General features: G+C 42.5%; 1 protein-coding gene across 1 annotated transcript; it reads right to left on the bottom strand.

Annotated features, from left to right (window-relative positions):
- Positions 1-27,859: 27,859 nt before the first annotated feature.
- LOC116357024 (kazrin-like) lies at positions 27,860-88,922 on the bottom strand. The gene is made up of 5 exons (XM_031804336.1): positions 88,870-88,922; positions 83,052-83,173; positions 48,574-48,762; positions 28,505-28,641; positions 27,860-28,087 (listed from the first exon to the last, which is right to left on the bottom strand). The coding sequence occupies exons 1-5, from the start codon at positions 88,920-88,922 to the stop codon at positions 27,860-27,862; spliced, it is 729 nt and encodes a 242-aa protein (XP_031660196.1).
- Between the last annotated feature and the right edge of the window lie 48,698 nt (positions 88,923-137,620).

Below are 137,620 nucleotides of genomic sequence, written 5' to 3'. Positions count from 1 at the left end.
TTTTTTATCAGAGTGGCATCAAACATGATTTAGAGCTTGTTAGGGAAAAGTGCTTATGTATGCATCAAGTTTCAACTTTGTGAAATTGAAAAAACTGTCCACGGTGTTCATTTCATCTCAACTAGACACAGCACAGCAAAAATTGGATATCCAGAGTGCATCAAACATGATTAGAGCTTGTTTATGGAAAAGTGCTTATTTCTGCATTTCAATGTTGTAACTTGCTGAAAACAGTCTACAGTGTTTTCATAACATTCTCAAATAAACATAACAAAAACATTTTTTTATCCAGAGTGCTTCAAACATGATTAGAGCTTGTTTATGGAAAAGTGCTTATTTCTGCATTTCAATGTTGCAACTTGCTGAAAACTATCCACGGCGTTCATTTCATCTCAACTATAGACAGCACAGCAAAACTTGACATCCAGAGTGCATCAAACATGATTTAGAGCTTGTTCATGGAAAAGTGCTTATTTCTGCATTTCAAATGTTGCAACTTGATGAAAACAGTCTACAGTGTTTCATAACATCTCGAATAAACATAACAAAAACATTTTTTTATCCAGAGTGCATCAAACATGATTTAGAGCTTGTTTATGGAAAAGTGCTTATTTTTGCATTTCAATGTTTCAACTTGCTGACAACTGTCCACGTGTTCATTTCCATCTCAACCTAGGACACAGCACAGCAAAAATTGGACATCCAGAGTGCATCAAACATGATTTAGAGCGTGTTTATGGAAAAGTGCTTATTTCTGCATTTCAATGTGTAACTTGCTGAAACAGTCTACAGTGTTTTCATAACATCTCGAATAAACATAACAAAAACATTTTTTTATCCAGAGTGCTTCAAACATGATTTAGAGCTTGTTTATGGAAAGTGCTTATTTCTGCATTTCAATGTTGCAACTTGCTGAAAACTATCCACGGTGTTCATTTTATCTCAACTAGACACAGCACAGCAAAAAATTGGATATCCAGAGTGCATCAAACATGATTTAGAGCTGTTTATGGAAAAGTGCTTATTTCTGCATTTCAATGTTGTATTTGCTGAAAACTATCCACGGCGTTCATTTCATCTCAACTATAGACAGCACAGCAAAAATTGGACATCCAGAGTGCATCAAACATGATTTAGAGCTTGTTTATGGAAAAGTGCTTATTCTGCATTCAATGTTGTAACTTGATGAAAACAGTCTACAGTGTTTTCATAACATCTCAAATAAACATAAACAAAACATTTTTTTATCCAGAGTGCTTTCAAACATGATTTAGAGCTTGTTTATGGAAAAGTGCTTATTTCTGCATTTCAATGTTGCAAACTTGCTGAAAACTATCCACGGTGTTCATTTTATCTCAACTAGACACAGCACAGCAAAAATTGGATATCCAGAGTGCATCAAACATGATTTAGAGCTTGTTTATGGAAAAGTGCTTATTTTCTGCATTTCCATGTTGTATTTTGCTGAAAACTATCCACGGCGTTCATTTCATCTCAACTATAGACAGCACAGCAAAAAATTGGACATCCAGAGTGCATCAAACATGATTTAGAGCTTGTTTATGGAAAAGTGCTTATTTCTGCATTTCAATGTTGTAACTTGCTGAAAAACAGTCTACAGTGTTTTCATAACATCTCAAATAAACATAACAAAAACATTTTTTTATCCAGAGTGCTTCAAACATGATTTAGAGCTTGTTTATGGAAAAGTGCTTATTTCTGCATTTCAATGTTGCAACTTGCTTAAAACTGTCCACGGTGTTCATTTCACCTCAACCTAGACACAGCACATCAAAAATTGGACATCCAGAGTGCATCAAACATTATTTAGAGCTTGTTTATGGAAAAGTGCTTATTTCTGCATTTCAATGTTGCAACTTGCTGAAAACTATCCACGGTGTTCATTTTATCTCAACTAGACACAGCACAGCAAAATTGGATATCCAGAGTGCATCAAACATGATTTAGAGCTTGTTTATGGAAAAGTGCTTATTTTTGCATTTCAATGTTTCAACTTGCTGAAAACTGTCCACGGTGTTCATTTCACCTCAACCTAGACACAGCACAGCAAAAATTGGATATCCAGAGTGCATCAAACATGATTTAGAGCTTGTTTATGGAAAAGTGCTTATTTCTGCATTTCAATGTTGTAACTTGCTGCAAACAGTCTACAGTGTTTTCATAAAACATCTCAAATAAACATAACAAAAACATTTTTTTATCCAGAGTGCTTCAAACATGATTTAGAGCTTGTTTATGGAAAAGTGCTTATTTCTGCATTTCAATGTTGCAACTTGCTGAAAACTATCCACGGTGTTCATTTTATCTCAACTAGACACAGCACAGCAAAAATTGGATATCCAGAGTGCATCAAACATGATTTAGAGCTTGTTTATGGAAAAGTGCTTATTTCTGCATTTCAATGTTGTATTTTGCTGAAAACTATCCACGGCGTTCATTTCATCTCAACTATAGACAGCACAGCAAAAATTGGACATCCAGAGTGCATCAAAACATGATTTAGAGCTTGTTTATGGAAAAGTGCTTATTTCTGCATTTCAATGTTGTAACTTGATGAAAACAGTCTACAGTGTTTTCATAACATCTCAAATAAACATAACAAAAACATTTTTTTATCCAGAGTGCTTCAAACATGATTTAGAGCTTGTTTATGGAAAAGTGCTTATTTCTGCATTTCAATGTTGCAACTTGCTGAAAACTATCCACGGTGTTCATTTTATCTCAACTAGACACAGCACAGCAAAAATTGGATATCCAGAGTGCATCAAACATGATTTAGAGCTTGTTTATGGAAAAGTGCTTATTTCTGCATTTCCATGTTGTATTTGCTGAAAACTATCCACGGCGTTCATTTCATCTCAACTATAGACAGCACAGCAAAAATTGGACATCCAGAGTGCATCAAACATGATTTAGAGCTTGTTTATGGAAAAGTGCTTATTTCTGCATTTCAATGTTGTAACTTGCTGAAAACAGTCTACAGTGTTTTCATAACATCTCAAATAAACATAACAAAAACATTTTTTTATCCAGAGTGCTTCAAACATGATTTAGAGCTTGTTTATGGAAAAGTGCTTATTTCTGCATTTCAATGTTGCAACTTGCTTAAAACTGTCCACGGTGTTCATTTCACCTCAACCTAGACACAGCACATCAAAAATTGGACATCCAGAGTGCATCAAACATTATTTAGAGCTTGTTTATGGAAAAGTGCTTATTTCTGCATTTCAATGTTGCAACTTGCTGAAAACTATCCACGGTGTTCATTTTATCTCAACTAGACACAGCACAGCAAAAATTGGATATCCAGAGTGCATCAAACATGATTTAGAGCTTGTTTATGGAAAAGTGCTTATTTTTGCATTTCAATGTTTCAACTTGCTGAAAACTGTCCACGGTGTTCATTTCACCTCAACCTAGACACAGCACAGCAAAAATTGGATATCCAGAGTGCATCAAACATGATTTAGAGCTTGTTTATGGAAAAGTGCTTATTTCTGCATTTCAATGTTGTAACTTGCTGCAAACAGTCTACAGTGTTTTCATAAAACATCTCAAATAAACATAACAAAAACATTTTTTTATCCAGAGTGCTTCAAACATGATTTAGAGCTTGTTTATGGAAAAGTGCTTATTTCTGCATTTCAATGTTGCAACTTGCTGAAAACTATCCACGGTGTTCATTTTATCTCAACTAGACACAGCACAGCAAAAATTGGATATCCAGAGTGCATCAAACATGATTTAGAGCTTGTTTATGGAAAAGTGCTTATTTTTGCATTTCAATGTTTCAACTTGCTGAAAACTGTCCACGGTGTTCATTTCATCTCAACCTAGACACAGCACAGCAAAAATTGGACATCCAGAGTGCATCAAACATGATTTAGAGCTTGTTTATGGAAAAGTGCTTATTTCTGCATTTCAATGTTGTAACTTGCTGAAAACAGTCTACAGTGTTTTCATAACATCTCAAATAAACATAACAAAAACATTTTTTTATCCAGAGTGCTTCAAACATGATTTAGAGCTTGTTTATGGAAAAGTGCTTATTTCTGCATTTCAATGTTGCAACTTGCTTAAAACTGTCCACGGTGTTCATTTCACCTCAACCTAGACACAGCACATCAAAAATTGGACATCCAGAGTGCATCAAACATTATTTAGAGCTTGTTTATGGAAAAGTGCTTATTTCTGCATTTCAATGTTGCAACTTGCTGAAAACTATCCACGGTGTTCATTTTATCTCAACTAGACACAGCACAGCAAAAATTGGATATCCAGAGTGCATCAAACATGATTTAGAGCTTGTTTATGGAAAAGTGCTTATTTTTGCATTTCAATGTTTCAACTTGCTGAAAACTGTCCACGGTGTTCATTTCACCTCAACCTAGACACAGCACAGCAAAAATTGGATATCCAGAGTGCATCAAACATGATTTAGAGCTTGTTTATGGAAAAGTGCTTATTTCTGCATTTCAATGTTGTAACTTGCTGAAAACTATCCACGGTGTTCATTTTATCTCAACTAGACACAGCACAGCAAAAATTGGATATCCAGAGTGCATCAAACATGATTTAGAGCTTGTTTATGGAAAAGTGCTTATTTCTGCATTTCAATGTTGTAACTTGCTGAAAACAGTCTACAGTGTTTTCATAACATCTCAAATAAACATAACAAAAACATTTTTTTATCCAGAGTGCTTCAAACATGATTTAGAGCTTGTTTATGGAAAAGTGCTTATTTCTGCATTTCAATGTTGCAACTTGCTGAAAACTATCCACGGTGTTCATTTTATCTCAACTAGACACAGCACAGCAAAAATTGGATATCCAGAGTGCATCAAACATGATTTAGAGCTTGTTTATGGAAAAGTGCTTATTTCTGCATTTCAATGTTGTAACTTGCTGAAAACAGTCTACAGTGTTTTCATAACATCTCAAATAAACATAACAAAAACATTTTTTTATCCAGAGTGCTTCAAACATGATTTAGAGCTTGTTTATGGAAAAGTGCTTATTTCTGCATTTCAATGTTGCAACTTGCTTAAAACTGTCCACGGTGTTCATTTCACCTCAACCTAGACACAGCACATCAAAAATTGGACATCCAGAGTGCATCAAACATTATTTAGAGCTTGTTTATGGAAAAGTGCTTATTTCTGCATTTCAATGTTGCAACTTGCTGAAAACTATCCACGGTGTTCATTTTATCTCAACTAGACACAGCACAGCAAAAATTGGATATCCAGAGTGCATCAAACATGATTTAGAGCTTGTTTATGGAAAAGTGCTTATTTTTGCATTTCAATGTTTCAACTTGCTGAAAACTGTCCACGGTGTTCATTTCACCTCAACCTAGACACAGCACAGCAAAAATTGGATATCCAGAGTGCATCAAACATGATTTAGAGCTTGTTTATGGAAAAGTGCTTATTTCTGCATTTCAATGTTGCAACTTGCTGAAAACTATCCACGGCGTTCATTTCATCTCAACTATAGACAGCACAGCAAAACTTGGACATCCAGAGTGCATCAAAACATGATTTAGAGCTTGTTCATGGAAAAGTGCTTATTTCTGCATTTCAATGTTGCAACTTGATGAAAACAGTCTACAGTGTTTTCATAACATCTCGAATAAACATAACAAAAACATTTTTTTATCCAGAGTGCTTCAAACATGATTTAGAGCTTGTTTATGGAAAAGTGCTTATTTCTGCATTTCAATGTTGCAACTTGCTGAAAACTATCCACGGTGTTCATTTCACCTCAACCTAGACACAGCACATCAAAAATTGGACATCCAGAGTGCATCAAACATTATTTAGAGCTTGTTTATGGAAAAGTGCTTATTTCTGCATTTCAATGTTGCAACTTGCTGAAAACTATCCACGGTGTTCATTTTATCTCAACTAGACACAGCACAGCAAAAATTGGATATCCAGAGTGCATCAAACATGATTTAGAGCTTGTTTATGGAAAAGTGCTTATTTTTGCATTTCAATGTTTCAACTTGCTGAAAACTGTCCACGGTGTTCATTTCACCTCAACCTAGACACAGCACAGCAAAAATTGGATATCCAGAGTGCATCAAACATGATTTAGAGCTTGTTTATGGAAAAGTGCTTATTTTTGCATTTCAATGTTTCAACTTGCTGAAAACTGTCCACGGCGTTCATTTCATCTCAACCTAGACACAGCACAGCAAAAATTGGACATCCAGAGTGCATCAAACATGATTTAGAGCTTGTTTATGGAAAAGTGCTTATTTCTGCATTTCAATGTTTCAACTTGCTGAAAACTGTCCACGGCGTTCATTTCATCTCAACCTAGACACAGCACAGCAAAAATTGGATATCCAGAGTGCATCAAACATGATTTAGAGCTTGTTTATGGAAAAGTGCTTATTTCTGCATTTCAATGTTGTAACTTGCTGAAAACTGTCCACGGCGTTCATTTCATCTCAACCTAGACACAGCACAGCAAAAATTGGACATCCAGAGTGCATCAAACATGATTTAGAGCTTGTTTATGGAAAAGTGCTTATTTTTGCATTTCAATGTTTCAACTTGCTGAAAACTGTCCACGGTGTTCATTTCATCTCAACCTTGACACAGCACAGCAAAAATTGGACATCCAGAGTGCATCAAACATGATTTAGAGCTTGTTTATGGAAAAGTGCTTATTTCTGCATTTCAATGTTGCAACTTGCTGAAAACTGTCCACGGTGTTCATTTCATCTCAACCTAGACACAGCACAGCAAAAATTGGACATCCAGAGTGCATCAAACATGATTTAGAGCTTGTTTATGGAAAAGTGCTTATTTCTGCATTTCAATGTTGCAACTTGCTGAAAACTGTCCACGGTGTTCATTTCATCTCAACCTAGACACAGCACAGCAAAAATTGGACATCCAGAGTGCATCAAACATGATTTAGAGCTTGTTTATGGAAAAGTGCTTATTTCTGCATTTCAATGTTGCAACTTGCTGAAAACTGTCCACGGTGTTCATTTCATCTCAACCTAGACACAGCACAGCAAAAATTGGACATCCAGAGTGCATCAAACATGATTTAGAGCTTGTTTATGGAAAAGTGCTTATTTCTGCATTTCAATGTTGCAACTTGCTGAAAACTGTCCACGGTGTTCATTTCATCTCAACCTAGACACAGCACAGCAAAAATTGAACATCCAGAGTGCATCAAACATGATTTAGAGCTTGTTTATGGAAAAGTGCTTATTTCTGCATTTCAATGTTGCAACTTGCTGAAAACTGTCCACGGCGTTCATTTCATCTCAACCTAGACACAGCACAGCAAAAATTGGATATCCAGAGTGCATCAAACATGATTTAGAGCTTGTTTATGGAAAAGTGCTTATTTTTTGCATTTCAATGTTTCAACTTGCTGAAAACTGTCCACGGTGTTCATTTCATCTCAACCTAGACACAGCACAGCAAAAATTGGACATCCAGAGTGCATCAAACATGATTTAGAGCTTGTTTATGGAAAAGTGCTTATTTCTGCATTTCAATGTTGCAACTTGCTGAAAACTGTCCACGGCGTTCATTTCATCTCAACCTAGACACAGCACAGCAAAAATTGGATATCCAGAGTGCATCAAACATGATTTAGAGCTTGTTTATGGAAAAGTGCTTATTTTTGCATTTCAATGTTTCAACTTGCTGAAAACTGTCCACGGTGTTCATTTCATCTCAACCTAGACACAGCACAGCAAAATTGGACATCCAGAGTGCATCAAACATGATTTAGAGCTTGTTTATGGAAAAGTGCTTATTTCTGCATTTCAATGTTGCAACTTGCTGAAAACTGTCCACGGCGTTCATTTCATCTCAACCTAGACACAGCACAGCAAAAATTGGATATCCAGAGTGCTTCAAACATGATTTAGAGCTTGTTTATGGAAAAGTGCTTATTTTTGCATTTCAATGTTTCAACTTGCTGAAAACTGTCCACGGCGTTCATTTCATCTCAACCTAGACACAGCACAGCAAAAATTGGATATCCAGAGTGCATCAAACATGATTTAGAGCTTGTTTATGGAAAAGTGCTTATTTTTGCATTTCAATGTTTCAACTTGCAGAAAACTGTCCACGGTGTTCATTTCATCTCAACCTAGACACAGCACAGCAAAAATTGGACATCCAGAGTGCATCAAACATGATTTAGAGCTTGTTTATGGAAAAGTGCTTATTTCTGCATTTCAATGTTGCAACTTGCTGAAAACTGTCCACGGTGTTCATTTCATCTCAACCTAGACACAGCACAGCAAAAATTGGACATCCAGAGTGCATCAAACATGATTTAGAGCTTGTTTATGGAAAAGTGCTTATTTCTGCATTTCAATGTTGCAACTTGCTGAAAACTGTCCACGGTGTTCATTTCATCTCAACCTAGACACAGCACAGCAAAAATTGGACATCCAGAGTGCATCAAACATGATTTAGAGCTTGTTTATGGAAAAGTGCTTATTTCTGCATTTCAATGTTGCAACTTGCTGAAAACTGTCCACGGTGTTCATTTCATCTCAACCTAGACACAGCACAGCAAAAATTGGACATCCAGAGTGCATCAAACATGATTTAGAGCTTGTTTATGGAAAAGTGCTTATTTCTGCATTTCAATGTTGCAACTTGCTGAAAACTGTCCACGGTGTTCATTTCATCTCAACCTAGACACAGCACAGCAAAAATTGGACATCCAGAGTGCATCAAACATGATTTAGAGCTTGTTTATGGAAAAGTGCTTATTTCTGCATTTCAATGTTGCAACTTGCTGAAAACTGTCCACGGTGTTCATTTCATCTCAACCTAGACACAGCACAGCAAAAATTGGACATCCAGAGTGCATCAAACATGATTTAGAGCTTGTTTATGGAAAAGTGCTTATTTCTGCATTTCAATGTTGCAACTTGCTGAAAACTGTCCACGGTGTTCATTTCATCTCAACCTAGACACAGCACAGCAAAAATTGGACATCCAGAGTGCATCAAACATGATTTAGAGCTTGTTTATGGAAAAGTGCTTATTTCTGCATTTCAATGTTGCAACTTGCTGAAAACTGTCCACGGCGTTCATTTCATCTCAACCTAGACACAGCACAGCAAAAATTGGATATCCAGAGTGCATCAAACATGATTTAGAGCTTGTTTATGGAAAAGTGCTTATTTCTGCATTTCAATGTTGCAACTTGCTGAAAACTGTCCACGGCGTTCATTTCATCTCAACCTAGACACAGCACAGCAAAAATTGGATATCCAGAGTGCATCAAACATGATTTAGAGCTTGTTTATGGAAAAGTGCTTATTTCTGCATTTCAATGTTGCAACTTGCTGAAAACTGTCCACGGCGTTCATTTCATCTCAACCTAGACACAGCACAGCAAAAATTGGATATCCAGAGTGCATCAAACATGATTTAGAGCTTGTTTATGGAAAAGTGCTTATTTTTTGCATTTCAATGTTTCAACTTGCTGAAAACTGTCCACGGTGTTAATTTCATCTCAACCTAGACACAGCACAGCAAAAATTGGACATCCAGAGTGCATCAAACATGATTTAGAGCTTGTTTATGGAAAAGTGCTTATTTCTGCATTTCAATGTTGCAACTTGCTGAAAACTGTGCACGGCGTTCATTTCATCTCAACCTAGACACAGCACAGCAAAAATTGGATATCCAGAGTGCATCAAACATGATTTAGAGCTTGTTTATGGAAAAGTGCTTATTTTTGCATTTCAATGTTTCAACTTGCTGAAAACTGTCCACGGTGTTCATTTCATCTCAACCTAGACACAGCACACCAAAAATTGGACATCCAGAGTGCATCAAACATGATTTAGAGCTTGTTTATGGAAAAGTGCTTATTTCTGCATTTCAATGTTGCAACTTGCTGAAAACTGTCCACGGTGTTCATTTCATCTCAACCTAGACACAGCACAGCAAAAATTGGACATCCAGAGTGCATCAAACATGATTTAGAGCTTGTTTATGGAAAAGTGCTTATTTCTGCATTTCAATGTTGCAACTTGCTGAAAACTGTCCACGGCGTTCATTTCATCTCAACCTAGACACAGCACAGCAAAAATTGGATATCCAGAGTGCATCAAACATGATTTAGAGCTTGTTTATGGAAAAGTGCTTATTTTTGCATTTCAATGTTTCAACTTGCTGAAAACTGTCCACAATGTTCATTTCATCTCAAACAGACAGCACAGCAAAAATTGGACATCCAGAGTGCATTAAGCATGATTTAGAGCTTGTTTATGGAAAAGTGCATTTCTGTATTTCCATGTTGCAACTTGCTGAAAACTGTCCACAGTGTTTATTTCATCTCAAATAGACAGCACAGCAAAAATTGGAAATCTAGAGTGCATCAAACAAGATTTAGACCTTGTGAATGGAACAGTGTTTATTTCTGTATGTTGCAACTTGCTGAAAATTGTCCACAGTGTTCACATCATCTCAAATAAACAGCACAGCAAAACTTGTACATCCAGAGTGCATCAAACAAGATTTAGACCTTGATTATGTAAAAGTGCTTATTTCTGTATTTCAATGTTGCAACTGTGACAATACAGAGGCGGATGCAAGATGCAAGCAACGATGGTTTAATGAATACAGTTTACAGCAGCAACAGGACAGACAGACTGTACTCAGACGGAATCCGACCCAGGGACCTAGGGCGCATCTTCCGATGATGGCTTGCTGAGAAATCCAGGGGAGTGTGTCCGGATGGGTAGGAGGGAGCACAGCAGATAATCTACACAAGGGCGGTGAGAGATGAGCACGGACACACGACACAAACTCAGAGAAGTAACAACGATCTGACAACAAGAAACACTGGTTACAGAACATATAAAAGGGAAGATAAGTGATTCCAGCTGGCACAGACAATCAGGCCGAGATTGGGAACCACGCCCACACAAACGCGGGAGAGAGAGAGAGAGAGAAAGAGAAAGGGAGGCAGTGGATTCATGAACCGTGACAATACCCCCCCCCCCAGGAACGCCTCTTGGCGTTCCCAGGCGAATTTACCTGTCGATTGAAATCATCGATAAGGGAGTGATCCAGAATGTCCCTAGCAGGTACCCAACTTCTCTCCTCCGGGCCGTAACCCTCCCAGTCCACCAGGTACTGGAATCCGCGTCCCCTCCTTCTAGAGTCCAAAATACGATTGACAGAAAAGGTGGGTTCCCCATCAACAAGTCGTGGCGGCGGGGGAACCGGGACCGGCGGGTTAATGCGTGCCTGAAACACAGGTTTTATTTTAGACACATGAAAGGTAGGATGAATTCTCCTATACGCCGGAGGAAGCTTGAGCCGGACCGCCACCGGACTAATGATCCTGGTGACTTTGAACGGGCCGATAAATTTGGGGGCAAGCTTGTGCGAAACGGATCGGAGTGGAATGTTCTTAGTAGAAAGCCACACTCTTTGGCCAACGACGTATACCGGAGGCTTCGACCGGTGGCGATCGGCCTTAGCCTTGGTGCGCGCCCCCACCCGGAGAAGAGTCTCACAGGCTCTGCTCCATGCGTGACGGCACCTCTGGATGAAAGCGTGAGCGGAGGGAACAGTGACCTCGGACTCCGTACTGGGAAAGATAGGTGGCTGGTAACCTAAACTACACTCAAACGGAGAGAGACCCGTGGCTGCCACTGGCAACGAATTGTGAGCGTACTCAACCATAGAGAGTTGTTGACTCCAGGAAGAGGGGTTCTTAGAAACCAAACATCGCAACACTCTCTCCAAATCTTGGTTGGCCCTCTCCGTTTGACCGTTGCTCTGGGGATGAAACCCTGAAGACAGGCTGACACTCGCTCCCAGTAACCTAGAAAACTCTTGCCAAAACTTGGACACAAATTGGGGCCCTCTGTCAGAAACTACGTCCATCGGCAGGCCATGTAAGCGAAAGACGTGATCCACGACAGTTACCGCTGTCTCCTTGGCGGATGGTAATTTAGGCAAGGGAATAAAATGAGCCGCCTTCGAGAACCGGTCCACCACGGTCAAAACAACCGTCTTGCCCTGGGAGGGCAATGTGGGACCAGGGTCTCGAAGGGACCGACAGCGGTTGGAGTAACCCATCTGGGGGTCGATTAGAAGTCTTCACCGTGACACAAACCGAGCAAGCCAAGACAAAACTGTGAATGTCACGAGCCATCAGTGGCCACCAAAAGTGTTGCTTAACCAAAAAGCTAGTGCGGCTGACTCCTGGATGACATGCTACGTTGGAGCAATGCCCCCGCCGAATAACATCGGATCGACACCCCTCCGGCACAAACAACCGATTAGGCGGGCAACCGGGCGGAGGCGTTACCCCTTCTAAGGCCGTTTTGACCCTCGATTCCACCTCCCATGTGAGTGTGGAGACCACTAGGGTCCCGGGTAGGATGCACTCGGGAGTGGATGGGCGCTCGGAATGGTCAAAAATGCGAGAAAGGGAATCGGGTTTGACATTCTTGGAACCCGGGCGATACGAGAGAGAGAAGTCAAAACGTCCGAAAAAGAGTGCCCACCGCGCCTGCCTGGAGTTGAGTCGCTTGGCGGTTCTGATATATTCTAAATTCTTGTGATCGGTCCAAACTATAAAAGGTACCCCCGAACCCTCTAACCAATGGCGCCACTCCTCCAGTGCTAACTTCACTGCCAACAACTCTCTGTTGCCAATGTCGTAGTTGCGTTCCGCAGGTGATAACCGATGGGAAAGGAACGCGCAAGGGTGCATCTTGTCGTCAGAAGAGGAACGTTGGGAAAGTACCGCACTTACCCCCACCTCTGAAGCGTCCACCTCCACCACGAACTGACGCGAGGGATCGGGAGCTATGAGGATGGGAGCCGAAACAAAGCGGCTCTTGAGTTTGGTGAATGCAGCCTCGGCTGTATCGGACCACCTGAACGTCACTCTGGGGGAGGTTAAGGCGGTAAGAGGAGCGACTATCTGGCTAAAGTTGCGAAACGAAACGCCGGTAGAAATTGGCGAATCCCAGAAACCTCTGTAGGGCCTTACGGGAATCTGGGCTTGGCCAATCCACCACAGCCTTAACCTTGTCAGGATCCATGCGAATACCAGTCGAGACGATGTAACCTAGGAATGGAACGGATTGTGCATGAAAAATGCATTTCTCCGCCTTGACAAAAAGTCCATTCTCCAACAACCTCTGAAGCACTCGTCTGACGTGCTGAACGTGTTCCTGGAGAGAAGAAGAAAAAATCAGTATGTCATCCAGGTAAACATATATGAACTGATCAATCATATCTCTCAGCACGTCATTGACGAGTGCCTGGAAAACCGCTGGGGAGTTGGATAGCCCAAAAGGCATGACCAAATATTCGAAGTGCCCTCTGGGGGTGTTAAACGCGGTCTTCCATTCGTCCCCCCCCTTATGCGAACCAAATGATATGCATTTCGTAAATCCAACTTAGTGAACACGGATGCTCCCTGTAACCTTTCAAAGGCTGAGGACATCAACGGTAAGGGATAGGTATTCTTCACTGTGATGTTATTCAACCCACGGTAATCAATGCAAGGACGCAGAGAACCGTCCTTCTTCCCCACAAAGAAGAACCCCGCCCCCGCTGGAGAAGAGGAAGGACGAATGAATCCAGATGCCAGAGAATCAGAGATGTATCTCTCCATAGCCTCCCTCTCAGGAACAGAGAGTGAATATAACTTGCCTTTAGGCGGAGACTCCCCTGGCAATAATTCTATTGCACAGTCATAGGGACGATGCGGAGGAAGAGAAGCAGCACGGGACTTACTGAACACCTCCTTCAGGTCGAGGTATTCAACGGGCACGTTAGACAAATCCACTGCCTCCTCTAGAAACACAGAATCAGACACAGACGAACAAGCAGACACCAAACAGGACTCAAGGCACTTGTTACTCCACATGGATATAGAGTTATGACCCCAGTCAACTCTGGGGTTGTGTTGGGTGAGCCAAGGGTGGCCGAGAACTAATGGTGCAAGGGGTGAGTCCATGAGTAGAAATGATAGTGTCTCAGTGTGATTGCCAGAAGTGATGAGTGTGATAGGTTCAGTGGTGTGAGAAATGTTGGGGAGTTCTTGACCATTGAGAGCGTTGACGGATATCTTGTGCGAGAGTGAGGTGATAGGAATCTGGAGTTTGTGAGCGAGCTTGAAGTCCATGAAATTACCCTCTGCTCCTGAGTCCAGTAAGGCTTGGGTGTCGTGCGTGTGGGTGGCCCATCTTAGTCTTACCGGGAGGAGAGTAGATGATGAGGTCTTCTCTGTGGTGACACCACCCGATAGTAGCCTCATGCTTACTACCGGGCCTGATCTTTTACCGGGCAGGAGTGGATAAAGTGGCCCGCTCTACCACAGTAGAGACAGAGTCCTTGGGATCTCCGCCTCTCCCTCTCTTCCCGGGAGAGGCGAGCTCTCCCCAGCTGCATGGGTTCGTGAGCGGAGGCTGAACTGGCCGTGTTCCCGCCGCTGGCATGCCAGCCCTCCGTGTCGTTATACGGTCTGTTAGGGCATGCTCGGCGGCCAATACGACTCAGACGAGCGTCGACCCTCAAGGCTAGTTCCACTAGTCCATTTAAATTCCTGGGAAGGTCCAGAACATAAATCTCCTTCTGGATCCGGTTCTCCAGCCCATGCAGGAACATGTCCCACTGCGCCTCCTCGTTCCACTGACACTCTGCGGCCAGAGTGCGGAATTGGATGGAGTATTCCGATACTGAACGGTCTCCTTGGCGAAGGTCAGCGAGTAGTCTGGCCGCCTCCCTACCCACCACGGCCCGATCGAAGACCCTTCTCATCTCCTCGGAGAGTGTCTGGAAAGAGGTGCAGCATGGGTCCTGGTTCGCCCACACCGCCGTTCCCCAAAGAGCCGCTTTGCCTGATAGCAGTGTGAGTACGAATGCTACCTTAGACTGTTCACGGTTGAAGGTCCGTGGCTGCAACGAGAATTGCATGGAACATCTCGTAAGAAAAGCTCTGCAATAGTCAGGATCACCTGAATAACCCTCTGGTGTCGGTAGCCGTGGCTCTAGCTGGGAATCCGGCTCTGGCGGGGCGAGTTGAACTGCCGGTGTATGTCGCAGCGAGACCCCTCAGATGTCGTAATTGTTGGGTCAGCTGGGATACCTGCGTCACAAGGGCTTGTACTGCCCGACCTGTGCTGGAGATGTTCTCCTCTTGTTGATCCATTCTCGTGATACTGCGGGAAATGAATTCGGTCAGACTCGTTGAACTCGCTGCATCCATGGTCTGGTCAGATCGTTCTGTGACAATACAGAGGCGGATGCAAGATGCAAGCAACGATGGTTTAATGAATACAGTTTACAGCAGCAACAGGACAGACAGACTGTACTCAGACGGAATCCGACCCAGGGACTAGGGCGCATCTTCCGATGATGGCGTGCTGAGAAATCCAGGGGAGTGTGTCCGGATGGGTAGGAGGGAGCACAGCAGATAATCCACACAAGGGCGGTGAGAGATGAGCACGGACACACGACACAAACTCAGAGAAGTAACAACGATCTGACAACAAGAAACACTGGTTACAGAACATATAAAGGGAAGATAAGTGATTCCAGCTGGCACAGACAATCAGGCCGAGATTGGGAACCACGCCCACACAAACACGGGAGAGAGAGAGAGAGAGAGAGAGAAAGAGAAAGAGAAAGAGAGAGGGAGGCAGTGGATTCATGAACCGTGACAGCAACTTGCTGAAAATTGTCCACATTGTTCATATCATCTCAAATAATCAGCACAGAACAATTGTACATCTATAGTGCATCAAACAAGATTTAGACCTTGTTTATGGAAAAGTGTTGCAACTTGCTATAAATTGTCCACATTGTTCACATCATCTCAAATAAACAGCACAGCAAAACTTGTACATCCAGAGTGCATCAAACAAGATTTAGACCTTGATTTATGGAAAAGTGTTTATTTCTGTATTTCAATGTTGCAACTTGTTGAAAAGTGTCTACAGTGTTCATATCATCTCAAATGAAACAGCACAGCAAAACGTGTACATCCAGAGTGAATCAAACATGATTTAGACCTTTGTTTATTGAAAATTGTTAATTTCTGTATTTCAATGTTGCAACTTGCTGAAAATTGTCCACATTGTTCATATCATCTCATATAATCAGCACAGCAAAAATTGTACATCCAGAGTGCATCAAACATGATTTAGACCTTGTTTATGGAAAATAGTTTATTTCTGTATGTTGCAACTTGCTGAAAACTGTCCAGTGTTCACATCATCTCAAATAAACAGCACAGCAAAACTTGTACATCCAGAGTGCATCAAACAAGATTTAGACCTTGATTATGTAAAAGTGCTTATTTCTGTATTTCAATGTTGCAACTTGCTGAAAATTGTCCAAATTGTTCATATACTCTCAAATAATCAGCTCAGCAAAAATGGTACATCCAGAGTGCATCAAACAAGATTTAGACCGTGATTATGTAAAAGTGTTTTTCTGTATTTCAATGTTGCAACTTGCTGAAAATTGTCCACAGTCTTCATATAAACAGCACAGCAAAACAATTGTACATCCAGAGTGCATCAAATATGATTTCGACCTTTGTTTATGGAAAAGTGTTTATTTCTGTATTTCAATGTTGCAACTTGCTGAAAATCGTCCACATTGTTCATATCATCTCAAATAATCAGCACAGAACAATTGTACATCTACAGTGCATCAAGCAAGATTTAGACCTTGTTTATGGAAAAGTGTTTATTTCTGTATGTTGCAACTTTGCTGAACATTGTCCACAGTGTTCACATCATGTCAAATAAACAGCACAGCAAAACTTGTACATCCAGAGTGCATCAAACAAGATTTAGACCTTGATTATGGAAAAGTGTTTATTTCTGTATTTCAATGTTGCAACTTGTTGAAAAGTGTCCACAGTGTTCATATCATCTCAAATAATCAGCACAGCAAAACTTGTACATCCAGAGTGCATCAAACAAGATTTAGACCTTGATTATGGAAAAGTGTTTATTTCTGTATTTCAATGTTGCAACTTGCTGAAAATGGTCCACAGTGTTCATATCATCTCAAATAAAACAGCAAATCAAAAATTGTACATCCAGAGTGAATCAAACATGATTTAGACCTTTGTTTATGGAAAACAAAGCCTGAGCCACCCGTCTGCCCAGCGCCGCCAGTGCCGCCAGTCTGCCCAGCGCCGCCAGTGCCGGCAGTCTGCAAGGAGCCGCCAGTGCCGCCAGTCTGCAAGGAGCCGCCAGTGCCGCCAGTTTGCAAGGAGCCGCCAGTGCCGCCAGTCAGGCCAGAGGCGCCAGAGCCCCTCAGCCCAAAGGCGCCAGAGCCCCTCAGCCCAGAGCCTCCGCCTCTCTGTCCAGAGCTTCCGCCCCTCTGTTCCGAGCTGCCCCTCCGTCCATTTAGAAGGGTCGCCGTGGTTAGGTAGCCACGGAGGCGGACAATGAGGCGGACCAAGACTATGGTGAAGTGGGGTCCACGTCCCGCGCCAGAGCCGCCACCGCGGACAGACGCCCACCCAGACCCTCCCCTATAGGTTAAGGTTTTGCGGCCGGAGTCCGCACCTTTGGGGGGGGGGGGTACTGTCACGTTCTGACCTTTATTTCCTCTGTTTTGTATTTATTTAGTATGGTCGGGGCATGAGTTGGGTGGGCAGTCTATGTTTGTTTTTCTATGATTTGGGGATTTGTATGTTTCGGCCTACTATGGTTCTCAATCAGAGGCAGGTGTCATTAGTTGTCTCTGATTGAGAATCATACTTAGGTAGCCTGGGTTGCACTGTTTGTTTGTAGGTGATTGTCTATGTTGATGGCTTGTGTCATCACAGTTCTCATTTAGCTTCACGGTCGTTATTTGTTTATTGTTTTTGTATTCAGTGCTCAGTACTTTTTTTGATTAAATATCAAGATGAACACAAACCACGCCGCGTTTTGGTCCGCCTTTCCTCCTTCCCAGGAAGGACCGCGTGACAGATTGCTTGCTCTGTGGTGTGGATTGTTAACCAAAATACTTTTTGTTACAATTTGTTGATCTATACAACACAAATGAATGCAGGTTTGACAAATGTGTATGCATTGCATAATGCATTGTAATATAGTAGTTAACTGTCCTTGTCTTTGAATTGAGATTAGGGTTGTTGATGTCGGCAGCCAGTTATGATCGGGGTTAGAATATCAACATTCTTTCAATTAAAAAAAACAATTTATTTAACATTATGTTGAAATTATTATGGATAAATGAATAAACAATATCCCCATTTTAAATAGAATTGTAACTAAGTAAATTTATACTCTGTTATATAAGTGTAACGGTCTGAGTGTAGTGGGTGAGGAGTCAGGCGCAGGAAGCAGAGAGTTCAGGGGAGTGCTATTTTAATGCACTGAGAAAACGCTGAACATAAGCCAACCCTCACAAACACACAGGGCGTACTGAACAAACAAATGCCCCAATCAGGGGGACTTAAACTGTCCAGGGAAAAACCACAAAATGGGAAAACACAAAACCCATAGACGTGCACATAAGTACACCAAACAGACGATCACAATAATTAATCCCGCACAAGGAACCCTGCGGGCCGGCTGACTAATAAAGCCTACTACCTAACACAAAACAGGTGCACACAATCAACACATAAGGAGGGGGAGGAAATAATCAGTAGCAGCTAGTAGGCCGGCGACGACGACCGCCGAGCGCCACCCGAACGTGAAGGGGAGTGTCCTTCGGTCGGAGTCGTGACAATAAGTGATTAACAATATGAGTTCATAAGAAGGGATTGTGTGACACGGACAAGGAGTAATAAAAAGTTAATGAACACCATTCCAACTAGGCAGACACAAATGGGTTGGGGACTGTGTAAACACATAAGGTCGTTAGCCTATGGTTGACCCTACTGAAACTTAGCTCTGGGGTTTTTAGATAAGGCAGTGAGTGCATTCCTAGGTTTTCTGTTAATTAAAACTGTTAGTTCAGTGGTGATCGATAATGTTGAGGGGTCAAAAGTTATCTGGGAGTGTGTTAGTAAGTTAAAATGAACTTTTCACCTTACTTTGTCCCGGTCGAGAGGAGGGGATTCTGTTAAAGCAGTGAAATGACGTAATCTGTCTATAAACTGCTGCACGTGATTAAGTGGGAGCACGCTCCGAGAATAAATTCTATTACCTATTATTGAAAGACTGGTCTGCGTCTATTTTATGCAAACAAGAAATCTTACAAATTCTCATAAAATAGATTAAGGGCTTTCAATTGATGAAAGCACATTGGCATAATTAAATTACAGTAACAATTGGTCCTTCGAGTGGATTCCACAAACTTCTCTGTCGTCCGAAGGTAAAAGCCGAAAACCGTGCACGGACGAGGCTGGACTCGTTATTTAAAGTCCTGGCCTCCAGCAGAGGTTTAATAACAGGCCGGTATATATATCTTAGGTCGACAGAGAACGTGACGGAATCGAACCGGCAATTGCTTTTCCCAGTCTACAGGACGAAGGTAAATAGTCTTTATTCTCGAATTTGGGAGGAATTATTTAAGATATTTTTGATTGAAGGTGCTAAAGGAGTTTGGATTTAATCAATAATAGTTGCTTTAATATTTTGAACAAATACAATGAGTTTCTACTTTGTGTGTAACCAAAATCGATAGGAAGGAAACGAGTCTGAAATGACTCGTGGTAAGGTGCACTACCGAATGTAAACTAGGACTTAATCAATCTTGGCCTTGCAAACCAAAAGATTTTTTAAGGGTGGGATATAGTAAGTATTGTTAGATGGGACGGTCATTCTGTACAAATAGGATAGCCATTAATTCAATAAACATACCTAAACAAAGTTTTAACCTAGTAGTCTATCTGTATATGAAAAGTAGCAGATAGATATATTGAAACAGGTGAGGATAAATTAGGCTTGATGAGAAGGCAGGGCAATTCTAGGCGAACATAATAACTGAACCCATTCAATACTGAAAGAGATTAATATCTAAGGGGAGGAGAGGGAAGCCAATTCTAGAGTAGTGAGATATGAGATATTAACGTTGAAAGTCCCAAGGAACAATAGTTTATAATGAGCTTATAATTGTATACGGGTGAAATGTAAATGTCCAATCAAAAGTCATCTATAGATGAGGTTTCCAGAAAGGAGAATACATACTGATTATCAAGAGACACACACATAGTCAGACAGAAAAGCAACTAAAGTAATTAAGTAACGGTAATTAGCAGATTCAAAGAAATACACGCACATAGGTAAGTGATTAAATACCATAGCTACGAGTAATGGTAAGGATTAAAGTTGGGTAGAAATTCCTCAAAGGAGGTGTCGGAACTAACGGGAGACGAGAGTTATAAAGTCGAGAAAAGTGGATAAGGCGAGTCAAAAGGAGGTTGGAACCAAAAAATCTGAAATTTGGACACATCAGACCAAATTTCCACCGGTCAAATGTCCATTGCTCATGTTTCTTGGCCCAAGCAAGTCTCTTCCGCTTATTGGTGTCCTTTAGTAGTGGTTTATTTGCAACAATCGACCACGAAGGCCTGATTCATGCAGTCTCCTCTGAACAGTTGATGTTGAGATGCATCTTTTACTTGAACTCTGAAGAATTTATTTGGGCTGCAATTTCCGAGACTGGTAACTCTAACGGACTTATCCTCTGCTGGTAACTCTGGGTCTTCCTTTCCTGTGGCGGTCCTCATGACAGCCAGTTTCATCATAGCGCTAGATTGTTTTTGCGACTGAGCTTGAAGAAGTGTTCAAAGGTCTTGAAATTTTCCAGATTGACTGACCTTCATGTCTTAAAGTAATTATGGTGTGTCGTTTCTCTTTGCTTATTTGAGCGATTCTTGCCATAGTATGGACTTGGTCATTTACCAAATAGGGCCATCTTCTGTATACCACCCTTACCTTGTGACTACATAACTGATTGGCTCAAACACATTAAGAAGTTCCAGCCAAATGTACTTTTAACAAGGCACATCTGTTAATTGAAATGCATTCCAGGTGACTACTGTTGGATCCTGTATTTTACATTATAGCAATTACCATATATATGATTGAATATTATCTGCTGTTGGCTTGTGTGGATGTATGTATGTGTTATGCAACATAGCTGACTTGAAACATTGTTAAAGGTATCAGGGCCATGGGACTTTCTCATGATGGAAAAATACAGAGAAGCATGAAGACAGGAACTGTTCAAATTAGTTGCGAGGAGGGCACATTGGGGTGTTGCGAGAACAAGCGGTCTTTTGTTAGATAACAGGAGCCAGGTGCGAGATAACGGTATGGAGCATGAGAGCCTGGATGTTCTTCACAAGCAGCAGTTAGTTACATCTATCAACAGAAGCGCCAAGAGGCGGGGACCCGCCTGAGCGCCTGCAATAGGCTGAGCAAGTTTAAACCACGCCCAGTCTCTACTGTGATAGGCCAACAGACGGGTTGGAACTGTCTATCACAGTATAAAGAATACTGTTTTACATACATCTTGTCAGTTCCCTGTTCTGCCCTGCGTGGTATTACAGTGAGCCCGTATATACGAAAGTTGCATTTGCCATTTATTACTTAGCTAAAAAAAATACATAGTATAAAATCGGTGACTCATTGTTATATTTATCCTGATACCAGATTCGAATTTACGCAACTCTAACACTACCTCATGAAGCTGGTTAAGAGAGTGCAAAGCTGTCATCAAGGCAAAGGGCTTACATTGAAGAATCTCAAATATAAAATATATTTTGATTTGTTTAACACTTTTTTGGTTACTACATGATTCCATATGTGTTATTTTATGTGTTAATGTTTTCACTATTATTCTATAGTGTAGAAAATATTAAAAATAAGAAAAACCTTTGAATGAGTAGGTGTTCTAAAACTTTTGACTGATACTGTAAGTTTTAGTTTAATGTCTGCATCTGCTCCACAGGTCTCTGCCACAGAGTCGAACATCATCTTCTGGCAGCACAATGGGAGGGAGTGTGAGAGTTAGGAAGTGTGTGTGTATATTTTCAGGTGTTTGTGCTCTTATCCGCTTATTAGAAAAGTGTGTTCAAGTGCACGACGGGATAAAGGTTTACAATGTTGTACTGTACAGTGAAATAGGAAAGATGTCTTCACAATACTGTCATGCAGCAAGCTACGAAGAACATTATCATGATTTTCACCACAATTATCCCCATCATCTTCACTAACACCACCATAATCATCACCCATATCATCACGATGATCATCATCATACTTGTCACCTGGATTACCAACAATACCACTTTAATCACCCGTTCAAATCCTTAGACATGCAGGACAGAGTCCTAACCATCTACCTGGCCAAACATGGGGAACTCAGTTAGTGAATTAATCAATGCAGTTTCCTAACAATTACACCAGATGATCCTTCCAGTCAGAAGTTACATGAAACCAAGAAAGGGGTTAATCAGATTGCCTTTTGAAGGTTACACGGCCATTGGCATCAACCAGGGGCTTAGTTATACACGTGAATACCAGACCTGGATTCAAATAGTATTCAATCTTCGAGCATGCCTGGAGTGGAAGATGGACGTGGTTGGTAGATTCGTTTTCGTTGCGCCAGGCAAGCTCAATCAAGCACAGCGATAGCATTTGGAGGATTTCAAATACTATTTGAACCAAGGTCTGGTGCATACAAGACTCCCTGAAAGAATTTCACACAGGAGAGAAGATGAGAGGCTGTCACAAAGAGGGTCGAGCAGGGGGACTGCTCTTATCGCCATGACCCTAGGGGAGGGCTGCCTGTCGACGGGGCGATCAAACACCCGGTATTCCATTTTCTGTATCACACAGTTACATATCTGAGGGGGGAGACAGGGAGGGCACACACACACATTGAAAGGGTCTGCTCTTCACGTTGTGTAGAAGAAGTGTAATGATCCAGCAACACAGATCTCTGTGTTTCCACTTACCCTGGATTGCTGACCAGGCTCGAACTAATGTGTGTCTACACTTCTGTATCTGTGTGCTTTTGTGAGTGTGTTCCATGTGTGCATGTATGTATTTACAGTGCTTCTTCCATACATGTATGTACTGTGGTTCTTCCTTTAACTTCTTGACGCACCCATCCCTTTAGCGGGATCATTTTCATCAACGCCAAATTCAAATTAAATTACTAAAAATATTTAATTTTCATGAAATCACAAGTGCAATATAGCAAAACACAGCTTAGATTGTTGTTAATCCACCTGGCATGTCAGATTTCAATACAGCATTACAAGCCATTATGTAAGAACATCTCTCTCAGTAGACAAAATATTACAAACACTAGCAGCCAAGTAGATTGGTCACGAAAGTCAGAAAAGCAATAGATTAAATCGCTTACCTTTGATGATCTTCGGATGTTTGCACTCACGAGACTCCCAGTTACACAATAAATGTTCCCTTTGTTCCATAAACATTATTTTTATATCCAAAATACCTCCATTTGTTTGGCGCGTTATGTTCAGAAATCCACAGGCTCTAGCGGCATCGCAGACGAAAATTCCAAATAGTATGCGTAATGTCCACAGAAACATGTCAAACGTTTTTTTATAATCAATCCTCAGTTTGTTTTTAAAATATATAAGCGATAATATATCAAGCGGGAATGACGCTTTTTCAATAGGAGAGGGAGAGACATGGCTGCCCCACTCTGTTGCGCCAGCTATCCACTGATGTGATGTTATCTTTCTCGCTCATTTTTCAAAATAAAAGCCTGAAACTATGTCTAAAGACTGTTGACACCTTGTGGAAGCCATAGGAAAAGGAATATGGTTGATATCCCTTTAAATGGAAGCAATGCATCCAATGGAACAGAGAGCTTACAGGAAAAACAGCACTTCCTGGTTTGATTTTCCTCAGGTGTTTGCCTGCAATATCAGTTCTGTTATACTCACAGACAATATTTTGACAGTTTTGGAAACGTTGGAAACGCATATTCTAGTTTCTGGGCCTGAGAAATAGGCCGTTTCAAATGTGTAAAATCTGCCAAAAACGAAAATCATGCCGCCTACTCTCAAGAAGTTAAAAGTTGCGTCGTACTGCAACAGTGCTTGCGGGATGCCACAAAATTCTATGGAAGTTATTAAGTGTCAGCCATTGCTGCCATTAATGGTAGTTAGTACTAGTTTGCCCACCAGAGGGCATCTTTGAGAAGCTAAGTTATTGAAACGATATGGAGCTGTAGGCCACAGAGCCGAAGGGAGCCTTGAATAGAACAGACTATATTGGATAGATTTTTAGAAATGTAGTTTAATTAATTTGATGATGGTTATGGTTTTTCTAACGGAAATGCATTTATTACTGTAGCTGATGTAAGGCCTAAGGGTTTCCGTTTGGAAAATATGGCACTGTACAACGTGTTTCTATTCCAAGAAAACAAAAATGCATTTGTTATTGTAGCTGTTTTAGCGTAACTTACTTATTGGAATAAAGGCCTACTTTAAATATACAGCACGTCAATCAATCACTCATTAATTTGTGCATGTCATCACACAGCATACAAGTTATCCATGTCTCGCTAGGGTAGGGGGCAGCATTCGGAATTTTGGATGAAAAGCATGCCCTAATTAATCCGCCTGCTTCTCGGGCCCAGAAGATTTGGATATAAAACACTCTAAAGTTCCAAAACTGTTAAAATAGTGTCTGTGAGTATAACAGAACTGATTTAGCAGGCGAAAACCTGAGAAAAATCAATTCAGGTAGTATTTTTGTTGTTGTTGGTTTTGTAGTTTTCTATTCCATGCCATTACAGTATCCATTGACTTAGGTCTCAATTTGCAGTTCCCATGCCTTCCACTATATGTCAATAGTCTTTGTGTCAGGCTTGTGTCAGGCTTGTATTCTTATAAATGAGGGAGTAAGACCAATCTGAATGAGTGGACACTTACGTGTCACAGAGCTTTTTCATCCGCAATCCCGAGAGAGTGCATTTCTTGTTTACCTTTTATTTTGATGATGTTATTGTCCGGTTGAAATATTATAGATAATTTAGGCTAAAAACAACCTGAGGATTGAATATAAACATTGTTTGACATGTTTCTATGAACTTTACGGATAGAAATTAGATTTTTTGTCTGCCTGTGTTGACTGCATTTGAGCCTGTGGATTACTGAAGAAAACGCAAACAAAACTGAGGTTTTTGGATATAAAGAGACTTCATCGAACAAAAGGAACATTTATTGAGTAAATTAATGTATTCTGAGTGCCACGATATGAAGATTATCAAAGGTAAGGGATTAATTTTAATGGCTGGTTACTGTTTGTAATAATTTGTCAACTGGGCTATGTTCTTGGCTAGGTATGCTTTCGCCAAAAAGCATTTTATAAATCTGACACCCTGATTAGATTAACAAGAAGTTAATAAAATAGTAAAATATGTTTTGTTTTCTGAATTTTTATAATGAGCATTTCTGTATTTGAATTTGGCGCTCTGCAATCTCACTGGATGTTGGCCAGATGGGACGCTAGTGTCCCACATACCCTAGAGAGGTTAAATACAGTCAAGCAATTTAGTTATACAACTAAATAACAAAGGGAGCTTTGATTCATTTTACAATCACGGCTAAAGCGATTTAATTAAGGGTTTCAGTTTGGGAAATATGGGGCTGTACAACGTGACCGGTCGGGAGTATGCCTAGTCTACTAAGTGACTGCGAGTGAAGAGCAAAATAATCCTTACATTTCCACATACAAATCTGATTGATTTATAAAGACCAGTCCCCATGCTCTGTCATTCAGTGATATTTATTCCCATAGTAATTTGTTATGGATCCATCCAGAGGTGTTTAGAAACAGTGCATTTGGTGGGCTATGGAAAATAGATAGGAGAAGTGACATGTCTTGCAAACATCTATTGATACTGTACATTTAAAGTCCCTAAACTCGGCAAGAGTCTATTGTCCTGCTGATAGTCCATCATGGGTGGATGGCGTATAGCCCATCAAGAACAAGTTGTTTGCAGAGTCAACAAACAGGAGGTTGAGTTCCAGAGCTCACAGGTGTGCCTGGCATGTGACTCCATCTCGTGCCTCACCCTCTTCAACACGTCAGTCTCCGGCTGACTCTCGGTCAATACCACCTGGCTCTGGACCAATGCATCAGCTGATACATTTTACAATCACGGCTATGTATATGTATATACTGTACTCGATACCATCTACTGCATCTTGCCTATGCCGCTCTGTACCATCACTCATTCATATATCTTTATGTACATATTCCTTATCCCTTTACACTTGTGTGTATAAGGTAGTAGTTTTGGAATTGTTAGCTAGATTACTCGTTGGTTATTACTGCATTGTCGGAACTAGAAGCACAAGCATTTCGCAACACTCGCATTAACATCTGCTAACCATGTGTATGTGACAAATAAAATTTGATTTGATTTGATTTGATTTAAAGCGAATTCATTACTGGTGTGAGTTAGGAAAATATGGCGCTGTACAACTGGACCTGTCGAGAGTAGGTCTAAGCTCCTAAGTGAAGAGCAAAATATCCTAACATCTCCAAATAAAAATCTGAGTGATATATCAAGACCAGTCCCATGCTCTGTCATTCAATGATATGTACTCCCTATTGTCCTGCTGATAGTTGAAAATAAACATCTTCATTTTGAAAGAGTATTTTCATCATAATTTTATTAACGAAAGCATAAATACTGTACAGTATTTGCTTGATCCGACATTTTGCAAGTTGCATGAGGTTTGGAGTTATAAATGTAAAACCTTAGAGTTCTTAATACACTGCAAGTCAGGGGGATTTTTTTTCACACCTACAGTAGCTGAGCTATGAGACTATTTTTTTGTAAAGGTTGAAGAGTCTATTGTCCTGCTAAATAGCCCATCCTGGAAATGTTGTTTGCAGAATTCACAGCCTGCTACGCTTGTGAAAAACAAAAGATCTCCAACATTTATATCTAAGGGGCTTTCATATAATTATAATGCAGGGTTAATACTAATAATAATCATCGTTGGATAACAGATCGGCTCTCGGAACTCATTAAGAGAAGGCTTCTATCTTCAATATAATCATTAATTCAGAAGGTTAATTAAAGCCATAGGTTTAGGTTATAATAAACAGAAAATTGCGGACAATTCATTAACCATGTGCCATGGAATCGGTACATCGAAAATCTTTTCCAAACTATTTTGTAATCTATATGGCAGAGCTTTCAATTTTTGGGTCCTTAAATGAAACTGGTATATATTTTTTTATTCATCACAAATGTCTTTAATCAATGTTGGCCTTTTAATGCAGGGCCGACAGACAAGTTCCTTATTTTGATAAAGGTTCCAATTGATATATTTGAGTTTAAGTACAATATTTGTTGTGTCTTTTCTGGTGGATTAAACTGAAATTGCAACCAACTTTCTATGGCTTGTTTAAAAAATAACGATGTGTTGGAGATGATTTCATTTTGAAATAACCGAAAGTGAGTGGTTGTAATCTGAATAAAGGGAAAAAAGGCCATTCTTTAACATGGGGTGAGACATTCTTACTAATTTGTAAATAAAGGCTGTTTGTTATTTAGAATGATTTCTGTTTTTAGAGGGAGAGAAACCAAAAGCCCACCGTGCCTATTTTTCAAAAATGGTTAAATTCATCCATTGCATTTACCCAAGTTCTCTCTTAACTCCAGGACCACCAACAGTTTTTTGTTGTTGTTGCCTGATGCAGGACTCTAGTGCCAGAGAAGAACGACTCAGACTGAAAACGCCTCCATTAATTTATGATTTGATAGTCATTTTGTGCCACAGTTTAGACTACCGATAGATCAGCATTCTAACTCCCCCTTGTGATAGTGTGGTGCAATGACAGAATGTCACCGTCTACCACTAACGGTCACGGCATAAGCTCGTCACTTTTAAAGGAAGAACCACTGTAGGTGTGTGTTCTCACCATGGCCAACTCTGCTTCCAGCTCCTTGATCCGGTTCTCATTCAGGTCCAGTTGGGAGCGCAGGGCGCCGGCATACTCTGTGGATTCCTTGGTCTGCCGCCGCAGGTCCCACTTCTCCCTTTCCAACAGGTCCTTCTCCTTAGCCAGCGCCTTCACTGCATCCTCACTCTCCTGACAGAGAGACAAGGGAAGAGAGGGAGAGAAGAAAGTAAGAGGAGAGGGGCAGAGAGAGGGAGGGGGAGGAAGAGGGGCAGAGAGAGGCGAGAGACAGATAAGAGAAAGGGAGAGAGCAATAGGGGAGAGGGGCAGAGAGAGGGAGGGGGAGGAAGAGGGGCAGAGAGAGGCGAGAGACAGATAAGAGAAAGGGAGAGAGCAATAGAACAGAGGAATAGTGATAGATCAAGTAAGGAATTAGCACACGTCCATTCATCTATTCAATCACTTAACCCATAACATAAGTTCATGACAATCATTACACAACTTCTATGAAGCATGCGATTGATGTGTACTTTGTATATTAATTACAGCTAACTACTCAAGCCTTTTGCTGCATGCCCAGCATGTCTGTGTGTGTGAAACGTGTCATACTTTTCTGTGCTGTTCGTAGTTGTGGATGAAGTCCCTTAACTGCTTCTCTCGGCTCTCCAGCGTGGCATAGAGCTGCTGCATCTGGTTGACGAGATATGCTTTCTCCGCCTTCAAATGCTTCGGGTCCGCCTTCATCGCTATGGAGATAATAAGAGAGACCCGGTTAGCATAGCTTCTATCCACCTCATTTTCAAACGTTGCTATGGGCACAGCCAACCAATGGAATTGATAGATTCAACTTCTGCTTTACTTCCCTACTGCGGCACGGCGCGCCTGTGGCAAACTAAATTAGTCAATTTATAGAGTATAAAAAAGGAAACAAGTGTATAAATGTAATGTAATGTAGGCTTCAAACATAAAGATATAAAACTGTATTTTTTTGTGAAGAATCAACAACAAGTGGGACACAATCATGAAGTGGAACGACATTTATTGGATATTTCAAACTTTTTTAACAAATAAAAAATCAAAATTATTCAGCCCCCTTAAGTTAATACTTTGTAGCGCCACCTTTTGCTGCGATTACAGCTGTAAGTCGCTTGGGGTATGTCTCTATTAGTTTTGCACATCGAGAGACTGACATTTTTTCCCATTCCTCCTTGCAAAACAGCTCGAGCTCAGTGAGGTTGGATGGAGAGCATTTGTGAACAGCAGTTGTCAGTTCTTTCCACAGATTCTCGATTGGATTCAGGTCTGGACTTTGACTTGGCCATTCTAACACCTGGATATGTTTATTTTTGAACCATTCCATTGTAGATTTTGCTTTATGTTTTGGATCATTGTCTTGTTGGAAGACAAATCTCCATCCCAGTCTCAGGTCTTTTGCAGACTCCATCAGGTTTTCTTCCAGAATGGTCCTGTATTTGGCTCCATCCATCTTCCCATCAATTTTAACCATCTTCCCTGTCCCTGCTGAAGAAAAGCAGGCCCAAACCATGATGCTGCCACCACCATGTTTGACAGTGGGGATAGGGTGTTCAGGGTGATGAGCTGTGTTGCTTTTACGCCAAACATAACATTTTGCATTGTTGCCAAAAAGTTCCATTTTGGTTTCATCTGACCAGAGCACCTTCTTCCACATGTTTGGTGTGTCTCCCAGGTGGCTTGTGGCAAATTTTAAACTACACTTTTTATGGATATCTTTAAGAAATGGCTTTCTTCTTGCCACTCTTCCATAAAGACCAGATTTGTGCAATATACGACTGATTGTTGTCCTATGGACAGAGTCTCCCACCTCAGCTGTAGATCTCTGCAGTTCATCCAGAGTGATCCTGGGCCTCTTGGCTGCATCTCTGATCAGTCTTCTCCTTGTATGAGCTGAAAGTTTAGAGGGATGGCCAGGTCTTGGTAGATTTGCAGTGGTCTGATACTCCAACCATTTCAATATTATCGCTTGCACAGTGCTCCTTGGGATGTTTAAAGCTTGGGAAATCTTTTTGTATCCAAATCCGGCTTTAAACTTCTTCACAACAGTATCTCGGACCTGCCTGGTGTGTTCCTTGTTCTTCATGATGCTCTCTGCGCTTTTAATGGACCTCTGAGACTATCACAGTGCAGGTGCATTTATACGGAGACTTGATTACACACAGGTGGATTGTATTTATCATCATTAGTCATTTAGTTCAACATTGGATCTTTCAGAGATCCTCACTGAACTTCTGGAGAGAGTTTGCTGCACTGAAAGTAAAGGGGCTGAATAATTTTGCACGCCCAATTTTTCAGTTTTTGTTTTGTTAAAAAAGTTTGAAATATCCAATAAATGTCGTTCCACTTCATGATTGTGTCCCACTTGTTGTTGATTCTTCACAAAAAAATACAGTTTTATATCTTTATGTTTGAAGCCTGAAATGTGGCAAAAGGTCGCAAAGTTCAAGGGGGCCGGATACTTTCGCAAGGCACTGTATATAGCCCAGTGTTAAGATTGGCCTACTATAGGAAAACATGGGTTTCTCCTGATGTATTATGTCAGGGTGTATGTAGCCCAGTGTTAAGATTGGCCTACTATAGGAAAACATGGGTTTCTCCTGATGTATTGTGTCAGGGTGTATATAGCCCAGTGTTAAGATTGGCCTACTATAGGAAAACATGGGTTTCTCCTGATGTATTATGTCAGGGTGTATGTAGCCCAGTGTTAAGATTGGCCTACTATAGGAAAACATGGGTTTCTCCTGATGTATTGTGTCAGGGTGTATATAGCCCAGTGTTAAGATTGGCCTACTATAGGAAAACATGGGTTTCTCCTGATGTATTATGTCAGGGTGTATGTAGCCCAGTGTTAAGATTGGCCTACTATAGGAAAACATGGGTTTCTCCTGATGTATTGTGTCAGGGTGTATATAGCCCAGTGTTAAGATTGGCCTACTATAGGAAAACATGAGTTTCTCCTTTCCAACAACTCCCCTCCCGTTCATATTGCTGTAGCCTATTTTACATTCAGTAAGCAAGAGCAAGCATGCATCTTTTTTTGATTTTTTTATTTCACCTTTATTTAACCAGGTAGGCTAGTTGAGAACAAGTTCTCATTTGCAACTGCGACCTGGCCAAGATAAAGCATAGCAGTGTGAACAGACAACAACACAGAGTTACACATGGAGTAAACAATTAACAAGTAAATCTATATACATATACATTGTGTGCAAAAGGCATGAGGAGGTAGGCGAATAATTACAATTTTGCAGATTAACACTGGAGTGATAAATGATCATGTACAGGTAGAGATATTGGTGTGCAAAAGAGCAGAAAAGTCAAGAAATATAAACAGTATGGGGAAGAGGTAGGTAAAATTGGTTGGGCTATTTACCGATAGACTATGTACAGCTGCAGCGATCGGTTAGCTGCTCAGATAGCAGATGTTTGAAGTTGGTGAGGGAGATAAGTCTCCAACTTCAGCGATTTTTGCAATTCGTTCCAGTCACAGGCAGCAGAGAACTGGAATGAAAGGCGGCCAAAGGTGTTGGCTTTAGGGATGATCAGTGAGATACACCTGCTGGAGCGCGTGCTACGGGTGGGTGTTGCCATCGTGACCAGTGAACTGAGATAAGGCGGAGCTTTACCTAGCATGGACTTGTAGATGACCTGGAGCCAGTGGATCTGGCGACGAATATGTAGCGAGGGCCAGCCGACTAGAGCATACAGGTCGCAGTGGTGGGTGGTATAAGGTGCTTTAGTAACAAAACGGATGGCACTGTGATAAACTGCATCCAGTTTGCTGAGTAGGGTGTTGGAAGCTATTTTGTAGATGACATCGGCGAAGTCGAGGATCGATAGGATAGTCAGTTTTACTAGGGTAAGTTTGGCGGCGTGAGTGAAGGAGGCTTTGTTGCGGAATAGAAAGCCGACTCTAGATTTGATTTTAGATTGGAGATGTTTGATATGAGTCTGGAAGGAGAGTTTACAGTCTAGCCAGACACCTAGGTACTTATAGATGTCCATGTATTCTAGGTCGGAACCATCCAGGGTGGTGATGCTAGTCGGGCGTGCGGGTGCAGGCAGCGAACGGTTGAAAAGCATGCATTTGGTTTTACTAGCGTTTAAGAGCAGTTGGAGGCCACGGAAGGAGTGTTGTATGGCATTGAAGCTCGTTTGGAGGTTAGATAGCACAGTGTCCAAGGACGGTCCGGAAGTATACAGAATGGTGTCGTCTGCGTAGAGGTGGATCAGGGAATCGCCCACAGCAAGAGCAACATCATTGATATATATACAGAGAAAAGAGTTGGCCCGAGAATTGAACCCTGTGGCACCCCCATAGAGACTGCCAGAGGACCGGACAACATGCCCTCCGATTTGTCACACTGAACTCTGTCTGCAAAGTAGTTGGTGAACCAGTCATCAGAAAATCCGAGGCTACTGAGTCTGCCGATAAGAATATGGTGATTGACAGAGTCGAAAGCCTTGGCAAGGTCGATGAAGACGGCTGCACAGTACTGTCTTTTATTGATGGCGGTTATGATATCATTTAGTACCTTGAGCGTGGCTGAGGTGCACCCGTGACCGGCTCGGAAACCAGATTGCACAGCGGAGAAGTACGGTGGGATTCTCTCATGTATTAGAAGGCTAAAGAAAATAAGTTGACATAAGTATCCAACAAGCTTTTGTAGTCTGTTTTTTCCTAGGACTCCACAAGATTTAAGAGGAATAGCTGTGGCAACGGAGAAGTCCGGTGCGTAATTGTTCAACAGAACAAAGACAGACAGGCTCGAGATGTAGCCTACAGCCCAAGTTAGAAGCGTATGCATATTAGCCCATAATTCATAAGCTCAATATTAGGCTTAATACTGCAGTGAATACGTCCAGTTAATTTACACGGCAATGACAAAAACATTTTTACCAGATAACAAAATCATAGTTAGCCTAGCCTACACAATGTGCGCTCCCGACAGGGTTGCCAGTTCTAGTTCACATCTGTAGCCCAATGACCTCTCAAAACCTGGCCGACAATGCCTGAAAAATAGACCAACATGTTTTTTCTGCAGCAAGACAGGAGTTGCCATATTGATCCAATAAACCCTTTTTCTATAACGTTATCAAGCAAATTAAGGAATAGCAACGTAATTTGTAATGATGAAGGTTAAGAAGCTAAATTCAGGTTTCCATCATAATAACAGTTATTGCAAGCTTAACTTATTGGTGACAGGGGGCAGTATTTTCACCTCCGGATGAAATGCATGCCCAAATTCAACTGCCTGCTACTCATCCCCAGAAGATAAGATATGCATGGATATTAAACACTCTGAAGTTTATAAAACTGTTTGAATCATGTCTGTGAGGATAACAGAACTTATTTAGCAGGCAAAACTCCGAGGTCACTCTCTTTTCAATGAGCTTTCATTGGAAATCCAGATTTCTAAGGGACCTTCTTGCAGTTTCTACCGCTTCCACTGGATGTCAACAGTCTTTAGAAATCGGTTGAGATTTTTCCTTTGTGTAGTGAAGAAGTAGCCCTGTTCAGAACGAGGGTCACTTCAAGTGTACTGTTAGATAGAGGCGCGTGATCAGAAAGCTAGCTACAGTTCGTTGTCCTCCTGTATTGAACAGAGATCATCCCGTCTTCAATATTATCGATTATTTACGTAAAAAAATACCTAAAGTTGTATTTGAAATGTTTTGGCAAAGTTTACAGGTAACCTTTAGAGATATTTTGTAGTCACATTGTGCAAATTGGAACCAGTGTTTTTCTGGATCAAACATGCCAAATAAATGGACATTTTGGATATCGATGGAATTAATCGAACAAAAGGACCTTATTGGAGTGACAACAAAAGAAGCTCGTCAAAGGTAAGGCATGAATTATAATTTTATTTTGTGTCGCGCCTGCAGGGTTGAAATATGCTTTTCTCCCTTTGTTTACAGAGGTGCTATCCTCAGATAATAGCATCGTTTGCCGAAAAGCCTTTTTGAAATCAGACATGTTGGCTGGATTCACAACAATTGTAGCTTTAATTTGATATCTTACATGTGTGATTTCATGAAAGTTTGATTTTGGCGCCCTGCATTTTAACTGGCTTTTGGCCAGGTGGGACGCTAGCTTCCCACATATCCCAGAGAGGTTAAAACCTGTTGTGACTAGGGGGCAGTATTTTCATTTTTGGAAAAATAACGTTCCCAAAGTAAACAGGATATTTTGTCAGGACAAGATGCTAGAATATGCACATAATTGACAGCTTAGGATAGAAAACACTCTAAAGTTTCCAAAACTGTAAAAATATTGTCTGTGAGTATAACAGAACTGATATTGCAGGTGAAAGCCTGAGATGTGGGGGGAAATGAACTATATTCTGGTAATCCGAACAATTGAACATACGCGGTGGTACTTAATGAATATGATGTCAGTTCGGTTGTCATCTGAGACATTCTCATCAATGATAAGATGACATAAACTCTACAGTGGAAAGTCTACACATCAGAGTTAACGGATTCACATAGAATTGTTGTTTAATTTAAATGTTTGAATATGAAATTATTTGTGATGAGATTAAATGTGATTTTAGCTTCTAAAATGTGAGAATTGGGTTTTTATAAGGTTTGGGCTCTGCTCAATCAGTGGCCAGCCCCTGTGAAGGGACATGGGCTATAAAACCTTTCAAACACTCCCTCCTCTCCCTTCCTATATAAAGACTTGACGACAATGTAACATCCTGTTCTGAGGATGTGAGGACGACGGTCCGATGTCAGAATGGTTCAGATAACTACAGAATGAAGCCAACATCAGCGTGAGCTTTGGTTGCGAATGGTAGGAACTTTGAACTCTTATTCACTACATAAGTGATACCTCCTAGCTGTTGAGTTAGCAACAGCAGCTGCAAATGCAGGTTAGGAAGGAACAGACAGAGATTCCCTTCTACCACACAATAACATTACTACAACATATCCACTTTACCAGCAGAGACATTCTTCAAAGGACTCAGTTGGGCAACACGGCCTTCCATCTACCACCAACCTAAATATTTATGGCATTTTCCTTTTCCAAATGGACGGTATTTAGAATGCATAACATATTTACGACAGCACAGCTTCGCCCTTTGTTCCTCAGTCTTCCCGCTCTTTCACTCAAACCCAGACCCTTTTTTTTGTGTAACCAGCTTTTATATCTGTTCCGCCGCTAGGGACCTTTTCCTTTATGACATAATTTGTAATCAAGTTGATTAATTATGTGTATGTGTAATTCTGTGTGATTAATTAGGTATTTAGTAAATAAATAATTAAACCCAATTTTGTATTGCTGATTCAACTTGTTAGCCAGGGTTCGTGCAGATATCCAAGAATTTACAACTTGCAGATGAGACTGAATTAAGATGACGATTAATATTGACTGCTATTGCTGTAGAATATTACTAGGTCTTTAAGAGTTTATTTGGAAGATAACAGCTCTATAAATATTATTTCGTGGTGCCCCGATTCTCTAGTTAATTACATTTACATGATTAGCTCAATCAGGTAATATTAATTATGGAGAAATGATTTTATAGAATAGCATGTCATATCACTTAATCCGGCATAGCCAAAGACACGACACAGTCATGGTTGGTTTCATTGCAATCCTCTGGTTGTTACTAACACAACCATACCTGATGGTTCTTTTCCCGGGACGTATTGACCGAAACAAACCGATTTGAAGACATCAATCAATAACCTCATAGCGCACCAATGGTAGGACCGGTCTATCGTTGATTGGCTGTATTTTGGCCCAATGATCACTGATCATCTTGAAGTCTAGCTTGGAAGATAGCCAATAAGCTGAGGTAAACTGCAATATGTAATGGTTATACGTTCGAAGACCAGCCTTTGTCGTAAAAGAGGTTCATTTGCCATTGCAAATCCTACTTGACGGAGCCACAAGTGTTACGCATAGCAGTACATAGTCAATAGCATTTTCAGCAAGTTTATATATTTAAATTATGAATCAGGAAAAGCTTAAACAAAGTCTAGGTATACAGATACAGGGAATTGATAGAGAAAGCGAGACCGAGTAAATAGTTACCCTTGTTATTTCTTTTAATTACATTTTATTTTATTTTTATATATTCTTTATATAATTCTTGCTTGTTGGAAAGGGTATGTTGAGGAAGATTGGTGTCAAGTTCAAACAGAGTGAACCGGACGCAAGTTCAAGTTCTGGAAGTGAAATGTTTTTAGGGAAAAAGGGTTTGTCTGTCTCATTACTCTGTGTAATGTCGGTCTTTTTATGCAGCGAACATGAGGATCGGTAATGGTGAGGCGAGCGATCAATCACAATTCATTATACCAAGGTGCAATTCATGAAACGAGTTATCCTCTTAGAGCCACTGAGACGCCAGCGTCTCACCTAGCCAACAGGAAATGGAAATGCGCAACGCCAAATGCTAATAGTACTCGAGAAAACTCAAACTTTCATTAAAACACACATGCAGGGTACTCAATTAAAGCTACACTCGTTGTGAATCTAGCCAACATGTCAGATTTTTAAAATGCTTTTCGGCGAAAGCATGAGAAGCTATTATCTGATAGCATGCACCCCCCTGAAATACCTGAACGAGACGTAAACAAAAGAATTAGCGTAGCCGGCGCTAAACAAAACGCAGAAATAAAATAAAACATTCATTACCTTTGACGAGCTTCTTTGTTGGCACTCCAATATGTCCCATAAACATCACAATTTGGTCTTTTTTTCGATTAATTCCGTCCATGTATACTCAAAATGTCCATTTATGAAGCCCGTCTGATCCAGAAAAAAACAGCTTTCCAAAACGCAACGTCATTTTTTTAAATTTAAAAAAAGTTGCCTATAAACTTTGCCAAAACACTTTCAAACTACTTTTGTAATCGTTAATAATCGATCAAATTGATCACGGGGCGATCTGTATTCAATAGCAGCAAGTCTTGAAATCATGGACGATATTCTCTCTTTCATAACTTCCCACGGTGTACCCTCTGACAGGAAGTGCCTATTTCTCATTTCACCAAGGATTAACTTCAAACCAATTCCAAACACTGGCGACATCGTGTGGAAGCTGTAGGAACTGTAAACTGGGCGCTATCTATTTTCCCTTGCCATAGACAATACAGGGACCTCGCGGACGGATATATATATATTTTTTTTTGTGAACAGTTTTTCCTTGGGGTTTTGCCTGCTACACACGTTCTGTTATAGTCACATGATTTAACCAGTTTTAGAAACTTCAGAGTGTTTTCTATCCACACATACTAATCATATGCATATACTATATTCCTGGCATAAGTAGCAGGACGTTGAAATTTTGCACAATTTTTAACAAAAAGTTGAAAAAATGCACCCGATCTTTAAGAGGTTTTAAAGAAGGCCATCTAAAGTTTATCTATGGATTTTGGCCTGCTGATTGGTTAATAACTTCTTAAGGTATAGGGGGCAGCATTTTCACTTTTGGATAAATAGCGTGCCCAATTTAAACTTTGTGCTACTCATGCCAAGAATATAGGATATGCATATTATTAGTAGATTTGGATAGAAAACACTCTGAATCATGTCTGTGAGTATAACAGAACTTGTGTAGCAGGCAAAACCCTGAGGACTAACCATTCAGATTTTGTTTTTTGAGGTCTCGGTCTGTTCTGAGTTCTCATTGGCAAAAAAATATTTCTTAGGAACTAGTTTTCAGTTCCTACTGCTTCCACTGGATGTCACCAGTCTTTGGAATTTGGTTGAGGTTATTCATTTGTGCAATGAAGAAGTAGGGCCATCCTGGAAAAGGGTAACGCTGTTGAGAGTTGGCCAAGACTTGAAAAGTAGTGTTAGTTTCCTCTCGTCCTCTATTGAAATCAGTTGCCTCTGCAGGGTGGCCGACTGAACCAATCTCAAAGGGATAGCTGGGTTGTGGAAAAAAGGCTCCTCCCACACCCACTTCTCGTGTGGGCCTTAGCAGCTGCCAGGCCCTCAGCACTGCAGATTAAACATCGGAGAGACCTGCTGTACTCAGCCTCTCCAGCTTTATGAGGAATAGCTGCCGGTCCAACCCTAATCCGCCAGCTCTCCTCAGCAGCGCGCATGCCGGTTCCCTCCAGCCAACATCAGTATGGTACAGCAGTCTCTGCACCGCCTTTAGCCGGAAAGCAGCTATCCTGCTCTCCAGTTCCACCAGGCCCTGTCCTCCTTCATGGACGGTAATGTCCAACACTGCCAGCCTCAGCCAGTGATGGCCTGACCAGAAAAAGTCCACCAGCTTGCGTTGCAGGTCTGAGAGCAGACCGGCAGGGGGGTTGAGGACAGCCAGTTTATGCAAAAGGAAGATGCCACAAGGTTGTTTAATATCAGCACCCTCCACCTGGCCAGTCTTGACACCACTGCCTGTGACAGCCACTACCCAGTTCTTCCTGAACCACCTCTCCGCGCCCAGGTAGACCCCCAACACTTTAAGCCCTTTGCAACCCCACTGCAAACCCCCTGGAAGCAGAGGGGCCCTATCCCCCCCATCACAGAGCTTTGGTCTTGCCCCAGTTTACCTTAGCTGATGAAGATCCCTCATACACCGTCAGACTGGTCTCTAGTGCCTGCATATCCTGACCATCACAGAAACATAATCTGCATATGCTGACACTGCTATGCCTGTCACGATATCCATGCCTGTCCAGCACACTCCCTGCAGTCTAGTGTATAAAACTGCCCAGATAGAGGGCATCCTTGTCTAATTCCCAATCTCACCCAGACTGGCCTACTGAGCCCCCCTCCCACCTTGACCATAAATGGCGCCCAAGCATACAACAGCTTCGTCAAAAAACTCTTCCCAAACATCACATTAAACAGATACTCATGGACCACTCTATCAAAAGCCTTCTCTTGATCTAAAGAGATCATTCCAATGTTCACATTAGAACCGCTCGACAAGTCCAACATGTCCGTGATTGAGCGTCCCGGTACACAATATGTTTGGTCCTTATGTACTTCCGAGTCCGTTAGAGAGGACCTTGGCAAATTTCTTGTAGTCCGCACAGAGCAATGCAAGCAGCCTACCCCTACACACCTCCTTTGAGGAGCACATTTTTACAGACAGACTGCCACCCCTGCACTAAAATTTGTCCCATGGCTCAACACACTTGCCCCTTTCCACCAGAGCCCCCAATTGACTTCATTCACCACATCACTATGCGTCTTCTGCAGAAACAACACCCGTACTTATTTTTGTTTTACATATTCACCCAACACACTCCTCTTTCCCACATCTCTTGCGCCATTTATATTGAGCAATCCTACCCGAAGTCTCCAAAAGAAGTGTGAGAAAAGCCAGCAAAGAAAGAGACCAATAGCAAAGCTCAAAAAGCCCCAGTGCCAGAAAGAAACTATACATCTAAACCATGTCTGAAGGTAGACCCTTACGCACTGTTGTCCCACTTCCTCAAGCTAAATCGTTTCCTGGGTGAGAGGACACCATGCCCCTAATTTTTCATACTTTCTCTGAACAGAAAAAAAGCCTCAAGATTAACTTTTTTTCCCCTTGGTCTCATTCAGGAACCTTGTCAGTACCCTCAACGTGTACTTAGACCCCTCTGCTTGACTGGCTGTCAGCTCCGGACCCATTGAAGAGGAGTCTGAAAAAAAACTCATCCTCTTCCTCAGACTCACTTTGCTTTTCATCTCCATGGTTCCATGGTGCCTTTGACCACACCAGCTTCTCCCCTCCCACCTCCTTTCTTCTCCCCCTTTTTCCTTTTCCGCTTGATACCCTCCACCTCCCCCCTTGTCTCTTACACTTCACCCCTATACTCTCCTCATCCACTAGCATAACCTTACTAGACCCAGCCTCATCTACAACCACCCTCCATAGTATGACTAGGCCCAGCCTCATCTACACCACCATCCATAGCATGACTATGCCCAGCCTCAGCTACCCCACCATCTCTAGCCTGACTATACCCAGCCTCCGCTACACCACCATCCATAGCATGACTATACCCAGCCTCAGCTACCCCACCATCTCTAGCCTGACTAGGTCCAGCCTCATCTACACCACCATCTCTGGCATGACTAGGCCCAGCCTCATCTACACCATCATCTCTGGCATGACTAGGCCCAGCCTCATCTACACCACCATTCCTGGCATGACTAGACCCAGCTTCTGCTGTCTGCATTGACCTCGATTTCCCCCACTGGCGCTTGTGCCCTCACCTTGTCTACAGCCTTTATGTGGGCAAGCAAAACTATTATGCCCCAAATCCCCACACTCAAAACACAGTAGACTATCTGTGCTGGCAAACCCTGTGTAGAGCCCCTCCCCATGCCTCATTTTAAAATGCACATTTAGCTGTTGCTCATTGTTATTCAGAAACATAAACACTTGCCTCCGGAACAAAACAACGTGCTTAACGGCATCTGCCTGAACCTGCCGACAGTACACAAAACCCGCTAGCAAACTTACCAAAACGACTCCGCTCTTTCCTGATTTGATCATCCGTAATAAACGGAGGCAAATTTGCAACTACTACCCTTGTCAAAGGGGTAGAAAGAGACGAAATTTGCACCAACACAGCACTTATAAATATGCCACTAGCAATTAGCCTACCAACCAAATTTGCTCTTTTCATGAACACAACCACAGCTTTGTTCATTCTAGAAGTGGAATGTATAAATTCAGCTCCTACCTGTTCACCGACTACAAGCAGAACCTACACTTTAACACCTAAATCTATGCCGTATCGACAGCGTCTCCTCCGCACTAGGCTGAGAAGCCATTGCGCACACCACACCTTCCAACCCCCAGGAAACTAACTCTGTCCTCTTTCACCCTAACTTTGAAAAAACCTGTGGATAAATGAGACAAAGTGGGGATGACAGATCTTTTCAGGCTCTGCTTGGCTGCGACTGAAAGTGGCACCGCTGGGGGTGGCTCCAACATAACATGCCATTTCCTGCATCTGGGACCAGGCTGGGAGTGCTAATGACACTAATGCTAAATCCTCAGTTTTAGAGTTAGGGCCTCGACGCAGTATGTGCTAGCCAAAGATTATGTACATTCATTGATGGTAGCGTAAGGGTTCCATGAGTTGCTCTAGTGATGGACCCCGACGTTGTCTACTTTCATACTTGAGGTCACCAGGGTTGATGAGATATCAGCCTCTGAGTCACAGTGGTGCTTCAGATTGTCACTGAGTGTCTTAAATAAGCTAGGTTTCTATCCAATTTTCATGCATTTTCCCACCAGAGATGTGTTCCCATCAAACTTACTTTTTACCAGATAAAATGCTGCGCGTGATGAAGTAGTGAAGGATGTCCAATCAAAACACATATTGACCAATCGGTTAAAGGTTCATTGTGTGGATAATCCTTTAAGAAAACTAATGGTCCAAACCTCATGTCTCTATCAGTATCCATTAAAAAGTTATTGGATATTTTACCCTTGTAGGATGGGGAAAATTAGGTTGACTAATAAGGAAAATTGCACAGCATCGCGTCAGCTAGTTGGATGCTGTGCGAGAATTAATTACCTGACAGGATCACTTTCCCGTTTAACTCAGCAACTTTTTTCTCGAATCCGCAGGACATAAAACAATAGAGGTAAGATAGATATTGATTTTGAGACATGCCATGTAGTATTTTCATATTTTAGTATGTACTTTTAATATTAATGCCAAAATTCTTGTTCTTTCTCTCACAAAAAAAGTGTATCTGTGAAATCTCAACGGAGCACTGAGCGTACCGCAAGCTTTTTATTTTCATTCAGCTCATGTCATTACTTTTTTGCTTTTTGCAACCTGTGGAAACAACTTTGAAGATTACCACCACAACATGTAAAATCTTCAGAGATCGGTGCTTATTATCGGATGTAATTAGGTTACGAAATCTGAGTTTTTGGATATACTGTTAATTAAATGTTAGAGAAAGACACACTGATGATTCAGAACATCAATACATTAAACTGCAACTATTTGTGTTGGTAAAATGTATTTCAGAACATAAGGAAGTGAAATTTCACCCACTCTTTTGCAGGGTGGGTGGACACCCTACGTAGTGCACATAAAATCACTTTTGCATAAAAAAACTGAAGTTTAATGTTACTTAATTCACATTGGATTTGCAGTATGTTGCCTGAAAGAATTATTGGGCAATGTTTATATAGTCCCCTTTCAAACAGCCCCATATTTACCACATTCTTGTCTTTATTCACCATTGCTTGCCGTAACTGAGCAACAGACATTCAACTTTAACCCTGTTGTTGTGATCGTTGTCAATGTAACTGGATGTGTGAGCAAGCTCTAAAGCTGACAGAAATGCACAAAGGGTAAGTTAGCAGCTACAGTGCCTTGCAAAGGTATTCACCCCCCCCTATTTTGTTACATTACAACCTGTAATTTAAATTAATTTTTATTTGAATTTCATGTAACGGACAATCAAAGTTGTCCAAATTGGTGAAGTGAAATGAAAAAAATTACTTGTTTCAAAAAATTAAATGGAAAGGTGGTGGGTGCATATGTATTCATCCCCTTTGCTATGAAGCCACTAAATAAGATCTGGTGCAACCAATTACTTTCAGAAGTCACATAATTAGTTAAATAAAGTCAACCTGTGTGCAATCTAAGTGTCACATGATCTGTCAGTATATATATACACCTGTTCTGAAAGGCCTCAGAGTCTGAAACACCACCAAGCAAGCGACACCATGAAGACCAATGAGCTCTCCAAACAGTACAGGGACAAAGTTGTGGAGAAGTACAGGTATTCTGAGATGAGACTAAAATAGAGCTTTTTGGCCATCAAAGAAACCCAACACCTCATCACCCCGAGAATACCATCCCCAGAGTGAAGCATGGTGGTGGCAGCATCATGCTGTGGGGATGTTTTTCATATTCATGGACTGGGAAATGGGTCAGAATTGAAGATATGATGGATTTCCCTAAATACAGGGAAATACAGGGAAATTCGTTTTTTCAGTCTTCCAGAGATGTGAGACTGGGACGGAGGTTCACTTTCCAGCAGGACAATGATCTAAGCATAGTACTAAAGCAACACTTGAGTGGTTTAAGGGGAAACATTTGGAATGGCCTAGCCAAAGTCTAGACCTCAATCCAATTGAAAATCTGTGGTATCACTTAAAGATTGCTGTACAACAGTGGAACCCATCCAACTTGAAGGAGCTGGAGCAGATTTGCCTTGAAGAATGGGCAAAAATCCAAGGGGCTAGATGTGCCAAGCTTATAGAGACAAACCCCAAGAGACTTGCAGCTGTAATTGCTGCAAATGGTGGCTCTACAAAGTATTGACTTTGGGAGGTGAATATTTATGCACGCTCAAGTTCTCTTATTTCTTGTTTGTTTCACAATAAAAAATATTTTGCATCTTCAAAGTGGTAGGCTTGTTATGTAAATTAAATGATACAACCCCTCCAAAATGTTTTTTTATTTCCTGGCAACAAAATAGGAAAAATGCCAGGGTGTGAATACTTTTGCAAGCCAATGTATTTGTAAATATTTTTCCTGTTATGGTGAATAAAATTTTGGCTACTGTTAAACTCAAAACGTTCTGGTAATTACATGAGCGGGCTAGCCAGCTAGAGAGATATCAAGCTATCGTTAGCAACAAACCAGGGGTTGGAACCAAAATGATTGGCAATTGTTTCGTTCTGAACAGCCCTATTATTTTCTTTGTGTTTCATTGTTCTGACCAGCAAAATAAAGCTCTGTACCAGTCCAAACCCCAAAAAGTAACGGTTTATATCGTTCCTTTTCCACCTCTGAAATATATATTTTTTTACATTAAGTTCAACATTAAATTACTTCACCAATCAGTGCAGATAGAGCAGCTTACTATAGCTATAGTTGTTAATGTGTGATGGAAAGTCAAGTGTAGGGTGTGAGATGCGACTGAAATTTTGTGGGTGGGGAGAGAGCAGAGGAGGAGGCTTGGCTTGAAGTACTAGGCATCTTGTTATGATGCGTTATCTGAATTAGGCCCACAGAATTATACCTTCAAAGGAGTTACTTCTATGGAGGAACTTTGAACGTCTCTGAGCTGCTTAACATTGGAGCAGCGCTAACGTTAGCTAGCTAGTTAGCTAAAAAGCTTTTGTGTGCAGAATGGCACCGGAATTAAAAACATTGTCTTACCTTTTTGTAATGCTTAACTATTATTTTCTAATTAAAAAATCTCTTTCACTAATTTCTGAATCATGTTTGTAACATTGTCAGTAGGCTATAGTAACGTATGCTTCGGAGGGGGAGGAGCAGGTAGCCTACACACGCTCAAATACACTGGCAAAGATTTCCAGCTGGCATGAGTACATTTGAGTGACAGAGAGGGCTTTGCATAAGCACTTTGTGGGACTGACAAAAAATGCCCGGAAACATAAAAAATAATGGTTCTGTTCCTGTTTCAGATCTTTTACAGTTTTCGGTTCTGTTACCTGAACTAGTTCCAACCCCTGCAACAAACCACAACATTGTCTCGAGAAAGTTGCTTTTAGTTGCCTGGCTCTCTACATTGATATGTCTTAATGGTACGCTCGTTTGATGAATTGGACCAAGGTGCAGCATTGTAGACATACATTCTTCTTAATTTTTAATGACACTGAAAAACAACAAAATACAAACCGAACGTAAAGTTCTGCAGGCTACACAGCACCTATACAAAATCAAGATCCTACAAATTAAGGTGGAAAACAGGCTGCCTAAGTATGATCCCCAATCAGAAACAACGATAGACAGCTTCCTCTGATTGGGAACCATACCCGGCCAACAAAGAAATAGAACATATAGATTTGCCCAACCAAGTCACACCCTAACCGAATAGAGGACAAAAAAGGCTCTCTAAGGTTTGTTGCCAACTAACCTTAAATTTAGGTATAAAGAAATAAAGCATACTTACCCAATCTGGTTTTAGTGCATGCGCTATAGAAAAACAGTTAGTTGATGAAGTGGACAGGGTACGTTATATAATGAGACAAATAAAAGCAAGATAATATTTTTTTTTACAGTGAAGCATCGATCATCATGTCACCAAGATCATTCAAATGATAGCCTACCCTCTATTTAATGGAACTTTGCATGAAGCTCATCTTGTTATGAAGTTATTAAATAAGTTACATCTGCTTATAAGTTCTGCTTTCCATGTTCCATGTTGTGGTGCTAGTAGGGTACACAACATCATAGCGTGACTCAATGTTTACTGCGTCCATGACTGCGCCCATAATTTATTGAAAAAAATATTCCACCTTGGTCAAATCAAATCAAATTTTATTTGTCACATACAGCAGATGTTAATGCGAGTGTAGCGAAATTCTTGTGCTTCTAGTTCCGACAATGCAGTAATAACCAACAAGTAATCTATCTAACAATTCCAAAACTACTACCTTATAGACACAAGTGTAAGGGGATAAAGAATATGTACATAAAGATATACGAATGAGTGATGGTACAGAGCGGCAAGATACAGTAGATGGTATTGAGTGCAGTATATACATATGAGATGAGTATGTAAACAAAGTGGCATAGTTAGTGGCTAGTGATACATGTATTACATAAAGATGCAGTAGATTATATAGAGTACAGTATATACATATACATATGAGATTAATAATGTAGGGTATGTAAACATTATATTAGGTAGCATTGTTTAAAGTGGCTAGTGATATATTTTACATAATTTCCCATCAATTCCCATTATTAAAGTGGCTGGAGTTGAGTCAATGTGTTGGCAGCAGCCAACTGCTGTTTTTCAGCTGTTTTTTCAGCTTTGATGCACCTGTACTGACCTCGCCTTCTGGATGATAGCGGGGTGAACAGGCAGTGGCTCGGGTGGTTGTTGTCCTTGATGATCTTTATGGCCTTCCTGTGACATCGGGTGGTGTAGGTGTCCTGGAGGGCAGGTACTTTGCCCACGGTGATGCGTTGTGCAGACCTCACTACCCTCTGGAGAGCCTTACGGTTGTGGGCGGAGCAGTTGCAATCATCTCCTTAGTTTTGTTGACGTTGAGTGTGAGGTTATTTTCCTGACACCACACTCCGAGGGCCCTCACCTCCTCCCTGTAGGCCGTCTCATCGTTGTTGGTAATCAAGCCTACCACTGTTGTGTCGTCCGCAAACTTGATGATTTAGTTGGAGGCGTGCGTGGCCACGCAGTCGTGGGTGAACAGGGAGTACAGGAGAGGGCTCAGAACGCACCCTTGTGGGGCCCCAGTGTTGAGGATCAGCGGGGTGGAAATGTTGTTGTCTACCCTCACCACCTGGGGGCGGCCCGTCAGGAAGTCCAGTACCCAGTTGCACAGGGCAGGGTCGAGACCCAGGGTCTCGAGCTTGATGACGAGCTTGGAGGGCACTATGGTGTTAAATGCCGAGCTGTAGTCGATGAACAGCATTCTCACATAGGTATTCCTCTTGTCCAGATGGGTTAGGGCAGTGTGCAGTGTGGTTGAGATTGCATCGTCTGTGGACCTATTTGGGCGGTAAGCAAATTGGAGTGGGTCTAGGGTGTCAGGTAGGGTGGAGGTGATATGGTCCTTGACTAGTCTCTCAAAGCACTTCATGATGACGGAAGTGAGTGCTACGGGGTGGTAGTCGTTTAGCTCAGTTACCTTAGCTTTCTTGGGAACAGTAACAATGGTGGCCCTCTTGAAGCATGTGGGAACAACAGACTGGAATAGGGATTGATTGAATATGTCCGTAAACACACCAGCCAGCTGGTCTGCGCATGCTCTGTGGGCGCGGCTGGGGATGCCGTCTGGGCCTGCAGCCTTGCGAGGGTTGACACGTTTAAATGTTTTCCTCACGTTGGCTGCAGTGAAGGAGAGTCCGCATGTTTTAGTTGCGGTTCAGTGGCACTGTATTGTCCTCAAAGCGGGCAAAAAAGTTATTTCGTCTGCCTGGGAGCAAGACATCCTGGTCCGTGACGGGGCTGGTTTTCTTTTTGTAATCCGTGATTGACTGTAGACCCTGCCACATACCTCTTGTGTCTGAGCCGTTGAATTGAGATTCTACTTTGTCTCTATACTGACGCTTAGCTTGTTTGATTGCCTTGCGGAGGGAATAGTTACGCTGTTTGTATTCGGGCATGTTTCCGGTCACCTTGCCCTGATTAAAAGCAGTGGTTCGGGCTTTCAGTTTCACGCGAATGCTGCCATCAATCCACGGTTTCTGGTTTGGGAATGTTTTAATCGTTGCTATGGGAACGACATCTTCAACCTACGTTCTAATGAACTCGCTCACCGAATCAGCGTATTCGTCAATGTTGTTGTCTGACGCAATACGAAACATATCCCAGTCCACGTGATGGAAGCAGTCTTGGAGTGTGGAATCAGATTGGTCGGACCAGCGTTGAACAGACCTCAGCGCGGGAGCTTCTTGTTTTAGTTTCTGTCTGTAGGCAGGGATCAACAAAATGGAGTCGTGGTCAGCTTTTCCGAAAGGAGGGCGGGGCAGGGCCTTATATGCGTCACGGAAGTTAGAATAGCAGTGATCCAAGGTTTTTCAAGCCCTGGTTGCGCAATCGATTTGCTGATAAAATTTAGGGAGTCTTGTTTTCAGATTAGCCTTGTTAAAATCCCCAGCTACAATGAATGCAGCCTCCGGATAAATGGATTCCAGTTTGCAAAGAGTCAAATAAAGTTTGTTGTCGACATTGTACAAGTTTCCATAAGGCTTATCGTGACTTTTTTATACTCCCGAGTGGCGCAGTGGTCTAAGGCACTGCGTCTCAGTGTAAGAAGCTTCACAACAGTCCGAAACCAGGCTGTATCACATTCGGCCGTGATTGGGAGTCTCATAGGGTGGCGCACAATTGGCCCAGTGTCGTCCGGGTTTGGCCAGGGTTGGGCGTCATTCTAAAGAAGAATTTTAAATAAAAATCAATTAGCATGAAATGGTTGAATGGAAACAGGGTTATTGTAGTGCAACAACACTGTATAAGCTCTATCTACGGGTGTCAGGGCAACTAATGTACTAGCTTTTTTTTCACTCTTTAGTACCCCAAAATATGTCAGACTCTGGCCTTTTACTTTGATGAGTACCTGCACCAAAAAGGCTATGGTTTTAATCTACAATAGCCAACAAAGTACACACACTTCACCACAATGACTATCAGTGCTTGAAGCTATTCCAGAGCAATGAAAACAAAATGATATTAATTAAGAGATGACAACAAGCAATTATCTTTGCCCTCCCACGCAGCTGAGCTTGAGCAGAGCTGTCCTGCTTAACTTCTCTACGCCCTGTAAGCTGACTGAAGCCACTAAATTAAGCTTTCATTACTTGTGATTGCTGTTAGTGCCTGCAGGGGTCTGTTGGCTTTGGCCTCATGTATGCCATTATATTATATGATTTTGTATCACTTTCTGTGTAACAGCATAGGCTGCTGATGACAAACAGTCGTAGACAAAATCAAAAGGTGTGTTTATTTTGATATCGAACGAGATCATTATTTTTCTTTGATTGTAATCCTAATAAAACGATCCACAGAGCTGTTTAAAAGGTAAATGGGGCTTTGTGACCTCAATACCCCTGGAGTTACGGTTTTCACTCTATTTTGGGATGTGTGTTTACAGAGTGCCATTGGCACTTCAACATTTTTATTGAATCTCTCTGTCTGTTGATTCCACTTCGGCCTTCCACTGTTTAGCCCCCGCGTCGGCCCGCTTACTCACCCTGCAGTACCTCCTGAGCATGGTCCAGTTCCTGCTCCTTCTGGGCCAGCTGCACACGGAGTTCAGTGGCCGAGAGCATGTCAGCAGAGCAGCCTCCTTGGCCTTCCTCCAGGTCCTTACTTATATCCTTCATCTGCCTGAGCAGGTGCACCTCCTCCTGGAGCTGGGCCACCTCCCCCTGAAGCAACACTATGGAGGGAGAGGAGTACAAAGAGAGAGAGGATATGAATCAATTTGTTATGAAATGGTGGTACTCTATTCTGTACTGTTAAGTGAGGGGGGGGATAAAGAGAGAGGGAGAGAGTTTAGGGCCCTAAACTGTACTATAACAGAGGACACGAGGGAGGAAAGGAGGGAGGGAGAGAGATACTGGGAAGTTAAATATCTGTTAGTTTTTGGAATTACTGGTATCTCAGACCACCTGCTGTTGTAATCAAATCAAATTGTATTTGTCAAATGCTTTGTAAACAACAGGTATAGACTAAGAGTGAAATGCTTACTTAAGGGCCCCTCCGAACAATGCAGAAATAAAAAATTGAAAAACAATAGAAAAATAAGAACACAATGAATAAATACTCAATGAGTAAGGATAACTTTGCTTAATAATACACTAGGGCTGTGATGATAACAGTATCACAATATTTTTTCCATGGCAAAAATTAAAACACAAAGCAGACCAATCTCTTTGGTCCTTTAAAACCCTGCTGTATGTACAATATTGTGTGCTATAGCTTGGAAAATAAATAAATGTGACTCTGGATGACAATATAATGATATCTGTTTCCAACATTAGGTCTGTTTTCCTAAAGAAGTTAAATCCGCTTTGTGTGTTGTTTCTTTGCCAGAATACTAACGAGTATCACGATACTGCTATCGTCCCTAACCCTAATATACACATGGGTGATGTGTAATGGTACAAGGTAATTGAGGTAGATATGTACATATAGGTGGGGGTAAAGTGATTAGGCAACAGGATAGGTGATAAACTGTAGCAGCAATGTATGTGATGAGTCAAAAGAGTATGCAAAAAGGGTAAAGACAGATAGTCTGGGTATCTATAACTGTTTAGCAGTCTTATGGCTAGGGGTAGAAGCTGTTCAGGGTCCTGTTGGTTCCAGATTTGGTGCATCAGTACTGCTTGTTGTGCAGTAGCAGAGAGAACAGTCTATGATTTGGGCGGCTGGAGTCTGACAAATTTTAGGGCCTTCCACAGAAGTCCTGGATGGCGGGGAGCTCGGCCCCACTAATGTACTGGGTCTTATGCACTACCCTCTGTAGCTCCTTGCGGTCAGATGCCAAGCAGCTGCCATACCAAGCGGCGATGCAGCCAGTCAAGATTATCTCAATGGTGAGGTTTCCTGAAGTTCTCGATCAGCTCCTTTTGTCTTGCTGACGTTGAGGGAGAATTTGTTGTCCCGACACAACACTGCCAGGTTACTCATCATCATCGGTGATGGGGCCTGCCTACCATAGTCGTGTAGTCAGAAAATGTAATAATGGTGTTTGTGTCATGCGCAGCCACGCAGTTGTGGGTGAACAGGGAGCACAAGAGGGGACTAAGCACACACCCCTGAGGGGCCCCCGTGTTGAGGAGCAGCATGGCAGATGTGTTGTTGCCTACATTCACCACCTGAGGACACCCGTCAGAAAGTCCAGGATGCAGTTGCAGAGGGAGGTGTTTAGTCCCAGGGCGCTGAGCTTAGTGTTGAGCTTGGAGGGCACTATGGGGTTGAACACTGAGCTCGAGTCAATGCACAACATTCCCACATAGGTGTTCCAGGTGGGAGAGGGCAGAGTGGAGTCATGTGCATCATGCTGGGGTGGTATGCAAATTAAGTGGGTCCAGGGTGTCTGGGATGATGGTGTTGATGTGAGCCATGAGCAGTCTTTTAAAGCATTTCATGGCTACAGATGTGAGTGCTATTTGGCGATAGTCATTTAGACCAGTTAGCTTGGCGTTCTTGGGCACAGGGACTATGGTGGTCTGCTTGAAACATGTAGGTATTACAGACTGGGTCAGGGAAAGGTTGAATATCTAAGTTAAGACACTTGCCAGTTGGTCAACGCATGGTCTGAGTACGCGTCCTGGTAATCCGTCTGGCTCCGCAGCCTTGTTAATGTTAAGATCTTTAACCTTTCAGGCGCGACTTCCAAATATCTCTTACGGTCAAGTTGCACAACGGGATAGTAATCCCGCGCTGCCCTCAAACCAAGACACGCTGCCTGCCCAATGATCTTCAGTTGATGTCGGAAGTTTACATACACTTAGGTTGGAGTCATTAAAACTCGTTTTTCAACCACAAATTTCTTGTTAACAAATTATAGCTCTGGCAAGTCAGTTAGGACATCTACTTTGTGCATGACACAAGTCATTTTTCCAGCAATTGCTTACAGACAGATTATTCAATTTGTAACTAAATTGTTTTTTTATTGGAAGGATTTAAACATTTGCAAATATGTCTACTTATGATAATGTAAAATGTTTGTTTCTGTCTCCATATGATATGGTAAATATATCCAATGCAAAAAAACATCTACATTTAAATGGTATTAATATTGATTTGCATATATTTCCGTTAATTTTCACCTCTGAATATTCCCCAAAATGTGCAACCCACATGGTGGGGGAGGGACTGAGAGAGTTTATATTTGTTATACATATTACTGTAAACTTCTGCCCTCTGAAGGTCATAGCAAGAAAGGCCACCACTGAAATCATCACAGAAATCAATATGCACACTGACACTTGCCTATTCATGTGTACAATATTTTTTTAGACAGATGCTTCTACAGCCAAATAAACTGAGAACGAGACAGTTCTTCAGAAACTAAGGTAAAACTCTGACTAAATGCAGCCAAAACATCAAATGATTTTCATAAAGAGAAAAAAAAGTCCTAGTTGGATTAAAAATAAGGCTAGGGGTCAGTATCCTGAATTTCTGGATGACTGACGTGCCCAAAGTAAACTACCTGTTACTCAGGCCCAGAAGCTAGGATATGCATATAATTGGAAACATTGGATAGAGAACACTGTAGTTTCTAAAACTGTTCAAATAATGGTCTGTGAGTATAACCAAACTGATATGGCAGGCAAAAACCCGAGGACTATCCATCCAGAATTGTTTTTGTTTGGAGGTCACAGGCCTTTTCAAGGCAATCCTATGGGATATGCAAAAAAATAGCTTCCACTAGATGTAAACAGTCTATCTTCTTTGCGATAGGGGGCAGTATTTTGACGTCCAGATGAAAAGCGTGCGCAAAGTAAACTGCCTGCTACTCAGGCCCAGAAGCTAGGATATGCATATAATTGGTAGATTTGGATAGAAAACACTCTAAAGTTTCTAAAACTATTAAAATAATGTTTGGGATTAATTTTGCATGCATTTTGATCGATGGAAACCGAGTGTAATTATTGACTGAAGCGCGCCAGCTAAATTGAGTTTTTATGGATATAAAGAATAGATTTATCGAACAAAAGGACCATTTGTGATGTAACTGAGACCTTTTGGAGTGCCAACAGAAGAAGATCTTCAAAGGTAAGGCATATATTATATCGCTATTTCTGACTTTCGTGTCGCAACTCCCTGGTTGAAAATAATTTGTTATGCATTTGTGTGCTGGACACTGTCCTCAGTGTCCAGCACACAAATGCGGCTTTCGCCGTAAAGCCTTTTTGAAATCTGACACATTGGCTGGATTAACAACAAGTTAAGATTTATTTTGATGTATTGCACTTGTGATTTCATGAACGTTTAATATTTATAGTAATTTAATTTGAATTTGGCGCTCTGCCATTTCACCGGATGTTGGCTACCGTCCCACCTAATCCCAAGGAAGTTATACAGGGTTTCAGGCTTGTTTCTTAAAAAACGAACAAGTAGTTGTAGTTTATCCAAGGTAGGCTTTTGGCGCACTTGAATGAGAGCGCCAAAAGCACTTGAACACCATTCTTTCCATCTGAAATATTATCGTTTATTTACATATTAGGGTACCTTAGAAACATTGTTTGACTTGTTTGGACGAAGTTAACATTTAACTTTTTGGATTCCTTTGTATGCCTGTTGAAATCAATGGTGACAACAATACTTTTTTGGATGTTGGCTTGATCATCCTATCTTTCCCACATAAAAAAAAAACTACTACAGTATTTCATTTGCATATACCCAACTCATCCCCATATCCTAGTTTGTGCCACCAATGAGTGAGAGTACAGGTACAGAGCATATTGTGTTCGCTACAGGTTATCAAAAAGAGCAGAAGCTCTGAACTATCTGTTCAGACTCCAGTCCTTAATAATTTTGTATTTGTCCAGTAGGTTTCCTCAAGAAACAACCCCCCACTACTATGTCAAAGATAATAATCAAACAAAAACACTATAGTAACTACTACAGTAATGTCTGCAAAAACACTACAGTATTATACTAAACTGTAAATTCCCATGGAGGGTCCATCTTAACTCTGTTAATTTGTGCCCAGCGTGCACGCCGCCCACAGCTGTGCCAGCATTCTCCAATCAGCACCACGCCACTAAGACCACTCATGTGTTTCCTGTCCTACTGAGTCATGTTCATTATGCACAAAATGGAGGGATTACCTTCACTTTCGTTTTCCGTTGCAAAATATTGCGTGCCAAAATGAACATGACCAAGCATTTGCAAACATACGGCAGCATTGGATTTACCACCTCTCTCAGTATGGAGCTTTTCACTCATCACTTTGAAAGAGTCTGTCTCTTCACAGAAGCTATAACAAAGCTTTCAGATAATTGAAATGCTTTTGGGGGACCTGCATTAGGCTGTTGTTCAGAACGTTCTGTACTTTCTATTTGTGTTCACTGACTGAAATGTAAGTGGCTCTGGATAGAAGAGCGTCTCTTAAATAACTAAAATGAAATATAAAAGGCTTATTAAGAGAGGGGTCGAACGAAACCATCGGCGTGGTGAGTATGTTTCATTATGCTGAGGTTTAGTTAATGGAGCCGATAATAGAACCACATTTTTTTACAGAGCAACCCAAGCAGCAATACCTCATGAGGAGATCAGGTCCACAGACCATTTCAGAAACACCATTTCAGAAACACACTCTTACGAATGTTTAAGAATTCTATTATAGTTCTTCCCTCAATTCAATTACGTATTTGTTAAGTAAGCCTCTATTGATTGTGCTACTGCAGCACAATAGATGAGTCATAAATAAGGTAGCACAGAAAATTGGGTTATATCATCTCGTCCAAACACACCACACAAGCTGTGCTAAAAAATTACAGGGCTGGCTGAGGCAACGCTCATTTGCATAGGATGTCGGAGACAGAACAGGACGGTGGTCAGGAACTTGGGCAATATCCAATCAAAACTGATAACCGCACGTTCACGGGGGAAGGAAAAGCAACAATCCTGAACTGAGTAAGAGTAGTTGGTTCAAGGTTTTTTTGTTTCACAAAGGCTTGCTAATGTATCTGTAATTACCTGGTGAACAAGTTATGCTTTGATTAGATGTTATGTGTACCACTACACAATTCTGGATTTCAGGTTTTAATTGAATAGCACTCTGTAGTCTAAAATCCAATTCAGAAAAACTTTTTTTAAGCAATCGAACGAGCGTGCTCACGCTGGAAGTAGAATGTATTTTAGTGAACTGGAGAGAAAAAGACAGGCCTGGCGCAAGTCTAGTTTTCTAACGTCTACGTGGAGCAATGCTGGTAAAATAAGCAGATAAATTGCGTGGGTCGTTTGTTGAAAAGGAATTAGAGGAATTGTTATAATCTTCCCTATGCCAAGTAGACTAAAGATGTAATTTACAATATATTGGGCTGTAAGCTAAGGTTTATCAGTCAAATGGGCTACATATACCTTAGTGCTGCTTTTGATAGCATCGATCACCACATTCTTTTGGAGAGATTGGAAATCCAAATTGGTCTACATGGACAAGTTCTGGCCTGGTTTAGATCTTATTTGTCAGAAAGTTATCAGTTTGTCCTCTGACAAATCAACTGTAAATTTCGGTGTTCCTCAAGGTTCCGTTTTAGGACCACTATTGTTTTCACTATATATTTTACCTCTTGGGGATGTAATTCGAAAACATAATGCTAACTAACACTGCTATGCGGATGACACACAGCTGTACATTTCAATGAAACATGGTGAAGCCCCAAAATAGCCCTCGCTAGAAAGAAGCCTGTGTTTCAGACACAAGGAAGTGGATGGCTGCAAACTTTCTACTTTTAAATTCGAACAAAACAGATGCTTGTTCTAGGTCCCAAGAAACAGAGATATTCTGTTGAATCTGACAATTAATCTTGATGGTTGTACAGTCTTCTCAAATAAAACTGAAGGACCTCCATCTACGTAAACATTGAAAAAAAAATCAGAAACTTAATGTCCAAAAATGAAGAAAAATTAATCTATGCTTTTGTTACTTCTAGGTTAGACTACTGCAATGCTCTATTTTCCGGCTACCCGGATAAAGTACTAAATAAACTTCAGTTAGTGCTAAATACGGCTGCTAGAATACTGACGAGAACCAAACAATTTGATCATATTACTCCAGTGCTAGCCTCCCTGCACTGGCTTCCTGTTAAGGCAAGGGCTGATTTCAAGGTTTTACTACTAACCTACAAAGCATTACATGGGCTTGCACCTACCTATCTTTCTGATTTGGTCCTGCCGTACATACCTACACGTACGCTATGGTCACAAGATGCAGGCCTCCTAATTGTCCCTAGAATTTCTAAGCAAACAGCTGGAGGCAGGGCTTTCTCCTATAGAGCTCCATTTTTATGGAATGGTCTGCCTACCCATGTGAGAGACGCAGACTCGGTCTCAACATTTAAGTCTTTACTGAAGACTCATCTCTTCAGTTGGTCACACATGAGTGTAGTCTGGCCCAGGAGTGTGAAGGTGAACGGAAAGGCTTCTGGAGCAATGAACCGCCCTTGCTGTCTCTGCCTGGCCGGTTCCCCTCTCGCCACTGGGATTCTCTGCCTCTAACCCTATTACAGGGATGAGTCACTGGCTTTACTGGTGCTCTTTCATGCCGTCCCTAGGAGGGATGCGTCACTTGAGTGGGTTGACGTGATCTTCCTGTCTGGGTTGGCGCCCCCTGCCCTTGGGTTGTGCCGTGGCGGAAATCTTTGTGGGCTATACTCGGCCTTGTCTCAGGACAAGTGATTGAAGATATCCCTCTAGTGGTATGGGGGCTGTGCATTGGCAAAGTGGGTGGGGCTATATCCTTCCTGTTTGGCCCTGTTCGTGGGTATCATCCTCGTGGGTATCATCCTGTATCATCCTGACCCCTCCTGTCTCAGCCTCCAGTATTTATGCTGCAATAGTTTGTGTCGGGGGGCTAGGGTCAGTTTGTTATATCTGTTGTGCTTCTCCTGTCTTATCCCGTGTCCTGTGTGAATTTAAGTATGCTCTCTTTCTCTCGGTGGACCTGAGCCCTAGGACCATGCCTCAGGACTACCTGGCATAATGACTCCTTGTCAGTTTTTCCTAGCCACCGTGCTTCTACACCTGCATTGCTTGCTGTTTGGGGTTTTAAGGCTGGGTCTCTGTACAGCACTTTGAGATATCAGCTGATGTACGAAGGGCTATATAAATACATTTGATATTTGAAAACAAATGCATCCTACCTGTGTTGTTTCCAATTAAAAGGCACATAGTCTAGGCAGGCTACAGCTGGAAAACTCGAGGTCCCCGATTTTAAGAGAGAATACGGTTTGTAGAAGAACAAGACTGGGTTGTTGAATAACAACTCTGATTTATTATCTACAACATCATTGTGATCTAGCCAAGCAACAACAGTTTAGCATCTAAGGTGAGTCCAAAGGAACTTACATACCTTAAGGGAACATTTTGACATTTGCTGTATGGTTAGTGAGAAAGTCCATATTGCAAATGTACGGTCCCTTACTAGACGTCCAAAAACATTTGTAAAATTTGCGGTCGGCGTCGGGCCGTGCGGCAGGGCCGGACCTACCGGGAAGTCAAACGAACTTTCTCGGACATCCGATTTCCGTTTTATAAAATAATCAAATTTTGGTCATTTTTCCGCTGTCCCGGAAAATCCCACAAGAGGGCATAAGCAATCATATTGCAAATGTACAAAACATCACGAATCACGACGGGGCCTTATCTCCAAAACTGAAAATATTTTGAAGCCGAAACTTGGTGAGCGTAGGTTTGGCATAATAGGGCGGCAGGGTAGCCTAGTGGTTAGAGCGTTGGACTAGTAACTGGAAGGTTGCAAGTTCAAACCCCCGAGCTGACAAGGTACAAATCTGTCGTTCTGCCCCTGAACAGGCAGTTAACCCACTGTTCCTAGGCCATCATTGAAAATAAGAATTTGTTCTTAACTGACTTGCCTAGTTAAATAAAGGTAAAATAAAAAATAAAAATAATGGGCAGTTGGCCCTGAACAAGATGGCATCTAGGCCTCAACGGTTTTTGAGTTATGGCCATTTCTCTGGGATTAAAGGTCCAAAATGAAAATAGAGAAATAATTTTTCTGCTTCACGTCAAAGTCAAGGAGCCTCCGGTGTCAATAAAAAAAGAACCAGCCATTTATCTATTTGTCACGTTTCTTCAAAATTGAACCCAGAAGCAGACCAGGACAAGGAGAGTAGGAAGAAGGTGAGTATTTATTTACAAGTGAATGTGAATGGGTAGATATATCCAGGTGGCGTAGCGGGCAGCGGTGGTGAGTTGATGGGAGTAAATAGGTGGATCCAATGGGGAAGCGGAATCCTCCGACGACCAGGCGGGAATGGGGTAAATGATCCGGGTGAGTAACTGAAGACAGAACAAACGGAGGTAAGTTTAAGGCAAGCAAGACGTACAAAACAACAAAACAAATTCTATCCAACTTGAGGCTGATACTATGGCACAACATACTGTTCATGGCTAACGATCCGGCAGGGAATGGTTGTCAGGTCCGGGCTTATGAAGAGGAGAGATGATGATCAGGACCAGGTGTGCAGATAGCTGATGGGATACAGGTGCGGGTAATCAGAACTCCCAACTGGCTACATTGCCCGGCAACCAGACAGGGTGCGTTCCAGGACGCCGGAAAAAACACTCCAGGACAGAACACTGGCAAATATCAGACTCAGGAAACGGGATTCGTGACACTATTGTCATTTAAGAGAAATCCTACAACGACAGATTGGTGATGTTAAAAGATAGGTGTTTTTTTTAAACAGTTACAGATCCAGTTGCAGGGTGTTCATACGAATCTTTTTAAAGTGTGCTGCGGAGCTCTGCGAGATTTCTGTTATTTTCTCTGATTTTCTGAAAGAACACACACTCACTAAACCCTCAGGATTCTGTAAAGGCATACCCCAATCAGGATATGAGTTTATTTATAGCTTCCTGTGCCAACCGGAAGTGCCTTAAATGGTGTCATAGTGGCTCTTTCCAAGGGTTAAAAAGGTCAGATCTTTTCAAAACTTCATGTGTGATTAGGCAACCCCCATGAACTGTAAGTCAGTCATTTCTACCAACAGATGTCAAAGAAAAGCTCTCACTCACACACACACACACAGCAAGGATGGAGTGACAAAGTGCGGTGCATAAAAACACACAGAGCCTGCAATGGCATTTACATAATCTCTAGGCCGTGCCGAGTTCAACGAGATATCCCGCTTGACCGTAGCTCGTTCGGTCTAAGCGCAGCGACCATGAGAAAAGTAGGCCCAAAATGAAGCCTGCCCCACAACGTCATTTGCTTTTGAGTGACAGTGAGAGAACCGTTAGGGTGAGAAGCACAATTTGACTTCAGGTACGTTCCTAAGGTCCTCCCGATCCGTGCAAGCTTAACCTTGACCGTGTGGCATTAACCCTTAACAGTGTGCATTGACTTCTCTCCCCATAGGAATACATTGGCTGCACCCCTAAATTCAACCTGAAGCCTATATGGGTTATGAATGCCGTATGAACCTGTCTTCGACAACAGTCCATCAGGCCAGTATGAGGTCTACCTGTGTTGATTCTAAGCTTCCTGGACCAACCGGAAGTGGTTAAAATCACCCTAAAAGTGTATATCCATACCCTGCCTGCAGTTTGATAGACATAGTGCATTCAACCCTGTGTAAATCAGTCAATTCTTAACGTAAAGACTTAAAACTCAGGATTCCGTAAAAGCATACCCCAGTGAGGATATGTGTTGACTTATAGCTTCCTGTGCCAACCGGAAGTGCCATAATTGGTGTCTCAGGGGCTGTTTCGAGGGGTTAAAAAAGTCAGATCTTTCCAAAACTTCATGTGTGAGATTAGGCAACCCCCATGAACTGTAAATCTGTCGTTTTTCCCATACAATTTCAAAGGAAAACTAAATCACACACACACACAACTTAGAAGGAGGGACGTATTGGGGTGCGTAGAGACAGACAGTGCCTGCAATAGTTAGCTTTGTTCGAGCTAAAAAAGAACCGTCAGACCTAGAGTTCAGAAACCTGTTCTAGACCTCAGGTCGATAATGCGTGGTGAGTTACGTGGCTCTAGAAGGTTCTCGGACCGAGAAACAGCCTCGTACATTTGCAATGACTTCAATTCATTTGAACCATTACTAAAATTACGACATTTAGAAAAGTCTCAGAGACGCAAGGCTAGGTGCATTGAAACCGGCTCAGCCCATAGAGACGGACCCCAACGTTTCTGTCCGATAGCTCATTCAAGGACCCCGTAGAAAGGCATGGAAAAAAATGGATTTTCAGCACCAATTAGGGTTTTGCTAGGCACCGAAGGACCTATCGAGCCGAAACTCGGGATTCGGGGTCGCCTCGCATAGGCGTTTGTTTTACGTTTTTATTATGTTTTAAACTGAAAGCGCTGTGAATTATGGGCCTGCTCTGACATATGTGATAGTAGGCTTCTAAATTAGTTGGAAAAAGTGGGTTTGGTGTCAGAATGATATCTAATTGACTGATGGACGGTGACTTGCTGGTGACTCTTGTCCATTTGCAATATGTTTAAACAGTGAGGTACCATCACCAAAGTGACATTCTGAAATCAACCCTAACGAGCGATTGAGATGAACCAGAATCACTGCCCAGCCATCCAGAGTTCATCGGGCCAGTCAATTTCACATTCCTGCAGGATATTTATAGCATGACAAATTCATGATGGTAAATGCCCATTGAACCATATTGCAAATGCACAGTGACTTTGCAAAAGTGAGAAAACATAAATGGACATAATGAAATCAACACAACGAGCGATGGAGAAGACCCAATATCAATGCCCGGCCATCCTGTGTTCATCAGGCCAGTCAATTTAGTATTTCTGCAGGATTTTTGAGCACAACAAATTCGTGATGGTAAATGCCCATTGAACCATATTGCAAATGCACGTGCACTTGCAATATGATTCAACAGTGTAAAAACATCACCAAATGGACATGATGAAGTCAACACAACGAGTGATGGAAAGGAGCAACTATCACTGCCCGGCCATTCTGTGTTCATCAGGTAAGTCAATTTTGCAATTCTGCATGATTTTTGAGCATGACAAATTCGTGATGGTAAATGCCCATTGAAACATATTGCAAATGCTCGTGCATTTGCAATATGATTCTATAGTGAAAAAAACATCACCAAATGGACATGATGAAATCAACACAACGAGTGATGGAGAGGAACAACTATCACACACCCCGAGTTCATCAGGCCAGTCAATTTTGCATTTCTGCAGGGTTTTTGAGCATGTCAAATTTCTTATGGCATTTGGCCCCCCAAAAAGTTACTTTTGACTTTGACTTCCTATGAAATCATATTGCAAATGGACAAATCATATTCCTTATGCACAAGTAAAAAATTTTTTTTATAATAATACAATTTTACAAAAGTATATTCATACAGTTCTTACAAATGATTAATTGACATAAAATCTAAACAATTTCGAAAAACGGTCCAGAAAGCACTTTACGAGGGTGATACGTTTTTTAAAAAAAGTTCACATTTTCGACTTTTGACTTCCTATGAAATCATATTGCAAATGGACAAAACATATGCCTTATGCGCAAGTACAATAAAAAAAAAATTATGATAATAAAATTGGACAAAAGTATATTCATACAGTTCTTACAGATGTGTAATTGACAAAAAAAAAAAAATCGAAAGAATTTCGAAAATCAGTCCAGAAAGCACTATTTTGCGGGTTGATAAGTTTTTTGAGAAAAAAAAACACTTTTTCAAAATGTTGCTTTTGGATGTTGACTTGTGTTGCATTTCCAATATGAAGCGCACTCCCCACCTGTTGGATTTGCCATATTGCATTTGCAATCAACTTTACACGAATCAACGCCAGATTGGGTGGTATTGGACACCGTGTATATGGTTTGTCCAATGCCAATGTTTTCCCATTAATTTTTGTCCATTTCAGGGGGGTATTCCCTTACAAAAGTAACTCCCAGGTGCTACATACCGAACAAATAAAACTGTTATGGATTTTCAAGACAACGCAGCGCATTGATTCTGGCTACTCTCGCACGCAATACAAATTTGACGCCGTTGACGAGCATCTCTCAATGTGATTTTGGCTTAATGAGAACAAATTGTTACATCAGAGGTAAGTTAACACAACTTAGTCAGAAGGGGGTGATACAACTACATTCATACCCTTTGAAAGAGATCCCTTCAAATACGAAATGTATTGTTGGATTCGGGGGAAATTTGAACATTGTAATTAGCATAAGCATAGTATATAAGGAGTGTAAGAGACTGGTTTTTATGTCAGAAGCAAATGGTTCTCTGTAGGTCAGAGGTCAGGAGGTCAGATCCCCCGAAGGGAGAAATAATGGTTGATTATCCTGTTACCCTCTTCCTGTCGAAGCACAAGATGTAAGGATTGGAGAGAAGGAGGGGTGTCTAAAGTGGAGTATATATACTAGTGATGTTGGGAACATGTCTTTGTCTGAATACAGCTGTGTCGAAACTTTGGGAAGAATTAAACTTGGTTAAGCTTCTCTAGTGTCCGTGAGTTATTTACTCTGAAAAATTAGAACCCAACAGTATTTATTGGTCAAATATTATTCCCATGGCATCCATGATTACACGCCACTGGCTACATTGAAGTTAGCGAGAGAGCAAGTCGCAAGGACAGTGGCACAACGAGCAATATGCTTTCCTCCTCTGCCTCTCTGTAGGCGAGCGAAGCAATGAAACATTCAAGATAAGAGAGTGAGTGGTGGTGGTGGTGGGGGAGGAAGATGGTGGCCCATTTGTCAGAGTCTATGCATCTTTCGGGCTAGGGACGAGGCGAGCGAGCACCACAGCTATGCATTAAAAATGACACCCAGTGTGAGTTTCCTGATAAGTGCAATCTCTCGTGTTCTCCTTCCTATCTTCCTCAGGACTATCTGGTTATTTACCATCATTGTTCCTGCCTCTGTAGTGTGTACTGAGAGACTGGGTTTGCACCTTGTAGCTAGTGCACTTTTTTATTGAAGCATTGTCTCATGACTGAGACAATAGCAAAGTATGAAAGCATACATCGTATGTGGATGGATGTGAGGTTATGAAACAAATACAGAGTCACACCTGTGAGCTCAATAAACAACTCCTAGTGCATCACTAAGGCTTGCAGTCAGTTCCCTGAGTGAATAGACAAGTTTATACCTTGAAAAGCAAATCACACACACATAATCCCTTATAACAGGCTTCCTCATTGATTGCAACTGCTATTAGCATCAGCCAAAAAACTGTTAACAATTCACAGGAAGAACAATAGCCTAAATAGCCTTGTCTATTTGGCATCAATTCTTCACATGGACATCAATAATGTACTACAAATGAGGTTTTTTGACAGTCAGACCTGTGAGCAGGGGCGGAATGAAACAATAATTTAGACCCTGAATTTGACTCCATACCAGGCCACCCTGTTCACGCAAACCACCAAACCGCTAAGTTTGTAGGCTAACCCTATTTGTTGATGTAACAGGTACCAAACTAGTTAGAAATGTGTACACTTATGTTCATCTGGGAAGAAAGTTATCATTACAAAATACAAACATTTGGGACTGACCAAAAAGTAGCCTATCTGAACACTGAGTTTTCAAGGTATGCTATGGCACCCTCAGAAACTCACTAGGAATACACCAATCATAGCACACACAAATGTACAAGGCCAGACACAAAACAATTAGACTACACTTTTTAAAAAGCGAATGAGATATACAGAGATTGTTCAAATGATTATCTTTATATTCAAGCGACAAGCATATAAAAAAACTTCACATTCGTGGAACTTGAACACGAGCTACAATGTAAGTAAGTATAATACAAAAGTCGAAAAAGCACTCCTCTACAAAAAACTGTAGATTGCAATGTTCCCTCACTGGTGTCCATGAAGCCAACAGGATACAATAAACACATCTATATACTGAGTCAATGAAATTGAACATTGGCTACATAACTGCAAGTATAATATTAAAGTCCAAAAAACATGCCTCTGTACAAAAGCTTTAACTCACAGCAAATGTTCCTTCACCCTTGTCAGCATGTTAAGGAAGAGTCATAGCATAGCTGCTTCAGAGTAACCAGTAAGTAAGTAATTACCACTAGTAACAATATAAGATCAAAAAACTAGCCATGATTGTCAGCCATGTTTTCCAAGTTACAGTGGGGAGAACAAGTATTTGACACACTGCCGATTTTGTAGGATTCCGACTTACAAAGCATGTAGAGGTCTGTAATTTTTTATCATAGGTACACTTCAACTGTGAGAGACGGAATCTAAAACAAAAATCCAGAAAATCACATTTTATAATTTTTTACTAATACATTTGCATTTTATTGCATGACATGAGTATTTGATCACCTACCAACTAGTAAGAATTCCGGCTTTCACAGACCTGTTAGTTTTTCTTTAAGAAGCCCTCCTGTTCTCCACTCATTACCTGTATTAACTGCACCTGTTTGAACTCGTTACCTGTATAAAAGACACCTGTCCACACACTCAATCAAACAGACTCCAACCGTTCCACAGTAATGGCCAAGACCAGAGAGCTGTGTAAGGACATCGGGGTTAAAATTGCAGACCTGCACAGGACAATAGGCAAGCAGCTTGGTGAGAAGGCAACAACTGTTGGCGCAATTATTAGAAAATGGAAGAAGTTCAAGATGACGGTCAATCACCCTCGGTCTGGGGCTTCATGCAAGATCAATGATCATGAGGAAGGTGAGGGATTGGCCCAGAACTACACGGCAGGATCTGGTCAATGACCTGAAGAGAGCCTGCACCACAGTCTCAAAGAAAACACAACACTAGTAACACACTACGCTGTCATGGATTAAAATCCTGCAGCGCACGCAAGGTCCCCCTGCTCAAGCTAATGCATGTCCAGGCCCGTCTGAAGTTTGCCAATGACCATCTGGATGATCCAGAGGAGGAATGGGAGAAGGTCATGTGGTCTGATAAGACAAAAATAGAGCTTTTTGGTCTAAACTACACTCGCCGTGTTTGGAGGAAGAAGAAGGATGAGTACAACCCCAAGAACACCATCCCAACCGTGAAGCATGGAGGTAGAAACCTCATTCTTTGGGGATGCTTTTCTGCAAAGGGGACAGGACGACTGCACCGTATTGAGGTGAGGATGGGTGGGGCCATGTACAGTGGGGCTAAAAAAGTATTTAGTCAGCCACCAATTGTGCAAGTTCTCCCACTTAAAAAGATGAGAGAGGCCTGTGATTTTCATAATAGGTACACGTCAACTATGACAGAAAATCACATTGTAGGATTTTTTTATGAACTTATTTGCAAATTATGGTGGAAAATAATTATTTGGTCACCTACAAACAAGAAATATTTATGGCTCTCACAGACCTGTAACTTCTTCTTTAAGAGGCTCCTCTGTCCTCCACTCGTTACCTGTGGCACCTGTTTGAACTTGTTGTCAGTATAAAAGACACCTGTACACAACCTCAGTCACACTCCAAACTCCACTATGGCCAAGACCAAAGAGCTGTCAAAGGACACCAGAAACAAAATTGTAGACCTGCACCAGGCTGGGAAGACTGAATCTGCAATAGGTAAGCAGCTTGGTTTGAAGAAATCAACTGTGGGAGCAATTATTAGGAAATGGAAGACATACAAGACCACTGAATCTCCCTCGATCTGGGGCTCCACGCAAGATCTGACCCCGTGGGGTCAAAATTATCACAAGAACGGTGAGCAAAAATACCAGAACCACACGGGGGGGGGGGGGGACCTAGTGAATGACCTGCGATTTTGAGTGAAAACATCCTTCCATCAACAAGGGCATTAAAGATGAAACATGGCTGGGTTCGATCTTGAGGCAGGAGACGTGAAAGGTGGGGTGTACTCGAAGCGTTGCCGGCAATTTGAGTCGGACGACAACAGGGTTAATGATTCTCTCCACCACAAACGGACCAATGAACTTTGGTGACAGTTTCCTCGACTCAGTCCGTAGAGGAAGATCCCGTGTAGCCAACCAAACCTTATCTCCGATGGTATAAGCGGGAGCAGGAATACGGCGACGATTCGCCTGGATCTGATACCGGTCAGAAACTCTAAGGAGGACCTTCCTGGCCCGATGCCAGGTCCGGTGGCAACGACGAATGTGGGCCTGGACAGAAGGAACCGAAAGATCCCTCTCCTGAGAAGGAAACAAGGGAGGTTGGTATCCGTACAGGCATTGGAAGGGGGACATCCCAGTGGCAGATGAAGGAAGGGTATTATGGGCATACTCGACCCAGGGTAATTGAGATGACCAAGAGGTGGGATCAGAGGAGACAAGACAACGCAGCGTGGACTCCATCTTCTGGTTGGCTCTCTCCGCCTGACCATTAGATTGTGGGTGAAATCCAGAAGTGAGACTGACTGTAGCTCCAATGGCCAAACAGAAGGATCTCCAGACAGCAGAGGTAAACTGAGGACCACGGTCATAAACAATGTCACTGGGCAATCCGTGGACCCTGAAAACCTCCCTAACCAGGATCTCGGACGTCTCCGTGGCAGATGGAAGCTTGGAGAGAGGGACAAAATGAGCAAACTTGCTGAATCTGTCAATAATGGTCAGAATTACCGTGTTCCCAACAGAAGGGGGCAATCCCGTGACAAAATCCAGGGCCAGATGCGACCAAGGTCGCAGAGGAATAGGTAGGAGGTGAAGAAGCCCAGAGCTGGGCCGATTGGTACTTTTGTTCTGAGCACAAACAGGACATGCGGCAACAAACCTCCGGGTATCTTCTCCCATGGCAGGCCACCAAAATCGTCTGCGCAGTAGTGCCATAGTCCGAGCAACGCCAGGGTGACAAGCTATCTTGCTGGCGTGGGACCACTGAAGAACAGCAGAACGGACCGACTCAGGCATGAACAACCGACCGGGTGGACCGTTACCGGGGCCGGGCTGCGTCCGAAGGGCCGCCATCACATCCTTCTCAATCCTCCATGTAACGGCTCCCACGACAAGGTTCTGGGGAAGAATCGTCTCAGTCTTGGCCCCACTCTCATCCGTCTTGGAGAACATCCGGGACAAGGCGTCCGCTTTGCCGTTCTTCGACCCAGGTCGGAACGTCAGGGAAAAATTGAAGCATCCAAAAAACAAAGCCCACCTGGCCTGACGGGAGTTGAGACGTTTAGCCGATTGCATGTAAGCCAGATTCTTGTGGTCAGTCCAGACCACAAACGGTTGCTCCGCTCCCTCCAACCAGTGACGCCACTCCTCCAAGGCAAGCTTCACAGCGAGAAGCTCCCAGTTACCCACATCGTAGTTTCTCTCAGCTGGTGAAAGACGACAAGAGTAGAAGGCGCAGGGATGGAGTTTACCGTCAGTGGAGCTATGCTGGGACAGGATGGCGCCCACTCCCACATCAGACGCGTCCACCTCAACAACAAACTGACGGGAAGTGTCAGGTTGAGAGAGAATCAGCGTGTTGGTGAATCGGCTCTTCAAGTTCAGAAATGCTCGGTCTGAAAATTCTGGTGCAAGACGTCAGAGCAGTTAAAGGGCTGTAATCACGGATAAACCTCCGATAGAAGTTTGCAAATCCCAGGAATCTCTGGAGCTGCAATCTCGTACCGGGCCGGGCCCAATCCCGAACCGCCCGAACCTTCTCTTGGTCCATCTTGATCTCACCCCTGGAGATGATGTACCCGAGGAAGGATGTAGTGTGGGCGTGAAAATCACACTTCTCTGCCTTCACAAACAGACGGTTCTCCAATAACCGCTGCAGGACCTGCTTAACATGCTGGGTGTGGCTGGAAAGCTCCTTGGAGAAAATCAGGATGTCATCCAGGTAAACGAACACAAACAGACCGATCATATCCCTCAGCACGTCATTTACCAAACCTTGGAACACTGCTGGAGCGTTGGAAAGTCCAAACGGCATCACCTGGTACTCGAAATGTCCCATAGGTGTATTGAATCCAGTCAACCACTCGTCCCCCTCCTTGATCCGAACCAGATGATACGCATTGCGTAGATCAAGCTTCGTAAACACAGTAGCACCCTGTAAAGAATCGAAAGCGGAGCTCATCAAGGGCAAGGGGTACTTGTTCTTGACCGTAATATCATTCAACCCCCGATAATCAATACACGGTCGAAGAGAGCCATCCTTCTTACTCACAAAAAAAATCCAGCTCCCAGGGGTGATGACGAGGGACGAATGAGACCTGCAGCAAGAGACTCTTATGTAGGTCTCCAGGGCTTCCCGCTCAGGTCGAGAAATACTGTATAACCGTCCCTTGGGAAAGGCGGCTCCAGGTAACAGCTTAATTGTACAATCATAAGGTCGGTGGGGAGGAAGTGACTGAGCTTTCTGCTTACTGAACACCTCACCCAACTCGTGATATGTTTCAGGAACCAGGGACAAATCAGGAGGAGCAGACTCACTGACCCGACTGGGGACAGCATGAGAACAGGCAGTCCTGAGGCAGTTAGCATGGCACTCAATGCTCCAACTAGTTACCTTACCAGTCACCCAATCGAACGAAGGATTGTGTTCTCTTAGCCAGGGGTATCCAAGAAACAGAGGAACATGGGGGGAAGGCAAAATGAAAAAAGAAATAACCTCTGAATGATTCCCCGACAACAACATCTTAACCGGTTCAGTCCTCATAGTGATCCGTGCCAGACTACTGCCGTTCAGAGTGGTTGCTTCAGTGGCTTCCGGTAATTGCTCCTTGGAAAGCCCCAGCTAAGTCGGCATCAATGAAGCTGTCATCGGCACCTGAGTCGATGAAAGCGTTAATCGCTAAACTCTGATTCTTATTTATGAGGGTAGCAGGAAAACGAGGTCTGACAGGGCTCTTGAGATGTTGAAACTGGCTCGCTAACAAACCTCCCAAACTTAACGAGCCGAGCAGTTTAACGGGCGCTGAGGACAAACGGAGATGTAATGTCCCGAGCTACCACAGTAGAGGCAGCTGTTGGTCTCACGTCTACGTTGGCGCTCGTCCTTAGTTAACCCGTGCCGCCCCACTTGCATAGGTTCAGGATCTGGCAGCAGGACTCCTCCACTAATCCCGTGTGAGGGAAAATGATCAACCCGTTCTGGTCCACTTCCTGACCCGAATGGTAACCGAGTCTCAGATTGATTAGATGGACCCCACTGCTTCTCCCTCCTTCTCTCTCGGACTCTATCTACCCGAATAGCTAAGGTGACCAAACTAGGCTCTGGATAGGAGATCAGCTCGTCCTTGAGTTGCTCCGACAACCCCTGGTAAAAAAACGCTTGTAGTGATTCCTCATTCCAACCACTCTCCACAGCCAATGTCCTGAATTCTATCAAAGTCTGCCACACTGCGAGCTCCTTGGTGAAGAGAGAACAAACGTTTAGCTGCGTCCTTACCTCGGACTGGATGGTCAAAAAGCTTTCTCATCTCTGCCGTGAAACCCTGGTATGACGTCATGCATGTGTCCCGTCGTTCCCAAACAGCTGAAGCCCATTCCAGAGCTCTACCATGCAGCAGCTCAATAACAAAAGCTATCCTAGCTTTATCTGTGGCGTAAGAGTAGGGCTGCAGATCAAAAACTAACCCACACTGTAAAAGAAATGAACGGCATCCTCCCAGATCTCCCTCGTACTTCTCCGGTGTCGGAACCTTGGGCTCACGGAAGGAAACCGCACCAGACACGGCAGGTGAGATGGGTGAAACAGGTGGTGAATGAATCGCCGGCAAACTGAGCTGATCCTGGATTTGTGTCAAGCTAGCAGATAAATTCTGGATTGAACCCGCTATCTCCTGTAGCACCGTCTTGTGTTGTCCCAATGTTTTCCCCTGCTGGGTAATGGCATGGGAAAGGTCCACTGGTTTCATCCTTGGCCGGATCGTTCTGTCACGTTCTTTCAAAATCGAACCCAGAAGCAGACCAGGACAAGGAGAGTAGGAAGAAGGTGAGTATTTATTTACAAGTGAATGTGAATGGGTAGATATATCCAGGTGGCGTAGCGGGCAGCGGTGGTGAGTTGATGGGAGTAAATAGGTGGATCCAATGGGGTAGGGGAATCCTCCGACGACCAGGCGGGAATGGGGTAAATGATCCGGGTGAGTAACTGAAGACAGAACAAACGGAGGTAAGTTTAAGGCACGCAATATGTAAAAAACAACAAAACAAATTCTATCCAACTTGAGGCTGATACTATGGCACAACATACTGTTCATGGCTAACGATCCGGCAGGGAATGGATGTCAGGTCAGAGTTTTTGAAGGGAAGAGGTGATGATCAGGACAGGTGTGCAGATTACTGATGGGATACAGGTGCGGGTGAACATCGATCTCCCAACAAGCTAATTCGCCCGGCAACCAGACAGGGTGCGTTCCAGGACACCGGAAACACACTCCAGGACAGAAACACAGGCAAACACAGACTCAGGAAATGGGATTCGTGACACTGGGTCCTTCAGCATGACAATGATCCCAAACACACCTGCCGGGCAACGAAGGAGTGGCTTCGTAAGAAGCATTTCAAGGTCCTGGAGTGTCCTAGCCAGTCTCCAGACCTGAACCCAATACAAAATCTTTGGAGGGAGCTGAAAGTCCGTATTGCCCAGCGACAGCCCCGAAACCTGAAGGATCTGGAGAAGGTCTGTATGGAGGAGTGGGCCAAAATCCCTGTTGCAGTGTGTGCAAACCTGGTCAAGAACTACAGGAAACGTATGATCTCTGTAATTGCAAACAAAGGTTTCTGTACCAAATATTAAGTTATGCTTTTCTGATGTATCAAATGCTAATTAATTACTTAAAAATCATAAAATTTATTTTCTGGATTTTTGTTTTAGATTCCATCTCTCACAGTTGAAGATGATAAAAATTACAGACCTCTACATGCTTTGTAAGTAGGAAAACCTGCAAAATCGGCAGGTTATCAAATACTTGTTCTCCCCACTGTATATGCAGCTTCGTGTCTGTATCCTCTGTAGCTAAACCCACATTTACCAATAACTTGAACTACATCAATCACACGTTCCATGACCTGCCTCCTCTTTCTGACCTGGTCTCGTTGAACTGACCTTGAACTCATCACTCAGAAGGGTACAGATGTCTGCTTTGCTGGCTCTGAGGAAAAAGCATTCTGCATTGTCTCTATGGGTCTTGCTTCTCTCAAGTTCCCTGTACTTTCTGATGGGCATGTTTCCAGGCCTGCATGCCTCCTTTGACAAATGCACTATCACTGGCTGAAGGTTTTGCGATTGCAAGACATACTGAGCAGAACAAGGAGTGAGTTACTTCATTGTATGTCAGCCATGTTCTGTTTGTGGAATACATTGGGAATGACTCTGAGGGGTTTGTTTTGGGTGGTACTGAAAAAAGAAGTCAAAATCCTTGGACTGAGGATGGGCAAAATAATCAAATGGGGATTTTCGCTGTCCCTTTCGATTTTCCCTGTACTGGGCTCTGAACCTCTCTCTCTCTGCACATCTGGTTGCTCTGCAGCATGAGATTAACATCGTAAATAACCTAAACTTATACTTGTATTACTGTATTACCCCTCGATTACAGTCCTACTGATAATCTCATAAATACAGTACATATTAATCTAAAATCTTAGCCTACATGTTTAGGTTTGTGCTCTTAAATTGTACCTGAAGGTTCCTGAGTCTGACTCTGAACTGACCACCATCTCTAGTGCTGCTGCTGCTTCCTTCTCCACCTTGGCAAATAAAATACTCTTATCATACTCAGTATCATTAGTGTAGCAGTAGGCTACAATACAGCTCTGGAAAATATTAGTGGCCTCTTAATTTTTTCCAGAGCTGTATAATATTGTAGTAACTCTTTTTTATTCTTTCCTTCTCTGCTCCACCTTTCCTCTTCTGACTGTTCATTTCACCGTGCGACTACACATCTAAAATGTTATCTGTAGAGAGGCAGGTAGACGGTTGCTAATGTGCGTCGCGGAGAGACTTGATGTCATTTTTGGTGTGCGCACCCTCGTGCGGGGACACTGCAGTGAGGGAGTGAGAGTCGCGCCTGATGCATGGATTCTCTATCAACTTATTCCTGCTTGCTATATTATTGCTGGTCAAGTTGACTATTCACCGCAGGCCAAAACGACCCTCAGGCCACCGGGAAATGTCCCGATGCTCCCGAAGGCCATTGCCTGTGAGTTCACAGAAAGGGAGAAGTGTGTGATACACGGTGGATGAAACAGGGATGATAAAGCAGTGGCAGTGTTTGGTGAGGAGCAGCGCTGTTAGAGACGGTGGGCTATCTGCAAGGGAATGAGAGGAATCTGTCAGGGCTGTACACTCTTTTCAGCGTTTCCGGAGTAATGAATCTTACACTAGGGGGAGCCTTCACTGCCACCTGTGCCTCGCCGATTAACGCATCCAACTAATTTGCCAAACAGGGGTAGCTTAGCATAGCCGCAAAAATTGAGGAAGCACTTGACTCTCCAAACTGGACCTAGTATACCTGCCAAATGGAACAAAATCCCCTGCCTAACTTCAACTAGTACACCTGACTGCAGGAAGCTCACCAGGCTAACCAACTAAAAAAATGGCAATCTTGCATATCCAAGTTGAGCTAGCACATCCATCAACTTGTGGCTGACACCCAAACATAGACTTCAAGCTTTATAGACAGGTTGTCTGTAAACATCATGGAAATGTGCGCGCGCATTGTTATGATTCTGAACGTCAGATAGCGAGCAACAATGTCAAGAAACAGCCATGTGGGTGTTGAAGGATTTTGATCAATAATGACTAAATAATGTATACATTCAACGTGGAATTATAACTAACGTTAATTAACAGAATTCTATGCTGTCTGAAGAATAAAATGTTAACAGACAACTTGTGACCACAGTGAAACTCTAACAACAGGAGAAATGTCTGGTCCCCATCCAGGGAGGGGAAAAACCGTTGGTCTTGCAATAGATTGCGTAACATGTGGTAACATAAAATAAACAATATGTGTGGGTTGGAATTGCATTGAAAAGTAGCTAAGTCATTGTCCAAAAGGAAGAGAGACGGACATATTAAAAGCTATGACGCTATGCGTGATATAAAACCAAATGAACATGTGATTATGAGCAGAGTTCTCGGAAATAAATGCTACTGATTACTTTTAAGGCTGGTCTCTGTCCATTTTATGCAAATAAGGATCTTACAAATTCTTAGAAACGGACAGAGTGTTTTAATTGAATTGGTTAATGAACATATAGGATTCAAAACTCCTCTAACAGTGGGAAATTGTAAGTGGCTTGTTTCAGCTTGTTGCTGGATGTGACCATTTACTGGAAAATGGACATCAAACCAAAACAAGAACGCCGTCTGGACAGGGGGGGACCAACTGAGGAACAGACGGATATAGAAGGGCAATCAACAAATGAATGGAGTCCAGGTGAGTCCAATATTGTGCAGCTGCGCTTAATGATGGTGACAGGTGTGCGTAATGAAGGGCAGCCTGAGAGTGGGAGCGGGAGCAGGCGGGACAGTTATGTCTTGTTATTGATACCATGTCTTGTTTTGAGGTGTTTTGACTGGTGTCATGTCTCTGCTAATATGGTTTCGCTAGCTAGCTAACCAACAACTGTAAATATGTATGAGACAGAACAACAAGTGCTCATTGTGCAAATGTATTTATTAAAATGATCAAAGCTTGATTAGTTGATTATTTCAATCAGCTGTGTAGTGCTAGGGAAAAAAACAAAATGGAAGCCATATTAGGGTCCCGAGGACAGAGTTTGGGAAACCCTGGTCTAAACCAACCATATCTGTTTTGCTCTATAGATGCGCACGCGTCAGTTTTGTTGCTAAACAACCAACCCATCTATTGAAACTGGCTCTGAAATGTGAGCTACTAGGCCTACACAAACCAACACAGTGCTAAATGATATTTTGTGTCATTCACAGTCCACACCAGATGCACAGTGATTTTAAAGTGCATTATACTGATTCAAGTTGTTCAGTGTAAAAGTGTTTCTTTGACCAACATCTTATATAAGTATCAGGTTGCAAAGGGATACAAAATTGAGGCTAATGACCAATGATATTTGGCTGCTTGCTGCAAATTGACTCAATCTGCTGAAAAAATATGTAATAACATATGCATGCATAAACGCCCTTCTATCCCTTTCTCCATTCCACCAACCAAATCTGACTTTACTTATTCATAGAAACAGTAAATACGATCTCTTTGTGTAAATGACTAAATGTGGCTATTTGCATAATGGCAGCCATGTTGATATGCAATGGGATCAGTCAATTATTGGGATGATGGTGCTGTCCCTGTGTCTCTAAGCATTGTTGGAGGAGGGATATACACGACTGTCAGACTATGTCATACAGTAGTAGCCAGTATATGTCAGTTATAAGATGGAGGATTGTCAGGACTGAGACCAGACACCAGCTATAAAAACAAAAACATCTGCACCTCTCTGGGAATTTCTTTACAAAACTACACATCTACACCAACCTGTAGGCTTGTCTCACAAGGCTCTAGAGTATTGTGTGTGTAAAGCAGTGGTTTAAAGTACTGTTATGGAGATTAATATGTTTAAGTTAATGTTAAGTGAATGACTAAATTATTTATACTCTCAAATTAATGTTAAGGCAATAACTAACAGTATTCCACTCTGTCACTGGATAATGGACTGAGATGTATTTGAATCATAAGACTAGAATTGTGCATAGAAAAAGAGGAACTTTTTAAATGAAGTTCAGTTTATGAACATTGAACAAGTACATAAGTAAAAAATACTATTTAAGTAGTATCTGTATTTCACTATTTGTATTTTTGACAACAACTTATGCTTCACTACATTCCTAAAGAAAATAATGTACTTTTTACACCATACATTTTCCCTGACACCCCAAAAGCACATTTTGAATGCTTAGCAGTCTGCCTCTGATCTAGCAGACTCACTAAACACATGCTTTGTTTGTAAATGATGTCTGAGTGTTGGAGCGTGCCCCTTGCTATTGCTAGTAAATTTAAAAAACGAGAAAATGGTGCCTTGCTTAATTAATAGAGGAAAATTGAAATGATTTATACATTTACTTTTGATACTTAATTAAGAATATTTAAAAACAAATACTTTTAGACTTTTACTCAACTAGGATTTTACTGGGTGACTTTCACTTTTACTTGAGTCATTTTCTATTGTGGTTTTCCTCAAGTATGAGAATTGGGTACTTTTTCAACCACTGGTGTAAACACGTGCATCAACCTTCACAGCTTCTGCACCCCTTTTAACTCGCCATCATTGGTTAACAACAAACGATTGAGAGAGAGTGAATCGTTTGTCTGTTTAATTACCTCAAAAGTCTCTTCAATCATTGCAATGAGTATCTCATTCCGTATCATATCACATACCCCTCTCTCTCCTCCTCCTGTCACTCTCATTATAAACAGTGGAGATTCTGAATCCTTCCACATGTGTGTCTAAAAGGTCCGGCAATCTGTCAATGTCCGGCGGCCACGAGGCAACTGAAATCGGACTTGGCTGGAATACGAACTGAGTTTGAAAATTGAGGGGGAATGACAGCAACTGTCTAGAGGGGTTGCATTTTTAGATTTGTTTTCCCACTTCAGACTGAGTGAAAGAGGGAGATGGGGTGGGGGGTTCAATTGAGGCTCGTTACAGGAGACAAAATCAATTAACTTGCTTTATGTCCCCGTAGAGTTCTTTCGGCTGAATGGAAATTCCCTCCTAACCTGGGCGCACAACTCACAACACCTCTGCACATCAGCACAATGACACTCAAGAAGCACTGTCAATACGAATGAGACCGTATGAGCCTAGGCATTTGTGGTTCTGACACAATGGTACTTCTAGGTCTCAGGGTGACGTCACCGCACAATGGTTACAAGTGCACACCCAGTTAACTAGCTAACAATTCCACTTCATCTATTGAAGGCCTTGCTTTAGTTCTAACAGCTTAGTCACAAATACTTCCCTTCTCTTATCATGGGCTCCCCTTTGACCAAGAAAAGCAAGTCGATATAAACGGACAAATAGCCATAACAGCTACAGTGCCAAGAGATCAATTCCTTCAAAACAAATGAGTCTCCTAAAGAATGACAGTGAATAAAAGGAAAAGATGCAGTGCTTATGAAGGGTTCACTAGCAGAGCTCCCAAACATTTGTCCACTGAGCTTGAGAAGGCCTTATTATCCAAGGGGCTCAATACAAGGACAATATAACTACGCAAAAGAGGTATACATTGAATCAAAAAGGGAGTGAAAGATTGGTCTGAGTCAGGAATGTGGCAAGCGACAAAGTATGTTCTTGACAGGAGGTAACAGCCTTTTCCCCCATATTATTGGGGGACTTGGCAGCAGTCGAGCTGTTTCATAGCAGTGCTTGAATAACAAATTCAAACAGATGTAAAATCATTAATAGATAATTTAGCTGAATACAGTTTAACCTGTCACAACAACTACTTAAGACATTTTTATAGTCCAAATATAGTACGAGTCCTATCATGAAATCATTTAAAATATCGTATTTTGCAAGAAGAAAAAGTGAATTACTAAGATTTTTTTTGCTTTGATCACGCAGAACATTAACTCAGTGATCAAACCCACGGTCAATGAGAGGGAGATTGAATCAAATTCCTTGCTCATACACAGTGGTTTCTACGTCTGCAGAAGGCAATAGGTCCTTTTCAGGATGACAAATTCTTACATGCCACGATAATAAACCAACCAGAAACGTGGAACTGATAGGGATATAACACACACCAAAGCCTGGTTAACTCTGCCACTTGTGGGAACGTTAAACACGTTCTTGCCCCAGGTAGGGTACCCTCCCCCGGGGCGGCAGGATAGCCTAGTGGTTAGAGCGTTGGACTAATAACCGGAAGGTTGTAAGTTCCAACCCCCGAGCTGACAAGGTATAAATCTGTTGTTCTGCCCCTGAACACTGTTCCTAGGCCGTCATTGAAAATAAGAATTTGTTCTTAACTGACTTGCCTAATTAAATGAAGGTAAAATAAAAATAAAAGGTATGTGAGCCTCAGAAGAGTCCGATCTCAGAGGTTAAGATATGAAACAAATAGAGCTGTCACTAGAAATCTTTTAAAAAGCCTTGCTCCACAGTGCTCACGTAGCCTTAGAACTCAAGTCAAGGTTCCCTCTAGGGATGAAACAGTTACTGGTTTCACGATAAACCACGGTACAATTCCCAACGGTTAATATTAGAGTTTCACATTTTAATTATCATTAAACCATGTTTGATTCCCGAGGTTTGAAAAACTCACGGTAAATACTGTCCAGCATCAACCAAACTTAGAAACAGTCTGATGCAGGTGCAGCATGCAACGTGGGTTTTGTTTTGTGTGAAAACATGACGGAAGGCAGTGACTGCGCTCGGGAGATTTTTCAGCCTCCTAAGAGGACCAAATCTGAAGTGTTGTCGAATTTTGGGTTTTACAAGAGCGTTGAGGGAAATTTAATCGAAGATGGTCACCCTGTCTGCAGAACATGCACAACATTTTTTGGGCTGAGAAAGAGGGAAACATTTCAAATCTCGAGTCATCTTCGTGACCAGCAACCACTACTTTATAGTGAATGCATGATGTGGGGACTTCGGAATGGGAGAAAATGTAATGGTTTGTCTGTCTAACTTGCTAATAGCTTGTCAATAATGTAAACTGAAGCTTTCAGTGTTACCTAGTCTTGTAAAACACTACGCGTTGTTCTGCTGCTGAATGCGTTGTGTGTCTGCAGACTCTAATTGCCCATTGCACACGATAATAAATTATGTAGTTTAGTCACCCAACCAACATATTTTGTTCATTTAAAATCCGGCAGATTGGTTGTAAAAGTGTTCCAACAGGAGAAACACTATAGACTCCTGTATTTATGTAAATTGTTAGGCTCATTGCAATTTAATTATATTTATGTCAACACCTGCATATTGGATTTGTTTACATATGGTTGTATTGTTCTTACATGCACATTGCTTTACTTGTGTCGCTTTTATATGCACATTTCATTTGCTTACTTAAAGTTAATTAATTAATTAAAACCTGCACTAGGGAAACTTTTACCACATGGTGCCATCTTTAATGTTAATAAAACTTGGTGAGATGATTTCAGTGTGTGTATCAGTACTTTTTGAAAATGTCCAGCACATTTGAACAATACCGCGATAATACTGATAACCGTGATAATTTGAGTCACTATAATCGTGGTATGACATTTTCATCTCTAGTGCCCTCTAAATAGAATGAGGTAAATAACCTTTTTCAAGGTGGAATCATATTGCGCTAGCCTGGCTGACCCGCAAACCCACGTGGTACACAGCGAGCTAGAGTTTGTTTGCATTAGCCTGGCAAATATTGAGCATGCATGAGGGAGGAAAGGGACAGTTAGTGAGGGGTGGTGCTGGGGAGTATGACTTGCATGCACACGCAAACACATAAAGATACACACCCAGTCACACGTATTTGCGACTAGGTACCGATCATCTTAATATATTTCACAGGGAGCCTCTCATTTCACCAGTGGTACTTTTTCCTCATTCCTGTGCTCACCACTAACCCACCCACCCACCCACACACACTCCGAAACCTGAACTAAAGACCTTGGTTTAAAAGCTGACAGTGTTTTATATGACAGTGTTTTTATATACTTTTATTTTATTTTCAATATTTAGCCTCTGTTGGGCTAAATTGCTGTGAGCACTGTTTTCTGTCCCTGGATCCTGCCAGATTCTGTATAGGGGGAGAGGCGCAAAATCCCAGCTAGCATAGCTGGCTCGACGGTCTCAAGTGGAGGTATTGAAACTATCCAGCATTGCAGGAGCTGTGTTAACTTTGCTTTGTTCTGGGACAATGTGGACCGCGCTGACTTTCAATGTCGCAACTACAGGAGCGAAATATCTACTCTTAGGAAGCAAGTAGCAAACCTACATAAGCTACTAGGGAACCCACACCCACCTACTTTTTATTTTTCTTACACCCCAATAGCCGGACGCCGCTCTGGTCTGGTGGAAGTTTCGCCGCCGTGTCGGCTCTCCACAGCCGACTGGAGAGCTGTTCTCGACCCAACCAACCAGCCATGGAGGGGCCCTCTGGAAATGGAGATTTCCATTGAGATGTGGAGCCCAGAACTGACACAGACTAGAAACAGCTTTGCCGCCCTGGATCCAGAGGTTCCGGCGCCTTCCTCCTTGGTGGCTTCCAATCAAGGTCGCAGGTACCTGCTGCTCGGTTCTGTCTCCCTCTCCAGTGGCTTCTATATCAGGTTCAGGGGCTCCCAGCCTCACTGTCTGGTGAGGCTGCCATTCAACATCACCAGCTGTCATCATATGCAGCTCTATGGTGAGAAACAGCTCGGTCCCCAAGGCAAAAACCCTGTGCTACCCAGGAGCACGAGTACAGGATATAACAAGGCTGCTTCCGACTGTCCTACCACAGATGCCGGGAGCTGACACTGTATTAGTCCATGTGGGATCAAACGACATCAGGAGGGCTAGCTCGGAACATTTAAAATGGATTTTAAAGAACTGATTTTAGCATTAAAAGATTCCAAAAAAGGCCAATAATTTCAGGTCCGGTACCATCGTTGGGCCAGCGGATGTGAGAGATTCAGCAGACTGCTGGCATTACATGTCTGGCTAAAATACTACTTTTGCTCTGCTGTCACCTTTATTGATAACTTTGACACCTTCTGGAAACAGAAGATACTCTACAGGAATGACAGAGTCCATCCAAATCATCTTGTCATCTGGAATCTGTCCACACATTTCAAGGCTGCGTTGAAACAATGACTGGTAAATGATCCAAGACCAACTCAATTAATCCCTACCATTGTGACAATGAGTCATCATAATGCTGCATCAAATGTGCAGGATCTTAAGGGCATTGGCAAACACAATGTAAGTCATTTAATTTATGTACCCCTAATTGCACTGAATACATTTGTTTTATCCTACAGCTATTGTAAGCTGTAATCTTGAGCCTATAAACCAGAGTTAAGCTGTTAGCACTGAGGCAGTGTGCAATAGTAGGAATACCACTTTATGCAGCTCACCCTGCACTATCAGCTCCAATGTAAATAACATGAGTAAGTCTACCTCTGATAAGCTTCCCAGTAAAGCATTAAAAACAATCAAGCAACCCAGAAAAGTGCTAAAATAGCCCATAGTAACATAAACAAGGCCCATGATGTCAATAACTTGCTTGTAACAGATGACCTTCATATTCTGACTATCTCTGAAACACACCTTTGATGATACAGTAATGCCAACGTAGGCGGTGTTGCGGTCTATATTCAGAACCATATTCCTGTAAAGCTTAGAGATGGTCTAATGTTAAATACTGTTGAAGTAATATGGCTACAGGTTTATCTGCCTCACCTGAAGCCCATTATTGTGGGAAGCTGCTGTAGACAACCAAGTGCTAATATTCAGTATCTGGATAATATGTATAAAATGCTTGATAATGTATGTGATATCAACAAAGTATATTCCCGGGTGATGTAGATATTGGCTGGCTATCATCAAGCTGCCCACTCAGGAAAAAATTCAAACTGTAACTAGCGCCTGCAACCTGGTACAAGTTGATCACAATATAATAGCCATATCTAGGAAAACCAAAGTTCCTAAGGCTGGGCCTAATATAGTATATAAGAGGTCATACAATACGTTTTGTAGTGATTCATATGTCGATGATGTAAAGAATATTTGCTGGTCTGTGGTGTGTAATGAGGAGCATGAAAATAAAATACACTCTAGGAGCTCAGATGCAAAAATGTAATACCAACGTTTCGACAGCCAAGCTGTCTTCAACAGGGTATAATCACAAACACGGGATGACTCGTTTATATAGTGTCAAAAGACACAGGTTTCTGTAATCATGGCCTAATATCATTGGTTAATAATCAAATATTAAAATGTCATACAAAGAACAGCATACAAACATAGATTAATTTAACAAGTTTACAAAAAATTACAATGGCAAAGTCACAATAATCACAAGAATGGCTTCAGATCAAAGTCTACGTTGAGACCAAAGGGCGTAAAGGTCTTTAAATTAAAGATCCAGGCAGCCTCTCGTTTTAACAATAAATTATCAAGGTCACCCCCTCTCCTAGGGAGGGTGACATGTTCGATGCCAATGTAACGCAGAGACGAAATCGAGTGGCCTGTCTCCAAGAAGTGGGCCGGAACTGGATAAGTAAAGTTTTTACCTCTAATGGTGCTACGATGCTCTGAGATATGTACTTTTAATTTGCGCTTTGTTTTACCTACATAATTTTTACCACAAGGACAAGTTATAAGATAAATAACTGCCTTAGTGGAGCACGTAATAACACCTTTTATTGGGATCAATTTCCCTGTTTGTGGGTGTTTGATGGATCTACATTTATAAGTGCCATTGCACTGAGCACAGCCATTACATTTGTAATTTCCATCCAGTAGGGACGCAAATAGACGTTGTTCAGGAACATCTTGGGGTGGTAAATCAGAGTTTACCAATTGGTCTCTGAGATTTCTGCCCCGCAAGAATACGACCCAGGGAAGGTCCGAAAACACATTTACCGAGACTATCAACGGATTTTAGGATGTGCCAATGTTTGTGAACAATTCCCTTAATTTGTTCAGAGCACTTTGAATAGTTTCTATGTTTTGTTTGGTCAGGGTGTGATCTGAGTGGGCATTCTATGTTACATGTCTAGTTTGTCTATTTCTATGTTTGGCCTGATATGGTTCTCAATCAGAGGCAGATGTTAGTCATTGTCTCTGATTGGGAACCATATTTAGGTAGCCTGTTTGGTGTTGGGTTTTGTGGGTGATTGTTCCTGTCTCTGTGTTTGCACCAGATAGGGCTGTTTTGGTTTTTCATGTTTCTTGTTTTGTTAGTTTGTTCATGTGTAGAGTCTTTATTAAAGAACCATGAATAGAAACAACGCTGCATTTTGGTCCGCCTCTCCTTCAACTCAAGAAAACCGTTACAGAATCACCCACCACAACAGGACCAAGCGGCGTGGTAAACGGGCAACAGCAACAGCGGCGCAAAGAGGAATGGACATGGGACGATGTATTGGACGGCAAGGGTTGCTACACATGGGAGGAGATCCTGGCGGGAAAGGATCGCCTTCCATGGGAACAGGTGGAGGCAGTGAACAGTGCCTTCAACCTACGGAAAGCTCCGTCCGCCACTGCTGACCACTGCAAACGCACAGGCCCCCCCTTCAGCAGTGAGGTAATAGGAGCTGCTACCTGACCAAAACCCCGGATAAATCTCCAGTAGTAATTGGCAAACCCTAAGAACCGCTGCACCTCCTTTACCGTGGTTGGAGTCGGCCTTGACGCGGTCACCCTCCATTACCACCCCCGAGCTGGAAATGCGATAACCCAGGAAGGAAACGGCTCGTTTGGAAAACTCACATTTCTCCGCCTTCACGTACAGGTCATGCTCCAGCAGTCGCCCAAGAACCTTGCGCACCAGAGACACGTGCGTGTAGCGGAGTAGATCAAAATATCGTCAATATACACTACCGCACCCTGTCCGTGCAGGTCTCTGAGAATCTCATCTACGAAGGGTTGAAAGATAGCTGGAGCATTCTTTAACCCGTACGGCATCATGAGGTACTCATAATGGCCAGATGTAGTGCTAAATGTGGTTTTCCACTCATCTCCCTCCCGAATACGCACCAGCTTATACGCACTCCTGAGATCCAGTTTCGTGAAGAACTGCGCTCCGTGAAATGATTCCACTGCCGTAGCAATGAGAGGTAGTGGGTAACTAAAACCCACCGTGATGGAATTGAGACCTCGATAATCAATACACGGACGCAAACCACCATCCTTTTTCTTCACAAAAAAGAAACTCGGGGAGACGGGTGACATGGAGGGCCAAATGTACCCCTGTCCCAGAGCTTCGGTGACATATGTCTCCATAGCCAACGTCTCCTCCTGGGATAAAGGATACACATGACTCCTGGGGAGTGCAGCGTTTACCTGAAGGTTTATCACGCAATCCCCCTGTCGATGGGGTGGTAATTGGGTCGCTTTCTTTTTACTGAAAGCGATAGCCAAATCGGCATACTCAGCAGGAATGCGCACGGTGGAAACCTGTTCTGGACTCTCCACCGTTGTCGCACCGATGGAAACTCCTACACACCTGCCTGAACACTCATCAACCACCCCTGGAGAGTTCCCTGTTTCCACGAAATCGTCGGATTGTGAATAGCCAGCCAGGGAATCCCCAGCACCACCGGAAACGCAGGTGAATCGATAAGGAACAGACTAATCCGCTCCAAAGGAATTGTGGCCTCCCTGACCCTAATGGTCGACTATCTAAAGAGTGTACGGGAAAAGGGGGGTCTACTTTTACTAACGCAATCCTCAACCTCTGAGCGAGTCCGCAATCTATAAAGTTCCCAGCTGCGCCTGAATCGACTAGCGCCTTATGCTGGAGAGAGGGAAAAAATGTAATAAAAACATGTGACCAACAGGAAACTCTGGGAGAGTGTGGGGTAACCGAGAAGTGTTCTGCCTGCCCTCTCGACTCCCAGATTAACTCCTCCAGCACCGACCTGAAGTGTGCCCTCTCCGGCCACAACTGGTACAGGAGGAGCCTCCTCCTCCGATCTCCCTAGATGCGGCCCCTCCTAGCTTCATCGGGATAGGAGCGGGAGGGTCAGGAGGTGGAACTAACAGGACCCTTTCAGAACGTCCGCGAGCAGCTAGCAGATTGTCTAACCAGATCGACAGGTCTATCAGTTCATCCAGGCTAAGCGTAGTGTCCCGACAAGCCAGCTCCCTGCGGACGTCCTCTCTCAGGTTCACCTGTAATGGTCTATCAGGGCCCTGTCATTCCACCCTGCTCCAGCGGCCAAGGTCCAAAAATCCAGCGCGAAGTCCTGCGCGCTCCTCGTCCCCTGCCTGAGATGGAACAACCTCTCACCCGCCGCACGGCCCTCCGGAGGGTGATCGAACACCGCCCGGAAACGGCGGGTGAACTCCGGGTAGTTGCCCCTCGCTGAGTCTGGCCCATTCCAGACAGCATTGGCCCACTCCAGGGCTCTACCCGTAAGGCAAGAGACGAGGACACTCACGCTCTCCTCGTCCGAGGGAGCCGGGCCGAACGGTGGCCAGGTAGAGGTCTAGTTGAAGCAGGAATCCCGTGCACCCCGCCGCTGCTCCATCGTACTCCCTCGGAGGTGTAATGCGCAGAGCGCTGGAACCAGATCCCGCTGGGGGAGATGGTAGAGTTACTGGTGGGAGGGTAGGTGGGGTAGTAGGGAGACCACTCCTCTCCCAACGATCCTCTCCATCATTTGATCCATCGCTGATCTGATGCGATGGAGGATGGACGTGTGATGAAGGACTCTCTCCTCCATCGTGGGGAGAGGGGTGGTCGCTGCTCCTGCTGACTCCATCATAAGGTGCAGGCTTCTGTAACGCTCAATGAGTGAATAGGTGTGGAATCAGGCGCAGAGAGCAAAGGATGCGGGAAAAACACGCTTTAATGTCCAAAAAGAATCACAGGAACAAAAATTGTATACCAAACAAAAGTACCCTATCGTGAAAATACAAGGACAGTGAGAAACCCAAATGAAAACACTAACTACTCTAACACATACAGATGAACAAGCCCGCACAAACAGAAGCGGGCTGAACGAACTTAAATAACCCCACCCTAACAAACAAACAACAGGTGAAACCAATCAGACAAAACCAAACGAACACAGAACAAAGGATCGGTGGCAGCGAGTAGACCGGCGACGACGACCGCCGAGCGCCACCCGAACCTGAAGGGGAGTCACCTTCGGTAATATTAGTGACAGCGTGAGTACTATTTCAGCCAATGTTACAATGCATGCACTGGAAGGTAGTTCATTAGAGTCACGTTGCAGAAGAAAATGTTCCATAGCTTCAATACCGCCCTTGTTACGGTCTGACCATCGTTCGTATGTGTTTTTCTTGTTTTAGTGTTGGTCAGGACGTGAGCTGGGTGGGCATTCTATTTTGTGTGTCTGGTTTGTCTATTTCTATGTTTGGCCTGATATGGTTCTCAAGGCAGGTGTTAGTCATTGTCTCTGATTGGGAACCATATTTAGGTAGCCTGTTTTGTGTTGGGTTTTGTGGGTGATTGTCCTTAGTGTCTTTGGTCCTGTCTCTGTGTTAGTTTACGCAAGTATAGGCTGTTTCGGTTTTCGGTACGTACGTTACGTTATTTGTTTTGTAGTGTTTATAATTGAGTCGTGTTTTAAATTTGTTTATTAAACATGGATCGCAATCTACACGCTGCATTTTGTTCCGACTCTCCTTCACACCTAGAAAACCGTTACAGAATCACCCACCACAAAAGGACCAAGCAGCGTGTCAACAGGCAGGAGCCGCAGGAGAGGCAACAGAGGCAGCAGCAGCAGGAGCAGCAGCAGCTACAGTGGGAGAGGCTGCACTACTTGGAGAAATGGACTTGGGAGGAGATTCTAGACGGGAGAGGACCCTGGGAACAGCCTGGAGATTATTGTCGCCCCAAAGCCGAGCTGGAGGCAGCAAAAGCAGAGAGGCGGCATTATGAGGAGCTAGCACGGCAGAGCGGATGGAAGCCCGAGAGTCAGCCCCAAAAATGTCTTGGGGGGTGGCTCACAGGGAGTAGGGCTACGCCAGGTAGGAGACCTGTGCAAACTCCCTGTGCTTACCGGGGGGCTAGAGAGACCGGGCAGGCACCATGTTAAGCAGTGGTGCGCACGGTGTCCCCAGTGCGGGTGCATAGCCCGGTGCGGTATATTCCAGCTCCTCGTATCGGCCGGGCTAGAGTGGGCATCGAGCCAGGTAAGGTTGGGCAGGCTCGGTGCTCAAGAGCTCCAGTGCACCTGCACGGTCCGGTCTATCCAGTACCACCTCCACACCCCAACCCTCCGGTAGCAGCTCCCCGCACCAGGCTTCCTGTGCGTGTCCTCGGTCCAGTACCACCAGTGCCAGCACCACGCATCAGGCCTACAGTGCGCCTCGCCTCTCCAGCGCTGCCGGAGTCTCCCGCCTATCTAGCGCTGTCAGAGCTTTCCTCATCTTCAGCCCAGCCGGAGTCTCCCGCCTGTTCAGGGCAGCTAGAGCCTTCCTCCTCTACAGCGCTGCTGGAGTCTCCTGCCTGTTCAGCGCAGCCAGAGCTGCCAGTCTGCATGAAGCAGCCAGAGCTGCCAGTCTGCATGGAGCAGCCAGAGCAGTCAGTCTGCATGAAGCAGCCAGAGCTGTCAGTCTGCATGGAGCAGCCAGAGCTGTCAGTCTGCAAGGAGCTGCCAGTCTGCAAGGATCTGCCAGTCTGCAAGGAGCTGCCAGTTTGCACGGAGCCGCCAGAGCTGTCAGCCTATATGGAGCAGCCAGAGCCACTAGTCAGCGTGGAGCAGCCAGAGCCGCCAGTCAGCATGGAGCAGCCAGATCCGTCAGTCTGCCAGGATCCGCCAGTCAGCCAGACACTTCCAGATCTGCCAGTCAGCCAGACTCTTCCAGATCTGCTAGTCAACCAGACTCTTCCAGATCTGCCAGTCAGCCAGACTCTTCTAGATCTGCCAGTCAACCAGACTCTTCCAGATCTGCCAGTCAACCAGACTCTTCCAGATCTGCCAGTCAACCAGACCCTTCCAGATCTGCCAGTCAACCAGACTCTTCCAGATCTGCCAGTCAACTAGACTCTTCCAGATCCGCCAGTCAACAGGACTCTTCCAGATCCGCCAGTCAACCGGACTCTTCCAGATCCGCCAGTCAACCAGACTCTTCCAGATCTGCCAGTCAACCAGACTCTTCCAGATCCGCCAGTCAACCAGACTCTTCCAGATCCGCCAGTCAACCAGACTCTTCCAGATCCGTCAGTCAGCCGGGATCTGCCAGAACTGCCAGTCGGCCAGGATCCGCCAGTCAGCCAGGATCTGCCAGGATCTGCCAGATCCGCCAGTCAGCCAGGATCTGCCAGATCCGCCAGTCAGCCAGGATCCGCCAGTCAGCCAGGATCTGCCGAAACCACCAGCCAGCCAGGATCTGGTAGATCCATCAACCTGCCTGAGCTTCCTCTCACTCCTGAGCTTCCTCTCACTCCTGAGCTTCCTCTCACTCCCGAGCTTCCTCTCACTCCCGAGCTTCCCCTCAGTCCCGAGCTTCCCCTCAGTCCCGAGCTTCCCCTCAGTCCCGAGCTTCCCCTCAGTCCCGAGCTTCCCCTCAGTCCCGAGCTTCCCCTCAGTCCCGAGCTACCCCTCAGTCCCGAGCTACTCCTCAGTCCTGAGCTACCTCAGTCCGGAGCTGCCCCTCAGTCCAGTGGGGCCCGTTGTTAGGTTTTAGGTTTAGGTTGTTAGGTTTCCTAGGCCATGGTTAGCGGCGAGGGTCGCCACTCAAGGGACGCTAAGGAGGTGGACTAAGACAATTATGGAGTGGGGTCCACGTCCAGCGCCAGAGCCGCCACCGCGGACAGATGCCCACCCAGACCCTCCCCTATAGGTTTAGGTTGTGCGTTCGGAGTCCGCACCTTGGGGGGGGGGGGGTTCTGTCACGGTCTGACCATCGTTCGTATGTGTTTTCCTTGTTTTAGTGTTGGTCAGGACGTGAGCTGGGTGGGCATTCTATGTTGTGTGTCTGGTTTGTCTATTTCTATGTTTGGCCTGATATGGTTCTCAATCAGAGGCAGGTGTTAGTCATTGTCTCTGATTGGGAACCATATTTAGGTAGCCTGTTTTGTGTTGGGTTTTGTGGGTGATTGTCCTTAGTGTCTTTGGTCCTGTCTCTGTGTTTGTTTACGCAAGTATTGGGTTGTTTCGGTTTTCGGTACGTTCGTTACGTTATTTGTTTTGTAGTGTTTATAATTGAGTCGTGTTTTACATTTGTTTATTAAACATGGATCGCAATCTACACGCTGCATTTTGGTCCGACTCTCCTTCACACCTAGAAAACCGTTACAGCCCTTGTGTGGAATATTAGTGTATAATGACTCAACATCAAAAGTAACTAACAAGGTATTATCAGGGAGAGAATCAAGAGATTCAATGATAGAGATCATACTGCTGGTGTCCTTTACAAAGGAGGGGAGCTGTTCTGCGAGTGGTCTAATAACAAAGTCAAACAAAAGTAGATAGAAGGGCCGTTACTGCATCAATGGCCACTACAATAGGGCGCCCTGGAGGTTGTGTAACATTCTTGTGTAATTTCGGCAAAGTATAGAAAGTGGCCATTTTAGGGTGTTGAATAGCCAAAAAAGTATGTTCTTTTTGGTTATCTGACCAGAACTTAAATACCCATCTAGGACAGTCAAGATAGTATTCTGAAATTGGGAAGTGGGGTCACTTCTGAGTTTCTTGTAAAAGGTGTTCAAAGGAGTACAACCGACCCACCCTTATCAGCAGGACGAATAAGGACTGACGTATCAGATTGTAAATCAAGCAAAGCTTGTTTTTCATTCTTGGGTAAATTATGGAAAGATTTGGATCCCTGTTTATTCTCAAGGAGAAGTCCAACACAATTTTCCACAAGTCTGCAATATGTCTCGATAGAGTGATTGTGATTGGCTGGAGGTATAAAAAAACTCTTGCTTCTAAAAGGAGTCGGAGTATGTGTAGGAGAGCAACCTACTGGTTCAATAGAAGTGTCAGAATTAGGGGAGCTAAAGTATTCCCTTAAATGGATGTTTCTAAAAAACTTAAACATGTCTACCTTAACATCAAAATCGTTGCACTGAGTTGTAGGCACAAAAGATAACCCTTTATTAAGCAAAGAGACATGGGCAGGGCTCAATATCTTGCTTGATAATTTAAAGACACTCAAATCAAATGTATTTATATAGCCCTTCGTACATCAGCTAATATCTCAAAGTGCTGTACAGAAACCCAGCCTAAAACCCCAAACAGCAAGCAATGCAGGTGTAGAAGCACTGTGGCTAGGAAAAACTCCCTAGAAAGGCCAAAACCTAGGAAGAAACCTAGAGAGGAACCAGGCTATGTGGGGTGGCCAGTCCTCTTCTGGCTGTGACGGGTGGAGATTATAACAGAACATGGCCAAGATGTTCAAATGTTCATAAATGACCAGCATGTTCGTATAATAATAAGGCAGAACAGTTGAAACTGGAGCAGCAGCACAGTCAGATGGACTGGGGACAGCAAGGAGTCATCATGTCAGGTAGTCCTGGGGCATGGTCCTAGGGCTCAGGTCCTCTGAGAGAGAGAGAAAAAAGAGAGAATTAGAGAGAGCATATGTGGGGTGGCCAGTCCTCTTCTGGCTGTGCCGGGTGGAGATTAAAACAGAACATGGCCAAGATGTTCAAATGTTCATAAATGATCAGCATGTTCGAATAATAAGAAGGCAGAAGAGTTGAAACTGGAGCAGCAGCACGGCCAGGTGGACTGGGGACAGCAAGGAGTCATCATGTCAGGTAATCCTGGGGCATGGTCCTAGGGCTCAGGTCCTCTGAGAGAGAGAAGGAGAGAATTAGAGAACGCACACTTAGATTCACATAGGACACCGAAAAGGACAGGAGAAGTACTCCAGATATAACACACTGACCCTAGCCCCCCGACACATAAACTACTGCAGCATAAATACTGGAGGCTGAGACAGGAGGGGTCAGGAGACACTGTGGACCCATCCGAGGACAGCCCTGGACAAGGCCAAACAGGAAGGATATAACCCCACCCACTTTGCCAAAGCACAGCCCCCACACCACTAGAGGGGTATTTTCAACCACCAACTTACCATCCTGAGACAGGGCCGAGTATAGCCCACAAAGATCTCCGCCATGGCACAACCCAAGGGGGGGCGCCAACCCAGACAGGATGACCACATCAGTGAATCAACCCACTCAGGTGACGCACCCCTTCCAGACACTCAGTCCCGTGGGTTCTGGGACCGTGTGAACGGTCTCCTCTACCTCTGATAGTCGTTTCTTCTTACCCCGTCGGGTGCGACATCTCGTCGATGCGCGTGCCTGCGGCCTCCTCCGCCATTCCGTCTGTCCAGTCTCTCGTTGAATAAAAAACTAAGGATTTTATCAAACAAAAAGACCATTCATGTTGTAGCTGGGACCCTTGGGATTGCAAACAGAGGAAGAGTTTCAAAAGTAAGTGATTCTTTAAAGCCTGTGCTGATTGAAAAATATGGTGATGTGTCCTCAGACAATCGCATGGTATGCTTTTACTGTAAAGACTATTGTAAATCGGACAACACAGTTAGATTAACAATAACTTAATATTTTAAATGATATAAGATACTTGCATGTTTAATATTACAATTATTTACTTGAATTGCGCGCCCAACAATTTCAATGGATGTTGTCGACAAGAACTCCCTCACTAGGGTTTTGAAATCATCAACATGTATTGATCACATTTTTACTAACGCTGCAGATATTTGATTTAAAGCAGTATCCAAATCCATAGGATGTAGTGATCACAATATAATAGCTCTATCTAGGAAAACCAAAGTTCCAAAGACTGGGCCTAATATAGTGTAGTGTGTAAGAGGTCATACAATAAGTTTTGTAGTGATTCATATGTTGATGATGTAAAGAATATTTGCTGGTCTGTGGTGTGTAATGAGGAGCAACCAGGCACTGCACTTGACGCATTTATGAAACTACGTAATCCAGTTACTAATAAGCACGCACCCATTAAGAGAATTACTGTTAAAACTCCTGAGGAAGTGAGGAAATGAAAAACTGCATGGTTGAGAGGGATGAGGCAAAAGGTATGGCAATTTAGTCTGGCAGCCCAACTGATTGGCAAACATACTGCAAACAAAAATTTAATTAAAAACCCAATGAAACGAAGACAAAGTATATAAAGAATGATAGTAAATAGATTTGGGGCATCATAAATTAAATTGTGGGAAAAAAGACAACTCGGCTCCTTCATTCCTTGAATCAGATGTCACAAAGCCCACTGATATTGCAAACTACTTTAATTACTTTTTAATTGGCAAGATAAGCAACAAACGCTGACACTAAGTATATCGGACCAAATTATGAAAGACAAGAATACGTAGTACGTTTGTATTCCGTAAAGTCCGTGTGGAAGAGGTGAAAAAAATATTGTTGTCTATCAACAATGACAAGCCAACAGGGTCTGGCAATCTGGATGGAAAATTACTGAGGGGAATAGCAGATGATATTGCCCCTCCTATTTGCCACATCTTCAATTTAAGCCTACTAGTGAGTGTGTGCCCTCAGGCCTGGATGGAAGCCAAGTCATTCCACTACCCAAGAATAGTAAAGCCCCCTTTAACTGGCTCAAATAGCTGAACAATCAGCCTGTTACCAACCCTTAGTAAACTTCTGGAACAAAATGTGTATGACCAGATGCAATGCAGTACAGTAAACAAATTGACAACAGAATTTCAGCATGCTTATAGGGAAGGACACTCAACAAGCACAGCACTTACACAAATGACTGATGATTGACGAGAAAATGATTGTGGGGTTCTGTCTTTTTAGACTTCAGTGCAGCTTCTGACATTATCAATCATAGTCTGCTGCTGGAAAAACATGTGTTATGGCTTTACACCCCCTGTTATAATGTGGATAAAGAGTTACTTGTCTAACAGAACACAGAGCTTGTTCTTTAATGGAAGCCTCTCAAAAAGAATCCAGTTAGTATCAGGAATTCCCCAGGGTAGCGGTTTAGGCCCCTTACTTTTATACATTTTTACTAACGACTTTGAGTAAAGCCAGAGTGTCTATGTATGCAGATGACTCAACACTATACACGTCAGCTACTACAGCGACTGAAATGACTGCAACACTCAACAAAGACTGCAGTTAGTTTCAGAGTGGGTGGTAAAGGAATAAGTTAGCCCTAAATATTTCTAAAACTTAAAGCATTGTATTTGGAACAAAATACTCACTAAACCCTAAACCAAATCTTATAATAAATTATGTGGAAATTGAGCAAGTTGAGATGACTTAACTCCTTGGAATAACCATAGATGGTTAACGGTCATGGTCAAAACATATTGATGCAGTAGTAAGTAATATGGGGAGATGTCTGCAATGCTCTGCCTTCTTAACAACACTCAACAAGGCAGGACCTACAGGCCCTAGTCTTGTCGCACCTTGACTACTGTTCAGTCGTGTGGTTAGGTGCCACAAAAAGGGACTTAGGATAACTGAAATTGGCTCAGAATATGGCAGCACGACTGGCCCTTGGATGTACACAGAGAGCTAATAATGTATTAATAATATGCATGTCAATCTCTCCTGGCTGAAAGTGGAGGAGAGATTGATTTCATCACTACTTTTATTTATGAGAGGTATTGACATGCTGGACAATGCTGTCTGTCTAAACTACTGGCACACAGCTCGAACACCCATTCCTACCCCACAAGACATGCCACAAGAGGTCTCTTCACAGTCCCCAAGTCCAGTACAGACTATGGAGGCACACAGTACTACATAGAGCCATGCCTACATGGAAGTAACTCATGCCAGCAGTATAATTAGATTTAAATAACATGTTAAAAACACCTTATGGAACAGTGGGAACAGTGAAGCAACACAAACATTGGCACAGACACATCACACACAACCTACACACGGATTTAGTATGGTAGATACGTGGTGGGGGGGGGGGGAGTGAGTATGGGCCTGAGGGCACACAGTGTGTTGTGAAATAGGTGAATGTATTGTAATGTTTTTAAAATTGTATAAACTGCCAGCAGCCAATGGGGATCCATAATAAATAAATACAAATACACACACACACACCGAAACAAACACTCACAACCAGCTCTTTACTGGCCATTGATGGTGAATCTGTATTTGCGGATCGTAGTGCTGGCTGGCTGAGCTCTGACACTGCTGATGAAGGCAGTGTTGCTGTATCTGGAGAGTCCTCTCTGTGCATTAGCCAGTCAATTCACATAAGCAGAACAATCTGGATACGCCTGAGGAGATGACAGGGTCAGGCAACTGATGAAAATGAAAAGTGCAGGGGGCCAATGATGCAGCCCTTGGACACTCCATTATAGAAATCGCCTGCTAACATTCTTTTTTGGAGACAGTGATGAGGGGGAGTCGGGACTCATCTATAAGAGAGAGAGAGAGAGGGGACTGCTCAAATCAATACTCATTGATGAGCTGGAGTGTGCTCTGTGCAGAATCTAAACGTTTACAGTTTATTTGGATAGTCCGAATAATCCATCTGTAGATGGTCATACTATCAACAAACTATCTGTTGATAAGCAAAGTGCTTGCTAAGGTTATGGTTAGGATTAGGGTAAGGGTTAGTAGATAGTTAGTGGAAATGTTACTGAGCATCTACAGATGAACTATCAAACCACAACTTCCACTGTTCTCTTACAAACCACCTTAACTGTATGATTTCAGTCTAAACATAATAGAGACGTGATGATTATGAAGATGCTACTAAGATTCACAACCTGGGTATGGAGTTAATCCTGGAAGGCCAACTTGTAGTGGAAAATGCCTCTGAAATTGACCAGGCATGATGATCATGCATGTCAGGGTTAGAGCTGCAATACACTCACAGTAGGCACACAGTTCTGACACACAGCTGGACAGACTACTAGTGGCTGATGCCCCGTCTAGCCTGAGACTATCGTGAAACCTACAGGAATGTGACATGCCTCACACTGGCAAGCCTATTTCATGCTCCAGGTCCTCAGAGCGTCATGACATTTGTAATCAATTTAAATGTCATCTTGCTCAGTGTTTGATAATTAGTTGCTTATTTAATCTCGATGTGTGCCTGAATCCCTGATTCTCTGCTGAGCGTGCAATATCAAGTGTGCCCTCAACAAAATTATCCATAGCCTATAAGAAGCTTATGCTCGGAGAAGCACGGGGCAACATTATACTGAGTTACAGGAAATCAGTCAATTTTAAATAAATTGATTTGTCCCTAAATGATGTATTTCACATGATTGGGCAGGGGCCAGGCCCAGTCACTCAGAATTAGTTTTTCCAACAAAGCCTTATTAGACAAAAATACTCCTCAGTTTCATCAGCTCTCCGGGTGGCTGGCCCCACACGATCCCTCAGGTGAAGAAGCCAGATGCGTAGGTCCTGGGCTGGCGTGGTTACATGTGGTCTGTGGTTGTGAGGCCGGTTTGACGTACTGCCAAATTCTCTAAAACAATGGTAAATAAATTACCATTAAATTCTCTGGCAACAGCTCAGGTGGACATTTCTGCAGTCAGCATGCCAATTGCACACTCCCTCAAAACTTGAGACATCTGTGGCATTCTGTTGTGTGACAAAACTGCGCTTTTTAGAGTGGGCTTGAATTGTCCCCAGCACAAGGTGCACTTGTGTAATGATCATGCTGTTCAATCAGCTTCTTGATATGCCACACCTGTCAGGTGGATGGATATTATTGGGAAAGGAGAAATGCTCACAAACAGGGATGTAAACAAATTTGTGCACAACGTTTGAGAAAAATATGTTTTTTGTACGTATGGAACATTTCTGTGATTCTTTTTTATTTTAGCTCATGAAACATGGTAGCAACACTTCACATGTTGCGTTAATATATTTGTCAAAAGTTGACACTGTCACGCCTTGGTCATTATATTTTGTGTTTTCGTTATATATTTGGTCAGGCCAGGGTGTGACAGGGGTTTATGTTATTGTATTTCGTATTGGGGTTTGTAGTATTTGGGATCGCGGCTGATTAGGGGTGTTGTTAGGCTTGGCTGCCTGAGGCGGTTCTCAATCAGGAGTCAGGTGATTCACGTTGTCTCTGATTGGGAACCGTATTTAGGTAGCCTAAGTTCGCTTTGTATTTCGTGGGTGATTGTTCCTGTCTCTGTGTAGTTTCACCAGATAGGCTGTATTTAGGTTTCACGTTCCGTTTGTTGTTTTTGTATTTATTTAGTTAGTTCATGTATTGTATCGTCATTTTTCTCATTAAAATATCATGATTAACCACCACGCTGCATTTCGGTCCGATTCTCCTTCAACAAACGAAGAATGCCGTTACAGACACACCTACTCATTCAAGGGATTTTCTTTATTTATACTATTTTCTACGTTGTAATGAAATAAAACATGTGGAATCATGTAGTAACCAAAAATGTGTTAAACAAATCAAAATATATTTTATATTTGAGAGCCTTCAAATAGCCACCCTTTGCCTTGATGTCATCTTTGCACACTGTTCCAAACTTAGACTATCCCCTTTTTCAACAATAGCCTGTATCGAAATCCAAATGTCTCTGGTGTTGCAGTTGGAGCTCATTAGTTATCATGCTCTGTTGTGGTATTAAAAAAGATTCTGCTAGTCTCCAGTCATGTAAAATGACACACCATTTTTTTTGTCAAACCCGCAAATAAGATACAATTACTGCATGAATCTATTATAATGGAGATATTTTTACCCCTACCCTTGTCTGGGGTGTTCTGTGAATCCACAACCTTCTGGCTTGATTACAAAACAAAGAACAGTTTCAAAAACTGCATATCTAAGGATTTGGTCTGTCCTAGGTGTGAGGGTAAATGTTAAGCATGTTTTCTGCTATCCATTTTATGTTTTAATTATTTGGGTAAAATATAATCATATATTTTACTGAAGGGAGGGCCATCCATTTTCATTTCAGAGGTCCGATTTTCTCCAATTATCGCTCATTATAAATAACATAGTCCCTTATTAAAGCATCTATCTGCAAAGTTTAACACATTTCCCCTGGTCTTCAGCACAGGAATCGCTTTCTGTGTTACATAACCAGATCTTATTCTCTCTAGTCTCAACCCCCACTCCTGACTGTATTCCCTCCACACATTTAACAACAAAACATTTATTTTACACTCCCATTTGTGACAACACAAACATTGGGATTAAAGTCATTCCTAGACTACAGATGGACTGATGAATCAGAACTACTTTTTAAACACAAGGATTCCATGATATGACAGTGCTCCTCTCCAGGTCAGCATTAGGGATGGTAGGGAAAAAAATATGGAAAGATAGAAGGAGAGATAAATGGGTGGATACAGGGATGGATAGATAGGTAGAGGGAGGTTAGTTGGATGGATGGAGAGAGGGTGACCTCGGCTCAAAACAAAGCCGTTGAAAGTGACTGACTGTGAATAGCCGATGCGTCTTCCTATGATATGTCTTTGGAAATGGTGGCTGGAAGCTGCCAGCTCTCCCCATCAATGATCTCTTTATTAGGCATCCTCCGTTTATCAGCCTGCATTTGCCAGCTTCTCTCTGCTTCAGTGAATTAGCAGTTAGTCAGGTAGCAAATAGATACTCCTAAAATACCACCCATGCCAGAAAATTATCTGCAGGCAACATAGAGAGACAGAAACAATGATTGTTCATTTTGGAGGCTACTCCAACCTTTTCCTGCTGTGTTTACATTGAAGGCGAAATAGATGCACAAATGAGTTATTGCTTTCCAAGTATGGTGAGATACAATGTTTTTTCACTTCCTCTTCTGGGCAGATTATTATTCCAGTTTGACGGTGCCTGAAATGAGACTGGGTCAGGAAATAATTGTCGAAGTGGTCCAAGTGTAGGACAATGAGGTGCTGTAGAATTGCCATTTAAAGAGGAAATTGATTCTCTGCAAGTGAATATGAAGTATTGCCACTTTATTATTAGAGCAGTGGTGTGTATTCATGGATGCCAAGGGAAGCCAGGTTTCCCCAAAAAATGGACCAATAATTTTTTTTTACAAATCATTGATCTTTCGTCTCTCTGTGTTTCATCATTTTCCTTCAATTCACCAAGAGGCTGAATGCATCTTCACAGGGGAAAGCATCCGAGCGAGCAAAGCAGCTCCCATCTGTCGGCCACCTATCTGATCCAAATGAGTATAACATTGCTGCCGCCCGTAGCATTGAAGGCAAGGGAAGCCAGCGAGCATTTAGCTTCCCTTGATAAAAACATATACAAAATTAGCGAATCAACTGTGAATGGTCCTATCGTTCTCTGAAAAATTGTCAAAGGAAGCCAGCTTTTTGGCATCACTCCTATCAAATCCCATTGAGAGCATACGTCATTGACCAAAAATGTTGAATTGTTGTCCTCCACTAGCTTGCTAGCTAAAATTGCCAATATCATAGATTAGCCATGGATGGAGATATGTATTTGTACTTCTGGTTTTACTCACACTATCGTTCAAAAGTTTAGGGTCAGTTAGAAATGTCCTTGTTTTTGAAATAAAAAAACACATTTTTTTGTCCATTAAAATGTCTGATTATTAATTAAATATCTACATAGACGTACAAAGAAGGCCCATTATCAGCAATCATCACTCCTGTGTTCCAATGGCACGTTGTGTTAGCTAATCCAAGTTTATAATTTTAAAAGGCTAATTGATCATTAGAAAACCCTTTTGCAATTATGTTAGCACAGCTGAAAACTGTTGTCCTTGATCGCCTCTTCACTGTTGACGCGGGTACTATTTAATGAAGCTGCCAGTTGAGGACGTGTGTGTCATCTGTTTCTCAAACTAGAGACTAATGTACTTGTCCTCTTGCTCAGTTGTGCACAACTCTTTCTATTCTGGGTAGAGCCTGTTTGCGCTTGTTCTGTAGTGTAATTCTTCGTACTGGCCAATGATTATAAAGGTGATTCTGATCCAACCATTAATTCATACATTGTTGTGCCCCTGGCCTAAGAGGATGGAAGTTCAATATGTAGCTAGATTTTGAAGGCTAATGTTAACTAGTTAGCATAGCCCATGAATGGAAGTTAGGCTAGCGAGCAAGCATTTTAGCCAGATAGCCTATGACAACACAACATTAAAACGTGTACTGTATGAGAGAGTGACTGTTTCATCATTATGAAAGAGAGGATGGCATTGGCGCTTCTCTACAAGTATGGTGAGTCAACATGCTTTTCTCATTGACGAACAAACACACACACAAAAATCAGAACCATGGACAGCCACATCATATTTAGCGTATGTTGATTTAACTAAATTGTTTTTGTTATCTTTTAGTAGTCACTTAGTAGACTAAGCAGAGGTGATTTGATGATGTTGAAATGTTGAAGTTGAAATGGTGCTGTTTTCTTTGTGACTTGCTGTAACTCTGTGGTTCTAAATCAATAGTTGCTTACAGTAATGTCCAAAAATGTCAGAAACATTAACTTGCTTGACCATGCTGTAGGTCATGTAACAGTCTGTTACTGTACATGCAATATGCTTTGTGGACTTCACTAGACAGAGGTTGCAATCCAGTTTTGTGATAAAACAAAGGTGTGGTTGATTTCATTCTGCCACTGTGAATTCTGATTGTCACGGTCGCAAGGCATATGAATTAACAGGTTATAGAGCAAACAACGCAATTGTCACAACACAGTTTGTAATATGGCTTTAAGGGGCAGGGGGTCTTGGCTTCCCCAGGGTTTTTACCCACGCACTACTACTGTATTAGAGATGCTTTAGAGACACATATGACTAATACAAATCTGTAAAATTAAACGCGATATGTTGCTAAGTATGTTTCTAGTGAACAACAAGCCATTTATTTAACTAGTGTAATTACCAGAAGACTACCAACCACCAATATTTGACAGCACTAGGATGAAAGAGAATAGTGAGGGGACATCATTTTCTCTTGAATAACAGCAGACCCTTTCCGTTGACGTTAGTTGTCATAGCATTTGCTAGGTCACACAAATGATCTCTCACTGTTTGAAATGAAAGTGTGTGTGTGCAGGCAGTTCAATCACAACTCTTGACCTGAAGGGTATCATACGAAGGAAGCTACATCTTCGCTGGCTTTTATAAAGCTTGCCAGCTCAGGCTTACTACGATGGTGGATATTGCATCGATAAACAGGTACAGTGCATTCAGAAAGTATTCAGACCACTTGACTTTTTCCCCATTTTGTAATGTTACAGCCTTATTCTAAAATGTTTTCAATTAATTGTTATCCTTATACAGCATAATGACAAAGCAAAAACAGGTTTTTGAGCTCAGGTGCACCCTGTTTCCATTGATCATCCTTGAGATGTTTCTACAACTTGGTTGGAGTCCACCTGTGGTAAATTCAATCAATTAGACATGATTTTAAAAGGCACACACATGTCTATGTAAGGTCCCACAGTTGACACTGCATGTCAGAGCAAAAAACAAGCCATGAGGTCGAAGGAATTGACTGTAGAGCTCTGAGACAGGATTGTGTTGAGGCACAGATCTGGGGAAGGGTACTAAAACATTTCAGCAACATTGAAGGTCGCCAAGAACACAGTGGCCTCCATCTTTCTTAAAATGGAGGAAGTTTGGAACCCCCAAGACTCTTCCTAGAAGAGCAATCGCTGGGAAAAGGACCATGGTCACTCTGACAGAGCTCCAGAGTTCCTCTGTGGAGATGGGAAAACCTTTCAGAAGGACAACCATCTCTGCAGCACTCCATCAATCAGGTCTTTATGGTAGAGTGGCGAGACGGAAGCCACTTCTCAGTAAAAACCACATCACAGCCCACTTGAAGTTTGTCAAAGGGCACATAAAGATTCTCTGTTCTGATGAAACCAAGATTGAACAATTTGGCCTGAATGTCAAGCGTCAAGTCTGGGGGAAACCTGGCACCATTCCTACGGTGAAGCATGGTGGTGGCAGCATCATGCTGTGGGGTTGTTTTTCAGCAGCAAGGACTGGGAGAGATCCTTGATGAAAATCTTCTCCAAAGTGCTCAGGACCTCAGATTCGCCTTCCAACAGGACAATTACCCTAAATACACAGCCAATACTGTGCACGGGAGGCCCAGCCAGAGCCCGTCCTTGAACCCGATCTAACATCTCTGGAGAGACCTGAAAATAGCTGTGCAGCGACGCTCCCCATCCATCCTGACAGAGCTTGAGAGGATCTCCAGAGAAGAATGGGAGAAACTTCCCAAATACAGATGTGCCAAGCTTGTAGCGTCATACCCAAGAAGACATAAGGCTGTAATCGCTGCCAAAGGCACTTCAACAAAGTACTGAGTAAAGGGTCTGAATACGTATGTAAATGTGATATGTTTTTTTTATTTTTAATACATTATTTTAGTTTATGATATGTCATTATGAGGTATTGTGTGTAGATTGGGGGATTTTAAAAAAAAGTTGAAAAAGTCACGCTGTCTGAATACTTTCTGAATGTACTGTAATTTCAGAGGCAAGATCAGGCCACTCACACATGTTCATACACACAAGCATACACACACACAGATCCAAAAGTATTTGGACAGTGACACACACACGGTGTCACCTCATCCTGTGTGATGGAAAGGCCAGAGGGTGCAGCCAGGGAAGGAGAAGGAGCAGGGGCGTCATGCACCCGTTTTTTTTAGAGGGGGCACAAAGTATATGAGGATGTAAGGGGGGTGGGTCTGCAGGAGGGCATTTTTCAAACAGCTTTTTCCTGCAATCTAGAGCCATAATCATGCCATAAAAATATGTTTCTGCATAGGTGATCTAAGCATAACTCTTTAACTGTTCAATTAGCATTTTAATTAATGATGCACATTGATTCTTTAAGAACTTTTATGCTTTAAGGAGTTTAGTACAACTGCCACACTGGTATATTTTCTTAACCAATGCAATTGTAGCCTTTTCTAAAGTCTATCAACCTTGTCAGCAGGCATACCAGCTGACAGTTAGACAAGGTACTCTGACTTGATTTATCGCCTGAAATGGCTTGGTAGCTAGTTATGAGTTTGTGAACCTATCTAGCTGGCTAGCTAAAACCAACTTCAATAACTTGCTAGGTGGCTAGTATTACAGAGAAACAAACATATATTATTTTTACTTATTTATCAAGAAGGAATCAATAGGCTACATACAGTAACTTTATCAAATTAATTCTCAAACGTACACTACCTCAGTCCTGCCCATCACCGGCAGATAAAATCGAATCAAATGCTTTGTGTGTCACTCAACACTTTCTGCCTCCTCCACATGAAAGATTTACAGGGAAACCAAATTTGAGGTTACACCAAAAGAAAAACCAACCTAATCTGTGAGGTGTAAGGCTAGTTGAGAGCTCCATGAACATCGTTATGCCTAACATTTTTAGAAGCATAGTGTTTTGATATTCTAGTTTTGTCCCTTTAGGGCACCTGTAACCCCTTTTTGCTTACCTATGTTGATGTGCTTGGAATGTTCTTCCTGTGAAATGTTAATTTCTACTCCCGTCTCATGTCCTGTCCTTATATTAGTTGTATAAGTAATACAGCTATACAACAAAACTGACGACGAGAAAGAAATGTTCTCACGTTTGTGCTCGTTAAATTAGTTTTTTTTTTGCTGTAGAAAGACGCAAACAAAACGTGGAGCTAGCCAGTCGAGTGATGCTAGCTAGCTTAGGATGTCACAGCATCGAGAGCCTCAAGGGATAGGAAGAGTTTCGCTGTGGGAGAAAGTGAAGTCATCGTGTTAAAATAAGTAAAAATAGGGTCTGGGAGTAAGGGACCGTCTGAAAAGTGTGAGAACTAAAAATAAACCGAAAATGTCTGCATTGGTTGGAAATATAGGAACATTTGATAAATCTGTGGCACAATGGAGTTCTTACAAAGAACGTTTTGAGTACTTTGTGTTGGCAAATGGAAAAGAAGCAGAAGTCGTTGTGCCAACATTTTTTACTGTTATGGGACGGAAAACATTAAATCTACTGTGCAGCCCAGTAACGCCTGAAAAACCTGGTGATAAATCTTATGAGGAAATATTGGCTTAAAATGAATGTCCTTAAAAGGATCCCAAACCACTGAATGTCCCATAAAATGTCCCAAACCACTGATAATCACAGAGAGGTTCAGGTTTCATAAGAGAAATCAAGAGGGGGAATCAAACTCATAGTTTGTGGCTATATTGAAACAGTTATCTGAACACTGTGAATTTGGGCGATCAATGAGTGACACTATACGTTATAGGTTAGTGTGTGTTATGCGCAGCAAAGCAATTCAGAAACGCCTTTTGACTGAGAGTAACATTGCAGAGAGCAATAGAAATGAGTACGTCAATGGAAATGGCAAATAAAGATGCACAACAGCTAAGTGCATCGACAGCTAAGTGCATAAGGTGTCTACGGAGTTAAAAAACAAGGCAGGAGGTGGCAAGCCAGGTCACTAAGCAGAGGAGTGTTGGTGCAAAGACTGCAGAAATTGTGGAAAAAAGGGTGACATCGAACATGCATGTAAAAACAAAAATAGATCATCAAAAGTACTGATCAAAGGAAAAGCGACTTCAGGGACTACAAAAATAAATTGCATAAAATGGCGCACACAGAGGATGAACAAAGTGATACCCTGTCTGAAAGGGAAGAATCATTGCATGTTTTGTCCATTTCAGACAATGGACACTGGGTGACACCGCTACTGGATGGAAACGCAGTACGGATGCAAGTGGACACTGGAGCAGCCATATCTTTGCTGTCTGAGACCGTGTACAAGGAGAAACTACATCACCTCACACTACAGCCCACAAAGATGACGCTGAAAACATACACCGGTGAGATTGTTTACAGTGGAGCTCAACAAACAGAAGGTAAAGATACCACTATACATAGTGAAAGGCAACCATCCAGCATTGCTAGGACGCACATGGCTGGAAAAGATCAAACTAAACTGGCAGGAAGTTCACATGGTTGCAAAAGAGGACACAAACCTTCAAGGGATATTGAGGAAACACACGGATGTGTTTAAATTCTTCGGGATAGGGGGCAGCATTTTCACTTTCGGGTAAATAGCATCCCCAAATTGAACTTCCTGCTACTCATCCCCAGAATATAAGATATGCATATTATTAGTAGATTTAGAATAGGAAACACTCTGAATCATGTCTGTGAGTATAACAGAACTTATGTAGCAGGCAAAACCCCCAGGACAAACCATTCAGATTTATTTATTTTGAGGTCACTGTCTATTCAATGAGTTGTCATTGGGAAACTTGTTTGCGGTTCCTACCGCTTCCACTGGATGTCACCAGTCTTTAGAAATTGGTTAAGGTTATTCCTTTTGTGTAATGAAGAAGTAAGGCCATCTTGAATAAGTGTCTTTTGAAGTGTACTTTTTGAGAGAGGCGCATGACTCGAAAAGTAGCGTCAGTTTGTTGTCTTCCTGTATTGAAAACTTCTGTATAGTCCCGTCTTCAATTTGATCGATTATTAACGTTTAAAAATACCTAAAGTTGTATTACAAAAGTAGTTTGAAATGTTTTGGCAAAGTTTACAGGTAACTTTTGAGATATTTTGTAGTGACGTTATGCAAATTGGAAGCTGTGTTTTTCTGGATCAAACGCGCAAAATAAATTGATATTTTGGATATATATCGACGGAATTAATCGAACAAAAGGACCATTTGTGATGTTTATGGGACATGTTGGAGTGCCAACAAAAGAAGCTTGTCAAAGGTAAGGCGTGATTTATATTTTATTTCTGCGTTTTGTGTTGCGCCTGCAGGGTTGAAATATGCTACGCTCTTTGTTTACTGTTGTGCTATCATCAGATAATAGCATCTTATGCTTTCGCCGAAAATACTTTTTGAAATCTGGCATGTTGGCTGGATTCACAACGAGTGTAGCTTTAATTTGGTATCTTATATGTGTGATTTAATGAAAGTTAGATTTTTTATTTTTTATTTTATATTAATTTGGCGCTCTGCATTTTCCCTGGCTATTGGCCAAAAGGGACGCAAGCGTCCCGCCTATCCCAGAGAGGTTATTAAAGGAGAACTTGGCAGTATGAAGGACATAAAAGTCAAACTGACCGTGAAACCAAGACAGCAAGTCAACATGCTTCAAAGCTATACCTGTCCCAATACGCCATAAAACCAAAAATTTTAATTGAGCTAAACAGACTAGTCGAAAGTGGAGTATTGGATCCAGTGAATGTTAGTGAATGGGCTACATCCATTGTTCCAGTCATAAAAACAGATGGATCACTCAGACTCTGTGGTGATTTCAAAGTCACCATTGACCTAGGCTTGACTGCCGTAAAATATCCACTACCCCTCATTGACGACAAAAATTCAGTAAGATTGACTTATGGCAGGCCTATCTAATCTATCTACAGATGCATGTGGACCAAGAGTCACAAGAACTGTTGACCATAGTGACTCACAAAAGGACTGTACAGGTATTGGAGGCTTCCTTTTGGAATCACCTCAGCTCCGGCCTTGTTTCAGAGAACAAGAGCACCTGAGAAACCTGAACGCTACACTACAGAGATTAGAGGAGTATGGTCTGTGGGTACTCCATCCCCACAGAAGGTGAGTCAGCTGAGATCATTCTTAGGACCACTGACATACTACACAAAGTTTGTGACAAACCTAGCTAACATATTAAAGCCACTGCATTAACTTTGAACAAATCCAAACAGTGGAAGTGGATAGACACTTGGCAGTATGAAGGACTCAAGAAAGTAATAACAGCCTTAGCTCAGTCAGAGGCCCTAACCCACTTCAACCCCAACTTGCCATTACAGTTGGCATGTGATGCATCGCCTTATGGCGTTGGTGCGGTTGTCTCATACATCATTCCATCAGGGGAAGAAAGGCCAATTGCTTTCGCATCACAGGCCTTAAAACCTTCCTGGGACCAGGGGCAGTATTGAGTAGTTTGGATGAATAAGGTGTCCTATGTAAACTGCCTGTTAGTCAGGCCCAAAAGCTAGGATATGCATGTGCATGGTAGTATTGGATAGAAAACACTCTAAAGTTTCCAAAACTGTTAAAATAATGCCTGTGAGTATAACAGAACTGATATGGCAGGTGAAAACCTGAGAAAAATCCATCCAGGAAATGCTATTTTGAAATGGCTGTTTTTCCATTGAAAGCCTATCCACCATACGAAGACTTATGATCCTGTTTACGATCCATATGGCTTCCACTAGAAACACTACTTTCAATGAGAGGCCAGTGGAAATTTCCATTGATGTGTCCTGCACAGTGCGTCTTTCTTGTTTTTCCTTTTCTATTGATGAAGCTATTGTCTGGTTGAAATATGATCGATGATTTTTGACAAAAACAACCTGAGGATTGATTATAAACATTGTTTGACATGTTTCGTCTACCTGCTGTGACGGCGCTTTGTGCCATTGGGTTACTGAACAAAACATACCAACAAAACTGAGGTTTTTGGAAATAAGAGGGACTTTATCGAATAAAGCAAACATTTATTGGGTAACATGGAGTCTTGTGAGTGCAACCATATGAAGATCATCAAAGGTAAGTGATACATTTTATAGCTATTTTTTACTTTTGTTACTTCTCTACTTGGCTGGTTACTGTTTGCAATGATTTGTCTGCTGGGCGCTGTTCTCAGATAATCACATAGTTTGCTTTCGCCGTAAAGCCATTTTCAAATCTGACACAGCGGTTGGATTAACAAGACGTTTATTTTTTATGTATGTTTGTTTTGTTGAGTTTCACTCTCTGCAATTTCACCGGATGTTGTTTGAGACAGTGGATTCCTGAACAAAACAGAGGTTTTTGGATATAAAGTGGGACTTTATCGAACAAAACAAACATTTAATGGGTAACTGGGATTCTTGTGAGTGCAACCATATGAAGATGATCAAAGGTAAGTGATTCATTTTATCGCTATTTCTGACTTTTGTTACTCCTTTACATACCTTAAGGGAAGATTTCGGCAGGTGCCGTATGGTTAGTGAGAAAGTCCATATTGGAAATGTACGGTCCCTTACTAGACGTCCGAAATCGTCGGGCCGAGCGGCAGGGCCGGACCTACCGGGAAGTCATCAAATGAACTTTGTCGGACATTCGGTTTCCGATTTACAAAAATAATAAGATTTTGGTCATTTTGCCGCTGTCCCGGAAATTCCCACAAGAGGGCATAAGCAATCATATTGCTATTGGACAAAACATCACGATTCACGACGGGGCCTTATCTCGAAAACTGAAAATATTTCGAAGCCGAAACTCGGTGAGCGTAGGTTTGGCATAACGGGCAGTTGGCCCCGAACAAGATGGCGTCTAGGCCTCAACGGTTTTTGAGTTATGGCCATTTATCTGGGATTAAAGGTCCAAAATGAAAATAGAGAAATTATTTTTCCACTTCACGTCAAAGTCAAGGAGCCTCCGGTGTCAATAAAAAAAAAATGCCATTTATCTATCGTCATTTAAGAGAAATCGTACAACGACAGATTGGTGATGTTCACGGATAGGTGTTTTTTTTTTCAACGGTTACAGATCCAGTTGCAGGGTGTTCTTACGAATCTTTTTAAAGTGTGCTGCGGAGCTCTGCGAGATTTCTGATTTTTTATGATTTTCTGAAATAACACACACTCCCTAAACCCTCCGTAAATAACTCAGTTCTTAACGTAAAGACTTAAAACTCAGGATTATGTAAAGGCATACCTCAATCAGGATATGAGTTTATTTATAGCTTCCTGTGCCAACCGGAAGTGCCTTAAATGGTGTCACAGTGGCAGTTTCCAAGGGTTAAAAAGGTCAGATCTTTTCAAAACTTCATATGTGTGATTAGGCAACCCCCATAAACTGTAAGTCAGTCATTTCTCCCAACAGATGTCAAAGAAAAGAAGCTCTCTCTCTCACACACACACACACAGAAACACACACACAGCAAGGATGGAGTGACAAAGTGCGGTGCTTAAAGACACACAAAGCCTACAATGGCATTTCCATATTCTCTAGGCCGTGCCGAGTTCAACAAGATGCCCCGCTTGACCGTAGCTCGCTCGGTCTAAGCACAGCGACCATTAGAAAAGTAGGCCCAAAATGAAGGCTGGCCCTCAATGTCATTTGCTTTTGGGTGACAGTGAGAGAACCGTTAAGGTGAGAAGCACAATTCGACCTCAGGAACGTACCTGAGGTCCTCCCGATCCGTGCAAGCCTAACGTTGACCGTGTGGCATTAACCCTTAACAGTTAAAAGAAGGTGTTTACTTCAAAGAGTTTGCATTGACTTCTCTCCCCATAGGAATACATTGCCTGCACCCCTAAATTCAACCTGAAGCCTATGTGGGTTATGAATGCCTTATGAACCTGTCTTCTATGACAGTCCATCAGACCACTATGAGGTCTACCTGTGCCAATTCTAAGCTTCCTGAAGCAAACGGAAGTGGTTAAATTAACCCAAAAGGTGTTTTGATGTACATAACCTTCAAAAGGTGAAAATGACTACATTCAACCCTGTGTAGATCGTAGATCAGTCAATTCTTAACTTAAAGACTTAAAACTCAGGATTCTGTAAGTTTCTTTGACTTCTCTCCCCATAGGAATACATTGCCTGCACCCCTAAATTCAACCTGAAGCCTATGTGGGTTATGAATGTCGTATGAACCTGTCTTCGATGACAGTCCATCAGGCCACTACGAGGTCTACCTGTGTTGATTCTAAGCTTCCTGGACCAACCGGAAGTGGTTAAAATCACCCTAAAAGTGTTTATCCATACCCTGCCTGCAGTTTGATAGACATAGTGCATTCAACCCTGTGTAAATCAGTCAATTCTTAACGTAAGGACTTAAAACTCAGGATTCTGTAAAAGCATACCGTAGCAAGGCATGGAAAAAAGTGGATTTTCAGCACCAATTAGGGTTTTACTCGGGCACCGAAGGACCTATCGAGCCGAAACTCGGGATTCGGGGTCGCCTCACATAGGCCTACACATAATGTCCGACCTGGACCCGCAGCTAGAACGTAACTATGTGTTTTACGTTTTTATTATGTTTTAAACCGAAGGCGCTGTGAATTATGGGCCTGCTCTGACATATGTGATAGTTGGCTTCTAAATGAGTAGGAAAAAGTGGGTTTGGTGTCAATTGATATCAGTTTGGTGTCATAATGACATCTAATTGACTGATGGACACTGACTTGCTAGTTGACTTTAGTACATTTGCAATGTGTTTAAACGGAGAGGGACCATCACCAAAATGGCATTCTGAAATCAACACAAAAAATGGCATCACCATAGTCTCCAGACTGTGCCGAGTTCAACGAGACGCCCCGCTTGACCGTAGCTCGTTCTGAGTGCAGCGACCTTGAAAAAAAGAAGGCCCAAAATGCAGCCTGCCCCACAATGTCATTTGATTTTGGGTGGCAGTGAGAGAACCGTTAGGGTGAGAAGCACAATTCGACCTCAGGTACGTTCCCGAGGTCCTCCCGATCCGTGCAAGCCTAACCTTGACCGTGTGGCATTAACCCTTAACAGTTAAAAGAAGGTGTTTACATCAAACCGTTTGCATTGACTTCTCTCCCCATAGGAATACATTGCCTGCACCTCTAAATTCAACCTGAAGCCTATGTGGGTTATGAATGCCTAATGAACCTGTCTTCTATGACAGTCCATCAGACCACTATGAGGTCGATTCTAAGCTTCCTGGAGCAAACGGAAGTGGTTAAATTAACCCAAAAGGTGTTTTGATGTACATAACCTTCAAAGGTGAAAATGACTACATTCAACACTGTGTAGATCGTAGATCAGTCAATTCTTAACTTAAAGACTTAAAACTCAGGATTCTGTAAGTGTTTATGTCAATCAAGACATGTGTTGACTTATAGCTTCCTGTGACAACCGGAAGTGCCTTTAATTGGGTCACACTGTCTGTTTTGAAGGGTTAGAAAAGTCACATCTCTCCAAAACTTCATATGTGTGACTAGGTAACCCTCATGAACTGTAAATCAGTCATTTCTCCCAACGGATGTCAAAGAAAAGCTTTCACATACACACACAGCAAGGATGGAGTGATAAAGTGCGGTGCTCAAAGACACAGAGAGCAGGCAATGGCATAAACATAATCTCTAGGCCGTGCCGAGTTCAACGAGATATCCCGCTTGACCGTAGCTCGCTCGGTCTAGGCGCAGCGACCATTAGAAAAGTAGGCCCAAAATGAAGCCTCCACCACAACATCATTTGCTTTTGGGTGACAGCGGCGGAACCATTAGGTTTAGAAGGACAATTCAACCACAGGAATGTTCCTAAGGTCCTCCCGATCCGTGCAAGCCTAACCTTGACCGTGTGGCATTAACCCTTAACAGTAAAACAGGGTTTTTTGATCTCACAGATTACAATGACTTCTCTCCCCATAGGAATACATTGCCTGCACACCTAAATTCAACCTGAAGCCTATATGGGTTATGAATGCCGTATGAACCTGTCTTCGGTAACAGTCCATCAAGCCACTATGAGGTCTACCTGTGTCGATTCTAAGCTTCCTGGAGCAACCGGAAGTGGTTAAAATCACCCTAAAAGTGTATACCCATACCCTGCCTGCAGTTTGATAGACATAGTGCATTCAACCCTGTGTAAATCAGTCAGTTCTTAACATAAGGACTTAAAACTCAGGATTCTGTAAAAGCATACCCCAATGAGGATATGTGTTGATTTATAGCTTCCTGTGCCAACCGGAAGTGCCATAATTGGTGTCTCTTGGGCTGTTTCGAGGGGTTAAAAAAGTCAGATCTTTCCAAAACTTCATATATGTGATTAGGCAACCCCCATGAACTGTAAATCAGTCATTTTTCCCATAAAATTTCAAAGGAAAAATAAATCACACTAAAACACAACTTGGATGGAGGGACGTATTGGGGTGCGTAGAGACAGACAGTGACTGCAATAGTTAGCTTTGTTCGAGCTAAAAAAGAACCGTCAGACCTAGAGTTCCGAAACTTTAGAATCCTGTTCTAGACCTCCGGTCGATAGTGCGTGGTGAGTTACGTGGCTCTAGAAGGTTCTCGGACCGAGAAACAGCCTCGTACATTTGCAATGATTTCAATTCATTTTGACCATTACAAAAATGACGACATTTAGAAAAGTCTCAGAGACGCAAGGCTAGGTGCATTGAAACCGGCTCGGCCCATAGAGACAGATCCCAACGTTTCTGTCCGATAGCTCATTCAAGGACCCCGTAGCAAGTCATGGAAAAAAGTGGATTTTCAGCACCAATTAGGGTTTTGCTCGGACACCAAATGACCGATTGAGCCGAAACTTGGGATTCGGGGTCGCCTCAGCTAGGCCTACACATAACATAAGAACTGGACCCGCAGCTAGAACGTAACTACGTGTTTTATGTTTTTTTTTTATGGTTTGAACCGAAGGCGTTGTGAATTTTGGGCCAGCTCTGAAGTATGTGATAGTTGGCTACTAAACGAGTTGGAAAAAGTGGGTTTGGTGTCAGTTTGTATCAGTTTGGTGTCAGAATGATATCTAATTGACTGACGGACGGTGACTTGCTGGTGACTCTTGTCCATTTGCAATATGTTTAAACAATGAGGTACCATCACCAAAGTGACATTCTGAAATCAACCCTAATGAGCGACTGAGATTAACCAGAATCACTGCCCAGCCATCCCGAGTTCATCGGGCCAGTCAATTTCACATTCCTGCAGGATTTTTATAGCATGACAAATTCGTGATGGTACCTGCCCATTGAACCATATTGCAAATGCACAGTGACTTTGCAAAAGTAAGAAAACATAAACAAATGGACATAATGAAATCACCATATTTTTATTTTTGGGTTACCAGTTGCACAACAATGCACGTACACTTGCAATATGATTCAATAGTGAAAAAACATCACAAAATGGACATGATGAAGTCAACACAATGAGCGATGGAAAATGAGCAACTATCACTGCCAGGCCATCCTGTGTTCATCAGGCCAGTCAATTTCACATTCCTGCAGGATTTTTATAGCATGACAAATTCGTGATGGTACCTGCCCATTGAACCATATTGCAAATGCCCAGTGACTTTGCAAAAGTAAGAAAACATAAACAAATGGACATAATGAAATCACCATATTTTTATTTTTGGGTTACCAGTTGCACAACAATGCACGTACACTTGCAATATGATTCAACAGTGAAAAAACATCACAAAATGGACATGATGAAGTCAACACAATGAGCGATGGAAAGGAGCAACTATCACTGCCAGGCCATCCCGAGTTCATCTGGCCAGTCAACTTTGCATTTCTGCAGGATTTTTGAGCATGTCAAATTTCTTATGGTAAATGCCCATTGAACCATATTGCAAATGCCCGTACACTTGCAATATGATTCAACAGTGAAAAAACATCACAAAATGGACATGATGAAGTCAACACAATGAGTGATGAAAAGGAGCAACTATCACTGCCAGGCCATCCCGAGTTCATCTGGCCAGTCAATTTTGCATTTCTGCAGGATTTTTGAGCATGTCAAATTTCTTATGGTATTTGGCCCCAAAAAAAGTGACTTTTGACTTTGACTTTTGACTTCCTATGAAATCATATTGCAAATGGACAAATCATATTCCTTATGCACAAGTTTAAAAAAAATTATGATAATACAATTTTACAAATGTATATTCATATAGTTCTTACACATGATGAATTGACATAAAATCGAAACAATTTCGAAAAACGGTCCAGAAAGCACTTTTTTAAGGGGTGATAAGTTTTGACAAAAAAAATCATTTTTTCAAAATTTTGCTTTTGGATGTTGACTTGAGGTCCATTTCCAATACGAAAAACCATGGTGGAGCGCACCAGTGTGTGCACCAAGTGTTACAACTGGCAATAGCCATATGACATTTGCCATCAACTTTGCATGAATAAACGTCCAATTGGGTGGTATTGACCAATGTGTATATGGTTTGTCCGGTGCCAATGACTTGCCATTCATTTTTGTCCATTTCAGGGGGGACTTCCCTTACTTGGCTGGTTACTGTTTGTAGGTTATGTGTGCTGGGAGCTGTCCTCAGATAATTGCCATAAAGTATTTTTGAAATCTGACACTGGATTAACAAGAAGTTTATCTTTAAGCCGATGTATAACACTTGTATGTTTTATGAGTATTTCTGTTTTTAAATTTGGCGCCCTGCAAAATCACTGTTCCGCTAGCGGAACACCTATCCCTAATAGGTTTTAACCTCTTATGGCTGCATCCCTTGTTCTCAATTTCCACCTGAAGACATACCCTAATCTAACTGCCTGTAGCTCAGCCCTAGAGGCAAGGATATACATATTCTTGGTATCATTTGAATGGAAACATTCTGAAGTTTGTGGAAATGTTAATTGAATGTAGGAGAATATAACACAGTAGATCTGGTGGAAGAAAAGAGCATATGTTTTCTGTTTTTTATTGTTTTACATGTACTAGAATAGCCACACAGTCAGATAGGATGCTGGAGATAATTTTGATGGATAACACAAGAGAGCAACTGTAGGTGTGCAATGTTTCAGACTGATAACTTCAGGAATGGGTGAGCTACATAACATTTAGCATGAAGTCACCCAGGTGGCCGAATTGGTGAAATGACCTATAACTATATACAGCATATCAAAAAGCAATTCTAACACACACACAAGAAAAGTTTACAAAAATATTAGAAAATAAACAGTACACCCTTTGGAAGTCCTCTACACAATATTTTGCTGCCTGTGCCATGTCCCATTGCCTCTGCTTTACATCAGAAAGAGACTGCTAACTATCACTGTGAAAGAAAACATTTAAAACAATTTTTTTATTGTATGGGCCTTTAAAAATCATCACATAAAATAAACAGATATGTATTGTATAGAGCAGAGGGAACAGTCACTAAGGTGAAGTGCTGTTCCATTCAACTCCGGCCATTGTTGTGGGCCTGCCCTCCCCTGAACAGCACCCAATGGCTATTTCATATGGAAATGGAGAAGAGTAGCAGGCGCAGTGGCCATGTGTGTGTTTGCTGTTCTACTCCATTCCATTTGAATAAAAAAAAAGAAAATATATATATCTGACATGGAATATATACACTGCTCCAAAAAATAAAGGGAATACTAAAATACACATCCTACATCTGAATGAATGAAATATTCTTATTAAATACCTTTTTCTTTACATAGTTGAATGTGCTGACAACAAAATCACACAAAATGTATCAACGCATGGAGGTCTGGATTTGGAGTCACACTCAAAATTAAAGTGGAAAACCACACTACAGGCTGATCCAACTTTGATGTAATGTCCTTAAAACAAGTCAAAATGAGGCTCAGTAGTGTGTGTGGACTCCACGTGCCTGCATGACCTCCCTACCATGCTTGGGCATGCTCCTGATGAGGTGGCGGATGGTCTCCTGAGGGATCTCCTCCCAGACCTGGACTAAATCATCCTTCATCTCCTGGACAGTCTGTGGTGCAACGTGGTGGATGGAGCGAGACATGATGTCCCAGATGTGCTCAGTTGGATTCAGGTCTGGGGAACGGGCGGGCCAGCCCATAGCATCAATGCCTTCCTCTTGCAGGAACTGCTGACACACTCCAGCCACATGAGGTGCCTGCATGAGGAGGAATTAGGAGGAACCCAGGGCCAACCGCACCAGCACAAGGGGTCTGAGAATCTCATCTCGGTACCTGATGGCAGTCAGGCTACCTCTGCCACCCCACACCATGACTGACCCACCGCCAAACCGGTCATGCTGGAGGATGTTGCAGGCAGCAGAACGTTCTCCACGGCGTCTGCAAACTCTGTCACGTCTGTCACATGTGCTCAGTGTGAACCTGCTTTCATCTGTGAAGAGTACAAGGCTCCAGTGGCGAATTTGCCACTCTTGGTGTTCTCTGGCAAATGCCAAACGTCCTGCACGGTGTTGGGCTGTAAGCACAACCCCCACTTGTGGACGTCGGGCCCTCATACCACCCTCATGGAGTCTGTTTCTGACCATTTGAGCAGACACATGCACATTTGTGGCCTGCTGGAGGTAGTTTTTCAGGGCTCTGGCAGCGCTCTTCCTGCTCCTCCTTGCACAAAGGCGGAGGTAGCGGTCCTGCTGCTGGGTTGTTGCCCTCCTACGGCCTCCTCCACGTCTCCTGATGTACTGGCCTGTCTCCTGGTAGCGCCTCCATGCTCTGGACACTACGCTGACAGACACAGCAAACCTTCTTGACATGCCATCCTGGATGAGCTGCACTACCTGAGCCACTTGTGTGGGTTGTAGACTCCGTCTCGTGAAAGCACCGGCAGCATTCAAAAGTGACCAAAACATCAGCCAGGAAGCATAGGAACTGAGAAGTGGTCTGTGGTCACCACCTGCAGAACCACTCCTTTATTGGGGGTGTCTTGCTAATTGCCTATCATTTCCACCTGTTGTCTAGCATGTGCAATTTATTGTCAATCAGTGTTGCTTCCTAAGTGGACATTTTGATTTCACAGAAGTGTGATTGACTTGGAGTTACATTGTGTTGTTTAAGTGTTCCCTTTATTTTTTTGAGCAGTGTATATAAACACATATATATACACACACACACACACACACACACACACACACACACACACACACACACACACACACACACACACACACACACACACACACACACACACACCCAAACAAACAAACCAACACACACAAACAAACCACACATTTCATTGCAAATAGCAATATATATATATATATATTTATATTTCATAAAATGGCATTAGCACCTACCCGTCCAGAAGTAGGTCCTGTCCTTGCAGAAACAGCTCCTCAGCTCCTGTTTGAATCATAACACTGAAAGATTCCTCAAACAAAAAATCTCTCACTTTCACTTTTTCACTTTTTCACTTTTTCATTTTCGTCTTCAATGAAATCGTTGAAAATACAACTTTCCAAAATACTGCTGCGCGTAACAAGCGTCACAGCAAATCCTCTGATAGTCAAGGCGAGAATGGATGTTCGTTACGCATGCATTTACAAACAAGGAAGGGTGGTCCAACCCAAAACCATTACATACTGGCGTTTACCTCAACTCATTGGCTATCTACCCAGCTAGATTTCAAGAAGATCAGTGGTCATTGGGCAGAAACACAGTCAATCAACGAAGCTTCGCTAAAATCATTGGTGCGCAAGGTAGTCATCGCTCGTTGTTTTCAAATCAGTTCACTTCAGTCAATACTCCCCACCAAAAAAAATGACGTATGACTGTGTTGCAAACATCCAGAGGAATGCACTGAAACCAACCATGACTAGATAAACGATTGTTTACCCTGTGTAATTACGTCGAATGATCCGTAAAAAATTGATAGAGATGGATTTCACTGCACAAACGGGTTTTAAAATGTTTCGATTTAGGCTATAAAAATTTATTTTATCAAAGAAAACGGCACTTTATTTGATCACTGGGACCCTCAGGAAGAGAAATAAGAGCAAGATATAATTTTACCTTCAGATGTGAATGTGTAAAAACTGTCATGGCGGAAAATGTTTTTGTTGTTGATTTCTCTTCTCAAACAAAAGCATGGTAATTTGTTCTCTGTAATAGCTATTTGAAATCGGAAAACGTAGTTTGATTACCAAGATCCTAATCTTTTGAAGGATGTAAGACACTTGCATTTTCAAGAATGTTTAATATTACGACGTTGTATTTTTAGTTGTCACTCTGAAATTTCCCCTGATGTTGATCCCTGTACGGGGATCGCAGCCATAAGTAAAGCCGAGAGCAATTATGCACAGATAGAGCGTGAAGCACTCGCCATTGTGCTTGGAGTTAATACATTTCATCAGTTTCTGGTTAGCCGACGATTCACACAGCTGACGGACCATAGACCCCTCACCTCCATCTTTGGTCCCCACACCGGAATTCCTTCGCTTGCAGCTAGCCGCATGCAGCGATGGCCATTATTGTTATCTGCTCACCAGTACGATATTAAGTACAGAAGGTCTCTTAAGGCTTCCCTTACCTATCGCACACACTGAGCACACCCAGGCTGTAATCTTCTGTCCAAGTGAAAAAGTTCACCCAAACTGATCCAGTAATGTCTGAGGTCGTGGACATTGTCAGTCGTGGAAGAGAAGGAGAGTGTCGGACAACCTACACCAATATCTCTACCTGTACATGACCATCTGATCATTTATCACTCCAGTGTTAATCTGCAAAATTTTAATTATTTGCCTACCTCATGCCTTTTGCACACATTGTATATAGACCCCCCCTTTGTTTTCTACTGTGTTATTGACTTGTTAATTGTTTACTCCATGTGTAACTCTTTGTTGTATGCTCACACTGCTATGCTTTATCTTGGCCAGGTCGCAGTTGCAAATGAGAACTTGTTCTCAACTAGCCTACCTGGTTAAATAAAGGTGAAAAAAATAAAAATAATAATAAAAAACAACCTTACCTAGTGAGGAGAAACCAGGTCACAGTTCAGTTCGGTTGCTTGCTATGGGGTTTTCGAGTCATCAAACCGCCGCCAATGAGAAGGCAGGTGCTTGAAGAACTCAATTCAGGGCACTGTGGCATGGTACAAATGAAGGAGATTGCACGCAGCTACTTTTGGTGGCCAGGTATGGACGCAGCTTTTGAAGACAAGGTCAAGTCATGTTCTGCATGTCAAAAGATGAGGAACATGCCTCAGCTTGCGCCAATGGGACTTCCCAGAGGAGCCTTGGCAACGAGTCCACATAGACTATGCAGGCCCACTGGAGGATCGTATGTTCTTAGTCGTAGTTGACGCACACAGCAAATGGCAGTGATGAAGAGCTACGGTCAATCTTCAGTCGCTTCGGCTTGCCAATGCAACTCGTTAGCGATTATGGCCCCCAAAGGGTGTATGAAGAGTTCCGGTCATTCATGGAAGCAAATGGAATTCAGCACATCAAGTCAGCGCCTTATCACTCTGCCTCGCTGAAAGGTTTGTCCAAATGATGAAGCAAGCTTTAAAATAAATACAAAATAATCAAAACAGCTCCCTCAATAGGCGCCTAAACACCTTCCTGTTAACCTACAGAAACACTCCCCACGTTTTTCTTTACTTTTACTATGTTCTACACTGTAGAATAATAGTGAAGACATCAAAACTATGATATAACACATATGGAATCATGTAGTTACCAAAAAAGTGTTCAATTTGAGATTCTTCAAATAGCCACCCTTTGCCTTGATGACAAGGTAGGAATGCATTTCACCAGGAATGCATTTCAATTAACAGGTGTGACTTGTTGATTTGTGGAACTTCTTTCCTTCTTAATGCATTTGAGCCAATCAGTTGTGTTGTGACAAGGTAGGGGGTATACAGAACATAGCCCTATTTGGTAAAAGACCAAGTCCATATTATGGTAAGAACAGCTCAAATAAACAAAGAGAAATGACAGTCCATCATCACTTTAAGACATGAAGGTCAGTCAGTCCGGAACATTTCAAGAACTTTGAACTTTACTTCAAGTTCAGTCGCTATGATGAAACTGGCTCTCATGAGGACTGCCACAGGAATGGAAGACCCAGAGTTACCTCTGCTGCAGAGGATAAGTTCATTAGCGTTACCAGCCTCAGAAATTGCAGCCCAATAAATGTTTTGCAGAGTTCAAGTCACAGACACATCTCAATATCGACTGTTCAGAGGAAACTATGTGAACCAGGCCTTCATGGTCGAGTTTCTGCAAAGAAACCACTACTAAAGGACACCAATAATAATAAGAGACTTGCTTGGACCAAGAAACACTTGCAAGAAACACTAATTTTGGCCTTTCTAGGGAGTTTTTCCTAGCCACCGTGCTTCTACACCTGCATTGCTTGCTGTTTGGGGTTTTAGGTTGGGTTTCTGTACAGCACTTTGAGATATCAGCTGATGTAAGAAGGGCTATATAAATCAATTTGATTAGTAATGGACATATTTCAGCTGGTCTAGAGTCCAAATTTGAGATTTTTGGTTCCAATCGCAGTGTCTTTGTGAGACGCACTGTGGGTGAACGGATAATCTCTGAATGTGTATTTCCAACCGTAAATTATGGAGGAGGGGTTCTTTGCTGGTGACACTGTCTGTGATTCATTTAAAATTCGAGGCACATTTAAAACTTCTTAGGGATATCCCCTTTTTTTTCAATTTTCTTCTAAATGACATATCCAAATCTAACTGCCTGTAGCTCAGGCCCTGAAGCAAGGATATGCATATTCTTGGCACCATTTGAAAGGAAACATTTTTGAAGTTTGTGGAAATGTGAATTGAATGTACGAGAATATAACACAATAGACCTGGTAGAAGAAACTACAAATAATATTTTCTGCAAGAATATCATCAAATCTGTAAACTTGGACTTTGATTCAGCTTAGTATTAGTATTAGTAGCCATATTATAAGTTCAACATTTGCAAAACAACCAGGTTTCATAACTTCATAACCCTGAATATCCTTATAATTTTTTGTCCAAAATGAAGACATGCTGTTAGTAGCTACATTCTACAACATATACATGGTTTCCAGATACTCCCGTAAAGCCCAGCTCAGTGGCCATCTAGCTAGCTTTGTTTGACCCCGATGGGTGCTTATTTGACAAAGCTACTGGCATTCAAGTGATGGCCGCTCGTGTCATCAGCCGGCCATGAATGCGTCACTCTCTGACCAAAAACGGTGTCCTATAGGATATACTACATCCCTATTGAAATAGTGAAGCCTCTGAGGAATAGATATGAACTTGATTTGACTCATTGAAACAGCGTTTACGGTGAGATGTTCCCAGATTCCTTTCTTTGCAAATTGAACGAGTAGAAATCGATCGTGCATGCTATATGGACCTTTTTATCTAACGAAACAACACTTCATGTTCTCTCTGGGACCCTTTGGATGATAAACCAGAGCAAGAACACCTTTCACCTATCACGTTGAAAAAAGTGTTTTGTTGTTAGGAGCTCTCCACAAACAATAGCATGGCATTTTACGCAGTTATATTAACAACAATTTAAGCTTTCAATATGAGACACTTATATGTGCCGACATTTGTTGTTTCTCTAAAATCTGCATGATTTACAACTGTCCCGTTAACGGTGCTCAACCACGGGATGGTTGAGCTAACATAGGCTAATGCGATTAGCATGAGATTGTAAAAACAAGAACATTTCCCAGGAGATAGACACATCTAATGTTGGCAGAAAGCTTAAATTCTTGTTAATCTAACTGCACTGTCCAATTTACAGTAGCTATCACAGTGAAAGAATGCACAATTTCGAACATGAAAAGTTATTAATAAACAAATTAGGCACATTTGGGCAGTCTTGATACAACATTTAAACAGAAATGCAATGGTTCATTGAATCAGTCTAAAACCTTGCACATACACTGCTGCCATCTAGTGGCCACAATTTAAATTGCACCTGGGCTGGAAAAATACATTATGGCCTTTCCCTTGCATTTCAAAGATGCGGTTGTTTTTTCTTTGTATTATCTTTTACCAGATCTGACAGCCCTAGCTCACTATTTGAGAGACAGAGATACTAACGAATACCCACCAACAAACTTTATTTTAGAGCTGATTGAATATGTTTTGAAATATAACTATTTCAGGTTTGATGATGAATACTACCGCCAAACAAATGGAACATCGATGGGCTCCACATTCGCTCCGAACTATGCTAACCTTCATGTGTTTTTTTTAAAGAATGTTTTGTGAACAATTAATAAAATCCTGAATTGGTATTGATATATTGATGACATGTTTTGCATATGGGGAGGAACGGGAGAAGAGCTGTCAGACTTTATGGCATTACTCAATGACATTGACCCCAATCTCAAATTCACTATTGAATGTGACACTAAACGTGTGCATTACCTCGATATGTGGATTGAGACATCAAATGGAACCCTGTTTACAACTCTGTATAGAAAGGAAAAAGACAGAAATACTCAATACAGGGGGACAGTTTTCACCCTGAGTCATTAAAAAGAGGACTTCCAAGAAGCCAGTTTTTCAGAAGGCGCTGTATATGCCACTCCACAGAGGACTATCTAGAAAAGGCAGCAGAGATGCGCAATAGGTTTCTAAGAAGAGGCTAATCTCCACAATGTGTGGATGAAGCTCTAAATTTGGCATTGGGGAAAACACGAGATGAACTGCTACAAAAAAGACAAACTAAAGCTAAAGAACAATCTGTAATATTCACCACCACATATACTTTGAACTCGCGAAAAGTGGGAGATGCTGTCTGTAATATTTGTGTTGTGGAGAATTTACCAGGCAAGAGACGGGAGTACAGTTAGTTTTCGTTTAGTCAAAACCCCTCGTGCTCTACAGTTCCCGGCACCCTAGTGCGCATGTGTCACGCCCTGGTCTTAGTATTTTGTGTTTTCTATATTTATTTGGTCAGGCCAGGGTGTGACATGGGTTTATTTTTTGTTGGGGGTTTTTCATAGGTTTTGGGATTGTGGCTTAGTGGGGGTTTTCTAGCAGAGTCTATGGCTGCCTGAGGTGGTTCTCAATCAGAGTCAGGTGATTCTCGTTGTCTCTGATTGGGAACCATATTTAGGTAGCCCGGGTTTCACTGTGTGTTTGTGGGTGATTGTTCCTGTCTCTGTGTTAGTTGTCACCAGACAGGCTGTATAGGTTTTCACATTTTCCGTTTGTTGTTTTTGTATTGTTCGTATTCGTTTTCATTAAACATGTATCGAACTAGCCACGTTGCATTTTGGTCCGACTCTCCTTCGACGGAAGAAAGCCGTAACAGAATCACCCACCACAAGAGGACCAAGCAGCGTGGTGACAGGCAGCGACAGCAACAGCAGCGAAAAGAGGAATGGACATGGGAAGACGTTTTGGATGGCAAAGGTTGTTACACTTGGGAGGAAATACTGGCTGGAAGAGATCGCCTCCCATGGGAACAGGTGGAGGCACTTAGGAGAGCAGAGGCAGCTGGAGATAGGAGCCGACGATACGAGGGAACACGGTTGGCAAGGAAACCCGAAAGTCAGCCCCAAAAATTTCTTGGGGGGGGGGGGGCTCAGGGAGAGTGTGGCCGAGTCAGGGTTCAGACCTGAGCCAACTCCCCCTGTTTATCGTGAGGAGCAGCGATCAAAGGACTTCTGGACTTGGGAGGAAATATTGGACGGAAAAGGACCCTGGGCACAGCCTGGTGAATATCGACGCCCCAAAGAAGAACTGGAGGCGGCGAAAGCTGAGAGGCGCTGGTATGAAGAGGCAGCACGGCGACGCGGATGGAAGCCCGAGAGTCAGCCCCAAAAATGTATTGGGGGGGGCTCAGAGGGAGTATGGCTACGCCAGGTAGGAGACCTGAGCAAACTTCCTGTGCTTACCGGGGGGCTAAAAAGACCGGGCAGGCACCGTGTTATGCTGTGGAGCGCACGGTGTCTCCAGTGCGGTTGCATAGCCCGGTGCGGTACATACCAGCTCTTCGTATTGGCCGGGCTAGAGTGGGCATCGAGCCAGGTAAGGTTGGGCAGGCTTGGTGCTCAAGAGCTCCAGTGCGCCTGCACGGTCCGGTCTATCCAGAGCCACCTCTACACACCAGTCCTCCGGTGGCAGCTCCCCGCACCAGGCTTCCTGTGCGTGTTCTCTATCCAGTTGAACCAGTGCCAGCACCACGCATCAGGCCTACAGTGCGCCTCGCCTCTCCAGCGCTGCCGGAGTCTCCCGCCTGTTCAGCGCTGTCGGAGCCTTTCTCCTCTCCTGCGCTGCCGGAGTCTCCCGCCTGTTCAGCGCAGCCAGAGCTTTCCTCCTCTCCTGCGCTGCCGGAGTCTCCTGCCTGTTCAGCGCAGCCAGAGCTGCCAGCCTGCATGGAGCAGCCTGAGCTGCCAGCCTGCATGGAGCAGCCAGAGCTGCCAGCCTGCATGGAGCAGCCAGGGCTGCCAGTCTGCATGGAGCAGCCAGAGCTGTCAGTCTGTATGGAGCAGCCAGAGCTGCCAGTCTACAGGGAGCAGCCAAATCCACCAGTCAGCCAGACTCTTCCAGATCTGCCAGTCTGCCAGACTCTTCCAGATCTGCCAGTCTGCCAGACTCTTCCAGATCTGCCAGTCAGCCAGACTCTTCCAGATCTGCCAGTCAGCCAGACTCTTCCAGATCTGCCAGTCAGCCAGACTCTTCCAGATCTGCCAGTCAGCCAGACTCTTCCAGATCTGCCAGTCAACCAGACTCTTCCAGATCCGCCAGTCAGCCAGGATCTGCCGGATCCAACTACCGTGCTGAGCTTCCTCTCAGTGCTGGGCTTCCTCTCAGTGCTGGGCTTCCTCTCAGTGCTGGGCTTCCTCTCAGTGCTGGGCTTCCCCTCAGTGCTGAGCTTCCCCTCAGTGCTAAGCTTCCCCTCAGTGCCGAGCTTCCCCTCAGTGCCGAGCTTCCCCTCAGTGCCGAGCTTCCCCTCAGTCCCGAGCTTCCCCTCAGTCCCGAGCTTCCCCTCAGTCCCGAGCTTCCACCTCAGTCCCGAGCTGCCCCTCAGTCCAGTGGGGTCCTTGGTGAGGGTTATTAGGCCAAGGTCGGCGGCGAGGGTCGCCAATCAAAGGACGCGTTACAGGGGGACTAAGACTTGGTTGGAGTGGGGTCCACGTCCCGAGCCGGAGCCGCCACCGTGGACAGACGCCCACCCGGACCCTCCCCTATGGGTTTTAGTGTGCGGCGGGAGTCCGCACCTTGGGGGGGGGGGGGGGGGTTCTGTCACGCCCTGGTCTTAGTATTTTGTGTTTTCTATATTTATTTGGTCAGGCCAGGGTGTGACATGGGTTTATTTTGTGTTGTGTTTATGTATTGGGGGTTTTTCATAGGTTTTGGGATTGTGGCTTAGTGGGGGTTTTCTAGCAGAGTCTATGGCTGCCTGAGGCGGTTCTCAATCAGAGTCAGGTGATTCTAGTTGTCTCTGATTGGGAACCATATTTAGGTAGCCCGGGCTTCACTGTGTGTTTGTGGGTGATTGTTCCTGTCTCTGTGTTAGTTGTCACCAGACAGGCTGTATATGTTTTCACATTTTCCGTTTGTTGTTTTTGTATTGTTCGTATTCGTTTTCATTAAACATGTATCGAACTAACCACGCTGCATTTTGGTCCGACTCTCCTTCGACGGAAGAAAGCCGTAACAGCATGTGCATTTCCTATTAGGTGTACATCCTTGCTCGTTCTCTCAAACAGGGAATTTGTGAATATAAAAGTTCAATCAGGAGAATCCAGTTGCAGTACATTTTAATGACCTAAAACATGACATTTCTACCTTTTAGATTTTGTGGCATATCACCTCCCTCGGGGAAAATTATATAAATAATACTCTGAGTAAAAGAGAATGTTTTGGGGTTTTCACACTCCAGACATTATTTCCTAGAGGTCTTAATTATGAAATGCATATGTATGTTATGTTGTAAATGTGAACATGAATTATTATTATTATTATTTCAGATCACTCTTGACATTTTTCTTGCGCTGTACCCAATGAAATCGACCTACCAAGCAAGTTATCCTCATTGTGATTTTACAGAAGTGTTTAATATGTTTTATGTACACACTTTATTTGAATATTTATGAAATGCACATTGTTATATTTGGCAGCACTCATTTCTTCTCTTGACACCAACACCATTCAATGCGTGGAACGGATGTGGCTATGTCTACATAATGGTGGTAATTAAAACAACTCACAAAAGCTCTGACGAAGGCCGTGTGGCCGATACGTCAACCCTATTAAAGTACAGTGATACTATCAAGAGCGGTGAATTCCAACGGCAAGCACAGAGCGTGACTGGGACAAGCTAGAACAGCTTGTGAAGTTGCTGGATCCAAGGCAGTTAACCCACTGTTCCTAGGCCGTAATTGAAAATAAGAATTTGTTCTTAACTGACTAAATTTAATCGCAATCCACACCGACCAACTTGCTGACCAGTGACTGAGCCAAGCTAAAGCAGCTTGGGAAGTTGCTGGAGCAGTTCGTAGTCCACACCGACCAATTTCAAACTGACAGCCAGTTATGTGGTGCTGTGCCTTCTCAACATTGAGGCATACTTACAGTCAACTACTGTTGCAAAACAGCGCTTCACATTCATAACGAATCCTCTGGCAGCCAACTTCTATCCAACACCTGCAGCAGCTTGCCTGATGGACCCAAGTGTGTCTCTGGCCTTTCGCTCAACAGAGATGGAGACACTAATGAGGGAAGCAGAGTCTTTTGTACTTCAGCAAATCAGAGAGTACGCCGTGGAGCAGCAGAACCCCAGAAAGATGAATCCAGCAAGCTTCTCGACCACAGTGCTTCAGAAATATAGCTTCCTCACATCGAAGATGTGTCTGAAGAGAATATTCTTTGTCTATGAGGACAACTGTCATCTTAAAGATAAATCAGAAAATATTTTGGGGTTGAACAGGAACACACACACAGGCTGGCTGGCTGGATGGGAATTGGGAAATTATGTCAAATATATCACTAGCCACTTTAAACAATGCTACCTAATATAATGTTTACATACCCTACATTACTCATCTCATATGTATACGTACAGTGCCTTGCGAAAGTATTCGGCCCCCTTGAACTTTGCGACCTTTTGACACATTTCAGGCTTCAAACATAAAGATATAAAACTGTATTTTTTTGTGAAGAATCAACAACAAGTGGGACACAATCATGAAGTGGAACGACATTTATTGAATATTTCAAACTTTTTTAACAAATCAAAAACTGAAAAATTGGGCGTGCAAAATTATTCAGCCCCTTTACTTTCAGTGCAGCAAACTCTCTCCAGAAGTTCAGTGAGGATCTCTGAATGATCCAATGTTGACCTAAATGACTAATGATGATAAATACAATCCACCTGTGTGTAATCAAGTCTCCGTATAAATGCACCTGCACTGTGATAGTCTCAGAGGTCCGTTAAAAGCGCAGAGAGCATCATGAAGAACAAGGAACACACCAGGCAGGTCCGAGATACTGTTGTGAAGAAGTTTAAAGCCGGATTTGGATACAAAAAGATTTCCCAAGCTTTAAACATCCCAAGGAGCACTGTGCAAGCGATAATATTGAAATGTAAGGAGTATCAGACCACTGCAAATCTACCGAGACCTGGCCGTCCCTCTAAACTCTAAACATACAAGGAGAAGACTGATCAGAGATGCAGACAAGAGGCCCATGATCACTCTGGATGAACTGCAGAGATCTACAGCTGAGATGGGAGACTCTGTCCATAGGACAACAATCAGTCGTATATTGCACAAATCTGGCCTTTATGGAAGAGTGGCAAGAAGAAAGCTATTTCTTAAAGATATCCATAAAAAGTGTCGTTTAAAGTTTGCCACAAGCCACCTGGGAGACACACCAAACATGTGGAAGAAGGTGCTCTGGTCAGATGAAACCAAAATTGAACTTTTTGGCAACAATGCAAAACGTTATGTTTGGCGTAAAAGCAACACAGCTCATCACCCTGAACACAGCATCCCCACTGTCAAACATGGTGGTGGCAGCATCATTGTTTGGGCCTGCTTTTCTTCAGCAGGGACAGGGAAGATGGTTAAAATTGATGGGAAGATGGATGGAGCCAAATACAGGACCATTCTGGAAGAAAACCTGATGGAGTCTGCAAAAGACCTGAGACTGGGACGGAGATTTGTCTTCCAACAAGACAATGATCCAAAACATAAAGCAAAATCTACAATGGAATGGTTCAAAAATAAACATATCCAGGTGTTAGAATGGCCAAGTCAAAGTCCAGACCTGAATCCAATCGAGAATCTGTGGAAAGAACTGAAAACTGCTGTTCACAAATGCTCTCCATCCAACCTCACTGAGCTCGAGCTGTTTTGCAAGGAGGAATGGGAAAAAATGTCAGTCTCTCGATGTGCAAAACTGATAGAGACATACCCCAAGCGACTTACAGCTGTAATCGCAGCAAAAGGTGACGCTACAAAGTATTAACTTAAGGGGGCTGAATAATTTTGCACGCCCAATTTTTCAGTTTTTTATTTGTTAAAAAGGTTTGAAATATTCAATAAATGTCGTTCCACTTCATGATTGTGTCCCACTTGTTGTTGATTCTTCACAAAAAAATACAGTTTTATATCTTTATGTTTGAAGCCTGAAATGTGGCAAAAGGTCGCAAAGTTCAAGGGGGCCGAATACTTTCGCAAGGCACTGTATATACTGTACTCTATACCATCTACTGCATCTTTATGTAATACATGTATCACTAGCCACTTTAACTATGCCACTTTGTTTACATACTCATCTCATATGTATATACTGTACTCAATACCATCTACTGTATCTTGCCTATGCCGCTCTGTACCATCACTCATTCATACATCTTTATGTACATATTCTTTATCCCTTTACACTTGTGTGTATAAGGTAGTAGTTTTGGAATTGTTAGCTAGATTACTTGTTGGTTATTACTGCATTGTCGGAACTAGAAGCACAAGCATTTCGCTACACTCGTATTAACATCTGCTAACCATGTGTATGTGACAAATAAAATTTGATTTGGATGTGAATTGATGCATTTGTGAAGAGGGATTGTATTGCTTATGTTTTTGCTGTTGTTGCAGCTGTTCTATTAACCCTATTTGAAGTTGTTTTACATGTTAAATAAACATAACATGGCAAATGTGCCATGACTTCATTTGTTGATTTTTCTGTCAGATAAAGGTCAATGTACTTGATTCTTCTTACATCTACTACTGAAGTAAAAAAACATTGGATTGGTGTAAATATGGGGAAAAGAGTCATATTTCTTGCACCAGTCGAGGTACTTTATCTTTTAAATCCATAATTTTAACCTAACCGAACCTATCTTCTGGCCATGGAGTTGTATGGAGTCCTCTAGTGGCCAAAAGCCTGTGTTCGCATAGGCAGCACCATTGAGGACTTTTGCTATTTTGGTTTAGTCAACTGGGCGGGACTTCCAACTTCACTGGCTGATCTCTCCTGATGACCCGTTTGGAGTCGTGATAGTCAGGTCATCAGGAGGGATCAGCCAATTCATTTTACTGATGAATAAGAAAATTGACTATTCAAGATGGAGATGGCCTCAATGGCACTACCCATGGTCTCACAGATGAAATCATGACATAGATACAGAGGTCTAATCTAATGGTCCTAGCCCATCACCTTATGTATTACTGCCTCCCAGTGGCAAGATGTGACATCCCCCCCAAACTATAGGTTCCTAGCCTCCCACGCATAGTCTACTTTCTGCTCCTGACACTAAAAGTACATCTGAAACTAAATAACATAAAAATGAAATGCTTTAATCAAACTGAAACTAAACTATTAAATCAAGTCTGAAAACTAACTGAAAATAAATAGAATTTCAAATAGAAATAAAAACAAATATTAAATCACAAAACTATAACAACCTTGCCATGAACCACCTAATTTGAAAATGTACCATTATAGGAAATAGATAGGGCTACATAGTGAGCTATAGACAATGCTGTCACACACAAAAAGCTTGAGTGTAAAATACGCATTCATGTACACCCAATAACCCTAGACACTGTTAAAATATAAAAAACAATACTGCCTTTATGATTCCGACACAGCCACAAACTTACCGTTGTTTCGAGAAACTGAGTCACCTATTCACTAAGCCATTACAAAAGGTCTTTAGAAAGCGATACAAGACAACCCTAAAGAACACTGTCTGAAAGAAAAGTTTCCACTAAACATCCCAGAATTTATTCTGCCAATAAACAATTGGAATGAGTCAAAACTCATTCATCCATTGACAAACCACATCATTCTGAATAACTTTTAAATAATGAAAATGAGAAGCTATTCTACCAATGAGCAATGTGGTACAGTAGGTACTATTGTGTTGAGATTGGTCTCGGGTAGTATCGTTCACTCCCATGTTTAAACAACAACAAGCAGTGAGGTCATAGCCAAGTCTCTAAACTAGGGGTCTCCAACAGGTCGATATGCGTAGCTCGCCAAACAATTCTGAAAGTACAGTACAAGCAATTTGGCAAGTATCAGACACTATCTAATCAATGCAACATTGACATTATCCCACAATATCTGCTAATAAATTTCCAGCATCTGTGCCTGTCTGTCACTCTGTTTGTAGGTAGCTAGTTGATGTGATAACCGTCCTGTGGGTTGACAGAAATACTTTCCCCAAAATCTTCTCAGGAAAATGTTTACTTCAAAGTAGGCTTACCTGGCAGAGTAAGTATACATGCACGGTGCTACACCGGGCTAGGGGGGCTATAGCCCTGTCACAATTCTGCGTAGCCCTAGTTAAGCCCCCGCAAACATTTTAGCAGTCGGCCTACAAGTATTTTTGCAATAGAAATATAATCACTATAACATGCTGACCACACCGCTTGCGCACTGCACAATACATTTACACATACATGTTATTCAAGCATTGCATCCACACTGCTTGCATGCACCAATGAGTGTCTGGTGCTAAAATAGAAGTCAGTTCTATTTGTGAAGCTGAACGTGAGGCAAGTCCTGCCTCTCCCATTTCCTCATTGGTTTATAGAAGCAGATACCGACTTGCCATCTCCTCCCACGTGGGTGATTGAAAGACGAACTGAGTTCATCGGTCATCATGGTAATGACAAGAAACAATTTGGTTGACCGTTTTATGTGTGGATTAATTGTCGGAGTAGAGGACCTTGTGCATTTCAGGTAAAATTCCTAGTTAATGCTACAAAACCAACTTCATGAGAGGTTTTAAAAATAGGTTCTATTTGATTCAACGTTCCATGACGTACACTAAGAAATTGTTAGCAGAATAGATAGATGCAGTACAATGCATGATTAATATAATTCACCATTACATTTCTTTGTAGTCCAAAATAATATTGCTAGCAGGTTGTAAATCATAGCTGGCCTGGTACATTGTTTGCTGCCTCGATTTATGTAGCAAGCTAAAAAGACAGAGCGTATCATTGCTAGTTGCCACGAGGATGCCATGTCATGCCATTGGAGGAGTGGGTGAGTGACTGACTTTCCCTGACTTTCCCTGCATATCCTTTTTCAGTGGCTATACACAGCTAGAGATGCAGGTGTCATTTGGTTAGCTAGCAAGAACTTGAATGACTGTTATACAGTTAGCATATCTCTTGCGTTCGCAAATTCACTCAGAAATCTACTCAGATTTCAGAGCACTCTCATCTGAGTGTGCTAGAGCGTAAAACAGCTGATGAATTTACAAACACGCAACACCTGCTAAATATGACCGGTGTCAGTAAACGTAGGCAAAGAAAAAGTAATAGTTAGTCAAGAATGCTCGAGATAACATGTAAACAGCCTAACCAGCTCTGCTACGGTCAGTAAAATGTTCAGAGTGAGGTATTCTCTCATTTGTGTCTGGAAGTAGCTAGCTAGCAAGCTAACCAACTTTAGCCAGTTAGCTTCGGTGCTTGGTTGGGACAAGCATGCATTGGCAGGCAAACTGCAGAAGGATGAGGAGGCTACAATTCCCCATCGTTTATCAGTGAAATGTTGACTGCCAACAAGCTGAGAACATTTGAGACGGTTTATCTAATGTTCCTTCATTAGATTTTATCTCATCCTGCTTTAACTAGCATTAGTTGTGGATCTTGTTGATGTGCATAACTGAGGGAGAGAGAGCCTACCTTTTCATGGTTGTTTGATCAATAGGCCTATAAAGTTCCCAAATGTAAGAGGACTCCCAAGGTGTTTATATATTTTCAGAAATCCATTCAGGTGTAGTTTGTGGCTTTTGGCGAATGCTTTCTAATGATCTAAAGTCGGATTGTTGCAACTTCCTGAAAACACACAGTCCAGTTCAAAGTGAATGATGGGAAAATGACTAAGTGGTCGCTTGTCAGAATTGTTTTATTTAAGTGTCATATTCTTCCTGGGGGTGTATATGAACAGCTTTTAATCCGATTAAATTTTACTAAAATGCTGTCAGTTCCACAAAAGTTTCACACGTTTAAGTTTTTTTTCAAAGAGATGGCTAACAACAGCAAGCATGCTGCAATATAAAACACAATTCCACTCACCAGATGATGATCATTTGAAACTGAACTTCTTGTTGAAAGTTATTTTTGAAACGGGAGAAGCTAACAAATTAGCAACACCATCCTATTTGAGAACCTGCTGCAGCCACTGCAAACTAGCCAACAACAATCGCTAGCTAGCTAGACCATGGGAAAACTACTGCTCGCTATTGCGCAGTGGCCTCTTGGTCTTCAAAAAGGCAGATGTTTCCATAGGTTTTTGTAAAAACGGTCCCATTCAAGTCAAAATGTGATTGCTTGATTCCACTTGTCACTCCAAAATGTTGTCCTAATACAGTTGAAGGGCCTAGGGCTCCCGAGTGGCACAGTGGTCTAAGGCACTGCATCTCAGTGCAAGAGGTGTCACTACAGTCCCTGGATTGAATCCAGACTGTATCACGTCCAGCCGTGATTGGGAGTCCAATGAGGCGGCCCACAATTGTCCCAGTATCGTCTGGGTTTGGCTGGGGTAGGCCATCTTTGTAAATAAGAATTTGTTCTTTAACTAACTTGCCTAGTTAAATAAAGGTTCAATTCAAAAAATATATATATTTTTTAAAGCCAATGTCTGACATAGCTAGCTAGATGTATATCCCCAGATACCAGGAAAGAAACATCCTGATTGAGTCTTTTATTCTCTTCAGTGTTAACCCTTTCCTTTCCAACAAAAACTGAAAAGATTAAATCAGAACATAATTGAAAATAATAATGATTGTCATTATTTTTATATTATTCTAATTGTTATTTTATAAATCCTTAGCCTGTCTTTGAAGGCGTAGAAGGCCCATTGTTACCCACTGTGTTTGGGTTAGTAATCATTTATTGAGTGGCACTATTTTCCCTCAGCATGCATTCTTTTCACTTTTTTGAATGTCTGAAGAATCCATACTTTGTTTTCTGAAATATGAACATGGAAATACTGGACATTTTGAAACATTATTATGGTGGTGATTTGACAAAATTACAATTATGTTCTTGAATTGGACTTCTGGTTTCGGTCTTGATTCAGTCTCGAACCCCTTGTCCCTCGGTCTCACCCAGCCTCCGGTCCTCATCAGGACTAGAATTGCTCCGGTCGTGAATCGTTCTCGCTTTAGGTGGTATCGAACACAACACTGTCTGCTAGGTTATTTTTCAATGCTATGCTACATACAACAAGAATGTAGGCTCTCATACTAAATAAAGCCGCTCATATACAGACCTAAACAGGGTTATCCAAAACACACACTCGTAGCCAAGGGCGTACTGGGACCAGAAATCGTCCCTGTCATTTCTAACACACCGGCCCATTTTTATCCGTGAAAATCCCACACCAGAACATTTTCTTCCTGGAGGCCCACACACCAGCCCATTTTCTTCATTGAGGGCCCACATTATTAGCCATATGATGATAATTCTGTGCAAAAAAACTAAGTTAGACAGGCCCTCTAGGCAAACGTCAGCCACTGCTCGTAGTTATTTATGACATTACCCCTATGAGGCCTTATCTTTCTGTTCTTCCATCTCCTCTACCTCTTTCTCATCTCACCTGTGTCTGTCATCTGCCTCTCCTTCTTCTCATCAGTAAGATCTCATTCTTTTACCCCTCCTTCTCTTCCTCCTTCTCAACCCTGTCTCTCATCTCTTACTCCTCTCATCTGAACGACAGTCTCTTCAAGGTCACAGGAAATGATGTGCAGGAATGACTGACAGTGAGAGAGTGCAGGACAGAGAGTGGCGATAACGTCTTTATCTGACTGCGCCCATTAAAGCGAGTGACGGAGTAAATGTGTTTGGGCAAATTCATGATATTAATAACAAAGCCGCCGTGCTGGCAGTCGGCAAACCTCAATCGCCAGCCCCCAAAATTCTCACAGTTGTATTTTTCTCTCCCTTCCCCGGAATGATGGATTCCCGGCAAAATCATTTTTAAAAGACATCACGTCCAATCTTGGATAATAATCATCGGAGGAGTAGGAAGATAATTCACGTCATCAGTGAAGGCCAGGGAGAATAGAGATAGAGCTCAATAAGCATTCTTGCTAATTCTACCATCCATCCATCCAGTCAGTCAAATGCGTTAGTCTTTTAGAAGATGCTCTTATCCGGAGCAAATAGGGTTAAGTGCCTTGCTCAAGGGAACATCGATTTTTCAGCTAGTCAGCTCAGGGATTCAAACCAGTGACCTTGCTGTTACTGGCTCAATACTCTTAAGCTCTAGGCTACCTGCCACCCTAAATAACATTTGAATGCCCAAATTATCTCGGAAATGATGAGAGATCCATCTTAGCCTTGTTAACAGACGGGCCATACAAATTGACAACACACACTGATAGAGAAAATTCATTTTTGTCCTCGCGTCTGTGCGGTTTACCATCCCATTAATATTTACAATTCACCTGAAGCACATATTAAGGCCACTTGGCAACGGCAACCTATGTCCTCGTAACAATTTGCGCAGCTGCAGGACGAAGCATGATTGAAAATTATGAATGCTCATATTTCCATTAAGAAGTCTGGTTGGTAAACGGGTGTAGCTAAAGACAATCTTGAAGTATGATGGAGCAAATGTGATGCACGTGTCAATGCAAAATATACGGTGTATTCGGAAAGTATTCAGACCCATTCACTTTTTCCACATGATGTTACGTTACAGCCTTATTCTAAAATGGATTCTCACCAATCTCCACAAAATACCCCATATGGACAAATCGAAAACAGGTTTTTAGTAATGTTTGCAAGTTTATACAAAAAAATAAACTGAAATATCGCATTTACAGAACTATTCAGAGCCTTTGCTATGTGACTAGAAATTGAGCTCAATTGCATCTTGTTTCTATTGACCATCCTGTTTCTACAACTTGATTGGGGTCTACCCGTGGCAAATTCAATTGATTGGACATGATTTTGGAAAGGCACACACCTGTCTATATAAGGTCCCACAGTTGACAGTTCATGTCAGAGCAAAAACCAAGCCATGAGGTCAAAGGAATTGTACGTAGAGCTCAGAGACAGGATTGTTTCGAGGCACAGATCAAATCTGAATACTTTCCGAATGCACTGTATAACAAGGCAGGTTGTTTGTTTACTAAGGAAAATGTGTCTGAATTCCTTCTGAATCAGCATTTCTCTATAGTGAATCCTACCGTCTCTATTGTGCCCTTTGACCCTCTTCGATGTGTCAGGTGTGTGTGTGCATAAATTCCTATTGTACCTGAGTGCCCATGGATGTACGAAGAGTCTCCCCTCCACCAACACCTTGGGCCCATTCACCATGAAGTGGGTGTAACTTTAGACCATCCCCTCGCCCATACCCGGGCGCGAACCAGGGACCCTCTGCACACATTAACAACAGTCACCCACGAAGCATCGTTACCCATCGCTCCACAAAAGCCGCAGCCCTTGCAGAGCAAGGGGAACAGACTACTTCAAGGTCTCAGAGCAAGTGACGTCACCGATTGAAACGCTATTTAGCGCGCACCGCTAACTAAGCTAGCCGTTTCACATCCATTACATGGGCAATCTGGTCATTTAGAATGTTCAGTGATTGCACCACTGTAGGAGGGCGGGCACACACACACACACTTGGTCAAGAACTGGATGGATGGTTAGAATGTAGTAGGCCTACATAGTACATGGTTGCTGGAACTCCATTTGTTGGTGTTTTTAGATGCCATGACTAATCATTGTGTGTTTGTTTATTTATTAAATTGGTTTTAACCTTTATTTAACTAGCCAAGTCAGTTAAGAACAATTCTTATTTTCAATGACGGCCTAGGAACAGTGGGTTAATTGCCTTGTTCAGGGGCAAAACAACAGATTTTTTTACCTTGTCAGCTCGGGGATTTGATCTTGCAACCTTTCGGTTAAGCTCTAACCACTAAGCTACCTGCCGCCCCATCTGTGGAATAGCAATGAATCTGACAAACTACTAAAGCCCCGAAGCTTGTTATGTTACACATCCAAATGATAAGTGCCAGCTTACTCCCAGCTTTATCAGGAACATGGATGAAATATGAATTATTTTATAACAGGGGGGGGGGGGGGGGTTCTTGTAGAGTATCCTACATGAGGGAGACATTAAGTGCATTTAAAAAAATAGGGTACCTGTTTTTAAGATGTGCTTCAGTTCTGTTCTAGTTTAGGTATGTGAGCTGTGGGGAGGCTGTCTCTAGCCCCAACCAGCTATAATTGGTTTGACAGGGCAAGCCTGATTGAAGCTTAGGTTTTGATTTAATTAATGCCAGTGTTTTGACAGTATTTGAGAATCTGTATATTTTCGCACCTGATCCTACTGCCTCCTGCTACTTAGTATGCAAGTACAATGGAAAAAGCTCTAGTTACATTAACATAATGTATATAATGACATTTAATAGTGATATCTAACATGATCCATTCCTACAGTAACATCCAAAGTGTTTGTAAATGAAACCATAGTTACAGAACTTGACCCCTAATGATTGCCCAAATATTTGTTCTTCCTCTTCGTTCGGGGTAGAGAATGGTGGACTCTTTCCATCTTTCCATCAGCGTTCACAGTGGAGGAACACCATTTCCTAACTGTCACACTCTGTCAACGACTTTTCCCTTTCTGGTCCAGAATGTTCCGTGTGTCCATCAGACGCCCATCCTGTTTTTGTTTCCCTGCTCTTTCCCTGTGTGTCCTGGAACCCTCTCCTTTAGCTTCCCTCCAGCTAATATTTTACATTAGTAGCCAAAGACTAGAGTGTGTGCCAAACAGAGAGAGTGAGCGAGTGAGTGTGTGTCTGTGTAGTTTCTATGAGAGTGTGTGTGGGAAAGAGCGAGAGTGTGTGTCCTCACAACAACAGTACTTCCTCAGCCCCCTTCCATTTACCATTAATCCTTCCTTAGTCTGTGAAATGCAACTACTCGCAACAACTATTCTGCCGGCCGCCCACGGTGGAACTTTTGATAACAGAAAAATTATTAAATATAAAAAGCTAATTGCTTATTCTTGTGCATTCACTTTTAAATTGCTACACTGGCTGATCCCCACAATTTTCATTGCATATCGATGTATTTGTTGGAACTTAATTCAGCTGCGTAGGTTAACATATGTCAAGAGTTTTATTTTTCAATAACGAGTCATGGACTGTCATCATTCAGAGTTGAGCAGTAATCATAGGCTGTCACAAAGATACTGTACATCACTTGATGTGACCTGATGATGTGACAGTGACTGTCAGTACTGGTGTGAGTTCCTTGAATCACATGCATCAAATCTCTCTGACAGTCGGCAATAGAAACATGAAACAAAAATGTATTTGAAATCCATGGTGACTGTGTGGTTGAGAATTTGGATATGGGGCTTTTTTCAGGATGCAAATCTAAAGATTCATTCTCATTGAGCCCACTCATAACAGGAGCATAGATTCATGTGTTACGTAATCGTGAGTTTTTCAGTGTGCCTGATACTTTCAAGAAAACAGGCTTACTCTTCAAATTTTCGCACCAAAGGCACCACCGATAAGGGAGCTGGAGAAGTTGTCTTCATAGACAACTGAGGTTGAGAGTATTTTAGAGGCATGGATGCTGTGTCTTTGAAGGTACAGCTACCATAGTTGAGGCTAGCCCAGAAGTTAGCCCTTAATAGGCTGCTGAGGGATGTGTTCTGAAGCAAGGGCAGAGAGAGAGAGAGAGGCCCAGTCTAGAAACAACCCCTAGCCTCTAAACCCTCAGTACTTAATGTACAGTACATCAAAAATAATTAGATAGGGACGAGTTCCACCTTTCCCTCTAGACTAGTCGATTCTAAACTGTCGTTTCTAAACTGAGCAAAAGAGAGGAGGATATTCAAAGGGTCAGTTAACCAACAGTCCATGTAGTAGGTTTTCATTCCCCCCTGCCTCAATAATTATCTGATTGAAACACAACTGACTACATATTTTTTCATGGCTGTCTGGATCTATATTAGCCTGGTTTCAGATCTGTTTGTGCTTTATAGCCAGCTCGTATGGTCGTTTATACGTCAATGACCATAGGATTTTGTAAGATGGCACCAGTAGCCTAAATCTGGGACCAGGCTAGATCTATATCTGCTGATATGGTAAGGATTATACATAGTTGTAGACAATACAAGAGCTATTCTCACAGTTTGAGTGCCCTCCACTGGGCAATCATTGAACCTGCAAACCCAGAAAATAGCACAGGACTTTAAAGAGGGGGCCCAAAATGTCCGCCTTTTAATACTCTTAATTAAGCTAGACATGTCTGTGTTTTTGCATTGGATGTGTCTCAATCCACCACATCTGCCTATGTCACACTTCCGCATCTGCAGTGAAAGGTGACAGAGCTAGAGCGGTGTTTGTCAATGTAGAAAATAGTAAAAATAAAGAAAACCCTGGAATGAGTAGGTGTGTCCAAACTTTTGACTGGTACTGTATGTGTCAGACAGGTGGCTAGCAACTGGTAGAGAATTATATTGCAATAACATTGAAAGGCTCTGGCTAGTTTTACTAGAATAATTAAGTAAGAAGCTTACATTAAGTGGAGCCTGCCTCAGCAGGAGCAAAACATACTAAGTTATCATAATAAGTGATGTGGTGCTCAGTGGTGAGACAGTCTGCAATGCATGCAGGAGGAAGCAGAGAGAGAGGTTAGTACAGTCATTTCCAAACTTTGGGTCAGGGCCACATGTAGGGTCCCCTGAGAAGATCTGCACTAATCTGATTAATACCCTCCTTCTCTTGGCAGGTTTGTTGTGGTGCCATATTCTTTCCATCTTAAAAAAATGAATTTAATGGTGCTCTGTGGGATGTTAAAAGTTTTGGATATGTTTTTATACCCCAAACCTGATCTGTACTTCTCCACAACTTTGTCCCGACCTGTTTGGAGAGCTCCTTGGTCTTCATGATGCCGCTTGCTTGGTGGTGCCCCTTGCTTAGTTGTGTTGCTGACACTGGGGCCTTTCAGAACAGGTGTGTGTGCATACTGACAGATCATGTGGCACTTAGATTGCACACAGGTGAACTTTATTTAACAAATTATGTGACTTCTGAAGTCATATTTAGGGGCTTCATAGCTAAGGGGGTGAATACATATGCACACAACACGTTTCCATTTAAAAAAAACAATTTTTTTGAAACAAGTTCTTTTTTTCATTTCACTTGACCAAGTTGGCCTACTTTGTGTATGTCCATTACATGAAATTCAAATCAAATCCATTCAAATTACAGGTTGTAATGCAACAAAATAGGAAAAACGCCAAGGAGGGTGAATACCTTTGCAAGGCACTGTATGTCTATGAATACAGATGCATACATGGAAAAACAGATAGTCCAAAAACACATAAAGAGGAAGTTTTCAAGTGTCTGTCTTATATCTTGGAGATATAACAAAGACCAGGAAGTTATGTTTTCATTTTTTGGACCCATATAAAAAAAGGGCAAAAAACAACTTCCATATACAATGAGTGCCTGAAATCAGTATGCTTCATTTATTGGTTGTGTGGTGCATTGGCACGAAACCTGATGGTGGAAAATGTGTCGCATATATTTTATATAATTATAAATGTGGCATCAAAATGTTGAAAATCAGATTTCCCCCAAGCTGATCATTGTCTTCAGCCAGCTCTGATTGTAGTGTAGGCCTAATGAAACAGGCAGGGAGAGTGAGCTTGTCCGTGGTGGTCAGCGAACACTCAAATGTCTGGCCCACAGCCCTGCATGGCATCGCTCATGCTGAAGTGGCAAAGTCGATGTCTGGTACAGTTATTGTTATTTGTGTTATTTTATTTTGTGTTAATTCTATGATAGGGGAGATTGATGATGGAGTATCCTAGAAATGAAATACGAAGAGATCAAATAGGGACTCCAAAATGATAATTCCCAGGGAGATTGATGATGGAGTATCCTAGAAATGAAATACGAAGAGATCAAATACACATCACAACCCTGTGAGACAACAGCAAAACCACTGAGCAGAGAAACAAGAGCAAGGTAGAGAAGGAGAACGAGGGAGGGAGAGAGAGAGAGAGAGAGAGAGAGAGAGAGAGAGAGTAAATTGCTTATTTTACAACTACAGAGCTCTGTGCATTATTATGGAAATGAGAAGCTAATGTGTTATCCTTTTTATACTTCTCTTTTCACCTTCCCTCTGTCTGCCTTTTTCTCTTGTAAGTAAATCTCCCACTACCTTGCTCTTAGGGCCTATGGAGGAGACATGACGAATGAGTAAAAAAACAAGGAAGCAGCATAGCATCAGCGCTTTATCTGTTCTTGCTCGGAGAACAACCATCATGGAAAATAGGAATCCACACACATGAGAAACGGCTGAGGAAATATATACATCAAATCTAATGTGAGAGGATGTATTAGTAGATGCTCGCAGGCAATATGAAAAGTGCTTTTCTTTGCAAAGGGAATGATATACACTCAGTAGCCAGTTTATTAGGAATACCCATCTATTACCAGGTCGGACCCCTTTTGCCTCCAGAATTTAGGGCAGGAGCCATCTCCTGTTTCTGAAGCACGAGACAGAGTCAAGAGTAGGATTATGTAGTGTTATGTATATTATGTATTTTATTTGTTGTTTTGTTTCCTGTTTGGACCGCAGGAAGAGTAGCCGCTGCCAAGGCAGAGGCTAATTGGAGAACCCAATAAATACTACTAAATACTACTAAGGGACCTAACATGTGCCAGGAAAACAATCCCCACATTACACCACTGCCACCAGTTAATTCACACCATGCAAGATGGGACCATGGACTCATGCTGATTACACCAAATCCTGACTCTGCTAACAGCATGACACAACAGGAACCAGGATTCGTCGACAAAGCAATGTTTTTCCATTCGTCAATTGTCCGGTGTTGGTGATCCCATGCCCACTGGCGATGCTTCTCCTTATTTTTAGCTGGCAAGGAGTGGAACCAGGTGTGTCTGCTGCAATAGCCTATCTGTGACGTGGACCGAAGAGTTGTGTGTTCCGAGATGCCATTCTGCACACCACTGTTGTACTTAGCCATTATCTGCCTGTTTGAGGCTAGCTTGAAAATTACAGGCCTCTCTCATCTTTTTAAGTGGGAGAACTTGCACAATTGGTGGCTGACTAAATATTTTTTTGCCCCACTGTATAAGGCTAGGGGAAGCTAAGCTTTTCCTAAAGTAAATGTAATT

This window comes from Oncorhynchus kisutch, linkage group LG24 (genome assembly GCF_002021735.2).
Source record: "Oncorhynchus kisutch isolate 150728-3 linkage group LG24, Okis_V2, whole genome shotgun sequence".
Lineage (NCBI taxonomy): Eukaryota > Metazoa > Chordata > Actinopteri > Salmoniformes > Salmonidae > Oncorhynchus > Oncorhynchus kisutch.
The sequence above is the reverse complement of the archived record's forward strand: the minus strand, read 5'-3'. Positions and strand labels throughout refer to the sequence as shown.

Bases quoted from the DNA above. Each gene is read 5' to 3' on its own strand.
- LOC116357024 (XM_031804336.1), bottom strand. From the start codon at position 88,922: ATGGCGGAGGAGGCCGCAGGCACGCGCATCGACGAGATGTCGCACCCG. The intron at 83,174-88,869 runs GTAAGAAGAAAC...ATCTGGTTCCAG, and splicing joins GAGATGTCGCACCCGACGGG to CGCTCTGCGCATTACACCTC. The intron at 28,088-28,504 runs GTATGACACGTT...TCTCTCTGTCAG, and splicing joins ACTACGAACAGCACAGAAAA to GAGAGTGAGGATGCAGTGAA.